The 130391-nt window shown below is 40.3% G+C and overlaps 2 protein-coding genes across 3 annotated transcripts; one reads left to right on the forward strand and one right to left on the reverse strand.

The window, feature by feature from the left end:
- Nucleotides 1–4271: 4271 nt before the first annotated feature.
- On the reverse strand, nucleotides 4272–95377 carry LOC133005777 (copine-9-like). Of its 2 annotated transcripts, XM_061075559.1 has the most exons (22): nucleotides 95350–95377; nucleotides 86736–86820; nucleotides 83584–83624; nucleotides 60028–60074; nucleotides 56787–56890; nucleotides 55693–55732; nucleotides 55433–55435; nucleotides 54213–54289; nucleotides 26419–26482; nucleotides 25217–25320; nucleotides 23181–23285; nucleotides 21149–21190; nucleotides 20799–20874; nucleotides 18519–18572; nucleotides 18140–18201; nucleotides 17621–17667; nucleotides 15697–15878; nucleotides 13650–13777; nucleotides 11489–11591; nucleotides 10912–10969; nucleotides 8973–9046; nucleotides 4272–4454 (listed from the first exon to the last, which is right to left on the reverse strand). In XM_061075559.1, the coding sequence occupies exons 1-22, from the start codon at nucleotides 95372–95374 to the stop codon at nucleotides 4272–4274; spliced, it is 1704 nt and encodes a 567-aa protein (XP_060931542.1). In that variant the 5' UTR covers nucleotides 95375–95377. The 2 variants fall into 2 exon arrangements, with proteins under 2 accessions (XP_060931542.1, XP_060931541.1); XM_061075558.1 differs by lacking the exon at nucleotides 55433–55435 and having other exon boundaries at nucleotides 95350–95374.
- Nucleotides 95378–98485: 3108 nt separating this feature from the next.
- Nucleotides 98486–119850, forward strand: LOC133005692 (LHFPL tetraspan subfamily member 4 protein-like). Its single transcript, XM_061075450.1, has 4 exons — nucleotides 98486–98894; nucleotides 116147–116383; nucleotides 118537–118553; nucleotides 119797–119850. The coding sequence occupies exons 1-4, from the start codon at nucleotides 98486–98488 to the stop codon at nucleotides 119848–119850; spliced, it is 717 nt and encodes a 238-aa protein (XP_060931433.1).
- Nucleotides 119851–130391: the final 10541 nt, after the last annotated feature.

Raw genomic sequence — 130391 nt, forward strand, 5'->3', positions numbered from 1 at the left:
GCTTTGTCTCAATTCAGGGGCTGCATCTTTGGAGGCTACATTTGAAGACCAATTGCTTCAAAGTGGTGTAGCTAGACTGTCCCACTTCGAAGGAAGAAACTAAGGGTTCCATGGGTGGATCCTTCTCCACCCATGGTCCACTCTGTCCACGAGTTCCTTGCCCTTCAGTGGCAAACCATTTCTCAAAGAAGTAAAGGCGCAGTCAAGTGATGAGACTTAAGTATCAGGCTTCAAATAAACAGAACAGGGAATAGTACAAATGTTCAAAACCCAAGACCTCAGCTGTAATTTGGGTTTAGTGCTAAGTAGCAAATTGTAGAATTACATACTGGTTGCATTGTCATTGTGAACGTTACACTCTAATGAAGTAAGCTTTTAACTTAAAGCAAAACATGATTTAGCTTTGTTTTCCTGCCCTCCAGGTAAATCAGCGAACCTGGATGAGTTGCAGGAAAAAACATTTTGTGGTGATAAACATAATTGCTTAGAAGTTGAAACATCATTCAAAAATAGAATTTGTGAAGGAGTCTTTCAAAGTTATTTGAAGTTAAATTAACACTGTGGCAAGTGCGTGTTCCTACCGAAAACCTATGATATGTAATCAATGAGCTGCAAAGCATAAGGGAGTTAAAGGGCAGGTTCAATAACCTCCCCCAGCTGAAGTTTTTAAAACTAATGTAAATCTTAAAGATTTTTTCATTCTGAGGAGGAGATGTTTGGATTTCTGTGAATCAAACTACAGCTTAAAGGGTCTGAACTGACTCTGTATGGAGAGGTGAGACAGTAAATTCACACTGAACTGCCAGTTTGATACCTGCACCTTCACTGAGCAGTGGAGGTCGTGAGGCGGTTTTCAAAGGAAATGTTCAGCAGTCACATATGTGTTTGACCAATAATGACAGTAAGAGAACATCCACAGATGTGGGATATGATTCAGTGATTGGATGAACCCATATTAGTCTATATAACCTTTTCACTTGGAGAGGTGTTTTCTGCTGTTCATTCGAAATAAACATTACAGAAAGAAGCTAGGAATTGTTTAGTGGTTAACCCAAAAAGTTACAACTTTCTGAAGAATATAAGAATTCCTTTTTTTCTTTTTTATATCCATTGCGTGATAGAAACGTCATCAACACGACCACTCACTCGTGGAAAATCCCCCAGAAGATCTCCTACTGTATTTTCACATGGGGCTTGTTTGGATGTTATCGAGAGTTTTTACTGGGGGCTGGTTGGATAAACCTAAAAGCCTCTTACTCATTTGAATCCTCACATATCAGGATCTTCTGACATTATTTTGAAATCAGTGCCTGTCTAAAAGCAGCTGAACTAATTTCTTGTCACAACTGCCTGGGGTGAGAGCTGCAGAAACTGAGTGGGAACCAGAAGCCTCTCTGTACACAGCAACTTGGATCGCAAATATATGCTAACTGCTAGCCTGCAGGTAAATTAAAACATCTACTGATTGCAAAGATCTGATGCTTTTCTGGAATATAACCTTAGTTACACTCTCCCTTTCCTCCACCATGAATAAATGATCAACCACAGAGGAGCAGTCTTCAACTAAAGATGGAAACAGTTACAGGATGTAGCAAAGATTCTTTGAAGGCCGTATATCAGGTATGAGGTAAACATGTCACCATTATGTATGGCTCTGTGTAGGAAAAGGGCTTTAATTTGTTCACTCAATCAAACAATCCAATGGGAGGCAGCTCAGCTCAGACGACGTGTTGCGCTGCAGAATGAATCACCACCGGGAGCACTGTAATAGCCCTGCTCGCCACCTTAAATCATCTCTCCATGAACACACGACAACATTCAACGGTGAGATTGTGTCGCTTTATGTTTGGCAATGTTGTAATGCACTTCATCATCTTCAGGAGATGTGAATAAACACAAACTTAAGTCACAGCCCAATAACAAAAACACAGAAACTTTTCAAAACATTAAGGTTTATAGCTGAAACTTCAACACTCTTCTTAATTGGACATCCATAAAAACGTCAACGTACAATATAGATTTATTGTTACACACACTTATTTAAAAGGCTTTCACAACTCTAATCTAAGTGGGAAACATTTTATCATGTACTGTTCTTTATATACAATGTTTACTCATCTTTATTTTTGAATAATACGCTGAATAGAGACATGTTCGTACAGCCATGAGACAGAGACGAGAGAGACAAAAATGCTCGTGAACAGATAAAATCCCACTACAGGCTGGAGCGCCCTCTTGCAGAGACCGTACAGGACTGGATTCTATGACCTCGAGAAGAGGCCACATCACTGCAGGATATCAAAAATACACATATCTCAACGAGGATGTTCCAGAGTTTCAAATACCGAATATACCAGGTTTTTGCAGGACACTGCACACAAAAAGTTTGCTCTGAACTCCAACAAATGGAAATATACAGTGACACCAGTAAAATGCATATTATTTTTGAGATATATTATATTGCCATCTCTGTCTTTTTTTGTTGTTGCTATGACAACACACAATTTAACACTTTAACACACTTGTTCCCAAGCATGCAAAATCTGGACAATTATTGTGTATTTACATGTAACATTCAACAGTGTAAACACCCCTCTAAGCCGACACCATCACACTGACGTTTAACTTTCTTCAATAAGTGACACCTTTCACCTCCAAAGAACACAGCAGTGTTTTAATCAGCTATGGTTCTGTTATGTTGTCAGAATTCCCTGTGTTGTTATGATAGTAAGATCAGCTGTGTCATGCGTGTGCACTGTATGAGTTGAGTATAGGAATGTACAGCAGTCATGCATAATTAGAATATCCTGCTGTACACAGCATGTACACTAGGTGGCAGACTTTGCCCACTTTGTACAAGGCTTCAGTCTGCCTTGGAATAAAATGTCACGTCATGGCAGGGGAGAGTGAGGGTCATGCATAGGGCACACGTTACACTGGACGTCAGGTATATTGCTTTTTTGTGCATCATCCCATCATTGAGATCTCTTTCCCAAACACAAAATGCACACAAAGACTAATGGATCTAAACTAAATAGAGCACCAGGCGATCGTCTCCCTCTTTGCTGCCTTCTAACCTGCAACCATCTGTTTCTCCCATCTTTCTTTCCCCTCTGGCATCAAACAAATCTCAGACTGCTCTCCTCTTCCCCTGCGACCCGGTCTATCTCTGTCTCATTCCTCCATGCTCTTTGATTTTTTTTTCTTTTCTTTCGATCACACACTTACACTTTCTTCTCTGTATTTACTTCCACTTCTGCCTTCACCCTCCTCCTCGTTATTTTCCTTTCCTTGCATCCTTTCCTCCTCGTCCACCTTTCTCTGCAGGGCAGCTGGAGAGCCTGGCATTTCTCGAACAGCAGGGGGTGGAGGATGGGGAGGGGATATCTGCACCCAGCTCCAGCCCACGCTGGGCACAAAGAGGTGTGTGTGTGTGTGTGTCTGCGTGTGTGTGTGTGACTGATGATAATGAACATGTGACGGAGACCCCACACTCAACCTGCCAACACTTGTCTGCTACCGTCCGTGTGACGTCCACAAGACAAAGAGTCTCCCAGGGTCCTCGTCTCCATTTCATCTGCTTGGATTAAACTAATTGCTTGGAGTTTTGGCACAGCTCTATGATAAAGACGATAGCAAAATAATGTGGTGACCACTCACTCGAATGAATTACAGTCAAACTGTAGCCAAAGAAATACCTCAGAAGCACTTGAGGTATTTCCAAGGTGGTGTATATTGCTCATCACGGACTCTGCTTTCATTTAGGGACTGGCTTATTAAAATTGGAGTCACACACTTCCTAGGACTCGAGCCAACTGAGAGAAGTGTCAACTCTTCTGAATACAAGGACACGGATGAAAACTTGCCTGTATGTGTGTCTGCTCAGGGGAACTAACAGACATATTCAAATAGTCAGGCTGCGAGTGAGCAGCCAGCGAGGAGAGAAGGGGGCGGTCATGGTTCAGTCTCACTGGCCTTTCAGCAAACGAGAAGGGATGCCATAGAAGAGGGTGAGTCAGAGATGAGAAGACGAGGAACAACAGCAGGTAGGTCAGGGATGATCGCCTGCTGCGTCAGTCTGATGTGCCTCTTTAGCTTCGGCGGCGATAAGAGAGAGAGAGAGGCCGAGCCACGGGTCGTTCCCCCTGCTCCTCTAAAGTGAAAATTAATTGTATGGGAAGTGAGAGGTTGACACACAGAGGGGGGAGGAGGAGGGGAGAGACAGAGAGAATCAGGGTGGAGCGAGTTAGAGCTGAGTGGCTGTGTTGGGGTCAGATTTGCCGGTGCAGCCCCGGTATGGGCGAGGAGGAAAGGGCCGGTCGCGGTTCAATTCCTCGGCTTTTCATAAAAGACAGCAGCTGGTCGGGAATCTCAGCGAGGACGTCTTTAGCCAGCCGGGCCATGCTGAGGACCTGGTTGCCAGATCTGTCGATGTAGTCTCTGAATGGGACAAACTGGAAGCAAAGGGAAATAATATTACATTTTTGTTTATTAATTGCATATACAGTAGATATTGAGGTTGCTGCACCTGTTTCAATGCTCTTTTAAAAAAAAAAATAAACTGAGGATTAAGTGCCAAAATAAACTTATCTTGCTGTTGAGTCTTTGATTTGAACGTGACATTTAGAGCCTCTTCTCATGAAGCCCCTCATTAATTTGACCTTTATAATGGGTTTCTTTTATAGAAATAGGCAATGCTTTACCTTCACAAATAGATTGCAGTTTGTGCAGGCAACATTTTTACCAGTGCTAGACTACGCAGATGTGATTTACATGAATGCTGCTACACATATACAGATGCGACATAACAAGAATCTCAACTTATTGCTTTGCCTTGGATATCTTACAATATAAAAACAATAGTATACAAAAAGCAAGAAAATGAAATACTCTGAAGGACAAGAAAGTTTTGTTTTTAGTTAAACCTGCAGGTATATGAATGTTATACAGTGATACACATGACATTACAATTACTGTTGAAAATATCAGCAGGGTTCATTCAAGCTGCTTAAAAGCTTATTGAAATTGCTTGAGAATAGGAGATTATATGTAATAAATGAATCTATGAATCATTTTCGTCTGTGTTAGTTGCCATTCTTATTCCTGAGGCGCTCGTTAAAACATTCAAATTTCTTGTTCTGCCTGACATTTAGATTTTCGGAAAAATATTAAATTGACCATAATGGAAAAGTCAGAAAACCCAGAAAATAGAACTACAGACTAGAACCGGCATATATTTCTGAAGTAAAACGGCCTGAAAGAACGCTATCAATTTAATACTGTACTGCTACAACAATGTCATATTCATTATGCACAGTTTAAAAAAATATAAATACATGAAGCAGGAGAAATATCATCTCGATTATCCCACACATTCCTCTTCGCTGTCAAAACCTGGCACCTATATTAGCCACAAATTAATTCGACTGGTGTGTTATGCTAACAGATGTAGACTGGAGCTGCTAGCGTCAAGCAGAGCCGAGGAGCATGCTCCACAATTTTTCTCCCATCTAATGCCAGTTACACAGATTTTTGATTTTTGAACTTGTAGTCCCATTCCCATCCATACGCCATGACTGCTCCCTAAAAGTGAGGCCAAAAGCTCCTTGATCACCATCTGGTGGCTAGCTGCAGCATAGGTCATAACTCCCTCCTACTCTATGTTATGTCATTGGAGTTCTTATTGCACTGCTGTATGTTCTAGTGCTCATTCTGCTGGTGAATTTGTTTTTAATTAATAATAATGACTTGTTTGATGCCATAAATAAGATGTGAAACGTGATTGACACCTAATATTGGGGGAGTGCAAGAATCAGCGGGACGTCGCTATAGAAGATTTCATCCCACTATCGGCACAGCGCAGACTCTAGCTCCAAAATATGCAAGATGGCAGTGTTTTGTTGTTTTTAGGGTACATTTGCTTAATTTCTGGAAAGACGATTGATACATTGTCCATCTTTTTAGTCACAACTGATGCTGTCATCATTAAAGGACATGAGTCAGACTTTTCGGGGCTCCCTCTGGAGACACGAAAGGTTTTATACAACTTTCTTTTCTTTAAAATGCAGTCACATTCCTCAGGACCTACAAGCAGATTATTTGTTATAAGTTACAAACGGGCTCTTTCACTTTGTTTCAAGGTTTATTGCAGTTTTATTTGCTTTGTGGAAAAGAGATGATACACTGAGAAATACGTTTACTTGAGTGCACATAAGTAGACAGAACAAGAACTGCATTTAATCTCTCACTTTATATTTAACCTTGTGCTACTTCAGTCTTTACACTTATATGGTGACATCTTTAGACCCGGCATGAAGTTGTCATGATTTTTACACATCAGCCCATATGAATATGGCCGTTATTGAGAAATTAAAAGGATATGTAACTGCCATCACATTTATGCAATCAGGGTTAAGGACTGCACGAGTCTGTATCCAATCCCCTAATGAAACCTGTTCATTTAGATGTTACCTTGTGCAATACACTCAAGAAAGGAGGGTCATAAAACGTTGTAAATGTTATTTAAGATGTTGATACTTCATTCACAATCAGGACATATGTAACTGTGACAATGAAAAGATGAAATTCCAACGAATTTGACATGACACACAATTTGTTGGAATATAGTCGAACCCAACCGGATATACTTCCACACGTCGCTTCTCAGATGATCTGGTGTCTGCTCAGGACGGCTTTGCTTGCTAGCCTTCACAATTTTCTTACGTTACTGATCAAGAGGGCACGCAATAAGTCAAGTTGACAGCGATTACCCTCTCCTGGATCAGGAGACAAATTACCTCAGACAGTCTGACGAATACAAAACTTTCCCTCCCAAGTTCGAATTAATATTTGAGTTCAAAGTAAATTTACTGCTAAAATTGACAGCCCTACAACACTTACATTTTAGTAGCTAGGATAATATGTATGCAAACTGAGCATTATAAATTTTATATGCATTACAATGAGATAATGATCAGTGTTGCTGTGAAAGGAGGTAGTTATCATATTAAATCAATAACAACCAGCAGGCATTGAAATGCAGCGTAAGACAATGAAAGGATTTCTGTGCATGCAAATGTGATAACTGTTGTTAGCGAACTAAACTGGAGACAGCACAGTGAAGAAATTATAGTAACGTCAATACAGCTTTGGAATGGAAGCATCAATTATGCAGCTATAAACCGTGTCGAGGCAACTATATGTACGGTTTAATGTCTTGTAACATTACAATTAATTTCTTTGTTCATCGAAAGCAGCATGAAATATATTTGGGTCAAAGCCTTGTAGGTTTTGATTGATACAATTTTGCCCGTTTAAGCTATATAATTGAATCAGTGTTGAAGTGAGAGATACAAGTATACAGCCACTGTCACATTTTTACAGTGCCATTATTTCAATCCTCTGCACTCGCATGCCTCCTCTCAACGTCTAGACACCACACATTTATCACAGGTAGTGCTCATTTATCATGGTCATTTATCGTCCCTGAGTCTCTGCCAGCTGACGGCTTGGTCCTCTCCACAACTGTATGAAAAAAATTATAGTGCCCTGTTGTAAGAGGTCTTTTATCTACTTTCCATCTGTTGTTTCAAATCTACTTACTGTCGCCAGATTTTCCTTTGAAAACACTTACCACCTTTTAAAAAAATTATATTCACTGCTACACAATTTAAAGAAAGAGGGAAATTGGATTTGTTGTTGTTGCTTTATTCATCCACTTTTTAAAGACTTTTTTTTATTGTACAGGCTATATTTTTACTTTACTGCAGTTTAATAGCATTTTGATTTTGTAAATAATCCCATAAAATACAGTTACCGCTGGATTTAGTTAACGCCCTCTCTTCTCCTTGAAGTGAGGTTGGGATGAACAAAGATTAAAAACAAAATGATACATTTCTCTATAAATAATTTTTCCACAGTTCAAGATGAAATTTTTTGCTTTGTTAGATAAACAGACAGCTAAACATAACCGATGGTGTTAAGCAACTTTTTCTTACATGCGCAAGATCATTTGAGTAAACTAGTGCTTCTAAGTGTGAACAAACAGCGGCCAGTTTCATGATCTGCTCGGGTCAGTGACAGGACCTTAGTTAGTGCAACATCGCGTCAGACGCATTTTCCTAGTTCAAAAACGTCAACTAAAGATATAGACGCAAATGACTTGATTTTGCATCTGCTGGCACAAGAGATTTGTGTCAAATTGCATTAACTTTGTATGTAATCGCATTGTGAAAAAAATGGTGTGAATACTACATAACTGTCCATTTCCTCCCAAGCATAATGAGCAGCATTTCTTAAATTTAAGAAGCTATACTCTTCTTGTAAAATGACTCTGAATGATTGAGGTTATTAAAACTTAGTTTTCTGTTGTACGATTACTTGTTGTCACCCTATCCACAATGTCCTGGTGTGACTAAGAGTCTGTCCTCACCACAGGAGTTTCTAACTTTTTGTCATCATCTATCTTTGCCTCACCATGGAGGAGGCAGATTTTTTTTTCTTGGAAGGAAATCAGGATGTCTATGTGTGAGGATTTAGAACGCTGTTACAACACCAATGTCTGCACAATCCGCATTAACACTGAATTTTTAAAAATCTCTATACAAACTTAACTTATAAAATACAATTTGGTATAGGTGAAAAAAAATGTGTTAAATGGGAATGATGCACGTTTGGGATTAAATGGGTTTAAAATAACCTGTTGACCTGATTGATTTTGTATTGGACAAATAAACATTTGGACTGTGTGGATGAGTAAAACCAGAATCAATAGAAATGTATCATACCCTTGAGCAATGCACTGCCTTTTCAGTGGCCCACAGATGATGTGTGTTGTATATTGTATGAGGAATTTGAGTTTGCGTTCTGAAAGTAACCCCTCTCCTCCGGGGATACTCATGCTCATGTTGTGGCTGTAGACAGAAACATTCCCAAGACTAACTTGCAAAGTTAAACTGAATTCTGATGAGTACCTGAACAATGTCTCTCTCAGCAAGACGTCCTCTGGAGGATACCCTCACTTCGTCCCCATCCAGCTCCTCCATAGCTATAAGGAGAGAAAGTTAAAGACAGTATGACTAAGTACCAGAACCACAGTGGAAGAATATAAAGAAGGAACTAGACGTTCATCTGTATTTTCCTAATGTAATTGCTCAAGTGGAGAACAGCATGGGGGTAAGATATTCAGCAGAGAATGGTTAGAAATGCTTTATGCACCAAAAATAACATTCCACAAGCAAAAATTAAGTACAATTACCCTACAGGTACAGGAGCGTCATTTCAACTATTGCCAAATACGTGCTCTCTTCCATATTGCTGTCTGATCGAAATTTTTATCTGAGGGGGTTCTTCAAAAACAACACCTGCATAGCAGCGTTTATCCTGCATCTGCAGTCACTCACACACCAAAGGGTCTGGATATGTGGTGCTGCCGATGGAGAGGTGGCCGAGCGCAACGTGAAGTTGAAGCTCCAAACAGACTCAGACAGAACCAGAAAAATGAGGACAAAAAGCAGAACTGACAGGCTAATACTCAAGGTGACGCGGTAGTAGCTTTTAAACTCTAAGAGACATGGTCAGACAAAAAGGTCTGGAGATGAAATGTAGACACAAACTGAGGCGCTGTTAAGCCAGTTTGACTTTGTGACCTCCAAACACGCCTGAGTGCTTTCACTGCCAATTTCAACATTCGATTGCTTAAACAAGTAGAAAATGACAATGATGAGGCGTTCCGTTTTCAAACCTCGCAAAGCAGTGCACACACACACACATACACACACACACACACACACACAGACGTGCACAGACACTCAAATAATCATGTGCAGTCCCCACTGAAAAGTAATTAATTGATCTGTAGGCTGTAAGAAGCACACTTGACTTCATTGACTTTCCCCATCAACTCTCTAAGGAAGGGGAGCAGCTACTGGCGTACTCGAAAAGCGAATTATGTTACCACTGCTGCAGTGGTTTCCCGTTAGCTCACCAGCCACTGTTGAGTCTAAAAGTCAAGGTCAAAGTCAAACGCTGACTCTTACACAAAGCGTGACACATTTGAGTCAAAGTAAGGGTTATTGATTTTAAATTCAACCTTTTTTTCTTTAAAATGTATTCCGTGCAAACTTTGTTTTAACAATCAGATTGTACTCATTTGCACACCTTACTCCACCAGTGTGGCTGCAGAGAAAATATCGTCATGAGGAGGTCCCTGTAGCATGTTTGTTTAGAAGCATACAGGATATAGCTTTTAACTGTATAAATGCATTTTTGTCTTTAAGATCTGCCAGTGTTCTGTTTACAGCTTGCTAAAAAAAAAGACCTTGGGTTTTAAATGAGTTAAAGGAAAAATTGTGTTGATACTGAAATTCTGTATGAAGAGTTTGTTTGTTTGTGTGTTGAAAAGGAAAATAAAGTGTGCTTGTTTCACTGTACACTCTCACAAGGCAAGGCCAGTGTTAAGCTGTGGCCTGTCTGCTAAAAGCTGTATATGATTCTGACATGAGCAGACAGCGAAAGCGTCAGATACAGAGTCTATGCTGAATCCTGCTTGCCTGTAAAGGATGGTAAAAACGTTAAGGCTGTTTTAACTGGCCACAGACAATCTGCATCTACATAGTTTATATATTTTCCTCTCCTTCCCAGTGCTGGATGCCTCTTGATTGTCATGTTGCTGATTGCCATGACAGGTGGTATGCCAATGAATTACACGTATCATCAGTGTAGATAGTGCATCACTGTAGATAGTGCATCACTTATGTATTTTTTTAGAGGCACCTCAATGATGTGGCACTGAGGAGAGAGGACAGAAAATGTTTTGTCTTTTGTAAATAAAGGAGTTTTCTTGTCACCAAGTGTGACCATCCTCTTTTCTGACATGTATATATAGACTTATAACTAGATTGGAACACTTACCATCAAACTCAGCCGGCCCAACACCTACAATAATTATAGACATAGGGAGTGATGCTGCCTGTGCAGGAGAGAACAGAAAAGACCATGAATTTGTAAATCCTCAGGAAGTGTGAAGACATTGATAAGCTTTGAGTTAAGTATTGAGTGGATTTTAATTTTAATTTTAATAAACCTAAACACAGGTGAGGTTACCTTTAAGAGTAAATTGTAGGTATAACAAATATCTATGGTAAATCCCTAAGAATAGAACTAATTGAATCAAACCTCTCAAGCATTAGTTTTGACAGGTTTCTGAGACAACTATTGATTTCTTCAAAAAGTGAAATTGATCACAATGAAAGCAAGTAATTTGTCCTCTTTGATGAGATATGACTGCTCCCTACAAGCTGAATACTGGGGACACTATTTTCATTCTAAAATCAAATGCATTACTGTTATAAAAATAAAACTCACAAAAGAAAAAAGGATGCTGAGATACACATCAGTAGCAAATGTAACTGAGTGAAAAACACTGCTATCAATCAGGGCCTGAGGGCATTTGTAGTGTGTGTGTGGGTGTGTGTGTTTGTTTACTCACATTGACCACAGCCTCTTTGGTCTGGACCATGTCCGATATCACTCCATCTGTGATCATCAGCAGGACAAAGTACTGAGAGCCATCTGTAATCTCTGCTGCACAACTGGGGAAAGTGCACGCACATGCACACGTACACACATTGACATGACCACACACACATTCACATGACCACACACACATTAATACCTTGGTTAGGGCTCTTCCTGTACACCAGATTACTACGTAAAACACAAAGCACACCTGCCTTCATTTTCTCTCATCTTCTCAAGCTTAGGGCATACGTAATTATATAGTATAACATTGTGTAGAACTATGTTCTTGCCTGGATCACAGCAGACATTAAGGCTTAAAACTTGGTGTAAATGCCATTTCGAGTGGAATTTGAATGTCTGGGCTTATGGACACTTGGATGACAACACAGGAGCAGTATGGATGCATTTCATGTTTTTTCTATTGTTTTTATATATTTGAAGATGTGACACCATTGACTTTAATTGTATTAGATTTGGCTGTAATGCTATTCACCCCTGATACAACAAAAGTGTTTTGTGGTCTCAAACACTTCACCCACCCCTTTCATTTTTTGAGTGAACTATCCCTTTTAGAGTATGTGTCCTAAGACAGCTGTTTGATGCTACTCCTGTTCACTTTTTATACAACTCCTATGAAGTTCAGCATTTTAAGTCCTTGGTACAAAAATGGCCTCAGCGTATGGACCTACAGTTTGTTTTTCCGCTGTGCTCATGGCACTCAGTTGGAAATAATTAAACTTGTGTAACATTGCCGAATTTGTCAGAGTCAGGTCTCTCTCACTGACCAATAATAGCAGAGAGGAAACTGATTATTTTGTCACCAACAACCCACTTTACTGTATTGCTATTGCCAATATTAGCATAAACAGTTGACACCTAAAATAAATTTTGCAAGTTCAATGTCAGGCTTCATTTTGTTATCACCTAGAGCTATCCCAAGCAGTGAAAACCACCAATGTTCAATCTTGTTTAGTTTCTATTTTTACCACTATCTTAATAACTGCTCCATTTTCCAATTATATAATTTTTAGAGATGATAATGAACGTTTGGCAAGTTAAGATGCATCTGTTTTCAGATGATACAATTATCTGTGCCACTTCTCTACGTCAAGCTACTTAACCTCCGAACTGCTGTCCATAAACTGTAGTTTTCATTTAAATGTATTTAAACTCATTATAACTATATTTACATCTAGCTTTCATGCTCATTCTGTTCAAATTAAACATTACTTTTTAAACAATAGCTGGAAATCTATGAGATTTATTCCAATGGATTTGTATTCATAAAAATTATAAATTTGTTCTCTTCTGCTTTACATGAAGGTGACTTCCATGCACTCAAAGGATTCAGCATGTCTATCATTCATCTGTGTTTTATTCTGAGCACTGGATCATGATCTCATCAGAGTAATTTATGTGTTTTATAAGTCTATGAATCTTGCTCAATATACACCGGAAGCTTTATACTATATGTGCCTTCCTCATATGTCAAACAATTCTAGATAAATGCTACTCTACTTTGGTCAAATTTCTCTAAACTGCCTTTTTCCTGTAACCGCTACCACATCTTGGGAATGGAATAATTTACAAGACAAATTTAGTTTGGAAATATAACTTTTATACCAGACATCGGAAGGCCACCTTCAAAACATAATTTCATTAAAGACTGTTTTCAGTTTTTCATTCTCCCTCTCGCATACCTCTAACATTTAAAGTTGTTATAATGTATATGTAAATATTCTAAACAGATTATTTTTTTGTGACTGTGTAATATATTCCACAAGGCCATTTTGGAGAGGTAACAGAAATGCAATGTACTAATCCATTATATATCTGGAGTCCAGGTTATTTATTTTTTTTAAATAAATGATAAATGCTATTCTTTGCATGGTGTCTTTCAAGTGTTTAGCACCTTTTAAACTGTCCTTAACCACAAGAAACTGCCTAAATGTTCTAAAAATCTTGTTTCACTACTTAAACAAATACAGCAGAAAATGTAATATATATACATAATGCAGTCCATTTACTTGCAAAGTGCTTTCAACACAACTTGTTTATAATTTAATAATAAATCTAGGCTTCATATAAAATGTATGACTGTATCCTTGCTCTAAACTGCATAAACTTACTTTGCCACTTTGCTGATGACAGGTGCAAAGTTGGTGGGTCCATAGAGCTGTACCGTCCTCAGGCTCTGGAAATAGGCCTCCAGAACCCCCTCTATTCCCACACAGTTTGGATTATCATTGTCACTGCCCTGCAACACACAGCATACAGAACACTCATAAAGTGCAAACATTACATCAGGCATTACCTGACTTCTGCCTCCACAGCAAGCACTAAATGATGAAGGCGCGTACAAATGAGGTATAAAAACATTTTTTATACAGGTCATAGGCTTACATCCAAATAAATATCCTTCTTTCTGTCCTCTAGTGGGAACAAAATTGAAAACTTCCTGGGTATTTTTTCCTCACTTAACTTTTGGGTGTAAATGGTCTTCAGAGGGCAATAAATACACGACTTTCTAATACTGTTGGCAAGTTCAGGCAAACAGTACATCAGGAAGTCCATGGAAGTTCAATGTTGGTCAGATAGAGACTGAGAAACAATTAATTAATTTTATAAAGCACAGCAGAGGCCGAGATATACTGTAATTTTGTCCCCATTATTTGGGTGCCGCCTCCTTTATTCCCATAATGCAACTTGACAGGGTCATTACTTAGAACCTCCCTGCCTTGGTGGCTGCCTCTTTGAAACTCTGTGCTCCCAGTTTGTATCCAGATCAAAACTGACATAACCCTGATCACCTCATCTGAGTTTAAAATAAGTAGGCAATGCATCCCTGGTTTAAAAAACAATGAAAAAACGATTTTTGAAAATCTTTCACAAGGTAGGAAATTACTTCGAAGTTTATAGGCCTTAAGGACATTGTTAGTAGCGGTGAACTGAAAATTAACATTCCAATAACTCCATGATACTTTATCACTTTTTACTCCCAATTTGTGTGTATCACCAACATTCTTTTCTGCAATTCATTAAAACAAGAAACATTGTAAAAAGGTGGTTGTTTAAAAACATATGGGGCCTGAACTGAGTGCGTTACTTTTGTGTAGCAACAGCAAAGAAATATTAACATAACTCAAAGAAAAGAGATATGGGAGAGTATCTGCGAGGAGGTAAATCCTGTGGGTAAAACAAAAAGAACAAAAGATGAAATTAAGAGAAGGTGGCAGGACATAAGAAGAAGAACAAAAGAAGAAATAGCTCATAATAAACCTCGGCAAAAAAAAACATGTTGGGGGGGCCGGTGGAAGAGATGCCTTTGACCAATATTGCGCAGCAGGAACAGTTCACTGTCTATGGCACAAAGCGCTCAGGGGAGACACTTTGGAGCGCACACAGGCAGCGGGTCAGGGCTGTATCTGGTGGCCATCAGTGCCCTGGAGAGAGAGGGATTACTTTTGCCTCTCTCAATCCAAACATGTAAGCACGAGCAGATGAACGTATATCTCCGTCTTCTTCCTGCCTTCTCCTCCTCACCACAATAACTGCAGCCATCTTGGCTCAACGCTGTGCTGATTGGCTCCTACCTTTAAAAGGTACTAAATAAAAACGCAACCACGTGGTCACAACCACCGTAATTATTTTCAGGGTTTGTAAATCACAATGCATGTGCTAAATTAAAGTATTTGCATATACTCCTCCTAATATTTTGCGCAATCGGGTAGAAACGCCCAATATTGCCTAATTATTAAGGCAAACATACTAAATGAAACAGCAAACGTTATTCTGCACACAATCCTCAGTGCGAACCATAAGTAGATCAGCTTGCAGGTTTTTTTACGGTTGAAATCAAGTTTGCACACATTTTTACACACGCAGACCTTCAGTAGATCAGGCCCACGATGGAGTGATATTGATTTTGACAACACAAGTGCAGACTTGGCTTCACCACAGCTTAGCATCCAGTGGTTTCTGACTGGTTGCCCTCATCCCTCAGGATGATGTGCAGGGGATACTGGGAGAGTCCTGCTGGCAGGAAGATGAGCCAACTTCTCAACTTGTGCGACCAGCTGCTGTCACAGCGACAGCTCCTGGTCCAAACCACACCCTGCTATGTGTGAACTGTGCAACTGTGTCTTGTGTGTGTAAATGTGTATGTGTGTATCTTACCAGTGGAAATGCATGGGAGATTTTGCCATCAGGTGGCAGCTTAGCACCGAAGCCATAGGCAGGAAAGAGCTTGTCGCTGTCGTAGTCCTGGATAATCTCACCCACTGCTTTCAGGGCCATGGCATATGCGTTCATCTGGTAGGGACTCATATAGTGGAGTGAGGTGGGCTGCGAGGGGTTACCTTGGAAGACACATACATCACACTGTGAAGTCAATGATGATAAATCTCTCTCTCTCTCTCTGTTTGTCTCTCACCTCTGAAATGCACTATATCACCAGCAGAAATAGAATAGAAGATGACTAATGCCAGGATATTACGATATTCTGTATTTCCCAAAAGTAGGAGAGAATTTACACTTTAATTGCTGTAGAGACAGCCTAATGGTGTTGGCAATGATATAAAGGCTTCTTGGCTTTAAATAAAGACATTTAAACAAAGAATAATGCTAACAGGATTATCATGGGGAGTTTTCACTTTATACGATCATTTAAATGGATTTAGTTTTGGCATCAGTGGAATTATTTCACACATGAAAACAGAGTGTTGCTGCCCTTGGGATAGGCCCGTCTGGACTCTCACTTCCATTTATGAAACGAGTGCCCTGCTTTTAAAGGGGATGAAAGGGAGGAGTATGATTTGATTAAGCCTGCTCCCAACACACCTACAGTAGCGGTAATGCATTCTCCCAATCCCATCTAGCTTCCAGCCGTGCCACAGGTGTACCGTGCGTCTCTGGCTAAAAGAATCCAGCAAAAACATTTACCACACCCTGTGCACATTGCACTGCTCACTGCACTTCCCAGCATGGTGAAAATAAGAGCCTGAATGTAACAATCTGTTCAAGAAAGTGATTTGTCTCCCAGTACAAGCATGAGTGCACCTGCTATAAAGAAGGTCATGTTACTTTACAAATGGGAAACCGTGCAAATGCTTTTCACACCAAAATGTTAAAATGTTTCCTCTCTGTAATACCTTAAAGATAAAACATAAGACTCAAGTGGTGTCATATATATCTTGTCAGAGAAAATAAACAATATGATTGGATTGCACATTGAGTAAAGCGAAGGAAAGGTGCATTACACTCTCAGTGGCAGACACATTAGAAGCCCCCATCTTTGAGCAAGAAAATCTGTTGAATTTCTTTATGTATGACTTATTTCTTGGAGAAAATATTGAGTATATCATTTACATATAAGACAATGCATTGAACTGGACATCTTAACACTTTTAGAACAAAAAGACATTCAAAACACTTCAGCATAAATAATATACCATAATCTGGATACATTTAATCTGGATACTGGAACCAATCCCAGTTGACATTGGGAGAGAGGCGGGGGTGCACCCTGGACAGGTCACCAGCGTATCACAGGGGCAAAATACAGAGACAGCCATTCACACGCACATTCACATCTGTGCTGAAATGAGAGTTTCCAATGAATCTAACCCCAGTCGGCATGTCTTTGCACTGTGGGAGGCTAAAGAACAAAAGGCTGATACAATACAATCTACTTTCAATCATTTTCTTCGGTTGCACTTACGCCTGGCTCTTTTGTGGCTTTGATTCAAACACAAAACCTTCTTGCTGTGAGGCAACAGTGCGAACCACCACGCCACCGTGCTGCTTACTTTATATAATAAATAAGCAGATACTCATATATAAATGTCACATTATTCCTTGCTGGTTATGTAAGCCAACTGATTCATCAATGGCAGTTCACACGGTGTTCTGCAAGCTGTGAGGACCTTGAGTCACATTTAATGATCATTTGAAAGGGTTTGGGGATCACATCTGGTCTAAACATGTTTTGATGCAATGGCTTTAAGAAAGGGAAGAGTTAGACAAATGCGCACAATACAATGAATGACATATTTGCAAGTGAATTTTGTGTATCCTAAATGGACCCAGTTCTGTGACCTACCATTAGATGCGGTGAAGTCTATAGCCACTGTGAAGTTCAGCTGGGTTCTATTGCAAATAAAGAGGAGAACAACAAAGAGCTTTAGACACATCAGTGTAGTTTATACCCGGTGCATCTCCAGCACTTCAGGCACACCAGTACAATGCACTGTAGTACAATCACTTCACTGGTTCACTGGCTCATTATTGTGGCAGGGCAGTGTTCCAATTCTGAAGGCACAAATAGGTCGAACAAATTAAACAAGTGATTAAAAGTTAATTAACTAAATAAATGAGGTATTTACACATGAGATATATCAATACAAACTTCTTCAAAACCAGGGTCTTTCAGAGCCAATACAAATTCAATTTGAAGCTGCTTACAAAAAGTCTTTAGGTAAATTCAATCAAGTATATTTTCGCACACACATACACACACACACACACACACACACACACACACACACAAACACACATACACACACAAAACGGTGTCTATGAGTGCACGGTGGGACAGGAGGCTGATTATTATTCTACTCACCCTCCTCGGATGAAATCCACAAAGGTATACTCGGAATCCACTTTGAAGGACAGCAGAGTTACCTGGCAAACAAACAAAGGCACGCACACATACACACACACACACACACACACACACACACACACACACACACACACACACACACACACACACACACACACACACATATACACAGAGTGATAAAAAAAGAGGGAAGGGTGGAAGAGGGTCCAGTGCCAGGAAGACCGGAAGGTAAAATGACAAACAGGTGCCAGACAGTAAAAGACTGAGTGAGAAGCAGTTGTAAGAGTTAATGATGCCTACAATGTATAGAGTATAAAACAATCATGAATACAAACATTAAGAAAATGACAGGTATGGCGGAGGTGGGTGTACTCACAGTCCCAGAATTAACGTATTTCTTCTTTTTGCCTTTCTTTTTGGGATTTAGAACCTGCCGGTGATAAGAAAAGTAAGTTAACGATTGAGAGGGTACTTGTAAAACCACTTCACATGCTGGATTGATGCTGATAATGAACATGAATTATTCAACAAATTCCTGATAATGGTGACAGCCCATGAATTGGAACTAATTTCACTTTTAACTGTGTGTATATATGCAAAAACAATAGAGCTGGACTTCGGCAGGTGAAAATAAACAATATATTCATCCATCCCCTGTTGTTACAAAAAGAGATTACGTGCCTATGATGTCTTATTTATGAATTTTTCTGCAACAATATTATTCATTTGTTTGCTCGGAGCAAAGATTATAATAAGCCCTGTGTAGAGTGTAATCGGCAATGTGCTATAACATATAAAAAGTTTCTATTTATCAAATTTATTGTCATAAATTGTACAGACATGTAGAAACAAAAAGTTATCCACATTGTGAATGTGTTGCCTGAAGACATTGATAGTATTGCCGTAACAGTGTTATTTTGCCGAAGTGTGGTTTTTAATAACGTCATTATTTAAGACCTTGTCACAAAATAATTTCGTCTGACCAGCTTTACTTAAAACTGCAACAGATTTAAAAGCCCCTTTAAAATAAAAACCTCTATCCGCGCAAGCATCACAACTGTATTTGGTCGTTATTGAATCAGAGTTGTTAATAAAGTCCTTATCTAAAGCTTTTTAGACACCATCCACCCACCATTAATAAACATAAAGTTCTTCCTTAAAGAGGAGAGTGGTCACTTTTTTACTGTTTCATTTGCAAGGAAACAAGGAGGATGACATGCAGACCAGCAGATGTAGTTCATCTGTTTTTTTGCATTGTGAGACCATCAAAGGTGAAAGGTAAGATCAAAACAAGGCAGTACAAAGCAGGGAGTAAATCTAGTCAAGAGTAACAAGGAATCCAGAGTCCATCAACAGGAAAAAATGTGTGTAACCAGAGCTAAGGTCAGAAAACACAGAAACACTGGGAAAAGAAACTTTATCAAGAGGAAACACGGCTGAACACAGAGATTAAATACACAAAGAAGGTGAAGGGGGCTACAAAATACGTGAAAAATATCTTCAGCATATTAAATGTCATGATGATTATTTGTCTGAAATTTTGTCACAACTTATAACCCCATTTATTATTGTCAAAGTGACTTTGAGCAAGAACATCAAATCAGTTATTTTTTTAGTCAAACTGAACGTTTGTCAGACATTTTGAAATTCCCTACTCTGAGATATCGTGTTCACAAAGCAAAACAATTTTTTTTCGCAGTGACCCTGCTTTGACCAACAAATGCTAATCAAGTCATCAAGAGTCTTTATATGGTTCTTTGACAAAATTTTGCGGGAGACATTAACTGCAACTGCCAAAGTATATTTGGGCAAGAAACATCAAATTACAGGCTTACATTTCTCAAACGAGCTCCATGGTGGCTGAGGTGAGAACCCACTTGACATGATTAGAAGATGGGATAATGAGCGGGGTGCTGAGCCTCCAGGACTCACTGGCTGTGAGAGTTGAATCAAAAAACTAAGAATAGCTATACTTTAATATGGGTTTTTTCCTGTTGTTATTCAAGAAGGTGATCTTTTAGCTTGGGAGCAGGACCCTGGGGTTTTAAGTGAAAGCATTCAAATCTGAACGTGAAATCAATAAGACCTGCTCTCAAACTCTCAAACTGTATGACCACACTTTATAAAGACATGGTTCTAAAATGAACCATGAACAGAATGTGACAGCTGATAGTATGAACCAAAATGATATACAAAAAATCTAGTGGGAATTAGTGCTTGCGTTAAGGAGCTACTAGCTTGAGTTGAAAAGTAGGAGATAGTTAGCCTGGCGTGTGTTTGCTCTCTTTTTAACAAGGAATAAAGGCCTAACACCACAATGTGTTGTTCATTGTGTCGAAATCATGATGACTTGTGCTGTAACTGCAGGAACATGTTTTCTATCCTAGCTTTTCTCTTTGTGAGATGTTCCATTCATTCGAAGGTTGCATAATTTTCAACAAAATGTATTCAGCTCTTTTTACATTGAGAGGACCTTTATTCATCATCTGTTGTAGCACCTATATTTCAGTGCATTTGTAAAAAAGGTTGTACAAGCTTTTTCAGAGGTTGCAGGGATTCCCAGACGCTGGACAACCAATCAACTGAAGCTTAAATAACAAAATCAACTGAATAAGTGTTTGCAAGGACAACAAGACACCCACACGTCGGGACTCACCTCATAGACGTTGAATTGGTTCTGGCCCCGAGACAGCTCTCTGTAGCTGGTGGTGAACTCGCCAATGAAGTCATGGCTGCAGACAAACACCCACACAGACAGGCGAGCATTTACACAAGTTTTATAATCTAAAATAAATTGTACATCCACATCTGTTTCGTCATGTTTGTGCTTGTCAGTCTCCTGGCTGATCTCCTTTCTGCATGATAACTTTTCAATTTTTTTGTCACAGCTTTTCAATCCAATTGCATCCACATTATAAATAATGCACTTAATTTCCTTACAACAGCTGTGAGATGTCATTATGAATAATGAGGTTATGGTGAGTGGTTATGCTGAGATGCTTTTACCTTCCATCTCGATCCCAGTCAAAGACATCTATCTTCACGGTCCTGAAATAGACAGAAGGAGTTTCATTTCTGCTCTTCAACAGATCATATGCTGTCAGTGAAACCAGAAGTTGAAGTTCTAACTATTAAAAAGAAAAGTATTTTTACAGTGTCACATTGGGACCAGAGCAATTACACGTTAACTGATTAAATAATGTCACACCGAAGAAGATTAAAGGTGCAGAAGGTACAGATGGTAATGTGAACTTCCAGGCCTATCTGTGCCCCTATACAATTTTCTGGGGGAAGTAAGTAAATTGCTTTGCACTGTATTGTGGGATTAAAAAAAAGAGACAAAATTATTGAATGCAAATGAAGATAGACTTCGCCTGCAAGGTTTTGCACCGATTTGCAAAGAAATTCCCTGGGAGTTGAACCTTTCCCTGTTGAGGTACATGGCTGTGGAGAAGAAGATTATTATTGGACTCTGGGGACTCCTGTCTTGTGTGTCCCTATAACCTCCAGCTTTACAGAAAGAAGCAGAAATGAAGAGCTGCTTGGCACAGTCACATTGGAGAAGGTCATAAGCTGCTGATATACACAATGTTTTCTAATGAGAAACCTGCTCACTGGTTTACAAGGGACCAGTGAGAAGCGGCAGATGCATTGTTCACAGTCAGAGAGAGCCGTCCACTAACAAAAAAGTCAGTGATTCCGGTAATTTCCCTCTTCCAAAGGGTCCTTGGGCAAAAACCAAATTGCCTTTGATCATTTTTTACCATTGTGCCTACAATGTATGAATCATGTTCGGCTCAGACTCACCCTCTGTCTGACAAAGCTTGATAATGATACTTTCACTCATGCTCTTACCTGCACTTCTAATGCTATTAACATTTTGAATAGTTTTTTTTTTTTTACCTTGTTTACTATTACTGTGTTTTTTCTCTCAAGCAAGTCAAAGTACCACTTGTTTAAAAAATTGCTGAAAATATATAATATAGTGTGAACAAAGTTGGATGCAGTTGTGCAACAGGGTGAGCCATTACACTCAACACGTTTTCACAATATGTGCATCTGCAGCTACAAATTGGTTCTTAACAAATGAATCATTTACTCCTGTTATTAAGATGTAATGCTCATTATTTTACATTATAAATATTACAGTTGCAGAATAATGCACTGTTGCTTTAGATTTTTTTGTATGATTTATTTAACATGTTGATGGAACTGACAACGGTTTTATTTTTTCTATTATCCTGGCACTTTAATGCCATCTGGCATGCTTCTTCCTCCCGCTTCCAGGCTTTTTGCTTAGCGAAGCTAACTTTATTCTGTAAGTAGCTTCACCTTTTAGAGTCATACATAAGAAGGGTATCAATCTTCTAATTTAAATCTTTGAACATATTAAAATTAGCCATTTTTCTGAAATTACTAAACTTCTAATGTGTCCTTCAAGATATCCAACTTATCAAAAATCTGGGGTTTTCTTATAAAAAAAAACAAAACACGAGCATTTCTAAAGGCGAAAATTCACAATAATGTAAAAAAAGATTATAAAGACAAATTGAAAATAATGGTCCCTACTCCTGTGTGAGTGCAGGTACTTCAGTTGTGTATGCATCGTGCACCTGTAGACACACAAGCCTGCTGTCACAGCCGCTCAGCTCAGTCCAGCCTGACTATGAATGTAAAACAGTGCTGGGTGGAAACTGAGTCAGTCTTAATAACACCAGTGCTGGTCCCTGGGACACCATGACCGACTGCTGGCATTATTCTGACCGCCCCAGCAACGGGTGATGTCATTCACATAGAGAGTCTGCCTGTGCCCTATTGGTTCTTAAGAGTTCCCCTATACTTCATCTAATCAGAGAGAATGGGGTGTGCTTTTCCAGGGCAGCGATGGAAATGTAATCAGCGATTGAAATAAGGTGGCCCATGCTGTTTGTACTATGACATCTCACCTACCGGTTTCTTTGGTGTCTACGAAGTTAATTGCCGTTTCATTCGCTCTCCATTTGAATGCATGACACAGTTGTGCAAAATGTTTCCTGACCTGTCATAGTCTCCATTGCAGAGAGCTCTCACAGGGATGGTGAAGGGCTGCCACACCGGGTTCAGTGTGTTCTTGATCACCTCTGTCTTGTGGCAGATGGTGAACCTGCCAGCAAAATAACAGATGTAAGGCCACAAAAGAGAGAGCAAACTCACATTGCTCAGATTGTACTGATGAAGATACTCCCACATCTCTCATCTCCCGCTCCCTTTGCAGCTCTACAAAATGCTTTGCACGCTGCTGTGTCTTTTAAAAAAAATCCGCTTAAGTATATCTGGGGGACATGACAGAGCTGCAGATGGAGTTTTATTGCTACAAACATGTCCCCCCGGCAAAGCAGTGTAAGAATGTAATAATCTGAAAAGAAGTTAATTTGTATAAGGAACAAGTAAAATGAGAATGTGGGCGAATACATGGGGCTTTCAACACCACAGGGCTCATTAAAAACGTAAGCTCATATTTTTCCTGTACAATGTTTATGCACTGTTGTCCCACTTAACTGTCACAGGAACTGCCAAGTAGGCCCATCTTTGCTGTAGATACTTTAACTGTGCAGGGCTTACTGAGGGTTTGGTGCTTTGATCAACATAGTGCTGGCAGCATTAGATTGTCACTTAAATAATGAAATAAAATGATGGACTGATTGTCTCCATTATTTTAGGTTACGTTGATAACTCAAAAATATTTTACTTTTGTGGCATGTGTATTGATAATAAACCATGAAATTGCAATTTCGAATTGGATTGTCGTGGACGTATGATACATTCAATATAAAAAAAAGTTGGAATAAACTACAGCAGTGGTTAGGAACTGGATCAAGTCCAAGCCGTGGGCAGATTTTCATAGCATCATGGCAACAACATAAAGAGAATTTCTTCTCTTTCAAAGTCTGTTTACAAAGTAAAAGCACAACATTTGTTTTGTTTCTGCTGAGGCTGAGGGGAAGAATGGTCGTCCCCCAACCAGAAGGTTGGCTGTTCAATCCTCAGTCTTCAAAATCTGCATGCCAAAGTTTCCTTGGGCAAGATACTGAACCCCTCAAATGGTCCTTCATAGATGTTGAGTGAACTGATTGTTTTAGGCTTTGGATAAAAGCGTGTGCCAAATGACATGTAATGAATTACAGAGCTTTTGTTTCAGAAATCTTCACTGCAGATAAACCAGGTAGAATGAACACAAAGTTTCCTAACTTCACACTGCACAATAGAGTCTGCACACAAACAATACAAAGTGACCTTATATTGTAGAACTGTTTTAGGACGACTCACTATGGAATAATAGTAATAATTGTGAAGTAACTCCAGAGAATTAACACAGACAAGAGAACGGAGCATTACAAACAGGCAGGTTAAGAACAGGCACTGCACTAGTACATACAAATGAATAGTTTCTTTAAATACAAAAAGATAACTAAGTAATATAGTGCTGAGATAATTTTTTGAAAATGACCACAATGACCAAAAACACAAGGGTGTTATTTGTCATTACCTGTATTACATTTTCATAATACCTTTTCATAGTGTTGTATCTGTATTAGTTTTTTAGTATTGGATGTATTGAATCTAAACCTGCCTTTTAAGAACATAAAAATGAAGCCTAAACTAAAGAGTCCAAATAAAAAGCTGTTGAGGTGGTTTTAACAGTAGGAAATTTAATGAAAAGTAATAAATACGTATGACCATATTTCCTTATTCTTACTCAAGGTTGTATCATTTTTTCCTATTAAAAATGGAAAACTATTGTCCAAAATGTGAGAAAAGCTGTCAGTCATTATACGAGCACATCGGAGACAGTTGCTTGCTTCAGGCTTCAGTACCAGATAATGAGGAAAAAAGAACATCTACAGAACATCAGATCTATTCGTATTGGTTCAAAGCACATTATCTGTTCATATCCAAACAATATATTAATACTTATCGTTCCTGCCGGCAGGCGATGAAGGTCATTTACATTGCTAGGTTCTCAAGAGTCTGACAGAAGCTGGTTAATAAAGATGCAATTAAACATTCGAGCACATTGTGACAAGTCAAACTCACGTTCCATCCTCGTTACTGCGGTAGAAAACCAGGAAGGGGTCTGACTTGCCAAAAAAGTCCTTCTTATCCAGCTTGTTGGCACACAACTGCATAGTGGCAATATCCTGAGAGAAAGACAAGCAGTTTTAGTTGAACCTCAATTATTCTGATGCAATTTAATTTCCGAGCCAGCAACTTGTTTTCTTCGAGACCCTATTTCTTGGTGATAAAGGAGAAGTGGTTTTGTAAAGCCACATGCATCATGGTGATGCAAATGTGGATTCAAAACACCACACTCACAATGACTGGCATACAAATTTACAATGAATGGGATCCTGCACTTAATTTAAATTATACACTTTATTATTGGGAGACTTAGATTTGTATTTTTTTTTTTTTGTGATATAGCCAGCCAGAGGGAATTGCTTTATACATATGTAGGTGTAGTTAGAGCAGTTAATGAGGAGCTGTGCTATTCCTGCTTCTGTGCTGGGATCGGACTGGACAGACAGACAGACAATGTCCATCATTGACACATAGGGCTTGTCAGTCTGCATACATGTGGGCTGCACACTCTCACACATCAACACACTTATCAAAATTCCCGAGTCGCATTTGAACCTTGTCAGGGGCAAAACCTCCCAGAGTAACGATGGTAAACACAACGAAGATAAACGTGTTCACATAATGGTCTCTGGACGACACACACACACACTTAGACACACAAACACACACAGGAAATTCAGTTGGTATCTGACTGCCTCGTTGGTATTAATATATCACCGTGGCAGGGGAATGGAAAATTGGAGGAGAAATATCACTTATTTCATAGCATGAAACCAACTTGACAGTTAATTTTGAACACATTAAGAGTGCAGAGCGAGCCGGGAAACACACATAACATCAGTGTTTATTGGTGCTGAACACGGAAAAAGCTAACTTGAGGATGAGGCTCCGGATGAAGTTATTTACAGGTTAAACTGCTGCACATTTGTTCCATTTTATGATCAACTTTTGATAGATTGGCCCATCACTGCATGCATTCTGTGTGTTCAGGCGTGTGAGCGTGCTTGTGTGTAGGAGTGTTTGTATGTCAGGGGAGAGGATTGCAAGCTATTACAAGAACAGTATCAGGGTGAATAAAAAATGCAGGCAATATGAGTGTGTGTGTGTGTGTGTGTGTGTGTGTGTGTGTGCGTGTGTGTGCGTGTTTGTGCACTGACCCTGCAGTTACTGAGCTCCTCTGCAGTTAAGATAATGACTCCACACTTCTTTCCTGGAATCCCACTGAGAATGCAAGGGGAGAGTGTGAGAGACAGAGGGAAAGATGGAGAAAGAGGGTAATTGAAGCATGACATAAATTATACAATGGCCAAGCAGATTGAATTTATACCTATCATTATTTTTGATACGTGACTGCACAGCATGCAGTTTGTCATATTTACAAGAAAACGCTTACACATTACACTTACTTGCACAACATTACAAAGTATAAATATTTTGTATAAAAAAGCAACAAAATCACATTTGTCTGAGTCAGGCAACTAAAGCCCAAAGCTTTTAAGCCCATTAAGGACGCACTCTGGCTCCTGCAGTAAAGTGGTTTCACTGTAAACTTTTTCAAGCCACCATTTTAATTGAAATAAAACATCTTCCCTCTACGATAACAGCCTACAAAGCAAGATTTTTCATAAAATGACAATTTTAACAAGTGCACTTTTCAGAGAATAAAAAAAATGGCAGGTATATGTTACAATAATCCTTTTTTGCAACCGAAGAAATTCAATGGAGCTATTGGAGATTGAGTGAGTTGCTCAAGGTCAATTTGGTAACACGGAGGGAAAGCTCTCACCTGTCCAGGACATCAGTACTGTTTAACCTAAATGTGCATCTTAATATAATAAGTAAGGAGAAACGAAGATGGCGCTGCGTGAGTGGCAGCCTGTTACAGCAGCTCTCACTTTTCGTACCTCTTTTAGTGTGTAAATAGTGTTTTCAGCCTGTTACAGCAGCTCTCACTTTTCGTACCTCTTTTAGTGTGTAAATAGTGTTTTTAGTGTATTTTGTTGTTGTTTTTTTTTTTTACTACATTGACACTTTAAGCAAGTGCGCAGCTATGGATGTTCACATTTTAACATTCGTAGTTTGCTCCTTGCTGTTTTCGGCACTTTTTGGTGTGGCTGTGGGAAACTCACTCGACCACGGCTCCCCATTCAACCACGGCTCCATTGTTTACACCCGGGATCAGCTGTTGGGCCTGCGCCACACACCCCTTCTCTGCGTGGAGCGGCCGGAGATCCCCGAGGAGTTACGGAGGAGGAGAAGAGGATGCAGAGCGGGAGTGAAGCGCAGGGAGCGGAAAAGACGGTTTAAACCATGTTTACCGTCTGTCATCATGGGGAATGTAAGATCTCTCCCAAACAAGATGGAAGAGTTGACGGCGCTGACCCGACTGCAGAGGGAATACAGGGAATGCAGCCTCATGTGCTTCACAGAGACGTGGCTGACTGAACTTTCTCCGGACTCACACGTAAATCTGGACGGCTTCCAACTCGTACGAGCGGACCGAAAAGCAACGGAGTGCGGTAAGAAGAAAGGAGGTGGGATCGCTGTGTTGGTTAACGATAGATGGTGCCACCCGGCACACACCAGCGTGAAGGAGATGCTCTGCACCAGAGATTTGGAGCTGTTAGCGGTCAGCATGCGGCCATACTATCTCCCGAGGGAGTTTTCACATGTTATTGTTGTGACTGTGTACATCCCCCCCTCGGCGGTCGCTGCTGTAGCTTCAGATCGGATCCACACAGTTATCTCGCATCTTCAAAGCCAGCACCCCCAAGCCCTCCTCCTCATCTCCGGTGACTTCAACCATGCCCCTCTGTCCTCTGCTCTTCCCACCTTCACCCAGTACGTGAACTGCCACACTAGAGACAATAAAACTTTGGACCTAATGTATGCAAACATCAAGGATGCATACACCTCATCCCCCCTCCCCCCGCTTGGTCGCTCGGATCACAACCTCGTTCACCTCGTCACGGACTACACCCCTGTGGTGAATAAACAACGACCTGTGAAGAGGACTGTTAAGGAGTGGTCCGAGGAGACCAGTGCCAGGCTCAGAGACTGCTTCGAGACTACAGACTGGGAGGCACTCTGCAGCCCCCATGGCACTGACATTGACAGCATGACCCACTGCATTACGGATTATATTAACTTCTGCGAGGAGAACACTGTGCCCTCCAAGCTGGTACGGTGTTTTCCCAACAACAAACCCTGGGTGACCCCCGAGATAAAGGCCCTGCTGAACGAGAAGAAGAGGGTCTTCAGATCGGGGGACAAAGAGGAGCTGCGCAGAGTCCAGAAGGAACTCCGGCTGATGATCAGGAAGGGGAAGGACAGCTACAGGAAGAAACTGGAGAAGCGGCTGGAGCAGAACAACGCCAGGGACGTTTGGAGAGGGCTGCAGACCATTGCAGGCCACGGAAAAGGTGTGGGAAGACAACAACCCAGCGGGGACAAGGACTGGGCAGATGAACTGAATCTGTTCTTCAATAGATTTGATTCCCCCCCCCTGCCCCCTCTTCACACCTCTCCTGGCCAGCCCCCCCTCCCCCTCCCCTCCTCAGCCTGCCACCTTCGACACCTGACCCCCACCAGCCAACCCCCACCCCATCTCCAGATCATCATCCCCCCTTGAGACTCTCACCACTCCTCACCCCCACACCCCCACCACAGTCATCCTCCACCCCCCTCTCTATAACAGATGATCAGGTGAGAAGCCAACTCAAGAAGATCAAGGCAAGGAAGGCCCCGGGCCCGGATGGTATCAGCCCAAGACTGCTCAAGGACTGTGCTGACCAGCTCTGTGGTGTGATCAGGCATTTGTTCAACCTAAGCTTGAGCCTGGAGAAAGTCCCAGCCCTGTGGAAGACCTCCTGTGTGGTCCCGGTGCCGAAGACGCCGCGCCCCAAGGAGCCTAACCACTTCAGGCCAGTTGCCCTGACTTCTCACCTGATGAAGACGATGGAGAGGATTATCCTGAGACACCTACGACTGCTGGTGGGCACACAGCTGGACCCCCTGCAGTTTGCTTACCAGCCTGGGATTGGGGTGGATGACTCAGTTACCTACCTGCTGCACAGATCCCTGCTACACCTGGAAGACAGCAGGAACACTGTGAGGGTCATGTTTTTTGACTTCTCAAGTGCATTCAACACCATCCAGCCTTCACTGCTCAAAGTGAAGATGGAGAACGTGGGAGTGGACCAACACCTGGCTGCATGGACAACGGATTACCTCACCAAGAGACCACAGTATGTGAGGCTCCATCACTGTGTGTCTGACGTGGTGCTCTGCAGCACAGGTGCCCCTCAGGGTACGGTGCTCTCCCCTTTCCTCTTCACCCTCTACACCTCCGACTTCACCCACAACACCACCCACTGCCACATCCAGAAGTTCTCAGATGACACAGCCATCGTTGGATGTGTTCCTGAGGGGAATGACCTGGAGTACAGGGCGGTCATCACAGACTTCGTCAGCTGGAGTGAGCTCAACCAGCTTCAGCTGAACACCAGCAAGACGAAGGAGATGATCGTGAACTTCCGGAAAAAAGCATCCAACTTAACACCAGTGAACATCCAGGGATTGGACATAGAGGTGGTGGAGAACTACAAATTCATGGGTGTTCACCTCAACAACAAACTGGACTGGTCTGATAACTCACATGCCCTCTATAAGAAGGGCCAGAGCCGCCTCCACCTGCTGAGGAGGCTGAGGTCCTTCGGAGTGTGCAGGGCTCTCCTCAGGACTTTTTATGACTCTGTGGTGGCTTCAGCAATCTTCTACGCTGTGGTCTGCTGGAGGGGGGGTAGCACGGACAGAGACAGGAGCAGGCTCAACAGACTGATAAGAAGAGCGAGCTCTGTCCTGGACTGTCCTCTGGACTCCATTGAGGAAGTGGGGGACAGAAGGATGTTAGCCAAGCTGGCGTCCATCATGGGCAACACCTCTCACCCCCTACATGACAATGTGGGGTCCCTGAGCAGCTCCTTCAGCAGCAGACTGTTACACCCACGGTGTAAGAAGGAGAGGTTCCGCAGGTCCTTCATCCCGGCTGCAGTCAGGCTCTACAACACCAGCACCACCTGATAATGTTGTAGTCCCTGTCTATTATTTATCTCCACTCAACCTCTCACCATAGCTGTATTTGTATTTTTATTTTTCTTATTTATTTTTATTTTTTTACTCAGATCACTACTATGCACAATAATATTCAACACTTTACATCTATATTTATATCATGGTCACTTATAATGGTTACATTGCAATATTTGTATTTTCCTTTATACTATCTTGTAGTATTATTTATATTATGGTCACTTACTTTTAATTATTTTTTCTGTATCATGGTCACTACTGTTGCAATATTACTTATAATACTTTTGTTTTCATTACAATAACACTTACATCACTCCACTTTCTCCCCAGTACCTGCTTTTGCACAGTGTCTGTTTTGCGGGTTGTTTTTTGTTTTTGTTTTCTGTATATTTTTACTCTCATTATGTGTAGTTTAGTAGTGTATATATTTTGATCTTTCTTTTTTATTGTTGCTTCGGCACTGTTATTTAAATTCTGTTTTTCTCTTTTTTGCTGTAACAAGTGAATTTCCCCGTTGTGTGGATAAATAAAGAAATCTAATCTAATCTAATCTAAGTTAAAAACACTTTTCTGCAAATGTCACTTAAAGATGAGTTTCTGAAGTAACAACTGGATTGTTGTTCTTAGTAAAATGCCAACCACCATTAAAACCCCAAAAGGAAGAAAAGAGTTATAATAATATATGAATGTCCTTATGTATAGTTACGTACAGTTATGGTTATGATAAAAGTATGTCTGCCTAACATCAGAAGCCTGATTATAAATTTTTTATGAAATGGTTATTAAATTGAAAATATTAAGTGTTTTGTTGAACATTTACATCATGAACACTTTGTGGAAAATGGAACTGTGAACTTTGAAATGCTTAAACACTTAAATGCCATGCAGTCAATAATGAGGGTCCATCATCCAAATAAATGCTAAAGCAACTTTATTAAAGTTCAGTATTGGTTGATTTAATTTTTTAGTTAAAGATTAGTTTCCTTAAATCAGCTGAGTAGTGACAAGCGGCTGAGCTTTAATTTTGTAATAGATGTTAGTGGTAAACATTTTGTATATATCTTGGAAGTATTTGTGCAGAGAAGGTGCATTTGAGTCACTCAATCATACAAATCAAATAACTCAATCAAATCATTATCTTTATTTACCTAAATTGCTAATGTTTACTCCTAATGTAATGTAATGTATACTACTACTATTACTTTCACTCAATTAAACAATTTTTAAATTTAATTTATTTGAGTTTATAATACATCTCATTGATTTATTGCAAATGTTTTCCTCAAACTGCACTCAAATAATTGTGAAAACAAAAATTGAGTGGCTTTGAAGGACTGTAAGCCCGTATGATTGTATTTAAGTAAATGCATGCAGATCCAGAATGTTCTTTTCAGGCAAGTGTTGGTGAATTGAATTTGGGGAAATTTGTCTATTAGAAAAAAGGGGCTTCAGCATCGAGCTTTGGGGCACCTCTGTTGAGAGAGGACGAGATAAGAATGTGTGTCCACACATTGACACATTGAAGGGACACCCAGTGAGATAGGATTCAAACCAAGAATGCACTTTGCTCAACATGTCTATATCGGAGAGTATGTATAGCACAATATAGCAAAGAACGTATCAAGGGCTGCTGATAGGTCCAGCACGATAAGAAAGGAGTTGAGCGCTGCAGCTGTAGCTGCCTTTAGGGCTTCACAGATAACCGACCCATTTGAGTGTGGGGCCGCTCTTAAATCTCTATTGATTTGGATGAGCAGGGCCTCTGTGAGAGGAGCTCCGAGACCTATAAAAAAAATTGCCCTTTGATACCCTTAGATAAGAATCTGCAGTGTTTAAAACCATATTTTTTAAATTGAGGTTTTCTTTTTCCTTGACTTCCCTGGCATATTCCTATGTTTCTTGGCTCATTACAACCACCTACTGTCAATCTATGGAACATGTCTTTATCACAGAAGACATTTTGACATAAAAAATGTCGATATTCTAATGAGCTGCTTCAGTTTCAGGTTCCTGATACTGTGCATGCTGGCTGAGTCGCCAAGTTCCCGTCCAAAATTGGCAAGAGAATGTGAATTAATGTGGGTTTCCATCCACTAGTGTTATGTGAATATTAGGAGCTTGGCACATTGGGGCAAACAGCTGGTGGTGCTAATCCTTCAGTCGAGGGTGATTAAACCTCTGCAGAAGGAAAACATCTCATCTCAGAAAAGTGTGGACCTGTGGAGTCCTAGAATAATATTGCATTGTTTTTTATGAACAAATAGAAAATCTGCAAAAAGTAGCTACCTTTAAATTCACCAATGGTAACACTGCCTTAGGTAACTGGGACACTTGATGAAATAGAGCCATCATAAATAGTATTACAATGTGAAAACAAATATGTGATACAACATTGTCTTAGCAGGAATGTATTTGTTCCATTAACTGCTTTTAATATTACTAAACTATAACAGTTTTGGTGCATAGATGAAAACAGAGTGGATGTCTAATGACTAGACTTATAAAAGCAAATGGGGAACAGATATGGAGTAGGATAAGAAATGAGGGGTAACTTTGTGACGATCAGGCACATAAAGCCAAAAAAAATCTGAGAAGGGAAACTACTGATCTAGTGCTTTCATGCGCTGGTCAGAAACTCTGACATCTAAGGTCTAACCACTCTACGAATCTCAAATAAGTGCATACAAGTGATTATGACTGATCAGTTACAATCGACCTCATAGTCACCTCAGTTTTTATTAATAAAAAATCATGACTTTCGCTCATTTGAGGTGGCCTCGGAGTAGAAGTGACCCTTGACCACCAGCACCCACACAGGCCATGTGATGTTTGACAAGAATTAAGTTGTAAACAGAGATATAACTCTGTAAATTAACTGAAGCCATAGTGATATCAATTCAACAATACATTATTGAAATGTATTGGGAAGCACTGTGGATTGGGTCAAATATAAATTCGAACACTATTAACACAAATTATTTAATATTAACTTCTTCTTCATCCAAGTGCTGTGATTTTAATTCATTTCAATTTTTCTTTCTTTTTAAAACCCACCGATTGCTGGGCTGGTATTAATACCATATATAAATATATATCTACACAAATAGCAGATTGATTTAATACATTATTCCTTCATTTATTTCGTTAATGTAATGATTCTCACAAGTCTCGACACTTTGCTTCTTGTAAAACTGTGGACTTCATTGATTTGTAAGGAGTTAATTGGCTCAGTAGATCTTGTAAGGCAGGTCTAGTGCAGTCATTAAGAACTGTCAGCTGATGATAACATCTCTGAGTCTTCAAACCTTGTGCTAACACTCGACAACCACAGGCTCCTCTAAGCTGAGGATCTAAAATGAAAATAATTGATGCCCTACAGTGCAGAAGGAGGCTATAAAAATATAAAAAGCGCTTCAAGCTTGAAATTTCCACAGTGTGAAATGTCATTAAGAAATTGCAATGAAGGGGAACTATGGAAGTCTAGAAAGGATCTGGAAGACCAAGACTGAAACTACCCTGATATTACTGCAAAGGAGCTGCAGGATGGTTGGCACACAGGAGTGGTGGTGTTGCACCGCGCTGTTCATGCAAATCAGTATCTGTAGAAGCCAGAGTCGTGCTGCAGACATGTTGACTGCAGCATCGTTAAAACTTTGCAGGCACTTGGTTAAAGTCAGGGGGGAAATCGTGGTCTGGTTTAATGCAGAAAAGTTCACATTAAGTCACAGACACCTAGTGTTTAAATTTGCATTTAACCAAAACTACAGTGTTTCCCAAACCTTAACCAAGGTGCTGCAGTTGGATAAACTGGAGGCTGGACTGTGGGTGTGAAGTTCGTTTCGATTATAGTTTTCTTTTTAAACCCAAACTGTGGCTGAAAACTCAAGCCAGAGAGAAAAATTACGAGTGAGACCTTTTCACTCGCAGACTCACACACACACACCGACACTGACTGAGCTGACGTATCTTTTCCTTCATTACAGTGGACACTGAAATTATAGTCTGCGCATGGCAGGCTGACACCCACTGTCAGTGTCGAACAGGGCGGATCACCATGTTGGCTCAATATAAGTATGGTCGCGTTCATCAGCCTAACCAAATAGAGTTCTTAATCATTTGTTGTATGTTTTCCATCATAATTGGTTTTATTCAGTGAGAACAATGCCTGAAAAGTGAATCTGAAAAACAGAGAACGAGGACTATTTTTGCTTTTGAAAAGCTGAGAGACATCCCTTGTTTCTACATTTGACAGCTCCAGTGACGGCTGCATTGCATTGTGTGGCACAGGCACAATGTGTTTGGACCTTGATATCAAGACTTTTCATTCTCTCTCTCACACACACACACACACACACACACTCACACATAAAAAGTCCTACATTTCCCAGTTTTAATTAGATGTAATTATTCTCTTTATGACTGCCCTTTGTGGGCTTTTCTGGAGGGACTTAAGTTTTCATCTGTCGCACTGTACAACAGTGGTGTCCAAATTCATCTGTTTGGAAACACGTGGCCTGAGGCGAAGCCAGGAGGCAAAACTGCCTTCAACTGAACCTAAATATTTCAGCTGTGTCCCACTTCAATGTCTCGATGAAGCAGAGTGAAGAATAACGGCTCCCATCAATGGACCACTGACACAGAGTTATTTAGCTTTCATATCAAAGACCTAGGGGAAGGAGCAAAGCAGCTGACAGAAGATGAGAGAAAAACAAAACAAAGTGATCACGTAAGGAACACTGATTTAAGCACACAGAGAAAAGAGGCTCATAGGGAAGAAAGAATAATGAAATAAAGTAAATACAACGAGAGAGCCCGTTAGCCACTCGCCTTGTCTCATACATCGACAGCGTTTCAGTGACGTAGTTTCAAAGTCGATGGATTCTCTTGCTCATGCCGCCTGCCAGCTGCAGCAGCAGCTACAGGGAGGGAATTATTTATGAATTTATTTACACAATGTGTCCAACTCCACAGCTATAGCCCACTGGAAACAATAGCTGCCTCGGGTCTGGACTATCTGTCCGATCCTCGACTGCTCCCTGACAGAATATTAATGACATGCTGCTCCTCTGTCACATATAACAACCAGTTAGTCTATTCTGTTACTCATCACAAGATGTATCTGAGGGCCTGGGAGCACTCTGTCAGAGCTCTGCTTCCAAGAAGCCAGTGTTGTGTTTTCTTCGCTGTGAGCCTGACTTGTATCTGCACAAAGAAACAATACATTATGTGTTGATGTGGCAAAAATCTTCCACAACCTGCCGTAAAAGTGAGCCAGCTGTGGGCTATTCCACGATGTGCCATGGCTTTTAATGAAGAGACATGATGTGTAGACTCGTGAAAGAACACTAGTTAACCTTGAGGTCATAGCTGCCATTTGAAAAGTTCAGAGCGTGCCAGCACACATGTGAGCGTTGATGTTTCTTTTTTTATTATATCTTTTGCTGGTTACTTATTAAAAACAATCTTAATACTAGACCCTATACTGTACTATATACATATATACATTATGTATACACACACACACACACATATACAAATACACACACATATATGAATATAAATAAATGGTATGAATGGCATTTTATTGTGTCCGTCACAGAATATGTCTGAATGAATTGAAGCTGTGACACATTGGCTACGGAAGGTCAGCTCACCTTGGATTTATCCTTTGAATGACAGTTTACTCCTCAGCCTTACCTTGTTCATCCCCTAACTCATTTCTTATGCATCTCCTACAATCACTGCAACGACCCGCTTTCTCCCAAATCAGTAATTCTGCCTGTCCCCTCTCTTAGCCAAGGCCACTATTGCACAAAGTATAAAGTCAATGTCATAAAGTGAACCCCCCCCCACCTTACCATAATGCATTTGCAAAGATTATTCTTTAAATATTTCACAGTCTACATCGACTACAACAGAGCATTAAAGCCACTTGGGGGGAAATAAATGAGATTTTGCACAAAAAGTCGTAAGGATGTGAGACTTTAAGTCAAATTAAAGTTAAATGGGTGAATTTTTATGAGTGAACTATCCCTTTAAGTTGTTGTTTAGACTACATGTCATTCTAGAAGGGGATTATCAGAAGATCAGCCTGTCACCTGGGTTGTAATGAATAATATTATAGGCCAGAGGTCTTCAACAGGGGGTCCGCGGCCCCTAGGGGGTCCGCGGCGGTACTGCAGGGGGTCCGCGAAATCTTTGGTTGATTAGACACTTTTTTAAATTTTTTATAATATTTTTTTTTTTTTTCACAAATTTAATTGTCTTTCAATACACATTAACATGCATCCAACATATTGTGAGGCTGATTTGACCCTCTGCCTGACAACCTCCATACATCCAAGATTAGATAAGTTGTGTGCTACCCATCAGGGTCCGACATCTCACTAATGTGGGAGTATGTGTGCCATCCACAGATGAGGATTCACTGTCTCTTCTACATGTATGTTTAAAATAAAAACATGAATCTGTGAATTACTTTAATAGCTCAGTTTTGTATGCAAGATATACAGTGGGTACGGGAAGTATTCAGACCCCTATAAATATTTCACTCTTTGTTTCATTGCAGCAATTTGCAAAAATCAAAAATGTTCATTTTATTTCTCATCAATGTACACTCAGCACCCCATCTTGACAGAAAAAAACAGAAATGTAGATATTTTTGCAAATGTATTAAAAAAGAAAAACTGAAATATCACATGGTCATAAGTATTCAGACCTTTTGCTGTGACACTCATATTTAACTCACATGCTGTCCATTTCTTCTGATCCTCCTTGAGATGGTTCTACACCTTCATTGGAGTCCAGCTGTGTTTAATTAAACCGATTGGACTCGATTAGGAAAGGCACACACCTGTCTATATAATACCTTACAGCTCACAGTGCATGTCAGAGCAAATGAGAATCATGAGGTTGAAGGAACTGCCCAAGGAGCTCAGAGACAGAATTGTGGCAAGGCACAGATCTGGCCAAGGTTCCAAAATAATTTCTGCAGCACTCAAGGTTCCTAAGAGCGCAGTGGCCTCCATAATCTTTAAATGGAAGAAGTTTGGGACGACCAGAACTCTTCCTAGACCTGGCCGTCCAGCTAAACTGAGCAATCGTGGGAGAAGAGCCTTGGTGAGAGAGGTAAAGAAGAACCCAAAGATCACTGTGGCTGAGCTCCAGAGATGCAGTAGGGAGATTGGAGAAAGTTCCACAAAGTCAACTATCACTGCAGCCCTCTACCAGTCGGGGCTTTATGCCAGAGTGGCCCGACAGAAGCCTCTCCTCAGTGCAAGACATATGAAAGCCTGCATAGAGTTTGCCAAAAAACACATGAAGACTCCCAGACTATGAGAAATAAGATTCTCTGGTCTGATGAGACCAAGATTGAACTTGTTGGCGTTAATTCTAAGCGGTATGTGTGGAGAAAACCAGGCACTGCTCATCACCTTCCCAATACAATCCCAACAGTGAAACATGGTGGTGGCAGCATCATGCTATGGGGGTGTTTTTCAGCTGCAGGGACAGGACGACTGGTTGCAATTGAAGGAAAGATGAATGCGGCCAAGTACAGAGATATCCTGGAAGAAAACCTCTTCCAGAGTGCTCTGGACCTCAGACTGGGCCGAAGGTTCACCTTCTAACAAGGCAATGACCCTAAGCACACAGCTAAAATAACAAAGGAGTGGATTCGGAACAACTCTGTGACCATTCTTGACTTTCCCAGCCAGAGCCCTGACCTAAACCCAATGGAGCATCTCTGGAGAGATCTGAAAATGGCTGTCCACCAACGTTCACCATCCAACCTGATGGAACTGGAGAGGATCTGCAAGAAAGAATGGCAGAGGATCCCCAAATCCAGTTGTGAAAAACTTGTTGCATCATTCCCAAGAAGACTCATGGCTGTACTAGCTCAAAAGGATGCTTCTACTCAATACTGAGCAAAGGGTCTGAATACTTATGACCATGTGATATTTCAGTTTTTCTTTTTTAATAAATTTGCAAAAATTTCTACATTTTTCTGTCAAGATGGGGTGCTAAGTGTACATTGATGAGAAATAAAATAAACATTTTTAGATTTTAGCAAATGGCTGCAATGAAACAGAGTGAAAAGTTTAAAGGGGTCTGAATACTTTCCGTACCCACTGTATGTTTATAAATGGCAGTGGCATGGCCACCCTGTACCGTGCACATGTTTAAATTAAAAACATGAATACATGAACCCGTGTAATATTTGAATAGCTTAGTATTGAATGCACAATATCACGGTAGTTATGCTGAACATGGCACTAGGTCCAGTTTAATATAAAACACAATTTTATGCAATATATATAGTAGGGGGTCATTGCTCCATCTCTCCACCTGTTTGGGGGTCCTTGGCCTGAAAAACGTTGAAGACCTCTGTTATAGGCTACTGTTGTTGAGGTTTCACAAATTAGAAAAGAAATAAACACTCACACTTGGAGGTGGGAATGTTTGGTCGAGGTCTACTCTGATCTGTGTGTTATTCAAAGAGGTTTCTTAGCTTCTTAACAAACAATAACGGGATTTGTCATCAAGATCTTGGATTTTTTTTAATTCTCCATGTGAGTTTTTGTCATTGAATTTAAAAAATGTTCTTGTTAAATTTGGACTTTATCCTGATTAAAATATGAAAATATTCTTGTTATATTATGACTGACTTATCAATTCTAGCTTTCATCTAATTATTTAGCAACAATTGTCTAAAAATATGATATATTCTTTACTTTAATAAAGGCCCTAGTACCTCACAGCAGTCACCACACATAGATTCAGCTCCTCTGTGTTATGTGCCGGGTGTCACCGAGCAGGGACAGGCAGGCACGGACAAGCAAAGGGGGGGCACATGACCTTATGTGACATCCTTGTGTTACCTTCTGCGTGTCAGATTGAATTTGCCGGGACATGCGTCACAATCTCATGTGCAGAGTACATGTCTACAGAGTTAATGGTTTACTTGCTGACAGAGGCTTTTTAAATGGGACACTTACACATGCACATACAAAAGGTCCTTGCCTGGTGACTGGACAGGACCTGAGGGACATTCTGGACTGGGAAATTTCCTGTGTGAACCTCGGTGACATGAGACAAGGACTGTGTGGTTATTGTGGCCCTCACTCTCCTCGTTGTGTGTAGTTGGCACAGGCACAAACACAAACACACCGTACATTCCACCACATACACAAAAGCCCAAATGGACAAGAGGGGAGTGATTTTATTCCACATCATGGCTGTTCAAGTTTCGCTGTCTAAGAAATGCTGTTTACAAATTAAAGTTTCCCACAGAATTTATTCAATCTATGGCTGTAATGGGGGTCCACATGCATGGCGGTCACCCTAACGCACAACACATCCCGAGTAACATGTACACAGAAGGAGACTTAAGAGTGAAAGATAATTTCTCACATGAGAGAAAGAACTACATTGATGCCACAACTACAGCTGAAACTATGTGGTCTGACGGTCTGTTTGGACGGTGAAAACATTATGCACCATAGAGCGCGGTTGCAAGAGCATGTGGCGAATAGCGCTACAAATACTGCTGCAAACACCAAGGTAGAGATCTCTTATATTATCATGAGAAGTGTAAAATAATGGGTTCATCATAAAACTGTGACAAAGTAGAAAGCAGTCTACATAATTACTGGAAAACACTGCAAATACATCATATTTAAGAGGACTAGACTTTCAGGTAGTCACAACAACATATATTCTGTTTCAGTGGAGAGTTTGGAGTGTGCAGAGAGGGAGAGAAAAATATCTCTGTAGTCATAGCCAGCTCCAAGTGAGCAACAGAATGAGCTCCAATTTAGTAGAGCTTGAAGGGGGTAGAGAAATTACAGTCTCCAAGATAGGTGTTGAATTCACAGTACTGATGATACAGAACAAGAGGATGCCAGAGGACAGCTACAACTTTGACTAATTTACGTTTAACTGGCATCAACTGACAAAGACTTTAGGTAGTTCTTTAGTTCACAGTCACTGACATGATTGTAGCTTGGTGTTACTGTTTCTACAACTATTTGTGAAATTAATTTGAATATTAACTTTTTTCTTTCATAGATGTTTTATGATAATGTAGAAAGAGAAAAATAGGGCCTACCTACTAATTACACACAAATTTCTGTCTGTCTGTGATGTGTATTGTAAATTGCCCAGCTTGGTGCGGTGTGGACATGCCATAAGTTCAAAAGGAATACAAATTAAATAAACAGGCTGGTCGCTCTGTAGTTGAACAAGTCTTCTATGTTCTCTAATAAACGGCAGCAGCTACAGCTTACTGGGGTCAAACGTGGATCAAAATCTTGAAAATTGGATTGTTTTATAATTATTTATCATTATTTATCATCATGGCAGGAACAGAATCACTTCCTTTTTACCAAGTTGCCTCAAAAGTAAAAGTATAAAGTTTGTTTCGTTGCCTTATTGATTTATACTGCACGGAATAGCAGAGCTTTTATTTTGAAAAGTTGTGAACTTGGGTCTGAAACATAGGGTCTGAACATTGTTTCAACTGCTTAGCAGAACCCTGAAAAAGTAACATATAATGTATACAAAAATTACAGCAGTTGCAGATAACCCAGGTAGAAAGAACACAAACTTTTCTAATCTCCTTCTGCATCATAGACTGCTTAAAAAGCTCTCAACATAAACAATAAAAGAGACAGTATATTGTAAAACTGTTTGACGAGGACTCACTAATGGCAAGGAATAATTCTGAAGTAGCTCCAGAGATTTAACACAGAAGAGAACTGAGCGTTACAAACAGGCAGGTTTAGCACAGGCACAGTGGTAAAGAGACTATCTAAACAAAGAATCACAGAGTACAGTGCAAGAGTATTTCTTGATATCTTTCACATGAAAAAAATCCTAAATAAAAAGATGAATTCTGAATGAAACAGCCAAATGTGTGAGATCACCAACATGGAAAAGCTGTTCTCATCACTCTGCGATGATCATCTTATCTCACCACAGTGAATCCTTTTGTTATTCCAACAAGTGGTGTAGCTCACAAAATAGAGGTGTTGTCTGTATCAGTGACTGCAACACAACAACACTGTCACATTATTTGCCAAGATGTTCAAAGCTGGCAAGCATGAAACTAGCTCAAAGCTAATTTCTGCTTGCTCAAACAGAGCCATTTACAAACACAACCTTGTTTTAGGAGATAAAGTAACAGCTATCTCTTGCCAGTTGGAAGATTAACCATTGTAAATCTGTGTTGATTCATCTGCTCTGAGGCATATTTTTTTAATCAGAAAGTTGCACGAAAGAACAAAGAATGGTTTCATTGTGTCTGTTTTATCTAAAAACATTTTCATTTATTCACTAGTTCCCTGAGACTGAATTGAAAAAAGGTGATGTGGGTAGTTAGTGATTCAACAGAGGTGAAATAGAGGTCCAACAATACTTTTTGTGGGGCTAGATTAATGGTCTCATATTTAATTTTCAGCTTGATATGGTTTAATCTTCTCTTCAGAAGGAGAACAGCAGCAGCTCAGTGTTTTGTCTTGGTGCCTGTCATAGCAGAGCAGGCCAGATAAGATGTGAACCGCCACACCAGATGGCAGAGTGATGACAATGGTTCTGCAGGACACAGACCTCACTGGACAGAAAGTGTCGACTGATGTATATGTCTCTTTGTGTGTGTGTGTGTGTGTGTGTGTGTGTGTGTAGGTGTGTGTGTGTGTGTAAAATAAATGCACAGGTTTTATTGATCAGATTGTCTTCTTGAGCTAAATTGTCTTAAAATCAAACCTACTGGTGTCGGTTAAAGAGGTTAAACATTAAGTCAAACAAACTCAACTTATAATTTAACATTAGCACACCTTGAATCTAACACTATATTTATGGACGGAAGCTGAGTAGGCAGGAGGGGGTTTGTGTGGATTGCAACTAGCCAATTGCATAATTTCATTAGAATAGAGTGCATATACAGAACCTCCACCAAGGCCTAGTCTCCTTATGAAACCACATTTAAATTCAATATTTGGATCTGCAACAAATTGTATTTAAATCAGTTCCCTGATCATGACTGACTTTTAACCATGATCCATGAACTGTTATCTGAGAAGTCAAGGAAAAGTTTCCTGCATGCACTGTTAACGAAAGTGAAAAAAAAAATTCCCACCAAATATCTCCAAGTTTTGTAATAATTCATAATATTCTTGCTTAAAACCAAACATGCAAACCAACAAAAAAAGGTGCTCAGTATAGAGCTTAATCTTCTGCAAAGGCCCAACTATCTCAAATTAATTCAGACCACACCAAATTTCGAACATAGATAGTATTGTCCCCTTAATGTGCCCTTAATGTGCCTGATTTATTCATCAAGATCCATGAATTATTCCCTTCGAAAATGGAAAATGTTGATCAATGCCCATCTAGCAATGTTAATGAAAATAGAAAAAAAATGTCCTTGATATGCACCCTAATCCGGATCCACACAAAAATGTGATGGATTCCCCCGCATCCTTCCACCAAGGTCATTCATTTGATTGTTCCTGTGTAACCTTGTGTATAAACAAATCAGCCAAACAAGCAAACAGACAGGGGACAACATAAACCTCCTTGGCGGAGTTAAGAGTATTTCCTCATTATGTAAACAAAAAAAATAATCTGGTCACACTTATTGAGTTATATTGAAATGTAATTTCAGGAGGGTTGCTCTAACAGCCAAAATTGTGCTTCAGTGGTGTTGAGCGATTCGAACCACTAGCTTCATGTTGGCATAGAAGACCATCAAAGAGAGGGCAGAGGCAGTGGACAGGGACAGAATCAGAGATATTAATCATTGTTGTGGCGTGCATACATTTCCAGAAAACACCATAACCATGATTAATATTTATATAGCTTACAAGTATATAGATTGTATTAATACGACTATGCTATTCTTACCAATGCTACTTTCAGTGGCATAACTGTTCATACTGTCCACATTGCTGACAGCTGAGTGCTGTTTTTATATGCTCAGGGTGAATGTGATGTTGTTGTAGTTTCAGGGCAAAATGTCTTGAGTTTGTTATCTGGGAAATCATTGCCATTGTGTGTCCTGAGGTACTCCACAGGATGTGCTACAAATGTGTGGTTGCAGATCCAATCCACTCCCTGAACTCTCTCAGAACAATTAATATTCTGTGCGATAATTAAAACACATTCATTTGTGGGGTTTTGACAGGAGGAGCAATTATTCATGGGCATGGGTTAGAACAGAGGTCTTCAACGTTTTTCAGGCCACGGACCCCCAAACAGGTGGAGAGATGGAGCAATGACCCCCTACTATATATATTGCATAAAATTGTGTTTTATATTAAACTGGACCTAGTGCCATGTTCAGCATAACTACCGTGATATTGTGCATTCAATACTAAGCTATTCAAATATTACACGGGTTCATGTATTCATGTTTTTAATTTAAACATGTGCACGGTACAGGGTGGCCATGCCACTGCCATTTATAAACATACAGTGGGTACGGAAAGTATTCAGACCCCTTTAAACTTTTCACTCTGTTTCATTGCAGCCATTTGCTAAAATCTAAAAATGTTTATTTTATTTCTCATCAATGTACACTTAGCACCCCATCTTGACAGAAAAATGTAGAAATTTTTGCAAATTTATTAAAAAAGAAAAACTGAAACATCACATGGTCATAAGTATTCAGACCCTTTGCTCAGTATTGAGTAGAAGCATCCTTTTGAGCTAGTATAGCCATGAGTCTTCTTGGGAATGATGCAACAAGTTTTTCACAACTGGATTTGGGGATCCTCTGCCATTCTTCCTTGCAGATCCTCTCCAGTTCCATCAGGTTGGATGGTGAACGTTGGTGGACAGCCATTTTCAGGTCTCTCCAGAGATGCTCCATTGGGTTTAGGTCAGGGCTCTGGCTGGGAAAGTCAAGAATGGTCACAGAGTTGTTCCGAATCCACTCCTTTGTTATTTTAGCTGTGTGCTTAGGGTCATTGCCTTGTTAGAAGGTGAACCTTCGGCCCAGTCTGAGGTCCAGAGCACTCTGGAAGAGGTTTTCTTCCAGGATATCTCTGTACTTGGCCGCATTCATCTTTCCTTCAATTGCAACCAGTCGTCCTGTCCCTGCAGCTGAAAAACACCCCCATAGCATGATGCTGCCACCACCATGTTTCACTGTTGGGATTGTATTGGGAAGGTGATGAGCAGTGCCTGGTTTTCTCCACACATACCGCTTAGAATTAACGCCAACAAGTTCAATCTTGGTCTCATCAGACCAGAGAATCTTATTTCTCATAGTCTGGGAGTCCTTCATGTGTTTTTTGGCAAACTCTATGCAGGCTTTCATATGTCTTGCACTGAGGAGAGGCTTCTGTCGGGCCACTCTGGCATAAAGCCCCGACTGGTGGAGGGCTGCAGTGATAGTTGACTTTGTGGAACTTTCTCCAATCTCCCTACTGCATCTCTGGAGCTCAGCCACAGTGATCTTTGGGTTCTTCTTTACCTCTCTCACCAAGGCTCTTCTCCCACGATTGCTCAGTTTAGCTGGACGGCCAGGTCTAGGAAGAGTTCTGGTCGTCCCAAACTTCTTCCATTTAAAGATTATGGAGGCCACTGTGCTCTTAGGAACCTTGAGTGCTGCAGAAATTATTTTGGAACCTTGGCCAGATCTGTGCCTTGCCACAATTCTGTCTCTGAGCTCCTTGGGCAGTTCCTTCAACCTCATGATTCTCATTTGCTCTGACATGCACTGTGAGCTGTAAGGTATTATATAGACAGGTGTGTGCCTTTCCTAATCGAGTCCAATCGGTTTAATTAAACACAGCTGGACTCCAATGAAGGTGTAGAACCATCTCAAGGAGGATCAGAAGAAATGGACAGCATGTGAGTTAAATATGAGTGTCACAGCAAAAGGTCTGAATACTTATGACCATGTGATATTTCAGTTTTTCTTTTTTAATACATTTGCAAAAATATCTACATTTCTGTTTTTTTCTGTCAAGATGGGGTGCTGAGTGTACATTGATGAGAAATAAAATGAACATTTTTGATTTTTGCAAATTGCTGCAATGAAACAAAGAGTGAAATATTTATAGGGGTCTGAATACTTCCCGTACCCACTGTATATCTTGCATACAAAACTGAGCTATTAAAGTAATTCACAGATTCATGTTTTTATTTTAAACATACATGTAGAAGAGACAGTGAATCCTCATCTGTGGATGGCACACATACTCCCATATTAGTGAGATGTCGGACCCTGATGGGTAGCACACAACTTATCTAATCTTGGATGTATGGAGGTTGTCAGGCAGAGGGTCAAATCAGCCTCACAATATGTTGGATGCATGTTAATGTGTATTGAAAGACAATTAAATTTGTGAAAAAAAAAAAAAAAAAATTATAAAAAATTTAAAAAAGTGTCTAATCAACCAAAGATTTCGCGGACCCCCTGCAGTACCGCCGCGGACCCCCTAGGGGCCGCGGACCCCCTGTTGAAGACCTCTGGGTTAGAATACAAGCTGCATTCCGGGACTGTGTTGTAACTGGGTATTCATATCTGCTATGTGAGCTGAATGCTTTAATTTTGAATTAATTTGACCATGACCTCTAATGTTCGTGGCTGAAGGTAAACTCAGATCAGATCTGATTCTTACAATGTGTCATGCGCAAAGGTAGGGCTGATGAGAGCTGATTCGAAAGGCCAATTACTCATGAGAGTAAGGTGTGGGGGGGTAAAGGGTTAGACACAGTTCGACAATGCCACAAGCGTTTAGCTTGAGGGGTGCCGACTCCTGAATGGTGACTCAGTGATGAAGTCTGGCTTTTTTTATTCTGAGAGCATACCTATTATCTACTAAAAAAGTGAGAAAGGAGAAGCTTCCCTAGAAGAAGTTTTCAGTCTCTAATTCATGAACCACAGGAAAAGAACAGTGAGATTGACCACCAGCCGCAGGCATCCACTGCAGCAGACAAGATTTATTTAAAACTGTGATGATGAAGCTGAGCTGGACAATAGTGCGGCGGTTTTAATTCCTTGGTTTTTCTTATACAAGGAGCAGAGAAGAGGCTCATCTCCCCAACCACAGCTTGTGAGGAGACAGGTCGTCCAACCAACCGGGTAAACATAGAAATGAGCTTTAAAGAAAAACAGGCTGAGATTTATTTCCTCTGTCGATCAGAGTGTTGTTTATTAAGGGTTTCTGTTTCTACTGTTATTCCGATTTTGCTGGACTTTCTTGGCCATATGTTCGCAAGTCTTCCTTATGGAACTTGGCTTTATATTTTCTTATTATCAAGAGACTAAGATAATGAGGCTGTTGAAGAATTAATGGCATCAAACGCAGCACTGCACTTCCCTGGGCCAGTTGGGGCAAAAATGTATTGATATTATTATAAATATTGTTGGGTAATAATAATAGATATTAAGGAGTTACTAATAGTTAAACCACTGTTTTTATACATGCACAATAATAGAGAACTTGCAAACTGAACTGAAGCTCATAATAATATAATGATAATATCAGTAATTAGATTAGTTTTATCTAAATTGCAATTCTCTAATATTTTGCTGTCAGTGTGTGATATTCCACAACATTATGAAGCCTACCACACATACACATATTTTTATTTATAAGTCATTTAATAGGAAACAATTTTACATGCAGTAATAAAATAAATGTGACTTACAACCAACTCAGTTTGTGTAAGTTATTATTGGAGTTATTTAAATATATAGAAATATTCCAACATTAAAATCGACAAAAATATTATGGTATAAAAAACCTGCATTTGTAGTATGTAACCGAGCACATAGAGACAGACAGACGTTTGTGTTACTCTATGTTTGTGTTGTTTAATGTGTGAATGACACCATCCCACAGATCACATCCCACTCTGCCCCCAATTACACACCCTGCCCTCTGACACCCTGGACCAACAGACTGATCTTGCAGCTGAATCCACACAGGTGGAGTCCCTCCAGCATCCACCTAATCAATCTACATCTGGGTGACTGGCAGCCTGTGGGATTGTTATTAGATTGGCCTCATTTTTTCACAAAACATCTACAAAAGGGTGATTTGTCTGTTTTGTATTTTTCTTGTTTGTCACCTCTAGGTTTTAGCTCATGGTCAGTTTCCTAGATAAAGGAAACCATACATTATATAGTATGTGTGTATACGCACCACAGTTTCTCTGGACAAGCATGAATTACGGTCAAAAAATACCTCTGGTGTGTAGTCCTTCAGCATGGGAGCCCATATAATGCATCCTGCTGAGCTCCCCATTTATGTTTTTGAAAGGGTATATTCTGGATCATTGTTGTACTTTTACCGCCTCGGCAAGTAGCCCCCTCGGTTACCATAGCAACGCAGGTAAGTGGAAAGGAGTGCTTCGTTTGCCACGCAGCATGAAGCCCGTTTTTAAAACTGTTGACCTATAAAAATGTACACCCACCAACACGAGGAGGCTACCACAGCCATATAGGCTCTGGACTCTCTCGGTATGTGTGTGAGTTTGATGACAGCAAACGCAGGAGAAAAATCAATACACCATTGTACAGCTTTTTTATGTACTGGGCCGATTTTGTCTTTATCCATGATTGTTGTGTTCTTGTCTTGTTCCTTGTGAGCACTTTGCAGAGTCTCCTAAATGACAGCACACAACCGTTTCTTCTCTTTCTGCCCCTCCCTGTTTTTTGCAATGAACTTTCCTGCACTGTATATTCTCTTCCTTTTTCAATTGCACCAATTCCTTCAACCCAACTTTCTCTCTTCTCCTCTCTTCTCTCTTTTGTATATCCTTCATACAATGCATTTCTTTTGGAGAATAACGTCCCCTGTCTTCCCCTCCCTCATCCCTAGTGTGCAGAGTTTGTCTGTCACCCTTCACGAACCTCTCTTTTACTTTTCATCTCCCCTTTTACCTCCCTTCCTACCTCCCCCCTCCCTTGTTTCTCCCCCTGGGCTTTGCTCTGTCTGATCTATCAGAGGCTCCAGACAGATGTCTATTCCCTGCAGGCAGCCATCAGAGACACTGACCATATGGGGGGAATAGTGATTGCGTTCTGTTGGTTTTGTCCTTTTTCATTTTTGTCTCTTCTGGTATTGTCAGTCCTTTCTGTTCTTTTCATTTCACTTTTTCACTCTTGCTGGCTGTCAAGAGCCAGATAACTCGGCTTGTGGTGGCGAGGCGAAGGACGGTTTGGGGAACTAGGTGTTACTGTTAAAAAAAAAAGCCATGGACAGGAGGTGCATCAGGAGATCATTAGGGAATAATGTGACAGTAACATATCTCTGCTGTATTGTTTGTCTCCCAGCAGCTTGTATCAGCAGTTTTTAAAAACATTTTTTAAATCAAAACAGGGAAACGAGACCACCAGGTATTTTTGTCCCAGGTATTTTAAGATCTTCTTAGGTATTGCATGATCAAGATTAAAAGAATGATTGTTGGGATTTGGGGAAATCTCCAAAGCTTCAGTTTGATATTTGCCATGGTTCATTTCTGCAGAACAGAAAATGAGCACTGGTACTATGCGATTTCTGAGTTATATTTATGAAGCTGCAGCAATCATTATTTTTAGATTAACTAAGAATCAAATGACTATTTTTTACGTGAAAGGCTACAGAATTAGCTGACTCAATCTGTAGTTCGGTCCAATCCTTTGATTAAGGTGGCTCGACGACTATTATAGCTTCTTTTGAATTCAACAAAGATCCTTTGATTCTGACCTGATTCATGACAGTGTTGATGGCTTTACTTTCTTTTTATATCAGTGCAGATCAGAACAACATGAGATATAAAAACCAAAGCCTCATATTTTGTTTATTCAAAAAAGAAAAACTATTTAATACTTCCAATGATTATAAATAAACATTTAAGTCAGACGGCGATCATCACACTATATATATACGTATATGTATACTGGTTCTCTCCTCGCTTCTTTAACGGCCAAAACAGTCTGACAACCCATTCACTTTTTTTATTAACGTAAAATATAAACAATAGTTTATTCATGATCAGTGAAAAAATCAAAATAATAACCTTGATAAAAGTAATCAGCTCATATACAGTTTTTATTGAACTTCTTTCTTTTCTTTTTAGTTATGATCTTCATTTATGTTTCACTTCGTTGAATGCTACTTCAGATCCTGCCGGCCCCCTCTGCAGATATCAGTGTTTCTTATTAGATCATATTAAAAACTTGATTCATGGACAGAGAATATTGGTAATATTCAATAGCTCTGCCTCTTCTACATGAACATGCTTGTATCTGGATAAGAAAACCCAGGGTAAACCGCTACCAGCTTCGTAGTGCAAGTAATCCAGGACGGCCGATATTAGGTTAAGTGAACCTGGACAACAAAAACATACCCTGGGTATTTTATAGTACAAGTCACAGGAGTTGGTGGAGACCAAAACAGAGAGCTCAGAGCTGAGGGTGAATTAGTTATATTGCCAGTGATTGATAAAATTCATTTTGAGTTAAAAAAAACTTTGTTTTCAAATGAAGGGAATTAGCAATGACTGACGGCCCTTTCCAGTTACTGGTAAGTTAATAAGTAAATAACCTTCCAAGGTATATCTGATTGCAAGAACTTGCATGTAATAAAACAAATATTAACCAATAAATACAAAGAATACTGTAACTTCCCGTTCAAGTGGATAATTTAGCTTAGTGGCTTCAAAAGTTACATTTTGATTTCAAGAGTTATATATAATTTGGACTTGCACATTCACCTGTTCAAATAATATTAAAATTCAAAGGTGGTGTCATACCTCACATTGGTGGATAGATTAGGCTGTTAACTGGACAGTGTTTGAGAATCCCCCTTGTCAGTGTATTTAAGCTCCTTTTTCCCCCATTAATTACAGAATGATTCATTATGACAATCCTTCAGACAGGGGTCTTATTGTATGCAATCTTTTACTTATGACACTTTTCTAATTTATTTTGTCAAGGTGAATTCCATTACTGGATACAGTGAAAATGTGATTAATCACGTAGATCCTTTGGCAGGTTTGTGATGAGTGTGAGTAATTGTCTTGTCTTTGAGAGTCCATTTAATCAAAAAAGGAGGACATAAATCTATTAATCTATTTTATATAGCCAAAATGTGTGAGTGTACGTCTGGTTTGTGAGTCCGTAGTGCGACTACTATTAACCAAACAAACTATCCAGGTTAAATCTATAATTCTTATTTTCAAACAGACTTAATGGCTACGTTTGTATTTGCGTATATTTTCATCATTTTCAGTTTATATTCAAATTATGCCCAAATACTTTGTTGTTCTCTCGCTCTCTACTCCCTTTGTTTTTCTCTTCACCCCTCGCCCACCCAGCTCTGTGGCGTTCAGGCTGAAAGCAAACTATAGCCGGCTGATTGTTTGGTCTGTCTGAGCATGATAAGCTTTCTAAAACATGTCAATAGTGCTACTGGCAGAGGACAGAGGCAAGGGCCATGAACTGGCCCATAGTTGACCGGACTCATCCCAAAGTCCAGTTGAAGTCAGTGGCAGGGACTCATATAGAAATTAAATCCAGACAAACTTGCCATGGACAGACTTGTGTTTTAACTACACAAGGATTTGTTCATAGGCAGAGTTTTTGTTCTTCGTCGAGCTAAACCTCCACGACGACGCCAAAGGTACTTTTAGGATTGCAAATTAGCAAACTAGCAAAAATGGAGAGCAAATTAAATTTGTGGTGAATGTATAACGAGAATGGAAACTGAAAATAACTTGAGTTAGAAAGTTTGCAACACAATGTCTTTGTGTTTTGGACAATTGGTTGGGGGGAACACATTGATGATACATTCCCATTTCCCCAAACAATTACGAACATAAACATTTTTCAATATGAAAATAAAAATTAGTTGTAGCCTAAAGGGATAGGTCACCCAAAAATGAAAATTAACTCATTATCTTCTTACCACTATGCCGATCTGATATCGTCCTCTGAAGTTGTGTTTGCACATGGATCACAGAGGACATTTAGGACAAAATCATGGTGTAAATGACACCAAAGGAGAGGTATGGAGGTATTATATGTATTATTTTTTTTTTTTTTTAGTTTTGAAAATGTGGGCACCATTTACTTAAATTGCTTTGGATTTGGCTGCAACGCTGTTTACCCCTGTGTTTTTTGGACTCAAACACTTCTACCACCCCTCCATCCACATTGTGGTGATTAGATAATGAGTGAAGTTTCCTTTTTGGTAAACTATCCCTTTAAAGAGAGCACAATGTAGCTAAACGTGTTAAAAGTTTGTCTAAGATACGGGAGCTATTACTAGCTTGTTTAGCTACCCTGACTGAATCAGCTTTAGATCTCCTCAGAATTGTCACAGGTGACCCCATGGCGATGCACATTTCACCTCCATCTGTGACACTTTAGAGGAAGACAGAGCCACAGCTGAAACTGTTCAAGAAACCATGTCAGAAATAAACAGCTATTAAATAAAATATCGACCATCTGTCCTCCTGTCCCATTGGAGATTGAATCTATAAATCTAAATTTGAATTGCACATTAGTTTGTCATATTCGTGAAACAAGAGGACATTTAAATTTCAAAGTATAACTTTATTTTCAATTCTGCCATACGTACAGATCATAGACAGAATTGAAATGCTGTTTTTCTCTGATCCTTGATGTAAGTAGGCAGAACATATAAGTGCGCAACATATTAAGTACTCAAAACATAGTACACAGTACAACATAATTTGCGTTCATAAGAGTAATACATCCAAAAATGGATTGAGAATGCAAAAATACATGGGAAGTAATGTAATGTACATCAACACGTTGTGGTAAATAGCAGTTAAAGATAGCAGCAGTTGTATGATAGAATCATGTATTAAATTACTTCAAAAAGTGACAGGTGCATGTTTGCATTGAAAAGATTCAGTAACAGTTCTTGTTTGTTTGGAGATAGGAGATAGTTTGGCTGGTGGTATAGGTGGGTGGGGGGATTGTTGATGGTTCAATTAAATTTTTTGGTACAACGCAAAATCATAATATACATTATCTCGAGGCACTTTACAAAGAAGTTAAAGTCCTTAAAATTTATAGAGAAAACCAACAGTTCCCACAATTAGCAAACACTGGCGACTGTGGAGATAAAAACTCCCTTGTTAACTGGAAGAAACCTCGAGCAGAACCGAACTCAATGTGGTTGGCCATATGCCTCGACTGGCTGGGTTTAGCAGGGGCCCATTGTGAGGAGAGGAGAGATGGGTGGAAAATGGGAGAGAATAGAGAGAGATCAGGGACGGAGAGGGGGGGAGAGAAGAGAGAGAGACCAGGAACACTTGTGCACCATTAGGTGGTGGTGGTCTGAATCCCTTTCCACAGGCCTTGTGTGTCTCTGGTGTCCTTGAATTGCCGGGTTATTTTCATGGTGTACAAACGTGTGGCTTTCCTGATGCCACAGACAGGTTGGCTTCGGCTGTCCTCAGTTCTGCTTCTTCACTGGCTCTAAAGGCCCAATCCAGGTCTTCAGCAGTCTGTGATCCTCTCCAGTCAGCCAAGGCTTCTAGTTAGCCCGCAAAGGGATGGTTTTGGTGACAGTGACATCCTTGATGCATTTGCAGATGTAGGCTGTCACAGACTCTGTACTCTTGTAGGTCAGTGTGTTGATAGTGTGTGGCTGCTTGCTTGAAGATATCCCAGTCTGTGGTGTTAAAGCAGTCCTGAAGTGCAGAAGTGGCACCTTCTGGCATCACCTGCATCTCTTCTGTACAGGTTTGTTCACTTTCCCCCCGTGGCCTGTATGCTGGCTTCAGCATAAAGGTGATGTGGTCCTAGAGGCCGAGGTCGGGGAGGGAGGCAGCTCTGTCTGCTATTTTGTTGTAGGTGAAAACCAAGTCCATTGTGTTATTTCCTCTGGTTGGAAAATCAACATGTTGGTGGAGTTTGGGTTAAAATGTTTTTTGGGTTGGCATGGTTGAAATCCCCCGCAAGAATGAGGAATCCAGGGCGGGTTGTCTGTTTCTCACTGAACAGTTTACAATCGCAAGCAATGAACCTCGTTCTTCCTTTTGCTTTGTGACAGATGTGTTTCTGTTTTCCGTTGTTCATTGTGATGCTGACTTCTTTCGCAACTAAGTACTGGCGCGAGCTTCAGTCCCTTTTGTATAACATAATAAAAGCTAAATACTACTTTGGCAACAAGAGCTCAGTTTGCAGTGAGGCAACAGCCTAATCTGGCCCCGTACACTCTGATCAAACAATATAATAGATGAGGCTATTTCAACTGGTTGAGTCAATAACACTGCATTAGTGAGATGGCACATATACTGTTGATTCCCACATCATCCATCAATAAATATGGAGCAAGAGACAGAGGAGGACTCATTCATTCTGCCCAGCTGAAGAAATAATTTGTGCGAATAGTTCCTTTAATGAATATCATTAAAATCCTAAAAACGCTGGAATTACCAGCTCACAGTTTTGCCTTCGCCAAGCATCTAGAATGCAGTTTACATCCATATCTGTCTGGACTCACAAAATATATGAAGTCAAGATATTAAATGAATTTAATATTAAATATAATATTCAATTTAACATTTAATCCAGTATTTTTTATATTTTCATTCTATCGTAATGAATAAATTATAGAGTTAAGTCCCAAAAATTGTTTTGTGAGGTTTCATTGACCTTGACCTTTGACCTTCAGTGACAACAATCTAAGCTGCTCATCTTTGAATCTAAATGTACGTTTGTGCCAAATGTAATGAAATTCCTGGCAGGTGTTCCTGAGATATAATGGCGGACAGACAACATAAGGATAATGCCTCAGATCACAGCTGTTTCTGGTAAAGGGGCATAAAAGCTGCAGTAGTTTCTCAACCATACAATAGACAGGATGTTAGGATGCACACTTACGAGAGGGTCCTCTCCTGTCGTCCTCCGGCGGAGCCAATGATTTCTCCAAGGGTACAGAAGGTCTGACCCAGAAAGTCCTGCAGGGGGGAAAAGAGATTTAATTGTTTGACAGGGGCCAAGAGATAGTCCTGGTTTCACAACAGGCTATGGCTAATGATAAATATCCATAAATACATTGTTCAGATTTTGAACGAATGCCCCGTTTGACGCAGGCATGGAGCCATTCTTAATTTCACACATCTTTTACACATCTCTACATCATCCACACCGAAGTGTATCTGTGATGAAAGATTCCAATTTAACTTTTTCCTCAAGACTATAAATAAGCAAAGGGGAAGCAGCCCATTGAGATATATGAACACTGAGGAAATAACTATGCACATTCCGGGCCTCCTGCGCCTCAATTAACAAAAGTTATGGTTAAACAGGTTAAGCCCAATAGCATCTACAAATATGAAATACATTGGGGTGGTAATATTAGAGTTACGAAAGTTCCATTAAAGTTTATTGTCATTGTAGTATCATTTTTAATTGAACACTAAATTTATGGTTTAATTTCACCTTTTTTATAGAAACGCTTTCACCCAAATAGATCGAGCCCAGGAGTCGTGCCCTTATACTAGAGAAGAAATTGTTTGGTTCCTTTTATCAGAGTTTTCATTAAATAAAAGATTCTGTACTTTACAACCAGCCCACACACTACAGAGGAGAAAACATATGCCGACATAAAAAAGCAGGGAGACGATACTACAACACAAAACTCCTGCCAAGGGGCAGAACACTGCACCCTGATGTTTATCGCGAGTGGGCACGAGCAGGTGTAGGTGTGAGTCCCACAAAGTGAGCACCTGTGTAGCTACAATGAACATCCTGACATAGTCCTGACATGCACAATCCGCTGCAGGGGTCCGTCTCGGACAACAACAGCTGCTTTTTTGCTTTGAAATCGAGTTCTTAAAGTTGCTTTACCTGAGCGAATGACATAATGCAGAAAGACAAAATGAGGAACAACACTATGGTGGGAGCTTCAAGGAGGGAGCTTGTTGGATTTTGTCCTTGATGGAATAAGATGAGACAATGAGAGAAAAATACAATAAAATTATAATGAATAAAATGCCAAAAAAAGTATCTTCTGGGGTCTAACGACTCAAAGGTGACATGATGTGAAGTGTAATGGCCGGACTTATGAGGACAACATAATCTGTATGTAAAGCACTCACCTTCTGCTCTCCCATGAGGTTTATTTTGTTAGGGAAGACAAGAAAACTCTGTCACAAGATGGATTTACAAAGTGCCAAATGCTCAGTGAGATTTCTATTTATGATGAAGCTTCATCATCATCAGCTGCTGCACTCATTCACAGTAAATTAGCTGCAGCAATATGAGTAATGCTGAGTATGAACGTGACAGATTTGAGGCCTGATGGAAGTTATCAGCCCTGAGTCAAAGCTGTCATTTGAGTTTAACATATTGTACTTACGTATTTGGAAATGTTGCAGCTTCTCGAATCCACATTGTACCTGCGAGAAAAAGATTGTAATAAGATTGTAAGAACTTGCAGGGCTGCATTTGAAGTTATTTGGAACAACAACATGCAAAGATCCACTTGCTTTAGTCTTATTAAACATGCTAACTTCCAAAAGTATTATTCACCTATTGTATACAAAGAAGAAATGTACATAATGCCAGTATCTCTTACTTTATCGGGAGTTCAATATACATTTTGTCTTTATAGCCTATGTTCAAGTTAGCTCAACTCAGGGGAAGGAAGTAGACAATGTAGCCTCTTTTCCACTGGTGAAAAAACACCTGCTAACATCTGTCTTTTGTCTGCAATGTGAATGGATACAATCAGCATTCAGTCCCTGGTCAAATAAGTCTGTAGTAGACACGCGTTGAAATCGGCTCTGACTTTCAGTGATGGCAACATGACACCCAGGTGAACAAGCTTATTTGGCAAGACAGCGAGGTGAGAGAGCGCCTCAGTTGTCGGTTGCGTTTGTGATGACGAACATGACGAGAAAAACAGAAAGGCAATCACCTCTACTGGCAATGGGAAAAGAGGAAATCGGTTTTTTTTTTAGGGGTTACTGTTACCTGCTAATTTTGGTGGATAAGTGGTACTTTTTTACAAATTGTTTACTTAAATGTACTTGTGAGTTTTCTAACTCTAAGACTCTAGGTACTGTTGCTTGGTCATCTTATATAGCTCTTAATGCTAATCAATTCTGGCTCCTTACCTCAGACAAAGAATTTAGATTTCTTCGTGCTTTCAACCCCGTGTGTATAAGGATGCTAATGTAAATCAGTGGGGGTAACAAGCAGTTTTAGAAATGAGCCTTTTTTAAATGTCCTTCCCTGATTAGATATCTGATTAGACTGGCTTCTAATGGAGGGAACATGAGCGTTTCACCAAACTGAAGACTTACAGAGAGAAATTATTCAAATGTAATCAAAGTCATCACTTATTTAGGTTTGTTGCTTTCAATCAACATGATTATAGCAGGATTATAGAATTAAATGAGTGCTTATATATAGGAAAAATATGAATAAAAAGGCTTTCAGCCTACTTACACATCAAACCTTATATTTTGTTTCTCTTCAAACAAGAAATCCAGTACAAACTTCCTCACGAAATCTGGATTGCGAGTGTTGTCTATTACCTCTGTCCTGCCAAACTAAAAAAAAAATAGAAACAAAATGGTAATTGGTGGTAAAAGCAGCACTGATTAAAAAGTCAATATGTGTTCTAAAAGTCAATATATGTTACATTGAGTAAATAGACCAGAGATTTCATGAATACATTTCATTAGATTCAGCAACAATCCATATTACCCTATGGATTACAACCCACAACATAGAAAGGGCCTTTGCCAAAACATCACCAAACTGCTTCACACTGAGCTTCATTGCCCTGTGTGCTAAAAGGCGTGTCCCCACAGAAATCAGACTCCAACATTAGAGGAACATTAGAGCCAGCACTCCACCGAGGGAGCCCATGAGGTCCTGGCCCTTGCCTCTCTCCGGGGTCAGGCCGTCTCTCCATCTTCCTGACAATCACACCAGTAATCCCCCCGGTGGACTGCCAGGCTCGCCTCCGCGGCCTGGCCTGACAGCACGGTGTAATGAGCTATTGATCTTGGCACTGCCTCACCACAGCCTCAATACCTTGACTCATGTCTTTAGTGCCCAGCGCACATAATCCACGCTATCAGCTGTGTCCCCAGCCTATCCATTACCAAGGCCTTGCAGAACCTACCGGCCATATCGACCAGTCGGGAAAATCCCATGATATTTCCTTGTTGTGTTTCTATTTTCGGGCCTGGGGGCCTTTGGTTTACAATCTCACTCAGGTGTGATTGTTTAATAGGTGGTAGGGCATCGTGGGTGAAGATTAGGGAATTGCTTTGTTACTGGGGAAGATGCTTTTTGTTGGCTTAGAATAGCTATAGCATCAGAAGAGTGACTAATAAGTTACAACATAGGCTGCAGACTGTGTATGACTAGAAAATGTGTTGACTAGAAATGTGTCTAAAAGGTACCATGTATTTATTTTAGCCATCTCTCAACCCACCCATTGGATTTACCCTCATTCAGTAATCCTTTGAGAAGAACCATTTATTCAGGATCAGTAATGCACTGGTTAACGGAGGAACCCGCTTGAGGCCAAAATAACAGTTGAATAACAACAACAGTGGTAAACAAGAGAGGGATTTGTGTTTAAAGTTGTTTCCCTGTGTGTATGTGCACCGCTGCTGTGGGTTAGTTTGCAGGAGATTTGCCTGCATTTTCTTTGTTTAAATTAAATGTAGTTGATACAGAAAAAAGTTGCATTAGTAAATAAAGGAATCCACAAGTGTCAAGCTGGCGACTGGGAGTGGTTTATTTAATGGATACTACTATAAAGAGCATTTTTTGTAGTCTGATAGCATTTTGGTTGTGTCAGTGTCACGATAAAGCAGGGAGAAGAGGAAAAAAACTATTACAGAAATATCTCTTTGATAGCGGAGAGACTCCCTGAGTAAAAACTCCAGATAATGCACGAATGAGCTCATGTGAGAAAACCACAGGAGATTCTGCAAAGGATTTACTCATACATATATGGAAGACAAGGATGAAGATGTCAAGATGTTGGTGGTGAGGACTAGCAGGTGTCGACAAACAAAAACAGCTGTAAACAAAAACATGTGATCTCCACGGCGGAATTTTTACATTACATCCTGCCTCTGTCTGATGCACCACCCCTCTAGGGAGCCCCTAATGGCAAACTCCAGACCAAATTATGTGGGTACCCTCCAGAGGTCATGTCTGAAAACGGTTTGAGTAAGGAACTGATACATGGCCTATTCGTAGGAATGACCTTGAACAGTACACTAACTAGCTGGGTTGCTAATGTAACTCTCCAGCTCCCCAACTTTCTTTCCTCTTTCCTCTGCTGTTTTTCATCCCTCTGGCTCTTTGTGGATTGTTAATGCTTTTTATTGGCAAGGGAAAACTCCTGATTACACCACAACATTTCAGTTTTAAATGCTGGTGAAAATATGAGTTCATACTGATTGAAGAGCAAGTAACCACACAGGCAAAGCAGTCCACTGGCCAACGTATGATTAGTGGGAGCCAGTAAACTGGTGGATCGTATCCAGTGGCTGGGGGAAATAATAGCACTTGTGATCAGAAAGCAATTTAGTGCACAGCATGATGCAAGTAGAACACAAAATGGCTAAAAAGAATTACCAGCTTACACAAACCATTATAAAAGAAAAACTCTTGGACTTGCTGAGGACTAATTTGAAGAAAAAACAATTTCTGCTCTTACAGAATGATTATTTCGTGCTTAAAGGGATACAAATTAATTACTTCTACCTCAAAGAAATAATTGCAGTGAATAACATGGAGTAAAAAACATGGTGTCAAAAGCATTACAAAGGATATGTAAGGTCCACATTCAGTATGTGCTCATGGTGTCACTGTGTGCGGCTGGCAGTGAGATGTTTGCTCTGCTGATTGCAGCGCAATTCAAGCCGTGTTTTTGATTAAACCCTGTCACATGGCATGAAAAGGTGTGAGGTGTCTTGAAGCGGGGGGATCAGCCGCGGCAAAGCCCTCACCGACACATCAGTGTTGACTTTGAATTTGCAAATGGGTAAATACACCAACCAAAGACATGACACCCCAGGCAAATTACAGTCAATAAAGGAATATAGGGCTAAAAGACGACATTGAAATGTGTCTGTGTGCCAGTGAGAGGTACTGAGTAGAAAAAAATAAAAGGGGGAAGAATTTCAAAGAGGCAGTAATGAATGGAAGGTCACATGACCCTGCCTTTAAAGGGAGTGACAGAGGGTGCGACAGCGAGAAGTCTGGGGGAGCAGATGGTGCATATTTAACGAAACGGAAAAGGAATCTCCATTTTTTTTCTTCCTCCCCAAGTGTGAATGTGAATTTCTTTTGTCCAACATCAGAAACCTAATATAACGAGATCCTTTTTTATTTATTCATTCTTTAACCTCTATTGTTAATTCATCAGCCGGGGTCACTTATATGGTTATATTTTTCAGAGTCTATTTCAGAGGGTGGTTGCACTTGTGAGGTCAAGCGGAGGCTGACACTTTCAATTTTCTACAACGGTGTTCTCGAGGGTTTGCAGCGAGTTGCTTCTAGACTTCCTCTTAATAACCTCCCTCCCTTAGTCCTGAAAGTCACTAGCATCAAGAAAAACTATCCTGAAGTTGATACTCAGTTAATAAAACACACACACACAGGTAGAAAGAATGTGGGATATTAATACCGGAGAAGAAAAAGTTTTTTCACTCACCTCCCTCCACTCTTTGTTTCCCACCGCCTGCAAATACAGTACGACCACTGAGAGGCAACGGGGTGGAGAAGAAGCCGAAGGGGAAGCGTGAAGAAAATAAGAGAGAAAAAGGTTTAACATGTGGGTACCTGTAGCACGGGACAAATATTCAAAGGGTCAGGGAGAAGAACCAACATGAGCAGCATCCATTTTCATTAGATTGAGAACAGCTTGAAGCAAAGCTAGTAAATCCTTGATACAACCCTATTACAACACGGCTTTGAAAAAGAAACTCAGGACAGTTAAGGGATTTAATGTTATTTAATAGTAATCAATACAATAATGAGCGTATTCACCTTGAATAAGCAAAACAAAAGTACAGATTAACTTTAGGAAATACAAATCAGATGCTATAATATTGGGTCATTTCCTCATTTCAGGTATGACTATAACAGGATGTAATCAATGTCTACATTTTCTCCCTCCAGCCAGATCTCTCCCATACGAATATATATAATTACAAAAAGGCTGAATTGCTGTAATGGTGGCATAATTATACAGACCATATGAAACATATAGTCTGGGTCCAAGATTAACAACATTAGTAATATCAACATGTGTCCTAGAACAACATGTTTAGGTTCAAGTGACAAAGCCCCAAACAGCGGGTGGTAATAATGATCCCTGTCAGGAGCAAAAGAGGTCTTTGGATTAAGTTGTATATGAATAACCAAACTTTCACACATTCCCATTTCCTAACGACAGTGTTAGTTTCCCTTCACATAAACCTATCCAACTTTGATTCTAATCCATAGCATTTGCACCACTTTTGAAAAGCAAATGCAAAGCAAATGCTCTACTGCTAAAACTAGCATTGGATTTGAAACACTTGTGTAGTTCAGGCTGGCAGCATAGTTATTTGAATGGTAATGTCAGTTTGCCCACCATATTTATAAATGCATATCCAGAGCAGTGCTAAATCTGTCCAATTAGACAAATAGCCGGTAGTTAAGAAAAGAAGACCCCTGAAATAAATACTAGTTAGACTTGTTAGGGTGTCAGAGGTGCTAAGAGTGGCAGTGCTCTCAGAGGGGATGAGTCTTTGAGAGGTTCTTAAGGAGAGAGAGAGGGATGCCCCTCTGGGAGCATTTGGCAGCTTGTTGTGCCATCAGGGAGCCACACATTAGAAGAGTCTGGGCTGTGATTGCCATGTGCAAGGATGACAATTTCAGACAAGTTCATTAGAGAAGTGTAAGTAGATCGGTGCAGACCCAGGAGTCTGAAGAGAAATGTGTCCTTTCAGGGTGATTAAAGACCAGATGTGTCGCCTCATTCGGGACAATTTGCATTCAGGTATTACTACAATTATATCACCAAGACTGATTAAGATCAACGTAAATCTATCAAAAAGTTTGGTTTTCTTTAAAGGAGACATGTTATGCTAATTTTTGGTTTGTAAGGGGCGTGCCAAACTAGCCACGAGGCCTGCATTAAGGACATATCACATACTATGAATTAGCATTACAAGTTTCAGAAGCTTTCTGCCCAGCAACACTCTCGGTATTCTTAAATTTCAAGAAGGCCACAGTTACATTAAGTGGCCCATAACTAGTCCAGTTTCTGTCCTATTGTGGTTTGGTCATTAAATATTAGCATTTGTCTTCTGAGAAGAAATGGAGTACAACCGCATTAATACACATAAACGCAGAGGCAGCCCAATTATAGCCCACACAGTTATCATGTTGTCACGTTAGAATCAAACACACATACAGTACGTATATGCACAAGCAAACAAACAACACTAACTAAAAGCTCTTTGAAATGTCTTTCTAATTGGCCAAGAGTGGCTGTTTGTGTCTAGACGGGTCCCATCAGCGTCTGTGAAGTTTGGACATTAGCTCTAATGAACTTCAGACTCTCTGGACTGGCAAACGATTAAATCCACATTTTGCCTCCTAATGAGCAATTACCAGAGAGGAGATAAGAGACAGGACAACAGCCAAGGAACCGTTGGGACATTGTGTCTTTAGATATAAGCAATATTTTTTACGTCAGATAATATGGAAAGCACACAATGCCTCTCAAAAGCTTTTTGTTCATCTGAGTATGATAAGTTAATTAGTTTGTGAATAATGTTCTAGACTCCAATTAAATTACAGAAAAAAACCCTGTCAAGTAAACAACAGGGATTTAAACTGTTTGTAAAGTCGTACCGCAATACTCCCTCTGCCCTAACAACGGAAATAATGATGTTCAAGAGACTGTCTTTATCTGATATCAAACTCATATAGGACTTTGTTGTTTCCCCCAAGGTTGCAGAGTAACATCGCATCAGCCTGACACTGGGCCCGACTAATACACATTGAGGTTACATCAGTGTGGGCCATGTCCGATGAAGCTGACTGATTGCCTGCTTTATGGAAAGTGACTGGGAAAGAAAAGAGCCTATCTGCTCAGCGATGGAGCGACCAAGCCGCAAAGCAATTCCTTGTCATTCCAAACATGACTCCCGACTGCAACTCCTGACAGTGACTTGGCTGCAGAATGGGGACCCAGGTGGGTTTGAACGGGAATGAATCAGGATCTGAGCACAAATCACATCAAGTTCTCAAGTGGACCCACAGCGCGGTAAAGACGGCACAGTGAGGCAGGTGCTGCAGTGGCAGGGAAACAAGGTGGAGATCCAGCAAACAGGGACAGAGGCACAGATATTTTTTATGTGTGGTGGCTCAAATAAAAGATTTTTTTTTTTCTTTTTGAATTCACCACTAAATTTGTTCCCATGCCAACTCTTGATGTTCACACTCTCCATAAAATAGACAAATGCTTGTGTATGATTTGATGACACCTCACCTCTAGTTCATATGTGCACAAACTACTTCCAATTTTAACAAAAAGATATTAGAACTATATGTGACCTGGGTGTGAGATATTTCAGTAATGATTCCCTTTTTGATCTGCCTGCTGCCTAGAAACCTGATTTCTACTGCACTCCTCTTTTCTCTCTGTCACCTCTTTCAAAGCATTGTCGCTGTAATGTGCAGCCTGACATCTTTGGCAAAACCAATAACCTACTTCTTGATTAGTATCAAATGACCTAACTAATCTATACTGAAAATATGCCAAAGATCCACTTAGTAACTGCTACATTGTGTCTGCTTGGTAAAACCTGTATGTATTGCATTTGAATACCTGGATTAGCATTTCTAATTTTATATTTTTAAATATTGTATTTCAGGCCATAATTTCTAAACAGTTCTTGCACACCAGAAAGTCTTGGTGATCACTGCACAACAAAAGTCAGAAGTCACACATCCTCACTTTATTTATGATGAAGTGATGGACAGTGTGCTGGATTCTTGCCTTTTCTTCCTTTATACCACAAAGGTGCAGGGTGTGCTGACATGATAAGTGGGTTTAAACTGAAGCAAAGCAATTTATGCTTCATTAGGGCCCGAGCACCGAATGGTGAGAGGCCCTATTGAAATTGTAATGATTATTATTAGGGCCCGAGCACCGAATGGTGAGAGGCCCTATTGAAATTGTAAGGATTATTCTTATTATTATTATTATTATTGTGACTAAAGTGAATTGGCTTTTTGAGGGCTTTAACATGCTGAACTTCTTACCAAACTTTGCAGATAATTAGAGAGTAGTGAAAATTTACGTATTCTGGAGTAATTTGAAATGGGCGTGGCAAAATGGCTCAACAGCGCCCCCTGGAACCCAGCCCCTAGGTTTCCACATAACCGATTTTCACCAAAATCGGGCAAGATGTGTATCGTGACAAATCATGAAAAAAAGTCACAAAGGGCATTATGAAAAACACAACAGGAAGCCCACCATTTTGGATTTAGTGGCCATTTTGGCCATTTTGGCCATTTTTGCTTTGACGTACTTGTCCCAGGGCTTTCATCAAATCAACTTTTAATTTAGATGAGTGTCATCACAACAAGATGGAGAAAAAAGTTGACTTAAAAAATCAACTTTTCGTCACACCGTGTGACCTTGGCGTGGCGTCAAAGTTTGATTAAACGCCATCAAAACACGAGCTTCTGTATCTCGCACATACATGATCCAATCAAATCCAAACTACACACATAAGACAAGAGTCCCGGCTTGATGACATCTGCACTGAAATCATGACTTAATATCACAGCGCCCCCTGGTGGCTACAGGAAATGTATTTTTTTTTGCATGTCTTACACTTGGATGTATTTCTCCTCATCCACTGACCTCAACCATGTCAAACTCTATCAAATGGGTCTCAAGACATTGATAATGAAGATATAAGATTACTGTGACTTTTCGTCAAACACAGTATTAATGGCGAGGCATCAAAGTTCATCAGCTCGCCGTGAAACACGAAATTGCTGTAACTTCCATGTTCATGGTTCCATCTCACTCAAACTACATGTGTGTATCAACAGCCCCCCCTGAAGATATTCATATGGTTTTAAGAAATGGGCGTGGCAAAAAAACTGACTAGCGCCCCCTAAAGGTTGGCCCCAGCACTACGATTGGCCGACATGTACAAAATTTGAGTATGGCATGTGTCTTTTCATAACAAACAAATAAGTCTCTTGGATCGATATGTTAGACCAAACAGGAAGCCCGCCATTTTGGATTCAGTGGCCATTTTGACCATATTCCACATTTTTACTTTGACATACTTGTCCCAGGGCTTTCATCAGATCAACTTCAAATATAGATGAGTGTCATCACAACAAGATGGAGATAAAAAAAGATTAAGGGATTGTTTTTCGTCACACGGTGTGACCGTGGCGTTGCGTCAAAGTTCATCAACTCGCCGAGAAACACGAAATGCTGTAACTTCCATGTTCATGGTTCTATCTCACTCAAACTAGATGTGTGTATCAACAGCCCCCCTCTGAAGATATTCATATTGTTTTTTTAGGCCGTGTGACCGTGGCGTTGAAGTTTGATTAAACGCCATCAAAACACAAGGTTCTGTATCTCGGACATATATTGTCCAATCGAGTCCAAACTAGACATGTAAAACTAGAGTCCCGTCCTGATGACATCTACACAGAAATCATGACTTTAAATCACAGCGCCCCCTGGTGGCTACAGGAAGTGAAGCGTTTATTGTCAAATTGAGTCCAAACTAGACATGTAAGACTAGAGTCCCGTCCTGATGACATCTACACAGAAATCATGACTTTAAATCACAGCGCCCCCTGGTGGCTACAGGAAGTGAAGCGTTTATTGTCGAATTGAGTCCAAACTAGACATGTAAGACTAGAGTCCCAGCCTTATGACATCTACACAGAAATCATGACTTTACATCACAGCGCCCCCTGGTGGCTACAGGAAGTGAAGCGTTTATTGTCCAATTGAGTCCAAACTAGACATGTAAGACTAGAGTCCCGGCCTGATGACATCTACACAGAAATCATGACTTTAAATCACAGCGCCCCCTGGTGGATACAGGAAGTGAAGCGTTTATTGTCCAATTGAGTCCAAACTAGACATGTAAGACTAGAGTCCCGGCCTGATGACATCTACACAGAAATCATGACTTTAAATCACAGCGCCCCCTGGTGGCTACAGGAAGTGAAGCGTTTATTGTCCAATTGAGTCCAAACTAGACATGTAAGACTAGAGTCCCAGCCTGATGACATCTACACAGAAATCATGACTTTAAATCACAGCGCCCCCTGGTGGCTACAGGAAGTGAAGCGTTTATTGTCCAATTGAGTCCAAACTAGACATGTAAGACTAGAGTCCCAGCCTGATGACATCTACACAGAAATCATGACTTTAAATCACAGCGCCCCCTGGTGGCTACAGGAAGTGAAGCTTTTATCCTAGCCACAGAGAGGAAAACGCATCCAACGCGGAGACGTGCGCTTGGTCATCGACCGCTCTCTCCCCCGACCGCAACAGGCTTCAACGTGCAGGTGCTCGGGCCCGCAAGTGCTACAACGTAGCCCTAGTTATTATTATTTTTCACACAAAAGGATGGGCTTTTTGAGGGCTTTAACGTGCTCAAAAAGTTATGAAACTTTGCAGTAAGTTAGTAAGTGGTGAAAATTTACGTATTCTGGAGTATTTGGAAATGGGCGTGGCAAAATGGCTCAACAGCGCCCCCTGGAACACAACCCCTAGGTTTCCACCCAGCCCCTAGGTTTCCACATAACTGATTTTCACCAAAATCGGTCAAGAGGTGTATCGTGACTAATCCTGCAAAAAAGTCTCAAGGGGCATTATGAAAAACGCAACAGGAAGCCCGCCATTTTGGATTTAGTGGCCATTTTGGCCATTTTTGGCGATTTTTACTTTAATGTACTTGTCCCAGGGCTTTCATCAGATCAACTTCAAATTCAGATGAGTGTCATCACAACAAGATGGAGAAAAAAGTTGACTTAAAAAATCAACTTTTCGCCACACCGTGTGACCGTGGCGTGGCGTCAAAGTTTGATTAAACGCCATCAAAACACGAGGTTCTGTATCTCAGACATATTTGTTCCAATCGATTCCAAACTACACACATAAGACAAGAGTCACGACCTGAAGACATCTGCACTGAAATCATGACTTAATATCATAGCGCCCCCTGGTGGCAACAGGAAATGTCTTTTTTTTTGCATGTCTTACACTTGGATGTGTTCCTCCTCATCCACTGACCTCAACCATGTCAAACTGTATCAAATGGGTCTCAAGACATTGATAATGAAGAAATAAGAATACTGTGACTTTTCGTCAAACGCCATAGTAATGGCGTGGCATCAAAGTTCATCAGCTCGCCGTGAAACACGAAATTGCTGTAACTTCAGTGTTCATGGTTCCATCTCACTCAAACTACATGTGTGTGTTAACATCCCCCCCCTTAAGATATTCATATGGTTTTAAGAAATGGGCGTGGCAAAAAAACTGACTAGCGCCCCCTAAAGGGCAGCCCTGGCACTACGATTGTCTGACATGTACAAAAATTGATTATGGCATGTGTCTTTTCATAACAAACAAATAAGTCTCTTGGATTGATATGTTAGACCAAACAGGAAGTCCGCCATTTTGGATTTAGTGGCCATTTTGACCATATTCCACATTTTTACTTTGACATACTTGTCCCAGGGCTTTCATCAGTTCATCTTTAAATTCAGATGAGTGTCATCACAACAAGATGGAGATAAAAAATGATTTAGGGATTGTTTTTTTGTCACACCGTGTGACCGTGGCGTTGCGTCAAAGTTCATCAACTCGCCGTGAAACACGAAATGCTGTAACTTCAGTGTTCATGGTTCTATCTCACTCAAACTACATGTGTGTATCAACAGCCCCCCCCCCTGAAGATCTTCATATGGTTTTAAGGCCGTGTGACCGTGGCGTCGAAGTTTGATTAAACGCCATCAAAACACGAGGTTCTGTATCTCTGACATATATTGTCCAATTGAGTCCAAACTAGACATGTAAGACTAGAGTCCCAGCCTGATGACATCTACACAGAAATCATGACTTTAAATCACAGCGCCCCCTGGTGCCTACAGGAAGTGAAGCGTTTATTGTCCAATTGAGTCCAAACTAGACATGTAAGACTAGAGTCCCAGCCTGATGATATCTACACAGAAATCATGACTTTAAATCACAGCGCCCCCTGGTGGCTACAGGAAGTGAAGTGTTTATCCTTGCCACAGAGAGGAAAACGCATCCAAAGCAGAGACATCCGCTTGGTCATTGATCGCTCTCTCCCCCGACCGCAACAGACTTCAACGTGCAGGTGCTCGGGCCCGCAAGTGCTACAACGTAGCCCTAGTTATCCTTTCAACTCGTCTACTGATTCCAGAAATCTCTCTGTCTGTATTTTGGAACACCTATTTTGAGAACCATTCATTTTATCGGCTTCCCACTTGGTATGGATGTTGTTAGGGCCCAAGGAAGTGCCTATTGAATTTTGTGGGATTCAGAAATGTGATACATTAAATACTGATAAACAGGTGACCAGTGCTTTGTAGCAGCTTCCACTGGGACATATGTGATATTGTCAATCACGACAACAGCTTGTTCACAGCAATGACAACTAATTCTCGAGTTCAGGGTACTTATACTGAGTCCAGCACTTTTTCTTTCTTTACTTCTGGAGGCTCAAGTACTGCAGGTGACTTTAACAGCTTCAGTAAGGAAGCTGCAACCAGCATCACCGCAGGCCTAGCAAACAGCTCATTCCACACAACTTGGTTTAGAGTGGGCACTACAGGCTGACAGCTGATCCCTAATCAATCTCTATTTCTGATTACCATTAATTCTAGTCCAACTGTGAAACAAAACTGGAGCTAGTGAGTCTCATCCCAGTCTAACTGCAACAGGAACAGTATCCACAGGAGTCTATACTGTCTGAGCCAAAGCTCCCCAAGTGATCTCTTCTGTATACTTTGGTATACTGCCTCTGCATGCCAAGTGCGTATGAGAGATACTATTCGTCAAGTAAGTCATTGGTAAGCTTAGTGGAGAAAATGTGATAATCAAAACTAAGGCCAGCAGCAGAGGCAACAACTGTTGTATTTTTATTAAGATTTCATTGCAAACTACCTCTAAATTAAGCTTTTCAACACAAACAGGGTGTTATGTGCAAGTAGACTTTAAGACATCTGAATCCCAACCATATTTATATGTCTGACCCATCAGTGTTCAGTGTAATTGAAAACGTCAGAGTGTACTTTTGGACTCATATGAGTCAGACAAGTGAGCTGACAGCTACAGTCACCTGTGTGGAGGCTTTGTCGACTAGGGATTTCTTGCTGCCTGCCTCCTGGATTTGCACGGCAGGAAAATATAATGAGAGAGAAGGCAGGCATGGTCAGGATGCCACGGGTTTGGTTACAGGCTGAGGGCACAAGCTGCTCGATGTGAGGTGAAACAGAGATGTGGACGGGTAGTAAGAACGTAGTTCAATGTGGGGCTTGAGGAGAATAGGGAGGATGAAAAGATGGAACATTAGAGACGACAATGACGATTAGTTGGGGAAGAACAACTGAGAAAACGTATATAAATTAAGAAAGGGGGGGGATGCATGGGAGAAAAGAGCACAAAGGAGATTAACTGGGGAGCTGATTGTTTGGAAAATAAATGCAGAGCGTAAATCCGAGTCTAACACAGTCAGGCAGTAGCAGATTTCAGCCGGAGAAGAGGAGCCAGGTTTTAAGGGCTTGGCTGTTAGAAATCCCCCACAGATACACCTCTCACACAGCAGTTTAGGTGAGGCAGGTTGGTCACACATCCCTGCTAATCTATCGATCTGCTGCCAAGAGAGGGATTAACCAAGAGAGCCCAGAACCTTTGGAGACTGATTCTTGAACCTCAGGGGAGCAGCCATGACAAAGCTGCTCAGCTGGGAGCCAATATAGGGAAAAACACAGCACCGGGCCGGGGTTTTCTGGGAAAATCCAGCTTTCTTATGAGCCTAATTCCCAAGGCTACACTGGAATGGCAAAGAGCACCTCATCAGTATTAACTCAGATGGCATAAATTCCCCCTGGGTTATAAAAATCGAGTTGCTGATGTTGTGTGTTTTATTCCACATGGGAATAATAAGAATCATTGGCGGGGCTATGAATACCCTTAGTAACTTTTTAGTGGAATAAATCATTTCATAATGTGGATATTACAGTGACATCTTGCTGACATAATTTCCCTACTATGTATTCATTTATTTACCATCATAAGAAAATATAAAGTATTTTTCAATCTATGCACTTTAGATTGTGTTTAAGAAAAGCCTCAGAAAACACTGTTGTGCTAAACACATTTTAGCACAATAGCGTGGTTTCTCAAGCTGTTGTGCTACCTCTTTACTGTCCATTAAGACTCTCAGAGCTCAAGGTTTCAGCTGCAATTGTGGCATCAATGCAGTTCTTTCTCTCAAGTAAGAACTCATCTAGCACTCTTCAGTCTGTGACCTTTTTGCAAGGCCATGTGTACCCACGTAACTGCCATATAATTTTGTTGGAAGCACTGGAAAAGCTGGTTTCAGATACAATTTTGTACTAAAACCTCAAAAAATGATGACTGCCTTGTTCAAATGCAATGCACTCTTATCTGACTTAAACTGATACATTTTCTAAAACATTTTTAGTAGATGTACATATAAAATGTGTTGAGTGTGGGATGACCATGAACGTCTGGATCTACAGGGGCTGCTCACTCTTTCCTCAAATCTCATTAGGAGTCCTTGAACGTAATCAGTGACCAGTGACCTTTATTTTTATGCCGTGACTCAGACCTTGCCCTTATTCACCTCTGCAAGTTTATATTGAATCATAATCAACCTGCTTTTAGAAATGGAATAAGAATTTTCTTTAGATTCACTTTTCTTTCAATTGTTCATGCCCATGCCCTGCTGTAAACCCAACAGACAAACTGCCACATTTGTAGAGTGGAAATATAAGCCAAAAACATCTTTATCATATGATATACACTGCGCATCAGAATGTAATCTTCCAGATGAGTCATCTTAAAACCACAGCAGGCTCAAAAGCAGATTTTTGGATGAAGATGAGGAACAAACCACACCGGCTGTGCATTAACAAAACATGAACTCCTACCTGCTGATGAGTCAGAGCCCTCCAGCATATAAACTATATAAATGAACAGGAAGTAGCCCATAGTGTCTAAAATGTAATAAACATGACTCACTAACTTCGCTATGAGAGATTGCAAAGAATAATCACAATGGATTCAATATACACACGGTAATTGTATTTCATTTCGAATACTCCTGGAGAGCTGGAAGTGGGGGGGCCGTCTGATTCGAATGGAGTAAAACACCAATGCATGTGGATGAAAGCTGTCAGTACTCCACCATCGAGTGATGTTACATAAGAGAAGTGGGATGCTTCATATGGGAGCCTGATAGCAATTCAGATGGTGGATAAGAATAAAAGAGCCAGATGAATCTTGTGTGTAGCTTCAGGAGTTGTACAATGAGAACATGGAGGAGGTGAAAGATTACATAGTTTTTTCATTGTCTCTTCTCTTAAAAGTCCAAAGTTTTAGTGATCTAATGTCATCCCTGATTTTTTTAGTACTCTACAACTAAAATCACATCAATTTAATGATAGCATTTGGAGCTGGAAATGATAGTTTAGTGCAAAAGAGTGTCGTCTATATGACAGGAGAGCTGCACAAAGAAACAGAGAGAAGTTCACTCCTAGCTATTGTGAATGAGATGAAAAATATCTCATGAATGCCATTATTTTTATCTCAAGCCAAAGGAAAGTGTCATACAGAAGCGTTTTTCTGACCAATGTCAAAACTTTTTTGTTTTTTTCCCCCTTCCAGCCCACAATCTCTTCAGGGATTTTAATTCTTCATAGCTGCTGCAGTCCAAATACAGAGGGTTTCCTTCTGCACGTAAACGCTTTGCATCTTTCCAAGGGTAACATCAGTGTGGTTAAGGTCACACATGCCTGGAATATGTTTAAACCCCCAGTCAAGACTGGACTTAATGGGACTGTGCAAAGGGTCAGAGCATCAGATTTATGGAAATGCAGAGAGACGTGTGACAGGATCTTTGTTTTATAATAATAAATCGATCATCAGCATAGACAGAGTTGTGTAAGATTTAAACCTGTGGAAATTACAGATATGGACAAGATAACATGTACGTTTTGTCAATATGGACATGCTATACCCGAGCTTGAAGGGATAGTTCATAAAAAAATTAAAATTCACTCATTATCTACTCACCACCACTCACCATCGGAAATGCTAACGTCCCTAGCTTAGCCACTTCTGTTGGACTTTAAAGATGAAAAACACGGTGTAAATGACCTCGCTTCGAGTGGAATATAAACATCAGGGCTTGCAGACCCTTGCAGTATGGATTTATGATATTGTTTTTTCTGTTTTATTAGGTCTGAAGATAGGTCACTGACCAGCTACACTGTTCACCCCTAAAATCCCCTCAACTAATCACAGTTTAAACACCAAGCAACTAAATCAGCATGTTGTAAAAACACAAACTGTATATGTCCATATACTGTACGTTTTGCTTTAGTCCTTATCTCTGGTAAAGCTGGTAATCCAATGTCTCAGAGTCACTTTGGAACAACAATGTGTAGCAGTTCCAGCCACCTACTCTTGTTCCTCTTTTTGGTTTAGTGGCAGTCAAACTTTACTCTACTTCACTTCATTAGAATATAATGTGGCTCAGATAATGTTCAGATGTTGTGCTATGGATTATTGAGTTTGGGGGCTACAGCTACATGATTTATGAGGTTGTAAAATGTAAGCATGAAAGGTGTGATTTTACCGCGTTCCTGCACAGCAGCACTGACCATAATAGCATGTGTAAATATTTTCCCTAAGGAAGAAAATGTCAGAGTGAAATCAAATATGATTGATTTGATCATTGTTCAACAAGTCGATATCAAAGCTGCTGTGGATCCTAGCGGTCTGAATACCGATTTCAGGCTCTGGGCCAAGTCAACTGACAGAACATTGTCCACTCAATGTTCTTCCTTATGTTGATTATTGAGAGAATCAATTATGGTATAACATCAATAACCTTTTACAACTCTTAGCAACTCTTAAAAGTTAGCAACATGACAGGAACAGTGGAAATGAAAGATGCCTAAATGTTACAATACTTTAAACTAAAACAGACAACTGTCGTAAGAGTAAAAGCAGAAAAAGGAAAAGTGAAAAGAATTTGCAGCTTTCTTGTGTGTGAAGAGAAAGAGCACTAAACTGGAAATATGTCGTCTCACTGCTCTCAGTGCTTCTATTTATTCATTTCTATCTAAAACATCAATAACAAAAATCACTATTTGCGGGCAGCATCTGAGTTCTTCACTTTAGACAGAAGCGAACATTGATTGCAGACTTGTACATCCTCCATGTGTGGGCAGATACCGATGGGCTTCAGGTAATTTGATGGAGGAGTAAGAGAAAGTCAAATTTAATTTAAGCCATGACCAAGCAACGTGATGCAGCGTCCCTAAGGACAAACTCTGAGCCATCAATAAATTAGATAAGAAGAAGTGCATCAGAGGCTTGCTTTGGATTGGCACATTATTGAACAAAAGTGAAACACACAAACAAGACGCGCGCACACACTTTTTGCTCAAAATAGTTGGCCAAGGTTGTAAAGCTCTGTAAAGGACTGAAATCGGTTTTAATCATTTTTCGAGGATCATGACAAAGGATCTGACTATTTCAGGAGTAAGATACAAAGCAATGACACAAGGCTGCACTGAAATGTGAAGGAGCATAACTATCAGGACGTCAGAGTATCATTAAGTATCATCCGAGATGAAGTGTAGTGGCTTTTGATTCCTGACTTACTCTTTAGTTTTTCCCCAAATGTGCCTTCATGCACTGCCGTGCCCCATGGTTTTGTCTCATGTCTCTCGTGGATCCTGTACTATAGATGTGTTAAGGATCAGTGGCTGTGATCCCTGAAAATCTCACAAAATAATATGCACTCACAGCCTCAGACTTTCTCAAAGAATTCTTATTGGCCTTTGTTCACAGCTTGGTTTCTCCAGCTCTGCCTCCAGATTTATAACAGGCAGATACAATCTATAAAATAAATCGATAGTCTTCAACAGGAAATGTTCATACTTGGCTAGGGAACAGATTTGTCTTATAACCAGTGTTAAAAGTTTAGTCTGGTTACTTCTAATTAATTTATTTCGTTTTTAATTAATACTATTAAATCAGTCAAATGAAAAAGTAAAATATACCCATACATTTTCTATGAGTCAAGATTGATATGTGGCATTTAGTTTACAATGTTATAAAACAGATATACAGCTATCGTATATTAAGAGCAGTAAATGTCAAAATTTATAAGCGATGATCACAAAGCAGATCTGCACACATGGACACATTTAACATAAAATATTAAAAAGACAGGGATATAAAAGCCCCTGAATCCAACACAACTAACTAACTATAATATGTTGCCTCTAGATTCAGCAATATCTATAAACCTCTTTAAAATGGAGCTGCAACAGGCCGTTTTTAAAATAATTTTTTTGATAAGAATACAGTCTGTTAATTTAATTGATGAATAGTGTCATGGTTATGACTCTGAACCATTTATTCTTTTATGAAGAGCGTGTTCAGTTGGATTATTACCTCCTTGTGTTTCATGTCTATCCCTGTTTATGTGCGTTCTAGCGTTCCAGCGATCTCACCAAGTCTTGTCCCGTCTCAAGTTTTTTCGACTTCGTTTACCTGGATTTTGACTTCCTGTGTACCAAAATCTGCCTGGTATGCGAGTTGTGCTATTGGGTCCCAGTTCTAGTACGAAACCTTGCAAATAGTTTCATAAAAGAATGAAAAGTGCTAATGATATGTCTCCAAGACTCAAGGTGACATTTTCATATAACTGATTTTCTTGCAACAATGGTAATTATAAAAAAAACAAACAGGGGATTTTGAGAAAGTTTTGTAGCAGAGTCGTGTTTTATGAATAAAACAAAGGCAAATATTAACCTTGGCATATTTCAATTCACATTATGGAAGCTGAAAGAAAACCAGCATCATATTTATCAGGAGTGGGAGAAAGTATGCTGCTTGTTGTTTTCTTTTTCTTTCAGCCATTATTTCCAATGAAATATACCAAGGTTCATATTTGTCTTTGTTTTATTCATAACCCATCTCAACATTGTAATTTAAATGCCAGATGTCAAACTTGACTCAGAGAAAACAGATAGGTATATTTAACTTTTTTCATTTGACTAATTTAATTGTATTGATTGATATATATACTGTATATACCGTAACACACATTCACATAGTATACTATTATATTGCTATTAAGTGTATTACGGTGAATTTACACTCATTTATAGCAAACTATTATTTACACTCATATTCATATTGTATACCCTACCTGCAAATATATATATATATACATCTGTTTTAATATCTCATCCATAATGCATGAATACAGTTACCAAATGCAATTATCCTGTGCCACTGCAGTTTACTCAATTACATTTCTCTGAAATTAAAAGGTGTATAATATTCAAATCTCTGTATTTCCATTTAAGTTTTTCCTTTCTATTTCTTTGCCTCTCAATCTTTCTCACTGTTGCTGTTACAACGGAATTTCCCTAGAATGGGATCTAAAACGTTTTATTGTGTCTTATATAATTACTTATAAAGCATTAATATAAGATGTCCCTATTACAGCTGACATCATAATTTATTCATCTGCACTCATGCGCACAACTGATTGCACCAGTGCAAGACATGTACTCACTTCCGAACTATTTTACCTTCCTTTCCACAACTCCACTTACTGATTGAAGGGACTAATGATGAGACCTTGCTTTCACTTGCACTGATTAAGCAGATTGACATCAGCAGCAGCAGCACAGCAGGGCTGAAAACTTTAACACATACTCATATTTAAATATCTTTCTCTATCAGTCCCAGTCACATCACAGTAATACGCTAACAGTCACCAGGGACTCAGAGAGCGCTGGAGCCTTTCAGTCCAGCCTGATGTCTCCCATCTCTACTTCCATCACTGTTAGCTCCGTGGTTGGTTCAGTTTGGGTTGTTTCCATCTTGGCTGTTAACCCTGTCTCAATCAGTGCACAATGACACGTCCAAAAAAAAATTGACACAACTCGAGACCAACAAACCCATTAAATTCTGGTGCAGATTCCAGATTGGGGGATGGATCCAGGAATTTTTTTTCACTTTCTCTAACCTTGCCAGATAGGTATGTCAACACCTTCCTGGATTTCTCAGATAATTATTCATTGATCTTGATGAAAACAAAACAGGCATGTTAAGGGGGCTGATATGAGTGTGTACAATTTAGTGCAGAACAAAATAAAAATTGGGATAGAGTGAATTTAAATTTGGTTTAACGAGGGGACTGTTAGGATTCGGTGGAGATATGCTCTCTGAGAGCCCTTCTAGTTTAGACGTATATACATTTAAAAATGTGTCTGTCACTGAACCAGGAGAGCCCAGTGTTGGACAAAAAGACAATGACATGATGTCATACAAGAGCAGCTGGAGAGGATGGACAGCGTAGAGAACCAATATTTAATTAATAAACAGTTTTTCAAAACTTTCAACTAGGGACTGATTTCAACCAGCATCTATAAAACAAAAATCTAAATCTAACACATCAACAGCATCAATATAAAACATTTTAATGGGTTGAATGATGCAGCTGAGAATTGACATAGAAGATCAAAGAATTTAAAAAAATTATATAAAAAGATGTTAATGTTTCTCCTTAGTAAAAGCCATGGTTATAAAGAGCTGCAAGCTGTTTGGCACTGGAGGAGCAGCGGCGAATAGCCCACACATTTGCTCACCACATCGTCTGGTTGATGCTCACCACCTCCATCAGCTGGCTCAAGTGTATCTCCATCTCTGAGGCAGAAGAATAAATGACCTTCACCACAGTAACAGGCTGCCACCTGAAGGGACTCACTCTCACAAGGTGGGCCTTTGTGTGGTGCCTGTTGGACCTGGCTGCAGCCGCTCCTCACACTGGCTCACGACACACAGGAATACCCACAATCCTCTATGAGGCAGTAAAATGCAAAGGGTTTTTTAGGAACCCAACTGAGGTAACCATCAAATATGTCCAGAGAAAGACAGTGGTGGTCACACTATCTATTCATTTAAATAGTGTAAAACTATTTTCTGTTTGAGTAAAACTGAGCATTAACACTTTGGAGAAATTAAACAAGCCCAACCCGAATCTTACAATTTTGCAGAGTACTGGAATGTGCAGTATAAAAAATTAAGAAGATAGTCAAGCCAACGTGACGTAACTCTTGGGTATCCTCACTTTAGTGTGAAAGTTTTGTTCAACAAACAATATAGCCGAAAAGATGGGTGTTCACACCAGGAATAAAGCTAAGAAATAAAGAAACTAATAATATGGTGCAATGGAATTGACTTAAAGCTAAGTTATAATGCGATCCCCAGCAGGGGTTGATGTTTGACTTCATATATAAATAAACAGATACCTCTAGGAATCTGCTGGTGAAGCAGAAGCAGCACATCTCAGTTGTCTCTGTCGGGCAAATAATGTTGTTCTTTTTTCTCCTGATGAAACATATTTGAATCATGGTCAAAGGTAGCAGAAGAAAAGGCATTTCCATTGAAAATATTGCATTTAATATTAGCAGTGTAAATGCACAATCTGGGACAGCCTTTCTTATTAATGGAAAATAATTGATCAGTATTATACAACCTCATACTATTATAACACAATGCCTTAAAAAGCTGGATAATATATTTATATTTCATGCCAATGCTGTTCTCTGATGTTTTATTCATTGAGTGGCAATGAGGTATACAGTGGCAGAGCAAATTACCCAAGTGGTTTCAAAAAATGCTTATTTTGCTGGCAGGCACATAGCTGTATATATACTCACTAAGAATTTCTTCAGGAACTTCCTTTCTCTCAAAACAGACTCAGTTCTTTGCGGTACACAAGACGTTGGAAATGTTTGAGATTCTGCCGATTTCTACACTGCGCATCCATGCTGTCAATTTCCTGCCTTTTCACATCCCCAAGGTGTTCCGCTAAAGTACACTGAGCTCAGTGTCACGCTCACAAAACCAGTGTGAGACAACTTTTGCGTTGAGACATGGTGCATTATCATAATGGAAGTATGTATCCATCCCATCACTAAGGGCCTAAAATGTGCCAAACACCCTTACCCACACCATTGCAACACCAGCATTGACTGTTGACAAAAAAATGCTGATAGGTATATTTAGCTTTTTGCATTTGCTCATTTAATTGTATTGATTGATTAATATAAATATACTGTATATACCGTAACACACATTCAACATAGTATACTATTATATTGCTATTAAGTGTATTACAGTGAATTTACACTCATTTATAGCAACTATTATTTACACTCATATTCATACTGTATACCATACCCACAAATATATATATACATCTGTTTGAATATCTCATACATAATGCACAAATACAGTTACCAAATGCAATTATCCTGTGCCACTGCAGTTTACTCAATTACATTTTCCTGAAAATATTCCCCTCTGTTGTAAAAGGTGTATAATATTTAAATCTCTGTATTTCTATTTAACTTTTTACTTTCTATTTCTTTGCCTGTTTTATTCTCATACATTCTCAATCTTACTCACTGTTGCTGTAACAACTGGATTTCCCTAGAATGGGATCTTAAACGTTTTGTTGTGTGTGTCTTATATAATTAATTATAAAGCATTAATATAAGATGCCCCTATTACAGCTGACATCATAATTTATTCATCTGCACTCATGCGAACAACTGATTGCACCAGTGCAAGACATGTACTCACTTCAGAACTATTCATGCTAGTTACACCAAATTTTGACCTGACCAATCTACAGCATTAGCAGGAATCCAGATTCAGACCAGATTATGTTTTTTTTTGTCTTCAACTGTCCAAACTTTATCTACTGCCAACTCAAATTTCTGTTTTTGGCGGAAAGATCGCTCTAAGGTTGCATTTGGAGACTGATGGAGTCACAGCAATACTGGGCTCATTCTGAAAGCTTTTCCAAACCCAGCCAAGACACACGTCTCTCCATTCCTGAGCAAGGAAGGATCCAAGATAGCAACCTACCCCTAGGAGTCATTGCTAGCTGATGACGACGCTAGCTCTGCTGGCAGCTCAATTTAGCCAACAATGTAATGATGAGGGTGAAACATGCAGGTGATGCAATAGGAAATCCTCTGTAGACCAGACCATCTTATTTCACCTCAGCCTCATGTACTTGTCCTCTGAGGCATTCAGCCTCTGAATTGGGACATAGCCTAAGTACTCTCCACATAACTCCGCCTAGACAGCCGACAAGGACTGATGAACTGTGACTGATTTCAAAGGAATAAGTAATCATTTCAGCACCTGAATTGCTCTGCTTGTGGCAGGCTCTGGTGTCGCTGATACCCTGCTATTGTTTGTTTTTGACCTGGCTGAGTATTGTGTATTTTTTGGTCTCTGTGTCCTGGGAAGGCTTTTACGCTGTTACACAATCAGCAGACCTGCCAGACAATTGAGTCTCATTAAGCACGTATAATTCAATTAAATCACTTACACGTGAAGTGGAAAAAGAATGTAACACTAATTGAGTGGGTCAACCTCCTGTCTCTTGTATGGCACCCACACTGTTAATTACTTCCTTCCAGTCATAAACCACAGTCACATTACTGCCATGGCATTTGGCCCCATGTGTAAACTTGCTGCCAAATATCAGACAGCTGTAAAGGCTGGACACTCACAGCAGGGATCAGCTGTGAGAGTAAACAAGTAGATTGTAAAGCTGGGCACACACTGCGCCGCTTCACATGTTCTTAAATTCCACATCACACTGTACAAGTAAATTGTCTGGGATGGAAAGACAAAGCTCCCAGTTTTTGTTCTCACACTGTATGTTCCTCTGGCCCTTCTAGACCAGCTCTGAACAGGTATTCTTATCAAAAAAATAGGGAGTCGTTTGTTTGCTAACAAGTGAGAAACATGGTTCCTTATATATGATCATGTGTCATTCTGTGTAGGGAACATTCAAAAAGAGGAGCATCGCAAGATAGACACGCAAGTTGCTTGGAAGATGTGAGTAATTCGGTTTAGCCATTTTGCGGAAAGAAAGAAAACTACATTTGAGGCTACTACCAAGCTTAGCTTACCTATCTGGCAATTTAAGAGACGTGGTCCAATTTATGAAAACGCCTGTGAAAAAGTGCTCAGATAATCTGATGAGAATCACTTTGTTCAGAAATATCAGTTCACATAATGGACAGAGAAACATTCTGTCATGCTGTAATTTCCTGGATGGTAGTGAACATGTTGTCAGATAAGAGGTCATTCAGTCACTTAAAGTCCATATGAAAGAGAGTTGTTCCATGTAGAGCCGTGTGTTTTTTCTCTAAATGATTAGAAAAGTGGCAGTTAGCAAGGCAGGAAACGGCCCTGCGAGGAGTGATGCTGGTGGGGGCGGATTGTAAAATACTATCAAGGAGAACTAGTTTGAGTAAAACTGACACACCAACGAATTACCAGCCAGGGATATGCACTTGCCTTCATTTGTATGTAGAACATGTCCAAACCTTTCTGCCAAACAATTAACACAGCAGATAAAACACTGTGTGATTCTGTGTTTTAGTGCCAGTGGAGAATTTCACACTCCTTATATAATTATACTGTATGAAACCTCAGGATGATCAAAGCCTATAAAAGGAGATTGTGTTTGGATTTGTTAGTAGGATTACGGAATTACAGAAGTACAGTAGTCTATCAGCACCAATTTATGTAACTGCCAGCGATCAAATCGATATAAACTTAGCCCAGACTGAATGCTGCCACGTGGCTGCTTGGTACTCTATGGGTGCTCGAGAACCGGACCACCAATGGACTATGTGCATGTGCTGTTTTAAGTGTTTTAAAAGGTTTGTTTTTCCCCATTGTGGAAAGAATCTCATCATATAGTTCAACGTACTTGAATTAAGTTTTAAACCTTGAATCTCTACTGTTCCTCTTGCGTGTGCTGTCGGTGGTGTGTTAGGCTACAGTTCTTGTTGTGTCTCTCCAGCTGTGGTGCACTTGACAACAGTGAGAATATATAATCACATCCGTTCATGTTGGCTAGATTGAAGGAAAGACTCCTTCACTAAGTCTCCTTGTTTGTACTGGGCAGAGCCCAGATGCTCCTTCAGACTGACCTCACATCTGCAGCTAGTCAGACATTATCAGCATGACCTCAAGACCCGCCTGGGAGAGAGGTTTGAAAGCTGTGATCTCCAGCTGTGATTTGTGTAAGTGTAGTTTAAATCCTGATTTCCGTATGAGTTGGTGAAACAATTGTCTGAGTAGGTTTCTTTGGCTATTGACACTTCCTCAAAAGTGTAGCCAATCTTTCTCGATCTTCCCCTGGTGGTTGGCTAGAGTATAGGTCATAAACCCTGCCTCCTCCATGTTAGTACGTAGGACATGAACCCGAGTAGAAAAGTCAAAGTACTCGTCAAAAAAACTTTAAATAGCGTGGAACTATCCCCCTGATCGAACTATACCCATAATCGCCAGAAGATGAGTTTGTAACAGGAATATTTCTGGATAGCGTGTGGGAGTGGAGATACGTTGTCCATCTTTTATACATTCTATCCTCTAGGCTGTCAAAAGCGTGACACTGGTTTCCTGTTTAGAAGCAAGAAGTCTGTGGTAAACAAAGACAACTTTGCAATCAGGATGACAAAGGGATAAATGTCTAGAACATGGTGCTGAGAACATGCACTGCCTGTAATAATCTTCAAAAAGCTTGTTGGCTTGTCGGAGTCTTTCCAGGGGGACAAATGCACTCAGTCTTGGTGTCATCACTTTCGCGGCTTAAACTGTTCCGTGTACCATTTTTCTGTATAGCCTTGTCTGCCACACATTTTGTTCTGTGACAGGAATCAGGGACAGACCTTATTATTATTATTATTATTTAATATGTGATAAAACATACAGTAGCTGGGGATTTAGATTCTCCTCCTCAGAAAAAAGCATTGGGTCCACTGATCCCCTGAGACAGGCAGTTATTTGTTTTATGTTTAAGACATAGACGAAGATTTCAAGAGAGCTTTCGATGAAAAGTACCTATGCCAGTGTCAACACTCTGTAAACAAGAATATGAGATCTCGGCAATGGAATTAAAACATTTCCGTCCTGTCTCTCCCTCTGCACCACCCCTCACCTGAGCACTTAGTTTCCGTGTTGTTGTCCAAGCCCAGCTCCTCAGACAGCTCATGTCTGAAAACAGCTTACGATTATAAAGTGTGGACTACGTTACTTATTATTAATTCATTATTTTGATAATGTCAGCATGTAGTACGTCACTACCGTTTCTTCAAAATATATATATATATGTATACACACCAGATTTATTATATTAGTAACGCATCTGACTATAGGGCAGATGGGCAAAACTATATCAATGCATGATTCGTATCTACCAAACACTCCTTTTACTACTACTGAAAAAAGATGTAGTAAATTCTTTCACTTTGAAATAAATGATGCATTTTGCATCTAAAACAATGTGACAAAATCAGCTGTCCCAAACTGAGACTCACATCAAGCTGATCACCAAAGCATTGATTAAAGAGTCTGACAAAAATGCCTGCACAATTCGATCGACACACAGAAAGAGTGTGAGCTGTCTTGAAACCAGAAATCTGAAAATATCCACCACCATTGCATCATATAAAAAACAGGTTCTGGCAAAACTGCTGGTGCTCATAACCAATTCTGCACTCTCAGATAACCAGGAGGGATATTCTCATTCAGACAGTCGACATTTTCCACACAGTGCTTCTGTGAAAGGTGCAGTTTAAGGCACAGAAATAAGATTTGTTAATCCATCAAATCATCAGTAATGTTGGTATGTTTTCCTAGAAGATGGTATGTTTTCCTAGAAGACAAGAAACATGTCTATGCCATAAGCCACTGATTGTTCTTCATTGTGATTGTCTGCTTGGTGTGCTGGAGGTTTTCAGTACAGACCCAGCTACTTTAATGTTTGCATGAATCTGAAGTGCCACAATAACTAATAGGAACGAGATAATTTTATATGTAGCTACATTAGCCACAGGGCAAGGTTTCCACTCTTTAAGAAATAATGTAATCAATTAGCAATGAGGTTTAATATATCTATATAGATATATAAACAGTATATATGACCTTGTGACTTTTCTGAAAGCTATAGAGTTAACAGTAAACAAGAAATGACTTAAATGGGTACCTCACTGAATTAGAATAAGGAATTGTGTGTGGATGTTGGGATATACAATTGACCCCTCTGTAAATTGTAGCCTCTGGTTTAGAAAAATCCTTGCTCTGCCACCGGCTATTTTTTATCTGATCACAAAGGTGCATGTCATTTCACAAGTGGCCTTGGTTTAAAGAGGATAATATCCTCTAAGGTGCACGTGCTTGCAAGTTTCCTGACTGTTAGACGTTGTTGACGTCTTTTTTGGAAGTTTCCCTAGACATAATTCTCTTTCATTTAGGTTTAGGATTGCAAATTTAATCCTACCCCCAATACCAAAGAGAACAAAAATCTTTAACTCTCGTGTCCTCTCTGAGACTCTATGTGACGGGTGAAAAGCCACAGAACTAATTTCAGTGGTAGACTGGGTAAATACAGTGTCAGGGATGGGATTTTTGACCCCTCCATCGTGTCCCCACTCTGAAAGCCTCCCTCCTGTAATTCCTCCTTCTTTAAATTTTCCGACGTGTCACACACTGAAGGCCAGACAACCTCACATCCTGACAACCTTCACTTTTCAATCGCTCTCCAATCTATGTCCTTTACTGCCCCTTTCCAATTTGGATTAGCAGTGTTGTCACACACTAATAGGTCTGACCTTCTTCAGGTTATTTACAAGTACCAGAGCAGAGTAAAGCATCATTCATGTTACTGCTTTTCTTGATGTAAGAGAGCATAAATAAATATCGACCTGATCTGGTTTTGATTGACAATCATTGATTCTTTGAAGCAGCAAACACTGTTCTTTCAGCAGCAGAATTCCAATGCAGATTCATATTCAAAGAGTTTATACATACCAGGATCTGACTTGGAGAACGTGTCCACATCCAGGAGACTCCTGTGAAAACAGAAAAGGTGAAGGTAAACATTTTTTCTTTCAGCCATTTTTATTATTTTGAAATGCTTCCCCTTCGTTCTTTGCACTACAAAATGTCTCTACAAAGTCTCATCTTAGTCCCGTAAGGGGCAGATTGAAATTGTTCCCAAATCACTGTGAGAACTGACCATCTCATCATATCGTGCTGCCGAACCTAAAACAAAACCAAGTCAGGCTAATGAAGAATTTGAGGGGGAAAATGATGAGGAAGGAAGAATAAATTATTAAATGAACTCCCCACTGTAAACAATGAAAGTGACTCTGGTCCTTGGACATATACTGTGTTTATCTTTATTACTTTTGTCCTGACACATCTTTTCTTGCTTTATCTGCATTTTCACGTTATTCCCTTAAATTGTTATTTTAACCAAGAGTGGTTTAAGTTGTAGTCTTAAGTTATATATATGTGACATGAGCCACTGTTTGCTTTGCAGAGATACAGCCAGTAGAAAAAGTCTTCAGAGGGGAACTATTTGCTTCCATACTGCAGTACATTTCAGAGCCTGTACTTTTATACATTCACTTCACAATTTCCAACATGTAGCTGTACTTCTACTTGGGTAAATAATGTGTGTACTTTTTCCACCTTTAGAAGGATTGAAAGTTTGAATAAACAGGGGATTTGCTAAGTGTATCAGCCGTGGCTGGGACTCAACAATGTAAAGGACCTCTCGTCGTCACGACAACAGGTGTGTTCACAATAACAACAACTGATTCTCCAAATCAGGGTCCTGAGTCAAGCTTTAATAAACTGTCATGCCATCAATTTAAAAATATAGCATGACTGATTTTATTATTGACCATATTGGTCACAGGCTTGGCACTGGCAATATTTGAAAATAATCAATTATTTATCTCACATAGTGTCATGGATGTGACCGCAGACAAAAATCCAATCAAATATTTGAAAAATGTGGCACTGCAAGTATTGCACTTGCCTATGCAGTATGAAGTTTGGTTTGGTTACATTAATAAGTTAGATTTTTAAAATAATTTATAATGCCTATTTAAAGTGGACACAAATTGTATGTGTTTTAAAATTTGTTTTCTGATTTATCTGAAACTTTCTTATCCTTTTCCCAACTGCCTAAATTTGTTAAGGACTAGATAAAATTTAAAACTAAAAAAAAACTAATAAAACACTGTTTTTGATTATATTCCGAATAAGTGTAGACAGAGGCATTTTCTATGGGATTATAGCAGAAAAAGTGATAAACTGCCAACCAATATCTCATTACAAATAGTTGTATGTGGGAATATTTAGTCTGTTCAGTCCCCTGTTATTAGACAAAGTCCCACACGTAATCCCCTTAAAACAACAATTTGTCATGTTTTACATTCATGAATTAACATATTAATAACTGGGTTGTAGAGGTGCTGGTGGTTCTGACGGACAGAATCAGGTTAGCTTTATTCTTCTGCTCTGTCTTTATAGATCCCCAGCTGCTGGCTCATGCATTTCTTCTTATGTAACTAAAGATCTCACAAAAAATCAAAACAAAAAAAGCATGAAAGAGACCAAGAAGTACACAGGCACTCACTAGAGCTCATACCTCCACTAGGGCCAAACAGTCCTACACATATCCGTCTCGTTCTTATAATAGAAAAATAAAGGCAAAGAAAGTAGCCTGATGATCCAAACTGCACGAACTGCAACAACAAAAATGTCTCTGATTTTTCACATCAAGATCCAAAAAATATTTCCTGAGAATAGTAATACAAAAAAAAACAGAAGCCATGAAAAAATCCTGGATCCAGAATTTCTGCTCCAGAATTTCTTGGTTCCATCCCTCATTATAAGCAATATTTTCATTGTGAGAGGTGTTTATTATGTATGAATATTATCTTTATTCTTTTTTTATTCTATTGGCTTCTTTATTGACTTGTCTATCTCATTTTGACTCTCTGCTGTAAATGGGGAATGTGAGATCAATAAAGTTTTATCATATCTTATTACTTGCAAATGAGTAGTACTTTTGTGTAATCCTGCTAAAAATGTTGTCTCTTAGAAGAGAACATACCTCCACCAATAATCCTACACATGACTTTTCTTGTTCATATAGTAGGACTATAAAAAGAAAAAGAAAGTGATCTGATAACCTAAAAGATGTATTAGTCTTTAAAGATAATTTGTGCAAAACCATGACGTAAACTTAACGTCAATACCGAATGTCTGAAATGTCATTTGGGATGTTTTTAATATTTGGGGGGAAATGAAAAACCCAAGAAACTGCATCATTTACTGTATCTCATCTAATGGGCTAAGCCTCCGTCAGAGGTTTGGGTTTGTGTAACTCAGGTGTCTGGTCACTTCCAGTCTAGCTGATATGATATGAGGGACCATACAGGAGCAAACTATTAATTATTCAGGAGCAGATCAAAAAGGCAGTCAGCACACCACCAGGCAGCCAGGCAGCCAGGCAGGATGACAGTCGGCACAAACCCTGACTGAGTTCCAGTGCTCTGTCAGTCAGTTGGACGGTCGCAGAGCATGAGCAGCCAGAGCAGTCAACCATTCAGCCATGTCAACCTGCCACAACACACCAACAAGCGGGCACATGTATGAGCTGGTGAACACATTTCACTGCTTCATGCAGTAGGTCAGCCATGGAGACCAACCCAATGAGGTTGCCTGTCCTGGGAATATTATCTGTTGGGGGTCACTGCATGGCGTGAGGCAAATCAGGAGCCAGTCTATAAAGGGTGTTTAATCGCTTTGATGCATAAAGGCGGCAGGTGATGAACCAGTTACAGATACCTGAAGGCAAATGTCAGGCATGAAACACAGCGAGGGGTCTGCTCACAGCACCTGGGCTATACAGCTCTTCAAATAGATAGATAGATAGATAGATAGATAGATAGATAGATAGATAGATAGATAGATAGATAGATAGATAGATAGATAGATAGATAGATAGATAGATAGATAGATAGATAGATAGATAGATAGATAGATAGATAGATAGATAGATAGATAGATAGATAGATAGATAGATAGATAGATAGATAGATAGATAGATAGATAGATAGATAGATAGGTAGATAAATACATAGATAGAAAAAAGACCTTACCTGCATGATACAGTAACTTCTATTTTAGTTGCAGGGACTCTGGTGTTGAGAGGGTCAAATTCCCCTATTGATGCCATCATCTCGACTCAACAAAGACTCATCCGCCAAGAAAGAAGAACCAAACCAAACCGATCATTTACAACAGGACTGTGTTTGCAGTAAATCCATTGTCGAGGTCTTCTGGAGCACAGAACAGCGGAGGAGAGGAACGGACAGAGAGAGAGAGAAAGAGAGGGGACGGGCAGAATGAGATAAACCGAGAGGGTGAGAGGCGGTGAAAGTTGGTGAGGCAGATTTAAAGTTCATCCATCCCTCATGCGCTCACGGTGCGCGCCCCGCGTCTCTCCGGTGACAAGGAGGAGGGGGAGGAGGAGAGCGCAGCCAACCGGAGGCACCGGCAACAGCTCTCTCTCTCTCTCTCTCTCTCTCTCTCTCTCTCTCTCTCTCTCTCTCTCTCTCTCTCTGTCTGTCTGTCTGTCTCTCTCTCTTTCTCTCTCTCTCTCTCTCTCTCTCTCTCTCTCTCTCTCTCTCTCTCTCTCTAGCTCTCCGTGCGTGCGCGTCTGTGCGTGTGAACTTCTTACCTAGACTGTTAACGAGCTTGTTCATGGAACGTGTTTCTCGGCTGAAATGTGCAAAGATTGGTCAGTCATTCCTAACGCAGAGAAAACGTTTGGTTTTTCAGTTTTCTTTTTTGCCAGAATCTTTCTCATACATGTTCTTTCCTCCTCCTCAGCTGGAATTGTAAGCACCATTAAAAAGCTTAAGCTGTATATTGAAATATATGTTCAAAATAAAGTGCCTTTCAAAGTCAAGACTGGGTTAACAAAGAAGACAAATCCTCACATAACATCTGAGTAATATTACATTTAGGGGCTGGTGGGGTGAAGAATTTTTTATTTTTTTATTAGGAAGATTTTTAGAGGGAAACACAAGAGACTCAATCTCCTGTAAAACATACAGAATAAATCATTATGTGCAAAAATAGACATCTATGGATTGGTCCAGAGCTAATGGACAGTGAGTGTGATTGTATCCTCTCTCTTTTAGCCTTGTCACACATCAGTAGTGACCAATAGATGTTTAGCAATGTGTGCGTGTGTGTGTGTATACGCGCCCGCAGATCCATTCAATTTTGCAGCTGATCAGGCAGAAATTGAAATTTTTCATGGGTAGCAAGAGAAATGGGGAGTGAGGTAGAAAAGGAAGGAGACAAAGATAGAGTAAGAATGGGGCCAGATGAAGAAGAGAGAAAACGAGACAGAAAAATTGAGTAAATGAAAGAGTACAGTGAAAGACAGCGCGGAAAGTCTAGTTATTTACTGAATTTCCACTCTGCCATCTCTGGGTGACCTATAAGAGGATGTGCGATTGGATGATAAAGTGGACAGTGTGTGTATGTGTGTGTGTGGTGTGGCAGCTAATTATCCAAAGAGGAGAAATCCTGTTTAGTTTTCATTTCACTGCAGAGAAAAGGCAGATGGTTGACAAACGGTGAAAGCCTCCAGTACAGCTGCATCTTGCAAGGTCTACACATGTAGGTGTCAGCATGTTACCCAAGGTTTACTCAAAAGAAAATAATCAAATACCAAATTATAATCAGGTTTTGTGCTGCAAAGACAATGTGCAACAACAAATTTATGGACTTCAACGTGATTGGCTCTATAGTATCTCATATTTGGTGCTATTTGGTTTTTAGAAGTAGAAAATATGTACATGGGCAGATGTGTTCATCTTAATTTGTACAATTATTTTGTATGATTCACATACCGACAGTATTTAAATGTAATACATTTTTTAGATTAGAAGTATTCGGGCAGCGTAAACTGAAATATCTGATTATGCTAATGAGGGCAATGTTAGTTTATTTATTAAACCATTAGTGGGAGAAAGATTTATAACCTCAGGTATGCTGTGGTATTAAGGATCTCATTTATATGCGTTTGGAATATGATACAGATGACTGACTTAACAAAAGTAATCATCTACATTTTTTGATTTATTCAGCAGCTGAACACACAACAGTTTGCCCCTCAGCGTCACACAAATTCCCACAAATGAGTTGCACACACATTCTGTCCAATTCATTCCACACAACCCAATCATCGGGTTAACCTCTTGAGACTGAGCTGAGAAACAACCGGCTTGTTCTTCTATTGTACTTTAAACTACAGTTATATAAGATTAATTCGAAATTGGGTGGGGTTCTTATTCGACCTGTAACAACCTCCTTGATTTAGATAAAATCAGACCATCTGAAATAGTTTGCCATATGATCCACTAGACGGCAATCACTGTCAGCTTGACCTATTGCCTTCCTTCTAGACCTAGATTAAGTCAGTAATGTTAAGTTGTTTTCAAATGAAAATGGAGGCTGCTAGCAAGCAAAGCCGTCCTGAGCAGACAATCATGACACCAGGGCATGTGAAAGGTGGTGAGAGGAAGTATTTTGTGTCCTGCACTGTAGACAGGAAAGTAACGTACATAGGTACATGTTGTTATCCGCTCTGATCAGAGAATCTCCTGCTGCTCTATTTAAATGTAAGTAAGAGACTCTGGAGAAAGTCCCCAGACCCCATTGTGTGGCTATTCTCTTCATGTCTGAAAACGGCTTAAAGAGTCTTGCAAAGGTATTGAGCCACAAATAGTCGCCAGAGGAGCTTCATCGATCTCTGAACAGAAGGGATAAACCCCAATTTTCATGAAGAGATTCCCTAATTGGGGGTTTTGATGATGGTAGTAGAAAGCACTGCTCAACACGTTGGTCTAAAAACTCCCATAGGTGGGCACTGTCATTCTGGAGGAGACCCCCTCTCATTGGTTCATCACAGGATAAAGGTTAACACTCTGAACAAATTAGCCATTTACCACTGAGATTACACCCCTCTGATATGAATACTGCGTTTGTAACACTTTTGTATTTTTTTCTTTTCTTTTGACTGATATTAACAAATCTATTATAAATAATTCATTTTGACTTTAATGTTAACTCTATAGTACAGCACAGTCAGTTCAGATAGTATGATAGTATGTATGTTTGGGGACATTTACTTTTTATGTATCTATTCAAATACATTTTGAAATTAATTTCAATACGTAATATAATGGTGCGTTCTAACTGAATGGAATTTTAGTTTTTGTTGAATCATTTGTGAACCTAAAGCCCAATTCACAAGGCCTATGTGTAGACGTGTACCCTATGCAGAAAGCTACAGCGTACCTTGACGTGCAAAAGAATGTAACAATAATCATGGCGACATAGACTGCAAAAGTTGTTATTGGTCTTCTTGGTAGCATTGTATTTCCAGTAGACAGTATTGACATAATCTTCAGCTCTGCCTCACTCATCACAGTAGCATAGAAACTCCACACCTACTAGCATTTCGGCATTGTAATGGCAGAGAGACGCACACAAATCTACGCACAACTATAAATGCTCAAAATGGTGTAGGTCCCGTGTGTAGCCCCATGCGTAGGCTTCGTGCGTACTCTATCGGCCTTAATGCACAAAAAAACAGAACCGGTGAGTATTCACCTGTTTTCCTCCGGGGGGGGAAACAGGTGAACACACTAGTCGCCTCCCCCCCCACAACTTTATAGCTGATGCAATAAAGTTGTTGCCTTGTACATGCTGTGAAAACACCAGGTGAAGCCAGTGGAAGACAGGAGAGGAGAAGTACTGGCTGAAGTTACTACATCTGCTGCGGTATACGTGTTATGGAAACTCCGGAGAAACCAGTGTCGTTGTGTGGGGGTCTTCAAGCCTTAGACTCATGGAAGCAGCAGCTCATCTCGTTTCTGTTGCTTTCACAATTTTCTCTGATTAAAATGCAATGAGTGCACCAAATGAGATGCCTCGTGGTTATAAAGTACAAATCAAACCCACAGATAGAAACAAGCATGCTCTGATTAGAGCATTAAAACACACTGTAGAACATTCTATACGACTGCGTGATCGGAGGAAGTGATGAGGGTCGCTGTCAAACAGAAAAACTAGGAAAGTAAAACACATGGGATTCATGAAAGAAACTCTCAAAGGAACAAGTGCACTTGTTCAACAGCTAACAACAGTTAACAGAGAAGGCACATAACTTCATTTGTGTAGGACTTTTCATTTACCTACTAATTCCACAAATGTCTGTCTACCTTTCTGTCTTTATTTCTGTATGTGGAATGCATATCACTCAAGTGGCCCAGGGATTTGCAGTTCTAAGTTCTGAGCAATTTGGACACACAATATTAATGAAAATGTAAATAAACTGGCGACCAGTGCTCCGTAGCCGTCAGTGGGAGAGGGGCAATGTGCCATCAGTCTGTAGACCAACTCCACCATGTCTTCTTTTACGTCCTTGGACAATACAGCAGTGGTTGCTCTGGGTCAAACCATAGGTTTGATAATTGGATTTTTCCTTTCACTATTTCAGACTGACACAGACAGTCCCATGACTCACAGATGCTGATCTCATCATGGCAACACCATTTATAGAAGCACTTCCTCTTTAGCAAGCTGTCTTTACATTAAAAGAAGATAATTTGCTGATACAATGAATGAAAAAAATGAAGTATGAAGAGAATCATTCAAACGTATATAGAAAGTGTACGTGTGAACTGTAATAAATTCTGTATCAATAGTCCTATGTTAATAACATTGTCTGTAAAATCGTCATCGCAGATGAAACAGGTAGGATGAAGACAAAGTTTCTTAACTTCACTCTGCACCATAGATTGTTCTCTGCACACAACAACAGAGAGACAGTATATTGTAGAACTGTTTGAAGATAACTCCCTAAGGACAAGGTCTAATTTTGAAGCAGCTCCGGAGCTTTAACACAGGACAAGAGAACAGACTGGTTTAGAATGGGCACCGCACTACTGCAAGAAATGAAGCTCAGATACCTCAAAGAATGGACATCCAAACAGTGTGTGTGCTGTTTCTGAGTTTTCAGCCTTGCAGAACATGACAACAGCCTCAATCCCTGTTTTAAAAAGCATGATGATGTGACAGCATGTTTGATTTGCTTGGGTTGCATCTAAAAGCCCCCACAGCTCTGCAGCCCACAAGCACTTGCAACACGCAGCCTATTTACATATTGATGGGAAACTGGACAATTTCCAATTGTTGGGTTTTTCCCTCTCAAAGGCTGAGCTTAAAAAAGTGCCATGATTACAAAGAACAGAAAGCTCATATGATAGCAAGGACGCTGAAACTGTACAAAGGAGGAAAGTCAATTGAAATACAGCCGAATGTGCCATAACATCTCCAGCTTTGATAAAATGCTCCCCTCTAGTGTTTATTCCACATCATTGCAACTCAACCATGTTGTGCTGAAATTGGTCAAATATCTGAATTTAATACATTCTATTAAAATTTGTTTGAGCATCTTCGCATATTTGAGATGATCTATTTGAGTTTTCAATTAATTTCTCCCTTACTGTCTTGTTGTCTTTTTATCAAGCACATGTTGTATTATTCAGAATGACACTGTAAGCATTAACTAATTAAAGCAGGCATATAAACCGGAGTAGTGTTAACTCACAAAAAGGTGGCTACATTTAATAACTCCTCCTCAAAGATATTAGCATATTATCTATATGCACAACAACTGCTGCAGTTGTTACTTTTATAACTCACATGTAATATTTTCATTGAGCACCTTTATTTGTTCACTGTCCAACTTTTCTTTTAGACTTTATCTCTATTTTGACCACTCAGGCTCTGTGTGAAAATAATTGCTAAAATTAGTGGTCTACCTTTTAATAAAAAAAATGGGGACACACAACGTGCCCTGAAGAGTAGAAAATTGGAAACTACACAAAAGTCAATTTTCTTTAACAGTTACTTCTTGCGTTACACTCATGCTCATAAACATCCCCCAACATCGTCCAACTATCATCTGTCGCTGCCCAGACATCATGCATCATAGCACTCTAACAGTTGTTTATTCTTGTGTTGTTGCTGCGACAGAATTTCTGACCATCCTCACACATCTGTACACCATTAGGAGGGATGAGCCCGTCTAGTTCCACAGATACTCCCTTCTCTCTTTAATCAGTGCCCATGGTCAGGTTATAGATAGAGGGCGTACCTACAGTACATTTTAGTGTCTACGCTTAGGGACTTTCATATCTAACTCAGACACACCAGCCAGAGAGACACCAACTTCAACTCTCACCAACTTCAAATTTTTTGCGAATTTCACCAGTGTCAAGACGTAAGGACACAATGTGATACAATAAGATTTAGTTTACTATCCAATAGGATGCGAACACCTACATGTAACATAGAGAGAGACCGTAATTCTAGCAATTCACGGATGTGCTTTTAGAGTTGGTGATGCAAGTAAAGGGAGATATATGGGGAAGCTTTGGGAGACATCTTGGGGACTGACAATTGCTCATATTACTGTGATGGCGTTTGTATATTGTTTCCCCTTCTGGTCTCCTTGATGCATCAAGTCCTCATTAAAACCTTCTGCATAAGACACATCAGCTGCTGCCTGAGTTCTCCTTTCACCAGCTTCCATAAATTCCCATCACAGTAGTAGTGTTTGATCGTGGCCACTGAACAATTGTTTCTACTTGTTTAATTTGAAGGCGTATGACAATAAGACTGCATGGCTCAGACATTTGCTGTGGGAACTATATGGGGAAGATTAGGTCACCCAGCCATCCTTTGAGGGTCATGGGGGGGAACCTATCCCAGCTGACATTCCTGAGGAATGAATTAGGGGTAGCGGGTGAGAGAAACAGACAGTCTAAAAGTACTGGGAGAGAGAGAGAGTTGTGTGTTTATTGGAAAGTAACAAAAAAGTGAATACCACCAGCCTTGTTCTTGAGCAGATATGTATATGCACTGGTTTTTATGGGCTGTTTTCATGCACTATATTAAAACAATTAAGATGTAATTTCAACCAAAGTCCACACTTGCTGTTCAATGTTATTCCAGCAGATGGCAGCCTTAGATAAGGTCATAAGAACAACCATGCGCCAAGTGCTGAGATGGAGACGTGACCGGAAACACTGTGTCAAAGCCACATGCTTCAAAATCTAAAATGTGTCTTCAATATGCCACATGATAATAAGGGAAAAATAAATAGCACCAAATCATCATTAAGACAACAGCAACGCCTCCAACTCGCATTTTACAGCTACACAACACTGATGTTGTCCTCACATCAGGCAGCACTGTCTGCTTCTGACAGTTTTAAAACACATACACCCACCACCATGAAGTCATTCAGATACACACAGACACACACTCACAAACACACAATTCATCCCCCCCCCAAATTCTCTTTCCTCAAGGGACGTGCCCTCGCTCTGTACGAGTCTATTTTCTTCCACAGACATGTCCTCACTTGAGTTTCTACACTGCACCTTCTGCTCTCACTCTGCCAGTTTTAACACACACACACTAACACACACACAAGCACACACACACACACACACACACACACACACACACACACACACACACACACACACACACACACACACACACACACACACACACACATACACGTTGGTACTTTTATCCTATTAAGGACACTCATTGACATATTACATTCCATAGCCCTTTACCGTGACCTTAACCATCCAAACGAAATGCATAACCCCAACCTGAACCTAATTCTAACCCTAACCCTAAATCCAAGTGTTAACCCTCAAACAGCTCATTCAAAAAGTGAGGACCGTTCAAAATGTCCTCACTCTGTAGGGTCTATGCTCAAAATGGTCCTCACTAGTACAGGAACACAAACACATACACATACATATTCTCACAAATGACACTGGCACACATGCATCCTCACACACCCTTCTATGTGTACGCATGACATACAGAAGCACACACACACACTGACAGAGAAACATGCACACACACACACACAGCTTGTCAACAGTGCTGCTGCAGAGAACAGATGACAGGAGGCCTCAGGATGAAGAAAAATAATGTGAGAGCTGTGGAAGCAAGGGGGCAAAGTGCATGTTTGTTTAGACAGCATCCAGATGTGCTACCTGTGTTCTGGGCGTACAGTGCAGCCAGGAGACATGACAGAAAGATTGGTCCAAGTGCATTATTAATCAGACTTCTTTGTGAATTGTCAAGGATGTAGAAACATTAAGGGACTGTGCTGCTCGTGCTCCTCCAAGACCTCTTCTGCCCATGTATCTCGTCAAATGCAAGTATAACCTGCTTACTGACTGAATTAAGGTCCTACAGTAGTCATCACATGCAACAGTGTTCGTCTGTTGAACCTCTACAACCCACGCTCTCGCTGTCTTTGACCTACTTTTACATGAATATGCAGCTGGAGGGCAGATGTGTTTCTCCCTAGTAAGGAACAGATCCTTTAATGGACAGGAAATGAAGGCTTCAATAGTTAAAGAAACATCAGCCCCTAAAGAAAACAGACAGTGGGTGAGTACTGTACGCACAATGCTGTGGAGCAGGAATTTAGAGCTTTTTCATGTTAACATGCTGTGGTTGGAACCATGTACCCAGTGTATAGTTAAAACTAGAATCTGTATGATGACCAAAGAGATTAATTTGATTGGCTGGAGATTAGCCAGGCTGGCAGTGTGTTAGTTCGGGTTGGTTTGTTGGTTGGTTCACCACTTTGGTCCATTATATTACATTTCATTTAGCTGACGCTTTCATCCAAAGCGACTTACAATAAGTGCACAACACCATGAGGATACAAACCCAGAAAAACAAGAATCAAGAAAGAACTATTCATCAAGAATGCCAAACTACAAAGTGCTATAAGTAAGTGCCATTTAGTGCAAGTAAATTGTTAGTTTAAAGTCTATTCAAGGTATAGTCAGAAAAGGTGTGTTTTTAGTTTGCGGCAGAAGATGTATAGATTTCCTGATGTCATTGGGGAGCTCGTTCCACCATTTAGGAGCCAGGACAGCAAACAGTTGTGATTTCGTTGAGTGTTTAGCTCGTAGTGAAGGAGCAGCAAGCTGATTGGCAGATGCAGAGCGGAGTGAACAGGCTGGGGTGTAACGCGGCACGGTACGCAAGTACTTATGTTTTAAAACACAGATGCTCTCTAAGTTACCCGGTAAGTGCGTTCGTTGAGGTAGGATGAGAGCAGGGAGAGAGCAGAGCCTGAGACACCCAGGCCCTGAAGGGAGGAAATAAGAATCTGGTTGTTCACTGTGTCTAATGCAGCAGAATGTTCCAGTTGGATTTAGTGGTGTCTGATGACTTTTAAAAATAAAGAACCAACTCAGACTAGAATGTATCTTTACATGACATAGCACAAAATGTCTCCAAAACTCAGGACTGAACTCCCTTCTGTTAATTTTTTCGCGCAGTTGATACATATTGAGAATGAACCTCACCTGACTCTGATCCTACACAAGAACCGCCTGTGAAGACTTCTTTGAACACTGGTTTTTGGCTGTGGTTCAGCCACAATCGAATAGTTTCAAGCCTGGCAAGAAGTATTTTTGCTTGTGAGAAATCCAGCTGCCTCATAAGGTTAGGCGCTCTTAGGATAAACAAGAATGGCTTTCGTGATTCAGAACCTTTTCTAGAGGCAACACCAGCAGGTTGGAGTTGTCACAGGCTTGGCAACAGCAATAGACAATCATGATTCCCAGAGGATGAATCCTAATAACTCAATAAATATATTGATTGTGGTGACATTTGGCACAGACCTTACTGTACAGTCAGGATGTATTCTAAGAAATGTGTTAAACTTTTACACCATCGCCATCATCAGGTCAACATTTCAATTTGTAACTTAATCCCTACAAAACAAATGACATTCTCTTCAGCCTCAGCTGCGCTTTGTGTTTGGTGAAGGTTGTAGGCTAAACATTCTACCTACCTAATAATAGCCCATTAGCCTTTTTTATAATAAAAGTTTGCATGATGATGCTAACATGGCTAAAGACACTTGTTCTTGGCCGTTTGGTAACAAAGAAACAAAGTATTTTACATGTGGAAAAGCATTATATACAGAAGCTTTAACTGCTTTGAAAATCAAATCTCTATAATTGTGATGAATTAAAGGAAAAGGAGCAGCTGTAGGCGCACTGAGATGTCCAAGCATCCAATATTTTTTTTGTGTAGTTTTTTGGGTGTTTTAATGTTAAGGTCTATTTCGTTAAATTAGTTTTATTCTCATTGATTCATTTTGAATAGTCTTATTTGTTGGCCTCTCTAACCCAGTGTGACTGTAGATTATCCAAATCCACCACATATGTGTGTTGTAACACTGAGTCCCCCTTTCCTCAAAAGCATTTATATATTTTTCAGTTTCGGGGGAAATTCAGCCTCTCATCTTTATTTGTTGCTTTCTTAATCATTTATCTGTACCCAACTGGGGTTACACAATGTTCTCCTTTATCTTACAAACAACAATTATTACTGTATCTTAGTAGCCTACAACAGTTTCATCTACTCCACTACATTTCAGAGGGGGAAATTGTGTGTGTGTGTTTGTGTGTTTAAGGAAGGACGAGAATAATATTTGTTGTAGTCTTATTACAGTGGTTGACTCTCTCATGGAACCGTCCCCTCACTCAAACCCCTGGCTCCCCTGTGTTGTACCAAGCTGGGGTCCCCGTGGACTAAGGTTGGTCGTTTTGACAGGATCATGGAGAAGCTCATCATTCATATACACCTGAGGGAATATTTGAAGATTTGGATTTCAGACACACACATACACACACACACACCCACACACACACACACACACACACACACACACACACACACACACACACACACACACACGCACACACGCACCCACACACGCACACACACACACACGCACACACACGCACACACACACGCTACCTTCGCTACTGCTGTGCCCGCTTACACGTGAATGCGCCCCATCGCTGTCATCGGCAGCAGCCCACAACATCAGCATCTTCCGGGGGGCGCGCAGAGGAGGACGGAGAGGGAGGAGAGAGAGGGAGAGGAGACATACTGGATAAAGGCTGCGAGAAGAACCGTGATGATAATGGAGTCGAGGCGGTGGAGGATGTCGGATTTACGAGAAAGGACTGTTGAAATTTGACGGAGGGCTCGTGTTTGTCACATTTCCTCGTTTTTCTTTTTCTTTCTTTTTTTCTTTTGAGGTTTCGTTGCGTGGGGTTTGTGGATGCTGCGTGGACACTAAGGGCGCAGAGAGGAAGGGGAGCACCCCCACGGATCCCTCGGAAGGTAGAGACGGGCTCCACCGCTGGCTTCAGGCAACACAACGCGTCTGATGTGACGGAAGGTAATAAAGGACATCCTGCAGAAAAAAAAGCCGATGGATGAGGATGAAAAACGGCTTTAGCCCCCCGCCCACCGACGACTGTGAAATAAAGAAAATCCTATTTTGATGGATTTGTATTTTTAATCATTTATGGTATAGCCCCGAGGAGCCTTAGACAGCAATGTTGAATCACTGGTCTTGGTAAATTATTAATTACTGGTGTAGGTAGACCATGGTTTTGTATTGCTTCAATGTAGCACCCCCTCACCCCCCCAGTAATTTTATTTTTTACAATGTTTAGTCTTGTGAGATCATATGCATATTTTTATCCTATGGTTATGTAGGCCCATTTAACAGTCACATTAGAAACAGCCAAAGCAGGGGAATATTGGCGCAGGAGATTTCACAAAGAGAAGAAAGACAGAGTGAGCAGTTTGTTTTTTTGTTTTTTTTATTTACATTTTTTTCTAAAATAGTCTAAAGAGGACGTGGTGGAAAGAGATAAAAAAACAAAAAAAAACACCAAACATGTTGCCTTCCCAAGAAGCCTCCAAGATCTACCATGACAATTACATGCGCAACTCCAGCGCCATCGGGGTGCTTTGGGCCATCTTCACCATCTGCTTCGCCATAGTCAACGTGGTGGTGTTCATGCAGCCCTACTGGATCGGCGACAGCGTCAACACGCCGCAGGCCGGCTACTTCGGCCTCTTCCACTACTGCGTGGGCACCGGGCCGTCGCCCAGCCGGGATCTCACCTGCGTGGGCAGCTTCTCCGACTTCAGCTCCATCCCGTCCGGAGCCTTCAAGGTGGCCTCGGTGTTCGTGCTGCTGTCCATGGTGCTGATCCTCAGCTGCATCGGCTGCATGGCGCTCTTCTTCTTCTGCAACACCTCCACCGTTTACAAGACCTGCGCCTGGATGCAGCTGCTGTGTGGTAGGTACACATCTCACCATACCGTCATCTAGTGTCTTTTCACTCACATAGATCCAACAAAAGGGGCCTGGTAAGGGGGTGAAACCCTGCACACGAAGATCTACAAACACCGCTCGAATAACCAAAGTGAATTGAGTCATGGAGCCATGTGGTTTATTTTGAAAAATAAATTTAAATAAATTTAAAAATTCCAATTTATGCAGTCGTGGTGTGATTAGTCATAATACAGGTCCACCTTTACATTCAACTGCATTGCCTTGTTTAGATTGATAGATGTATTTATAGATAAATATACTTTATTGATCCCAATGGGCAAACTATACCAAATATAAACAGAATGCTAAGACCTTAAAACTATAGGTACAATATATATTTGAATGCATGAAAAACCCTGACAAAAGGTGTAATACTGTCCATGCATATCAGCAAATTCCCAAGCGCTTAGATGAATACAACTATAACTCTGTGTGTGTGTTAGTGTGCGTTAGTCCACTAAAATGAATATGATGGAGTGTAACGGTTGTGTATAGGCTCAGTCTTGTTACAGTTAATTAGGAGTGTTGTGCAGATACTCTCCACTCCTGCAGCAGCAGCAGCAGCAGCAGCACAGAGACCGGAGGAACTCATTTCAGCTGTTATTCACGGTGCTGAAACGCATGCAAGTTGTTCGGATGAATTGCAAATGTCATTCATTCATCCATTTCACGTCATGTACAGCCATGCAATGTAATGCGGTATGCATGGCATGATGGATGCATGGTGCCCCTGTGATTTCGGTTAACACCGCGCCTCCATGCAACTCTGAGGGATGATATCAGATTGATGGATTAGTGTGATTTTCAGGAAGGTGATGTTTCGTCTTGTGATCTTGTGGACAGATTATTTACACTTTGCAAAAGTGTTTGAGTGTTTAAACTGTGTCCTCCCAGCACATGCTGGAGAATTATAGCTACACAGGGTTAGGGTTAGGGAAAAGCATTTACAAACGGGGGATACTTAGGTTTGTGAATTTGCCAAAGATTAGACCCCTTTGCAGATGTTGTACTAAGAAATCCAAGTAGTTTAAAGCACCAAGCATGTTTTTATACAGAGGGTTTGTGACTTATATAGCACTAAGAAGGAAACGTGTAACAAAAAGCAAGATTTATTTGATTTCTTATAATCAATCTTCAAATAGGTTATCTGCAGTAAAGTGAAACTCTCTTATCACTCTCCATTGAGCTGCACTTAGTATTTTTTTTCTCTCAACTGTTTTTGTGGTTGGCTTAGAGGTCCTGAGCAAACAGTAAATTATAGAAGCTGGAATCAGATTAAATATCGTTTTCCAATCATTCAATCAGATTATTGTCTGTCATCAATACGTCGATCAACAGACTATCACTTCAGCTCTCCTTCTCGTCTTTTGAAGTTTTATTGTACTTTTAGAACATTGATGCTGGTTATGAATTTCATAAATTTCTTTTGGTATTGTCTTTTCTGTTGGTTTTCAGTGCCATCACATTGCAGATAAATGCAATGTCCTTATGAGAATGAGGCTAAAATGCATTTTTAATCTGTGGGGATTCGATGCCACAAAGCCACGCCATGTAAAAATGACCACATCAGCAAGATTTCACCTTTGAGTGTTTCCCAGAAGTGGCGAGGCATCAGGATCTCTCTTGTGCGAGTCTCCTGTGTATATCCGGCTCCTTTATAAAGCTGATCAATGTGATAAATAGGCCAGGCAGAAACAGCGTGGGAGTAGGTTTTCTGTACAGAAACAGTCAGCATGCTGAATGTGGGGAAGGGGGAAAGAAAGAGAGAGACAGAAAGTGGAGAAGAGAGATCAGCACTTTTTTTCCTTCCGTATTGTTATTTTCCTCATCCTCATCTGCCCACTCTGTCCTCTGTTCTGCAGTGTGTGTGGAAATGGGTTGTTGTTCCACAATCAGCACGAATCGCACTGAACAGCAGAGGTACAGGTTTTTACAACCTTTAGCTTCATCTTCCCGTGTCTACAAACTATAAATCAAGTAAAATATTAGTTTGAAAAAAGAAAATCTAAAAGTTAGGATATCAGCATGTAAGAATTCTCACTTTGGCCATAAATATACCTTCTTTTAACTGTATGTGCAGATGCATCATGGCTGCCTCCAGTATCCTGCATCCGCTTGGTGTGTAGGTTGTGTACTCAGAAAACAGTGCGACGCATATACGATGTGTGTGCAAGAAGCAATACCAACATGAAGGCTAGGGGCAGTAGTGAGTCATCGACAGGGTCAGTGGGCACTTCATCCTTGACAGAAATGGCGTAGCTGCAGTGACAGAACGAGAGAAGTATACGACTTATCGGATTTAGGAGTCTTATATACCATATACGAACGTCAATTTTTCTGTCATGATCTTAACATTGGCCAAATGTTGATCCCCTAAAATGTCCCTGTCTTTGTTGATGCTTGCAAAATGTATGTTTTCAGGCAGGTTAGTATGGACAGGGATTGATTCAAAGCGGGGACAGAAATCAGTTTGAAAACACTGCTTTCAAATGAAAAAGTATTAGTATGGATGTGTCTTCCTCACATGGGTACAAAGTAAAACCATCCACTGTCACTGTCTCAAAAGTGCAGCATTGCCGTTTTCACTGATGAATTTGAGGATAATAAATATGATCCTGTGAAGGAAGAAGCTCAGGTGATGAGGAGTGATCCATAAAATCCCTGGATGTGATCACGCTGTGACTCACATCAGGCCCCTCTCAGCTCTCATTACGCTCACATTTCCACCACCTGTCACCATCAGACTGAAAAGGTCGGCGGTCGATATCCTTGTGACAGGAGAGCAAAAGCCTGTGTGACAGATATGTTATCAATGGTTGATATGCAATTTATTTTATTTACTTTAATTAAATCATAAGCAGGAGATCCCAATTTGATTTCCATGTTTTTGTACATGTTTCAATCGGTTTCTGTAGAGAAAGATTTCTGTCTTATTGCCAGAGGGTCCACCTGCAGTACATTTATCTCATTCTCAATGTTACAGTAAAGCAACAGGTCATCTAGTAGAGTTGGATATTTACTTTTTTACTTTTTACTTTTATTATCTGTGTTCTCTCTGGTTTGTGGGTGCAGAGTATGTGAAACTTGTTACTGTCCTTCCAGTGTGTGATGTTTGATAGGGGTAGTTGTCTAATAGGCTTGGCAGACAACCTAATGGTGTTTGCCACCTTGAAGACGATGGTTTAATCATCCACTCTGCCCTGCTGGGTGTAACAGCAGGTCTTCTGGCACAGCACAGCTATGATAAACACAGTGACGGCCAAGTTGAACCGGTTGAGGCCCAGATTTGGGCCAAATGGACAAAAAGTGTCAATTAGAGAAGTCTGGTACCTGATCATGAACGTTGGCTGGTGTGTGCTACAGGAAGAAACATATAAAACACAAATGTGCACCCCCTGTACTTTTATCTATAGCGAAGCTTGAACGTCCACACAGGATAGACATTTTCCAGGCGTGGCTTCATGTCACTGTCACTAAATGGAGAGAAACGGCAATGGTTGCACCAAAAAGAATAACTGCTGTCAATGAACGTTACTTATTGGTATAGCAAAGGTTGAATTAAAAAATGAGAGGGAAAAACTAGGCCCGAGAGGCTGAAGCAGTGGGATGCAGGGATCCACTGTGTCCCTCTGGCAGACCAGAGGGACACAGTGGGTTTTGGCATCCAACAACTGAACATGGACCAAAATTGGTCTCCTTGTAATAATTCCCTCATAATTCCCGACAATAAACCCTTCCTGTATTTACCAACAAGACAAAAGTATAGTTTTACATGGATACAGATTTAACTTTGATTGCAAAGCTACTGGAACAGCTACAAAAGAAACCAAACCACCAGCAGAAATGTCTCTAGTGTTTACATGCTGCACAGCTCCTGCGCTGCACTGTTTGAAATCCAAGAGGAATTGATTGTAAAACCCTGCAGCGCTATAGCTGGGGCCGGCATGGTGAGGGAGGATTACAGTGGTTGGGGATCCAGCTATCTTTGGGCTTTACTCAGTATCACAAAGCTGGCTGGATTTTAATTGGGTCGGATCACCATGGTAGGTCAGGTTAAAAGATGTTTCCACCTTTTTTTTCCAACCCGATTTTAGTGTTTAATCAGGTGAAAACTTAGAATCATCAGATTTTCTTCAATTTAAAATTAGCCCTGTGTATCTAAGCTGTGAGAAATTCTGCTTCTAAAATGTCCACCCCGTTGCCCGACCATGTTTCTACAGTAGACAAAGTCAGACAAACCAAACACTGGTTCCATAAAGGGTTGATTATGTTACCTGCAGGCCACCGTAGGTTCTCCCACACACTTGTAAAGGGAGGTCGGTTCAGTTGGTTGGAATCTGCAGCTGCTAGTGTTTCTAAATCCTACAACTGTACCTTCAAAACAATACTATACTATGAAAGCTGAAGCAATAGAAATAAAAAATCAATAGCATTCATTTGATTCATTTGAAAAATTCAGTGGGATTAAAATGGAACATTGCATCGTGACTAGGCGAACATACCAACTTATTCTTTGAGGTTTATGAACAGTGGATGATCACTGGAAATAAAGGGTCCACTAATTGGTCCACATTCTTTGCACATGGAGTATAAAGTATGAAAACAACAATAGAGAGACCGGCAAAGTGCACTGTATAATATAGCAGAAACTATTACTATTCAATGCACATCTTTTCTTTGCACATTTTTTCTTGTCTCACCAACTATAAATGCACGTGTTTGGTGAGTGTAATATGAGTTGTTGATGTATTTCAACATTTTACTCAATCTAGACTGATGTTTAAAATACCAATCAATTATTATAACACATTAGAGTATAGGTAATAATTCCCCCAATTATTAAATACAGCAGCCTTTATTTTAATCTTTGGATATTTCCCCTTTGTCATTACTTCTTATATATTACTCACATTTTGCTGTCTCAGTCTTCTTGTGGCTTACATTAAATCTAAATTTAAGTAGAGGATCAGATAACATCTTATATTGTAAACTATCTGACCCTGATCATAGTCAGCTGTTCAGGAACTCCAGATGGACAATGTTCAACTTGCTTCCTGATACAGGCCCCATGATCCACTCAATGTGGACAAAGCAGCAACAGTTTATCGATTGTGCGTTAATGAATAAATGCTAATTATTCTGAAAACTTACAGAGAGTTCTGCGGTCAGCAGGGTGAGGCAAAAACTGTAAAAAGCATCTACTAGTCAGGTTAGGACCATTAGTGCAGGAACAGTCACATGGAAATAGGTGACTTTCCTTCTTTTCTCCCCCAGTTACATCCAACCTTAGTGAGAAAGTGAATAATGGAGTCACTTTATACTAAGAATCGAGACTAAGAAGCACAGAACAAAAGGGGTGTGGGGGTGTGTGCTGACCTTTGTGCTTTTGCCCAAAGCACGAAGGTCAGCACAAATGGTGCTGATGGAGGTTTTATGAGCTAAGAATAGTTAAGCACAAAGAGCTCTGAGGGACTTCAGTTTTTTTTTTTACCATCCAACAGTTACCAGTCTCCCTTTTCTCTTCCCCTACCTTCCTCTACCGCTCGTCTTCTATCTCCTTCCTGTAGTTTTTGTTTCATTCCAACTCTTTTGCAGATATGAGGTACCGCAGGAAAGCTCAGTATCCAACCAGCCATTTCATCCTGATGACTCCCTCTCTCCCTCCTCTCCTCCATCGGCTCATGTCTCCATCCCTTCTTCACGACTGACCCTGTCTGTTGCAATATTAAACAGAACTAAGCAGGACATGGGCTGTGGCACAGGGGAAGAGCTGCCCCGGGAGTAACGACCTGTCAGTGGCTGTTCGGTTTTAATGTGAGAGTATGTGTTCGTAAAAGCAAAGCATGTATGTCACTACATCTTGCTGAAGTCTTTACAGTCACAAAGTGTCCTTCGCTAAGTTGACGGGCTCCTTTCACATGAGCCCCTTCTGGAAGAAAACAACCTGTATCAGCCTCAGCTACCAGTGTATAATGCAACGTGGATAATTGATGACAAGTGTTGCTGACCCTGTTGTCTTTGCTGACAACAACCAAATGCTTCCTGTGTACAGAGGCACAAACATGACCAGTGTACGTGAGTGATAACATGATGTGCGTTTTCAGGCTTGTTAGAAATGGATGGGGATCAAAACTAAGTGAAAATGCTTGATTGTAAAGAGATCGTTTTAGTTTGAAAAAGCATTCTTCAAGCAAAAACTAAGTAGTATGGATGTAGCCTACTATGGTTAAGGTTTTTAAGTGCATAATCGGGTGCTTGCAATACTCTGTGTGTACACAAAATGTAATCTGCTTTCAATGAAGTGTTTTGATTGATTGATTTCAACCAGCGAGTTCTGTCCTTTGCTGAAAACGCGACAATTTGATTTGACAATCATGATTACTTCACAGTTACAGATTTCAGTTTTCATATTGGATAACAAGTCAGTGTATTAATAATTCTTGCCTTCTAGACAACTTATGAAAGGCAACTATGGCAACAACTAAGGTTAGGGAAATATTGAGGTGATGAATTGTGAATGATAAATGAACCACAAACAATAATTGCAGGTCCATGACAGAACACTTGTCTTGCATGCAACCTGCTACCTTACCATCCCCCACCCCAACCTCCACACTTTGTGGACCTTGCTACACAAAGGAATCAAGTTATTGCCACCCAATGTCTGCATTGAAATAAGCTGTCAGGTATAGTTTGACTAAGGGACACTGCGGAAGTGTTTGCTGGTTTTGTCTATACCTTTTTTGCATTAAATGACCAATGTGGCCAGCCCATTCTTTTAATCTGTCTTTTGTAGCCGTCTTCCTCTTTTGTTTCAATGCACACTTTCAAAGTGTTGTTTTCCCTGTTGTCCATTTTGTACATAGCCTACAAATGTCATAATGCAGCGGCGTTAAGCAAAAGAGGAACAGAGGGAGTGTGTAGCAGTGTGTTTTTGTGGGTGTGAGGGAGGGAGAGACAGAATGGGAGTGAGTGAAAGAAAGTAAATGAATGAACTTGTGTGTTTCATGCTGATGATATACTCCTGCTTTCATGTATGCGTGTGTTTGTGTGTTTATGTGTGTGTGTGTGTGTGTGTGTGTGTGTATCTGCATGTGTGTCTGAAACACACATCTGTTCACGTGAGCATGTAAGACAGCGGGTAAATGTGTGTATGATGGTGTGAGAGCTGCATTATTAATGAGAGCGTTTTCTCTCTTCTTTAGAGCCTGTGAGTGTCTGTTTGTGTGTGTGGTTTTTCCTTTGCTTCACTAGTGAATTTGTAAAGATCACGCGCATGTGTTGGTGCATGTGTGTAGCCTCGTTTGTATGGCGTTGCCAGAGTACAAACTGTATGTAGATAAACGCGCCCACGTGCATGTTTCCAGCAGAAGCTAAATAGATGCTGCAATTTTCAATCTAAATATAGAAATACAGAGAGAGAGAGAGAGAGAGAGAGACTCTCTCTCTCTCTCTCTCTCTCTTCGTCTCCCTCTCTCTCCCTCTCTCTCCCTCCCTCTCGCTCTCTGAGATTTCTGCCCAGCTTTCCCTAACGTACATGTTTTAATTATTAGGCGCTTAATAAATAATTCCAAAGTCACCAGGGTGTTTCTAAAAATATCCGGGCAGCTGAATAATGGATTCCTTTGACCCTCAACATTGTCACTATGTGTCTGTTTGTGTGTCTGTATATGTGTGTGTGTGTATTAGTGAGAGAGAGAGAGAGAGAGAGAGAGAGAGAGAGAGAGAGAGAGAGAGAGAGAGAGAGAGACCCTGAAGCAAACATTTCTCTACCATACATCATCCATGCTTCTCATTTATGTGTGTAATATGATTTACATATACCTTACACCTCCATTTCAAAAGCATATACTGTTCACTCTCCATCAGACTCTACGTTAGGCTACAGCTATCTGCTTGAAACCACTGTTTGGGGTTCGTATCAGTTTTACACACTAATACACCTAAAAACATGTGACTAATGTGTATGGGATACGCATACTAGCATAAACGGGAAGGAAGGTGCATCTCACTGGACACAGGCATTGTTGCAGATTGTTTGAATAATAACTTGATTTTGGTTGCAAAGGTGCATTGTCGTTAGGTAAAGTTTTTGTGTTCTTGTCAAATATATTCTTGCGATTTTGAGTCTGTCTGGCACACAAGGCAGCATTACATTTTCTGTTCAGAAGTGAAGTGAGTGTTCAGGTGAGGGCTGGTGCAGCATGCAGGAGGCAGGAGGCAGGAAGTAGGTACAGGTAAGCCTCTGCTGGGCTTCATAAGAAAATGGAAGCCGCACTAAAGCCAGTGTTTGGTTTGTCCATTCTCAGCTACTGTAGAAACATGGTGATGCAACACAACATACACTGTGGAAGAATGTGGATTTGGAAATATAGAGCCATTTCTATGTTAATGGAAACAAAGTCTTAGTTTCAGGGAATTATACACTAATAAAAATTATAAATATTACATTACATTTCTGTTAATAGAGCCCCTGAGATCCCACACACTGGACTTTTCATGCAGTCAATACTGCATCATATGTTTATCAATACGGTCAGAGGGTTTCTGAAGTGTACTACATTACATTCAGAGGCAATAATTGGAAGGTTGGGCTTTATATCCCCTCAAAATAATTTTGGCTAAGCTATAATATTTAGCATTTAGCATTTATTTTGTAAAATTTCTAAATCTATCAATACAGTAACAATCTTACTATGAGTATAATGCTCAGTTTTGATTGCTAAAATGTAAATAATAAATAATATAATTCAAAAAAAATAACAGAAAATGTCCAGTTGGTTGTTGGAGTGAAAGAGAGTAAAGACAGAATGAACGAGGGAAGAGGAGAGGGAAGGCTCCATGCCAAGTGGCCCAGTGAACTCTGACGGCAGCAACATCTTGTAAAGTGCCCCCTCAGCAATTCACACACTCACGAACGCACGCACACAACTTGATCCCATCTCCAATAAAAACCCTGTACATCAGCGAGGTGGACGTCCATTAGATAGATGGAGGACAGCGGGCCAAGGTCTAGACACAGGAGTGAAAGGAAGGGCAGACCTCAGACAGCTTCATTACATTACAGGCAGCGCACAGTGATTTCTTAATGCAGTCATGTTCACACCTTTCCACTCCGCTGCTCTGTGTCGGACTTCAAACCGCAGCGACTCGCCTCCACACACAGGTCGGTGGTTAAATCTGTATGATTAGTAAGCCTTATTGGTAGCTTCTCAACTTTCACACCGACTTGCTATTTAGAATACTTGACTTTCAAAAGGGTTGAGGTCATTTCTATAATCCTATAATTCTATAATAATAGAAGATCATGTGAGTCTCCACCGGAGTTTATACCACAACCGCAGACAGTAGGCATCAGGAGAACCGAGTGTAAAGCACTGCTGTTTAACTTGTGTTTCAATAAGCATCTGTATTCAACTTACAAATTAACAGTTGAATTATTAAACACCATTTTCATTCTGCTGCACAATTTACGACGCACTTTTAAACTTCTGGGCGTTGGCTTGTAGAAAGCCATGAAGGTTTGTTCACTCATTGTTTGATACACACTGGGAACAATGTGCAACAGCGATTTTTGTATTTTCTATGTATGACAGCGACATGAGAGCTTCTCAGTTTCTGGCAAGTTTGTGACGTCAATGGGAGAGTCAATTTTTTGAGTGGGCTTACCAGCATCCACCTAGCATATATCTGCTTATTTTGGTGTAGACGAGGTATAACATTCATGCTTCTCCCTGGCATGAGCTGCTGTATCTGGGGTCGGCTTTATAGCATCTAGTACACAGAGAATGTACATCCAAATTGTGTTAGGTGCTTGACAGAAACATGTAGGTAACGTTTCAGGCACAGGCCCTTCCTAATAGGCATAACCTTAACCCTGAAGGAGGAACTGTTCCTGAAACCTTACCTGAGAGGAAATTAAAAAGTTTGTGGGAGCATCAACTGGTGTGCGGACGTTTCTTGTCTTTGGACTTTGCGGCAGCGTGGTAGGGGAGAGAATATAAATGCCTGTTAATCCTGATTGGAGTAGGTCATTCAGATCCTTCTCCATCAGAGTTTTCTTTGTATTCATTGTGCCTGTGCTATTGAGCATCGACTGTACACCACCATGAAGTAACTTCGTCAGCACACATGACACTGTCGGGTGGCGTCATGCTCGCGTCCACAGACTCAAGGTTTTTAGGAGGAAGCCTCTGAAGCCTGGAGCTGCTCCCATCAAAAATACTTCACACACATGCCTCTATATATAGCTCTCTGATGGTATTTTCAGAGCTTTTATATAATCAGTTTGGGCTGTTTGTCTAGAATGAAAAAAAAGGATTCTGTGTGCCCATGTCGATAAGAAAGTCTCACAAAATTGTTATGCAATACGTTTATAAATATCTTGAGGGAGCTATAAATAAATCGGCTCACAGTAAATTTAACCAGTTGGATCACAAAAGTTTCTTGGCGAAGCATCAGCGAGTGTTTTCATTAGCATGGTGCACTTGGATGCCTTGTTTGTAACAGCTGACAGGGGGTGTGAACGCCTCAATGAAAATTAATGACAAGAAGGGATGAAGTGAGATGAGGTCAAAATGACAAAATGGAGTGGAGCAGCAGTTGCCACCCTGCTCTCTGTCTCCATCATCTCGTTTCTCCCTTTCGATCCTCAGCCCCCTTCGTGTCTCCTCTCTCCCGACCGTCCTCCCTCTCCATTGGAGCCCTCTGCTCGCCGCTTTGAAGTTCCCCCCTTACTAATTCAAAATGCAGTGTCGTGAGACAGTGGAGAGGAGGAAGCAAGAGGAAAACCCCCAACAACATCAAAGGTCTTTTCTTGGTTTTGGGGAGGAGGTTTTTTTATTTTGTCCACTGTGTTAAGATGAAGGAGAAGGGTAGATAGAGGAGAGATCGTTCATCCTGTCATGCCGTCCATAAAGAATGTTTCTCTAATAGGCTATATATACTGTTTAGAATTCATGTATTGATAATTCTCTCCAATTTTATAAATAGTTCCTTGAAGATGGACTTTTGGGGATCTACAAGTAGAAGGGTATTATGGGTTATCATCGGGCTCACAGTAGAAGAGGCATTCAGTACGTGTGAATTGATCTTCAATACAGAACCTTTAAGCTAAGTCAGTATTTCTGGTTAGTTCAGCCAGGATGTAATTTAACTTTTAAATAGTTTGCTGCTGAGCAATCAACCTCACAGCTTGTACGGCCTTATTTGGTACTGAACTGATCATCAGTTTATACATTTCCTTATTCGTTCTATGCACTGTGCAGTGCAGTGATGCTATTTACTCTCTATGAAGGTGCATTTTTACAGGGCCACTGTGACTTTAAGATCTCAGGACTCAGGTTCATAGGTAAAATATTCTCATATTTTGTAAAACTATAAAATACCAAAAACTATACCATAAAATGCGTTCTGATCATTGAATTTGGTATTCTATTTTTCCAAAGACACTACACACAGAAGAATATTGTGGGTAACGGGAGGGTTTGCATTGGAGTAAACTCACACACCTTCGATGGTGCAGGAATTCATTGAGTGGCACTATGAGGCAATCAAACTGACTGTCCAGGCTGGGTAATAAGACAATATTTATATTATAATAATATTTTTGCAATGTAACACAACTTTTACATATTCATGTAATGCTTTTGAATTGTGTAAGCACAGTGAGGAGTTATAATGCATTATTGAGACCCAGATTTGCAAAATATTTAGCTGTTTATCAAGTGAAGAGATAAAACCACAGACTTCACTCAGTAGCAAAACGCTTTATTTGAACTCAAAAGTAATAATAATATGACGGTTGTCATGATAAGTATCACTAATGGCTGATATGAACGTTTTTTATGCAATTTTTGGTTGTATCACCCTAGGTTGACTGGGGAAAATAGTTAATGTTCTGAAAGTGCATGATAGTGACAAAATGAGACATTGAAGGAAAACTAATACATCATCAGTTGTGTTTTCAGAGGATCTACCATTAGTTATCTTATTAATGATAACTTTACAGTCATTACAGTCATTGCTGAGATAACGCACCACCAGATGACCATTAGTGCGACTTGGCGACCAAACCAACGGAAATGAAACCTGCATTATCACTTTTCCTGGGTAGTAAAATAATAAATTGTAAAATTTGATGTCAAATCAAAACATGTTTCAATTCAGAAAATGTTACTTTAATTGTTCACAGCATCAACAAATAATGTGTTTTGGTAAAATCCTGAAAACTGGTGGTAGCTCCACTACATATACTGTACCATTAATGGAAATTCATTGATTAAAGTCCTGCCTGCTCTTTCCTATCAGGTTTCTTGGCTCTGTATACACATTTTCAAAAGGCCCAACCTCAATAACTCTGGATGGGTTTCATGCCAGATGGGGAAACGTTCATCCGAAATCCATAAAACACGTTACATGATGCTCATTACACAGTTAATGATTTTATCACCTCTCAGCTATGTTAATATCTTCTGTAAGGGTCATAAAAGAAGCTAATAACATGATGATTTCCCATGATGATTACTTCCATTGCTCCTTTATTCTCTCATTACTTACAGTATTATCGTCATTATATTCTTTCTCATTACATTCTCTCATTATACCTGCAATTATTTTGTCAGATGAGCGGTCACATTTTCGAACTGTGCACATCTCAGCTTGAAACAAGATTCCTCATATTTGCATGGTTTCCTGCTTTACACAGACAGGTGGTGACTAATCTCCTATCCTCCCTCATCTGTTGCCATGAGTTCACCACCCACCATTTTCTCATGATGGATAGCTCATATAGATGAAACACGCTGTCTTCAAAGGGAATCGCTAATGTGACAAGGTTCAACCATATGACTAATGGACTTCACTTTAATACACTCAGATGCATCACCTTCATTCCTCACGAGCACAACACTCTCTAGCAGCTCGGCACATTGTTGAAATGCATTCATGCTTTAAAGTCCAGCTAAAATTAAACTGCATGTTTATCTTTTGCTACTGCTCAGATTTCTGCTTTGTATTGTCCTGTTATATTTATAGAATAAAAAAGAAAAAAATAGATTTGTTCAGTAAGCCTATGCATGATGGGTAGTTTTGATTCTCGCCTTTGTCATACACCTTGCTCTTGTCCGTATGGGCTCTCCACCTCGAGTCATTACCAGTTATCAATCATGACATGTCATTAAGTAACTAATTAAAACCAAATTTACTGGAAACAATGAGAACCTGGACAAACAAGATTAGAAAGAGTGTGAACAACCTTAAATGACAGACACCATCTTTGAGAACAATTTATTTGATCTATGCTTTTTGGTTTGGTGCATCTCCCATCCACCAACATGGAGAAGGCAGGATTTATCACTTATACTGCAGCCAGCTGCCAGGTGTTAATGGGGTCACATCCCTCCACGTCTATGATGAAACTGACACACTTTAGCTTGCTGCACAACACAAAGTGAGGCAGAGCTCGGAACTATATTAGTGTTTTTAGCTAATATCAATTGTATTTTCCAAACATGAAAATGTCTTTACCTGCAGTGTTGTTACAAAAATGAGAGTTTATTTTACTTAAGAAGTTCTCATCTCCCACCCACTCAGCCTTCATATGTTAGCCAACTTTACCCCCAGCGATCGGAATGAAGAAGTGCAACCCAAACTAACATGAGTACTGTAAAAGGAACTTTGACTGGCTGACACATGTTTCCCCTCAGGGCTTACTGCAGCTGCATGTGCTGCATGATGAAACCGTCAAACCCCAAATTCCCCATACGTAGCCTAAAAAAGGCGTACGATGCAGAAAAAAGGCCCAGAACTGCGACACTTCAACTTTCTCGTAGGCTTACTATGTTCCTGCTGCTGGATTTAGGCTAACTCCCATTTCACCCCTTCTCCTTACCCCAACCCCTCGTTGTTAGTATTAATCTTCCCCTTGAAAAAGAGTTACAAGGGGTAGTGGTTGAAATCTTCCCCTACGAATTGGGACTGCTCTTAAAGAGCCCGAAATGTTATCAATAGCCGTCGATTTAAATAGATGCAACAAAAAGATTTGCCCGGTATGTGTGACAAACCTACAAAATAACATCTCTGGTAAGGCAGGAGAATCAAATTACCAGGTAAATGCTCAGGACATGTTTTCCTGCTTCTCCTCTGCACTGTGGCAACAGTTGAGTTCAGTAACCTGGCTGCTAAACGCTGGTTGAATCAAGTGCATCCTGTATCTTCAGAGAGCGGGGGAGGGACATGACATTATGGGAAATATTCAGGACAGTTACATCTGTGGTGACAATAGCACGCTGCTAACATGGATTTGCAGGCTACGGGTTATTTGGCTAATTATCACACTTACTAAACCACTTATAAACCTGTGTGCAAGTGTTGGACAGAATGTGATTTGTCCTCAGATTGTTAGTTTCATTACCCTGTGTGAGTCTGTTCATATTGTGTCTCTTTAATCACTTTAATGAACTTTAATCTCTGCTGAACATCTTTTTTTAAATCTCAGGACACCAACAGACAGGAGAGATATATCTACCAGTATTGTGTCCTAACCTATTGTTGACCTTTGAGACTTACAAAAGGATTCGGCTTCATGCGATCAGCTGCAGATCAGCAGAATTCACTGATACTATTATCCCTCTGTGTTACAGTGAACCTCCGTTGAGCGCTGCAGCTACTGTTTTTGAATGCTGCCAAAAGCATCCTTTCACTACACAAGTGGCACTTAAAATATTACCAATCGCACACAAATCGGGCTCTAGACATTGAATTTTTCTCAACATTTATTCCACTGAAGCATAATAATCACTGACTTAGCCAAATCTATCCGACTTTTCATCTGTATCACAAGTGATGGTGCCTGTGGAAAAGACATGTCTGGTCTGGAATGGAGATTCACTGTGATGCCTGCCATGTATGTCCCCCGTCTCCCAGTGGAGCCCAGTGCTTTACTTACAGCCCCTCAGGCACAGACTGACTGCTATTTAAACAGTGCTGGTGAGCTCAGGCACAATCGGCTCCCCAGTGATGCTCACTTTGATAAATGAGCAAAGGTGCAAAGTATGGATTACCGCTTTTGTTGGCGTGTCAAAATTGCAAGTATGCATTTCCCCACAGGGCTTTGTACTGTGTTCATGTTGCGTGCAATCCACCTTGGTTTGCAAGTGCAAGCAGGTTTGCGTGTGATCTATATGTTTTCAATTCCTCCCCCCTCTAAGTTGTCTCTAGATGACTAATGGCTGCAGTGTGTGCATGTTATTTAATCATTCTTTTTCACTATTAAACCCTCCACACATGCAGGCGTCCAGACTCAGCAGTTTAGACTATAACCACAATGATCATTAATAACAAAGTTTACAGAACCACATAAATGTGAGTTTTGAGCGCAGGCACTACGCTGTACATAGAAGGCAGTGACAGCTGAAATTCAAAGCTGGATTCCCAGAAACTATTTCTGACCTCTCTTGTTCTCCCTCAACAACTATTAAATTGGATCAGTCAATTATCTGGTGTGCTGCTGACATCACCTCAATGTCTGTTGGGTCAAATCTTTCAGTATCATTAACTTGCCAATACCCATTTGGCACGTCGAGTGAGAGTTTTAGAATAGCCAGTAGCAGTAGCTCGCCTGAAAATCACACAGATTGTGTTTCACTTCATGGAGGGTTGTTGCCCGAAGCTGTAAGTGACACAGAAGCTGTGGTAGTGGTTGCTAGGAGAAGTTGGCTTGAATTTTTAAGATATAATGAAACTAAATCAGCGTGCATATCTCCCATTAAACACAGGCAAAATATCCATTCTCTGTTTGAGCAGACAGTGTCACATCATCCCTATTAGGAAAATTATGATTTGTGAATATAACAAAAATGTAATTCATTGATTGATACAGTTGAAACAAATAATACTTTTATTACTAACTAAATAAAAATCCTCTGCACAAAATTGAAGCTGCTCCTACATGTAAGCGCGCTTATGTTTTTATTTTAACAGAAATCAACGCAATGTTAGAAAAAGTAAAAAAATAAATGTTCAGAAAAAAATTTGATCTTTTGCACCAAAATCGAATAAGTTCTTCCCCTGACCCGTACCAGCAGTTTGCAGTGTTAACTTGCATATGAGTGATGTCATTGTGATAACTATTTTCAAAAGTACAAAAGATGGAAAAGTCCAACTGCAGTGGCTCTTAGTAGGTTCATGATTAGCTTTATAATTATTTTCAGATTCTTTCATCTCATCATTGTGAATCCATATTGCTCTTACTTCTCATTGGTTTCTTACGTGTTTGATGTGATGACTGAGGACATTTTATCAAGACACTGAATCAAACTCACTAATGTCACTTTCTCAGTGGGGAAACTGACAAATGGTTGAGTTCAACCATTCAGAACAGAAACAAAGGAGGAGTCCTCTTGAGGAACAGAAGATCAGTGATCCTTAGATTCACAGCGTATTGATTCTTCCAGTTGCCGGTTGTTAGACTGAACATGCTGCCGCCCTCCCTCACTCCCTGACCACAACCAGTCCAAGAGCCACAGCTGCATGATAGAAGTTAGGTCTGCCTGTAAAGTCAGTAGATTTTTCAGCAGGCTTTTCACAGAAACAAATCATGAATGCAATTAGTCTAAAAGCTTCCCCATGACAAGCAGCATCTCATTTTTGACGGACACAAAAGCTCTCTTACTTTGCTTTCATGCCAGGGTTGTATTTTGTATGATACGAAGAAGAAACAAAATCGCTCTTGCATGTTGTTTCCAAGATGTAAAAATCAATAGGTCCACACAAGTAAAAAAGGAAAAGAAATTAGCACATTCACCCGTATGTCATGTTCCCATCACTGCGAACCGGAGCCTGGAGTGAAAGCTGATTAAATCCATTCCCACTGGAGACAAAAGGCTCCGGACTTCATGTGAGAATACAACAGGAGATTCTCTTAAAGATTTGCCACTGAAGAGTAGGTGCGTTGATTACTAACTCACCATGGATAGTTTGGGCCTCATTTCCTCTTCCCTGTTACCTCTGTCTCTTTCTCGCCTCAACTTCTCAACCTTTCTTTCTGTGGAATCTGTCACTTGGGTCCCCTTACTCCTCATTCATCAATGCACTTTCTCTCTTGTACTCTCTCCTCGTTCCCCTCTCATCTCGGTATTTATACCACACTTATTCCTTTCTCCAAATCCCACTTCACACCTTAATCCTGCTGCTCCACTCTTCTTTGTCCCCCTGCAGGAGTGTGCCTGGTGCTGGGTTGCATGATCTTCCCTGATGGCTGGGATGCCGAGGTGATCCGGGACATGTGCGGGGAGCAGACAGGGAAATATTCGTTGGGCGATTGCTCTGTACGGTGGGCCTATATGCTGGCCATCATGGGCATCCTGGACGCCCTCATCCTCTCCTTCCTGGCCTTCGTCCTGGGCAACAGGCAGACAGACTTCTATCTTGATGATCTGCAGACAGATAACAAAGGTAACTAAAGGGACAATGAAATGCTTAAAATTAAGTAATGTTTTAAAACTTAAGGTAGAGCACACAGAAACAGCCGCTCCCTCTGATGACTACAGATGGCAGACCTGCCCAGCTTAGTTACACTGCCATAGTTACATTCAGACATTGTTGTTCAAATGAGGGGTTTCATTCCTTGGTGGTTACTTTTTATATTTATTTTAAAGTCATATTGTGCAACTATCTTATCTTAAAATAGCAGCTCCAAGTCATTTTGATGGTTCACTGCTTGTAACAGGGAGAATGGTGACTTGTTCATTCCCACTCCTTAGGTATTTTAGAATATGGGATATTCCCCATCATGTCCTATATTTAAAAATACCAAAATTAGCAGATGTTCACAGTATTTTAAAACGTGGACAAACCTGCTAAAAAGGGAATTGACTCCTTTCCCATTGCCACAAGAGGAGTTTATCTTTCTGTTTTTTTTCCCCTGGTGGGTCATGTTTGACGTCACAAAATCACCATCAACTATGGTATCCCTTAACCTCGCTGTCCTGCCAAATTAGCACGTTGACCTGGGTGTCATATTTCCTTCACTGCCAATAAGGAGCCAATAAATAAACTGAAGAAATTCAGATCGTTCCATTCCAAACCCAGACAAAAGCCAGATGTTAGAAGTTGTTAGTGTTTTTTTTCATAACTGGAAATGGGGCTTATGTTACTTTGGTAAGATCTCCCACAAGAAGTGAGTCACTGACTGATGGTAAACCACTTCCACTGGCCAAGCAACACATCGGTCGGACAGTTTGAGGAACTGATGCAACACCAAGATCATAGTTGATCTGAAGCTGGATCCTAGCTTCATATAGGCTATTTACATTTTTGAAGACACTAAAAACAGATAGAGATAGGATAGAGAAGGAAGTTGTTCTTCCACTACTGCTTTAAAACATGAAGATGTCAACCAAACGCATTCCATTTGGTCAGACGTATACGTGTCCGAAGCCAAACTCCGGAAATCAAAAAAGTAAAGCTGCAATATTGCTCGCTTGTGTTTTTTTAAAGGATAAAGGATCAGACATCAAGGATAGACCAAATCTTGTTGAACAAAAACTGATTTTGCTATATGATACAACTATAAGCTGGTTCAATTTAATGTGGATAAATTGACATTATTATAAACCTGTATAAATGAAAATTAAAGGAAAGGAAAAAAGAGCACAGTGTGTAACACAGTTATGTGGTGCCTTTGAGTTGAGTTGGCCAGTCCTTCATCCTCCAGCTCTCCTTTTGTAGACCTTCGCTGCTGAGGCCATTAACAAGAACACAGTTGTCCTGGTTGAAAAATGACTTTGCTGCATCCTCACCTCAGTAACTCCAGCCAAATTGTTTTCAGCGCTGTATTGAAGAGTGGGAGAGTGTCCTCCAGAGGGTTTCTGACAGTTTGCATGATGTTGCATCAGCTCTGTTAGATCGCATTGTTTCAGCTGCATGAAAAGAGATGAAGAGGAGGAGAGGAAGGGCAGACAAAAGCGGTGGTGGGGCCACAGTAAAAGACACAATGCAAAACCATAAAAACTCTCCACATATAAAGATTATGTGTTTGATTCGCCTCCAAGAACTCGACGTACATCAGCACTAAAATAAAACAGCTAGGACCAAAGAGGCAGAAAACAGATGGAGACTTGTGGTACAAGATATAGTAGAGAGTGAGAGAGATATACAGACAGATAGATCAGTGGCTAGAGGAGTGAGAGGAGGAGGCCAAGAGATAAAGAGAGAAAATAGTGACATGAGATGTCTCAGTTTTCCGACGGTCTATCTCCGTGATCGTATCCATGGTAACTGGAGGTATTCCAGAGAGTGGGCGTGTCTCTCTGTTTCTTATCTGATTAACCTCACTGGCTGTCTCAGTGATTTTTACACATCCAATGCTTCATCAGGTGTGCGAAGCTTCTTTTTTTTACCCTGCTCAGTTTCCTCTTATACAAATTAATGTCTGGTTAGCTCTTTCTATTGACTGTTAGAATATAAGTGGAAACCCATGGACAGTCCACTAAAATTCTTAACTCATGCTTACATATGCATTTTGATGTTTTGCACAAATCTGCAATTTTTGTGGTTTTGGCTCACTATGTAAATGCCAACACTTTTGTTCTTTTTTGTCCCTGCAGATTTTGCTGTGTCAAGGGTAAGTTGACTTTTGCTTTGTGCCTGTGCATTTGCATTATTTTAGAGTAATACATAACATGCCACGTTAGCTTTGGAGCACTGTACAGTTGTCGAAAGGTCCAGTGATTTCAAATTTATTATCTGACAGTTGTGTGTTCTCTGCAGATTGTGACACAAACGTGAAACTAAACTAAAATGGCTTTTAGTAAAGCTCATAAATCCGCCTAGGATCAGACCTCACTAGATCACGTTATCTATTTGGATCTCCACCAAATTATACACACTCATAAACATCTGACAAAAAAAAGAAATTAAGTATCTGTTTCAGATCTGCAACAAAAGTAATGGATTCTTCCCTTATCCATACTGCATCCTTCCACCAGGTTTAGTGGTAATTTGTCCAATAGTTTTTGTGTAATGCGGCTAAAAGAGAAAACAAACACTGATGAAAAACCAAATATCCCTGGCGGAGGTAATAATCTGATAATTGACTTTATTTTAAATACTTCTAACTGATCATTTACCGCCACAATCAAGTCAAACTTTTAATTTGGCCACCTTTTTTAACTCACATTTTAGACATTCAGGGACCAAGGCTCCCCACAGACGACATCATGCATCTGCCCACGTTTTCATGTTCCTTTTGTCTCTTGAAGTATCCAGTGTCTATTCTCTTTTTTCTCCTGGTGTCTCTCAAACATATTTTCTAGTTTGTCCCCGGTGCAGCACAGTGAGCCTCTTTACAAGAACACAAAGAAGCAGTTTTAGTGTCCCAGTCTGAATTTCAATCATTTTACCTCATTGGACATGTGTGTTGTCCTCTGCGTTTTACCCCTTGAACAGAGCCAAGAGAACTGCCCTTTAACAGCTGAAAAAATGCCTACACCTTATTAGACATTTTAATTAATTTGACTGAAATGAAACAGGATAGATGTATGATCATTTCTTTCCTAGTCCCACTCCTGCATATTTTATAGAATATTTTATAGGGGGATTTTCACTGTTCTTATTTCTTGCTTTTTGACACATTTGAAAATGTGATATACACTAATAGTTGAGAATAAAGCCTGTGACAACCTTGGCCCATCTGTGAGGCACCCCAGGGTGCTGCGGTCCCACACCGCTGTACAGTATCTATTCATTATACTCTCCCATTTAGATTTCCCATTCGGTTCATTTTTCTTATGTAGGCTTTGTGTAAAAAGAAAGAAAACCCTGATGACATCACTATGACATCACTCTGGTTATTTATTCATTTCCAGATTGAGGTCCGGGACAGAAGAGAGCCTCGGTACGGAGTGCAGCGGCTTCACTGAGGGTGATGATGCAGCACTGGACGACTTCTCCTCTCATCCATCTCTGTCTTTCCCTGACCCCCACCCCCCCTTTCTTTCTACTCACTTCTTCTCTTTTCTCCAATGATCAGGATAAAACCCAATCTCAATGCAAGTGTGCAGGATTCTGGAAGATAAAAGAAAAACAAAAAACAGCAGAACACACTGGGATAAACCATATTTTGAAAAACAACGTAAACAAGGTTGTGCAGTGCATTTAACACTCGGCTCTCTCAACAAAAACCTTTATGATGGAAAAAAAAGATTTACCCTATTTGAGGTCTTGATTTGTGTTAGAAATTCAATCCTTGACATGAAGAACCATAATGTACGATTTATTTCAAATCTTGCTCTTTATTGACCTCGAGTTTGTGTGTTGTTGTTCATCCATAGCTTCAGAAAGCAGATCTAAGGACTTTCAAATACGAGGAATTTAAAAGGAGTAACCCCATTGCAGCTTTACAGAACCTAACATCTCTGGGAGATTCTCTACTGTACATACTGAACAATGTAAAATGACATTACCGCTGACAGAAACAGCCGACGACAAAACCTCATCTGACTCTAATGCATTTGAGTATAGTATTTCTACTCTTGGTTTCAGTGTCCCTCTTGCTGAGAGAGCATCGGAGTATGTGCCGATCCTTTGTGTTTATATTTTGACCCCTCACCACTGATCTGGTGGGATTAGACAAAACGGGAATATCTGTGCTGGATATTCCAGAGAAAAGCAGAGCACTGTTGATCAAAGGGATTGTGTGTGTGATCACAATTATTTGACACAGATGCTTCCTCTGCATCAGCATGGCCTCAAAACAACCCCCCCCCTTGCAGTATAAAGTTAAGATCTAAATCGCAGCTGTCCAAGTTAAGACTTACAAGTCTGAGCTTACTACTTTTGTTATACCCTTCCTTCACCAGTGTGCAGTTTACTCCAGTTTATGGCTCCAGCATACAGTGATCAGTTTACTCTACAGATGTCTTAAGACTGTGTGAATATGGCTGCACAGGCGTTGGCCTTCTCTCAGAGGGAAGCCTCAAGTGCTGCACTTAAGGTGATGTCACTAATATGACTCTTCGCTGCTTGCAGTTGTCACAGGAATCATAAGTGGGACAGAAATCATAGCAAATCACCCCCCCAAAATAACGAAGACGATAATTCTTAACAAGAACAAAATCAGAGAGAGTGAGCAACTACTGAGCTGTACAACTTCAAGTTTTCATGCAAAATGTATCAATAGAATCATGAATCAAAAACAAAAAAACTAAAGTTGTACATCTAAAGGTCATTGAAGTTGTGCCATTTTTTGTTGATTGAATTTGACTGCATCTTTACATTTGAAAATTAATTCAAATTAGGACCTAGGACCTTGTCTACACTAATGCGGACATTTTCCCTGTGTTTAGAATAAAAAACATCTCCATCTAGACCAGAACACAACAACAGTCTGCGTCAACTATCCATCAAATACCAGAGAACAAGGCTGTTGGCCAAGTAATATTAGGCGAGTCAGACGTTTCTGAATTCTGGTAATGTGAAGCAATGTTGCTGATGTAGCTCCACATTTGTAATTAGACCTAGTAGTGCTAAATAGACATATAGAAAAACTGTTACATCGCCACCATTAATGTTTTTTGTCTATGGCTCATGGTCAGGACACAAAGCAGCAGTGGGCAAAGTAAACTGTGACATCATTATTTCCCAAATGCTCCATTTTACATGTACACACCGATTGCTATTTTTAATCTCGAGAGGCCCAAACACAGAGGAGAACATTTGTTTTGCATTAATGTGGACACGGGCTAAATCAATGTGAAATATAAACCAAACTGAACTGATTATTCTTACATAAGGGCCCATTGAACGGAACAACCCTTGATTCAGTCTCTAAAACACTCACCATTTTTTGCCAAAATGTATTCCAAATTTCAGGAAGAAATACAGATGACATGATTTCGGTGTGTCCTTACCTGCAGCTACTATCCTGGACTTGGTAGCCAGTATTATTCCTGTAGCGCTCTTATTGTGACGTTGTGCTTATATGACAACCAGGGAGATACTTTAAAATGTTTCCCATTTTTATGTCACATGAACAAAAAGTTGCGCCCTTCTCCCTTAATAAAAAGGGCATGTCTTACCCGGGTTTGTGACTCCCCACTGTACCCATTAGCATAGTAGTAACGTCTGTCGCCCTATAACCACTTGACCTGTCTGCATCAATGACTCTGTCACAATATCGTTGACATTGCTCCAGGTACGATTTGACCATGTGACGAGTTGCGGTTGAACAGTGCGACCCTGCACGCTGCTCTACTCCAGAGCACCGTGGGGCTCTTGTCCCTCCCAGCGCGGCTCTTCAGGCTGACACATTGTAACTGAGCCTCCTGAAGCACCAAACCTAGGCCGAGTCATCGCGGGAATTAAATTAGCTGTGTAATAAAAGCACACGGTTAATGGTTTCACATGCGGAATTGGCATGCTTTGGTCAGTTAGGAGGGGAAAGGCCTGATCGTACTGTACACCCTGAGGAGTGATTGAAAACATTTCACTGAGCGGCTTGACCACACAAGGTGATCTGCGTTCTGTGAGACAGCAGCTGATTTACCAGGCAACATCACAAGGAAAATACAGTCCAGTGACGGACTGATTATACTGCATTATGTTGGACTGTAATTAATTTACACTCTGGTAGGGATGCACTATTAACACATGCATTGTAGACAAGTCAAAGTTAGAGCCTTAAATATCAGCTACATCAAAAAAGAATATTAAAACTAAATCAAGAATGTGACTTTACATGTAACACATGTTTAACTAAACTGTATATTGGATGAGATGGGTTCACTGAGGAGGTTTTATGGTGCATCCCTACACTATATACAGTATAAGGAGCAGATAGCTAGATGTGCAGTATGTTTTTTAGAACGGTAGCTAGCTAACTCTCAGGAAGCTGTGTACAAAGTACTGTATTAAAGGCTCATTTCGGAAATGATCAGCACGTACACAAGTTGAACGATGCTGTCGTGATGTGGCCATGGCTGGAATGACACATCACTCCACAGCATACCTTGTTAGGCAAGTTTGGGCTTTGGATGAAATAGCACCTCTGCCACTGATTTTCCAGGCTGGGCCTTTAAGACAATATGAAAGCAGCCCTAATGCTGAATCTAATGATGCTGTCCATGCTCTGCACAGACCTTGGCCTATATTTATCAACCGTCTTAGGGCAGGAAAGCTGGGCCCTCATCCAACAAAAGTTTCTTTCACTTCAGCCTTGAAGTATCTCTGTGAGCATTTGAAAAAAAAAAAAGAGTGAACGACTGAAACAGTATTTACATCCATTTGGTATCATAAGAAATATGTTTTGGCTTTTGATATGTACATGCTAATTTAAGAAAATGAGTGCCCTTGCTGAGACATCAGCATGGGGTTTTTTTATATCTAAAGTTTGCATACAGCAGGTGGTACTGTCTCTCATATGGCATATATTGTGATTTAGATGTCTCCTTTAGGAATGCTTTCCCAGGGCCCAGGACACACTGTATTTTACATCAAATCTTTGAAAAAGAAAAATTGCAAAGGAGAAAGCCCAGATGGCTAAGTGGTCTCCTCTCCGGGTACTCTGCTCCTGAGGACCTGACGATGAACTGAAAAATACCTTAACAAGGAACTGACGATACCTTAACCCTGATGAGCACATATTTGTACCACTCCAGGTGCCTCTAAGAACTCTTGATTTAATTCAGATGTGGTGCAGAACCAGCAAAACAAGTAGTGACACTGTAGTTTTTTTCTACTAAAGACTACACACCCTGACCGAGCTCTGAAGCCAGAAGGATTTTTACTGAAGATTTGAGGTCAATTCATTTTCAACTCGAACAACTGAACCCAAGAAGATAAATTACTGAAAACAGTTTTCCCCAACTGTTCAACTTGATTCGGGGAAACAGTTTTGATATTTAGAAAGATGACAACTGATTTGTTTTTATTTTTATTTTTTGATTGAACTCCAAATCTGAATTCACCTTCAGTCTTGAATTACAGAAGCGTGTGAAGATGTGATGAAGAACGAACAGCTAACACGAGGACACAAGAGTCAATGAGACTCATGTTGATGATGTAAATGTCATTGATATGTCAATGATTTCATCCTAGTTTTTATCATGCAATATCATGTATAAAGATATAATTTTGGGGGTGGGAGGGGAAGGGGGCGAGGATGAGTAATGTCCAGTGACTTATGTTATGATAATAGTTGACTTTCTGTTAACTCCTGAAATGCAGATGTTGCCAAAATACCATCAACTGTCATGTGTTGACATGAAAAAAAGAGAAATAATCATTTTGTTTTTTTATAACAAAAGAATGATATACTGATATTTGTCAAGTACTTCTGATAAGATCTTTGTTTTATGTGTTAACTACAGAATCTTTGCTTTCCGTTATGGATTACTTTCTTTGTATTTTGGTATGATGATTGTCGTTCTGTCACATCAAACTTTACATCTCAGATTCAATTTTGACTCACTAACGGATGACTGCTTGTTGAAACCTCAACACCCCAAACTGTACGAGTCTCTTTATAAAGTTGCTTGAATCGTACACACGTGGACGAAGTCTGGAAGAGGCTGCTTTTCATGGATTATGATGACATGCTGATTTTGATTTGAAAAATGATAATGTCTGACTAATTCCTCTTTGTGAATAGTATTCCAACTCACCATGATAACAATTTCTGTTATTGAAACACATTTTGAAAAGGTCGAATAAAGATATTTTACATTCAAAAACCAGATTCTGACTGAATAAATGAATCAGTTGGAGGTGGAGTAACTGATCCCGGGGAACAACTTCAGAAGCTCCACCCCCTTCATGCACTGCATGGTCAAAGTGAAATCAGCAACCACAGACAGTAGCACCATCTGTAGACAAAATACATCCTCTTTATTTACTCAAACTTCATGTTCAGCAGATACTGAATTCTGTTTAAGCATACACACAGAATGTACAGCCAAGATTGTAAAGATATATTAGCAGAATTTGACAAAAAGTGAATTGGATGAATATGGTGCTGTACCTTTAACTGTATAGATTACATGCATTTTATATATTGTTTTGTGGTTGTAACTGGAGTATTTATGAAATCAGCAATATCCTTTCGTCGGAAGCAATGAGGGTGAGTCACACAACCAAAAATATCAAACGGGGCAACTGCACAAAGACCCACACTAAGAGGGTGGCATAGCCTGAGACCGCCTGAGACTTGGAATCCACAGCCTGTCACAGTAAGTGCCTGTAATTCATCAGTGGCTACATCTTCTGTGTGGTCTGCCTTTAGTTATGCTACCACACTGGTCACCCAGCATCGAGCTCTGTGTTGTGTCCATTTGTGAAGTCGGATGAGACACCATGAAGCTGGCTCCACTACAGTACAACATTCTACTTTTAGAAACCTCAAAAGTCTCACTGCCATTTAGGTTTGGAGCTGAAACTGAAGTAACAAAACCAATAACAATCAAAGCCCGATTGTAGACCATTCCAAATGATAGGGTATTGTTTCATCACATCAAACAGGCTGTTAGCTCACCAAGGCTTCGCTCAAAAGGTTTTTAATGATTATCTTAAAAATTAGCAATAAACACAAGCAGGTACAGTTGCCTATGTACACTTGTACAACTCATGTTCAACTCATGAAGATACAAGGTTGATGATAGAGTATCCTGCTCAGTCTGGACATACACAATGTTGTTGGTAAATTCCACCTCACACTATACATACAATCTTCTTAAATGTGAAGTCAAAGTTCATCATTTAATTGCTCACACTGTTAGGTCCGATTGTCTGGCAAGACCTGACTGCTCCCACCGCCTGCATGTGCATGGCTCCCCATCACAGAATCCTCCAGATTGAATCCAGCAGTTCAGTGAGCAGTCAATTATTCTGTTCTCTCTTATCTTCCATAACAATTCAGTGTAAACTCTTCAGTGGGAATTACTATTTATCATGACCAGAGACAAATTAATTATGTATCATTTATTACCATTAAAACAGCATATGGTATTTTTGCAATTACAATTAATTATCAAGCCTTTAGATTCGTTTTTTTAGCCGAGCATGCATGTTCAACAAACCATTGCAGTAAATACCGCCATTAACACTGAGATGCTGAAAGGCTTAAATGTCAATGGACTTGTTCAGTGCACCTTCAATGCTTCAACACAGTATGTTGAACAAATAAAAATGTACTTAATGGTTTAAGCTGTTACAATTCTTCACGAGGGGTCAGTAAATGTGGGCACACAATTTCACAGCAAGACAAACCATCTGGCTTTTGCGGTGGAGCAACCAACGTTGTTGTCATAGCTACACTGAGTGATAACAGTCTAACAGGCTCTTTCTTTTCAAATAATATGATTATTGTTGACATTTTGGTTGAGGTTATTCATCCGTTATTAGTTAGATGATAGAAAGGACATGAAAAATGCACCACCGAGGGACTCTAGGCCGGCGTGAACAGTGCAGTTCGATCTTGGTGCCTCAGCAGCCAGGTCACGGCTCCCAATATAACTATATAACTCTTTGAATTTTGTGAATCACGTCATTTTGAGTCAAATTGTTGTTTGCATTGAGGACCACCTGAATCCTTGAATGTTAAAAGTATTTTTACCAGGTTGCCATTTCAGCTACTGGACTAACGTACAGTTTTTTTCTTTCCCCAGAGTTTATGTTGCCAATAAATAACTTTCCAATCCCCGGTGTGGATCCACACGAGCAGGTTTCTGCAGGTTACAGAAAGCGATCTATAAAAACAAGACCAATAGAAAAGCGTATGAAATACTTTGACAACATCTTGTGAGAGCGCTGCCATCATCAGTGTTTTGGATGTCTGTGTGGTCCCTTTCTGCTGCCCTCGGAAGCACAGAGACCTACATCACCTACACACACTGTTACCCTCCAGAAGCAGAACATCATTCATTTGTTTACATCCAACCTACCACAGGCAGTCAGTGCTCACTTCGACCCACCACATTGTGTGACAGTCAGCCATCTATCAAGATATTTACCTTCTAGGTCCACCCAGAAGGAAAGGCGTTCAGTGCAAGTCATCCAGGATGTGGCTCAGAGAAAGTGATAGGCTTTCAGATTACAAGATGTCAATTAAACGAGACATCACTTTTCCCCATTCCTCCAGTACATTACTTTTTTTTTGTGTGTATGTAAAAGGGCTGCAAAGTTTAATAGCCTCACTACTACGGTAATGAGGAACCCCTCTCCATATAAAATACACTCCTCCTGCTTTGCCAGTAGTCCAGCCAATACTTCCTGGGAATTGTGATGTCACATGAAATCATTACTTCCCACATTTGCACAAGGTAAGCCATAGGGTTAGAATAAGTTGACGACCCATATGCAGACGAGGATGGATGAAACAGTGTTTAATAGGACTTACAGGTCGGGTTAACAAATAACCAGTCTGGGATGCAGTGTCCAAAACACAGAGGCAGAAGTAAACAATATGAAAACCAGGAAACCGCTGAGTACTGTCTATACTCTGATACAAACAGAGGAACTGACGAAGACCAGAGAGAAACACAAGGATTATGTATTGGAGGGAGAATAAACAATGAGACAGTTGTGTCACATCAATCTGCAGGTGTAGGTCATCAAAGAAGCAGGAAACAAGAGGAAGTGAATTGACCAATTGTCAAAATAAAACAGGAAATTGTGCAACAGAAGAAACAACAAGACAAGAATTAAATACATGTGAAATTTGACTGTGAAAAAAGTTCAATACACATTTTAAAGATGCCATGTTGGCATCAGTTGGCATAATTTGTCAACACATACTATTTTACTTTAGATCAAAACAAGCACATCATGTTATTGTGTTGTGGCCGTTGTTGTGGTCTGAAAGGAGCGCAACACTCAAACAGTTTGTTTGAAAAATGTATTCTGCATATGTATATGAGTTTGCAATTATATACTGTGCAAAAATGACACTCAAAGATCAGGGAACTAGACGAAACCCTCTCAGTCAAAATACTAATTACCTTCATATCAGCCACACCGACCTCCGCTCCCTGTGAGAGCCAACAAACCAGCGAACACCCTGAAAGTGTTCCTGTGTAACTAGAGGGGTTGACGTGGAGGCCGTGGCGGTTTCTAGCTGGAGCCCCTTGACCACCACAAGTTCCTTCCAGACCCTTGATGTCCCGGTTTGTTTTCTCTTCATTCAGAGCTTGGTGTGTCGGCTGGTCAACGGCCAGAGTCTGACAGGAAGGAAGAGAGTGTCCACAAACTGTCCTGCGGTCAGCCACACATCCAGTGAAGTCCGCCTGTGTTTGTGTGTGACGCGGAGAGATAGAGCAGATTCCTATATAGATCGAACTGCACTTGTACTCCATCCACACACATGCAGATGCAGCTGGAAACTTCCTGACTTTGCCCTCAAGTATGTGAGAAATTACTAGATGTACACTGATCAGCCACAGCTTTAAAACATTGACCTGATTTAATGTTGCAGCTGAGCGATGTTAGATACTGCTATAATACTTTTGGCATATTGTGGTCTTTACTTCATGCTATGTGTACTGTAGCCTATACAAACAGCTAAAAGCACAAAATGTTCCATGATACTCTAATGCTAAGGTCCAAGGTTGTGAAGAGAGAAATCTTTGTAAGTTGCCTGTAATAACAGGAAATAGATTTTGATGTTTCATGCATTTCTGACGCAGTTTCATATGGCTCAAGCCAATTTCCTACATCTGCTCAAAGTTTTGTCTATAGCTAATAATTCCAAAAATGGCTGTCTGTATTTGGAGCATGTCTCGAGAAGCGATCAGCTTTTCTGAACTGGGCATGTGTATTGTAAATGGCCCAAGGAATTGCATGGTTGAATTTGCGATTTGGACACACAATCTCTTCAATACTAAACATTTTTTCATAAAAACAGTGCCTTGAAGTCAGTGAGGCCTGGACAGCATACTATAAGTCAGTTTGTGGACTGAGTTGAAAATGTCTACTTTTACATCATCAGATAAACTACACCAGTGGACGGCAACTGGCGTATAGCGTTCCAAAAGATCATTTTGATAATGTCATCCTTTTCATTTCACCATATCAAACTGAGTCAGACATTCACAGGTGTCCTGGGAGCTGATTTCTGTCATGGCAACAACATTCACAAAATCACCTTCTCTTTAGGAAATTGTCTACGAAAAACAAGCATATATTCATTGTTGCTGCAATGCTTCAATCGAGTGGAATTACAGACCTTTTATTTTGAAAAGTTGGGAACTTTGGTCTGAAGATTGTGCCTATTGTTTTACATACCTCTGAAACATGAAATACGTATGTATAAACCACACATGAACATTAATAAAGCCATTTGAGTTTTATTTTATGAAAAACATTGACTTTAAAAACACATAATCTGGTTGATCATATGCAACCAGTATTACGACAGGCCAAGCAATCAGCCCAATCCAAATAGGCGAGTTTAGAGCAGAAACTGCTCTCGTACTTTGACAATGTCACAAGTCATGAAAGGTTAAGCTTTAAAAGGTTTATCTTTAGCAGTAATAGACAGAGAGGAAGGGGAACATGTGTACAGTGTGTTCAAGAGAAACAGTTAAATGAAGGTTGGTTTCTGACGGACACAGATACAAAGCTACAGAAATTTAAAAAAGTGCAACTGGTTTGAGGCCAGCGCTGAAGTAATCGGCCGTCCGTTTGGAGCACCCACGCTGCCTTACACAGCAAGTCAGGCCCAAAGGTAATATTTAGTGATGCATGGGTACACAGCCAAACTCCAAACACACCTCGCTCGGAAACAAAAGTTGGACGCCGGAGAGAAACCAAAGAACAAAACATGTGGACTCTTTTTTTTCCCCCCCTCTTCTTTTCTTTCTGCCCAGTTAAGATGTGAGACTATAAATATTAGCCTAGTATGATCTACTGGGCGATCACAAGGATATTACTGGATTTGACTCGACATTCAAAGTGCCGAAATTTATTTTTTTTCACCATGTTGCATTCAGTGAGTAACATTCTCGGATGCTCTCTGTCGCTGGTGTTTGCTGTCGGCTTGTCCCTCATCCTTCTGTTAAACAGCAGTTGCTCAGAAGCGTCTTTATACCACAAAAAAGGTAAGATTAGTTCTGTTTCTCTGCAAAATGATCTCTCTGAATCACTTCCACACCCTGTCCCCTGGGTTGCTCGTTTTGCCCTGAGACCATATATCAACCCTTGCGTTGTGATTTATACCCTCAGCCGCTAAACCGACCCAAACTGGCTGACCACGGACTCTGTCCTCTATACCCTGACCTTGCATTCAGCCCTGTGGGGCTCTCCACAGCAGATCAGTGGGTTCCTATTGATCCCCTCCTCGAGGTGACAGAACTGCCCCATGAGGAAAGCTCCTGCAGTCCGCAGAATGGGAGGAGAACTTGCTGTAGCTGATGGATTTAGCCATTAATGTGCCTGACCTCTTGCACCAGGGCTTTATGTATTCTGCCAGAGG

This window comes from Limanda limanda, chromosome 7, assembly GCF_963576545.1.
Source record: "Limanda limanda chromosome 7, fLimLim1.1, whole genome shotgun sequence".
NCBI lineage: Eukaryota > Metazoa > Chordata > Actinopteri > Pleuronectiformes > Pleuronectidae > Limanda > Limanda limanda.

Bases quoted from the DNA above. Each gene is read 5' to 3' on its own strand.
- LOC133005777 (XM_061075559.1), bottom strand. From the start codon at position 95,374: ATGAAATGTAATATAATGGACCAAA. The intron at 25,321-26,418 runs GTCAGTGCACAA...TCTTTCTCTCAG, and splicing joins AGGAGCTCAGTAACTGCAGG to GATATTGCCACTATGCAGTT. The intron at 18,202-18,518 runs GTGAGTACACCC...TTTGTTTGCCAG, and splicing joins AATACGTTAATTCTGGGACT to GTAACTCTGCTGTCCTTCAA.
- LOC133005692 (XM_061075450.1), top strand. From the start codon at position 98,486: ATGTTGCCTTCCCAAGAAGCCTCCAAGATCTACCATGACAATTACATG. The intron at 98,895-116,146 runs GTAGGTACACAT...GTCCCCCTGCAG, and splicing joins CTGGATGCAGCTGCTGTGTG to GAGTGTGCCTGGTGCTGGGT.